This window comes from Cynocephalus volans, chromosome 3 (genome assembly GCF_027409185.1).
Source record: "Cynocephalus volans isolate mCynVol1 chromosome 3, mCynVol1.pri, whole genome shotgun sequence".
Taxonomy (NCBI): domain Eukaryota; kingdom Metazoa; phylum Chordata; class Mammalia; order Dermoptera; family Cynocephalidae; genus Cynocephalus; species Cynocephalus volans.
The window spans coordinates 155,593,728-155,701,518 of record NC_084462.1 but is presented as its reverse complement, the minus strand read 5'-3'; the positions used below and the strand labels follow the sequence as shown (position 1 = coordinate 155,701,518).

At 39.5% G+C, this 107,791-nt stretch overlaps 2 protein-coding genes across 6 annotated transcripts; one reads left to right on the top strand and one right to left on the bottom strand.

Annotated features, from left to right (window-relative positions):
* Nucleotides 1-25,961: 25,961 nt before the first annotated feature.
* Nucleotides 25,962-50,522, bottom strand: FCF1 (FCF1 rRNA-processing protein). Of its 2 annotated transcripts, XM_063091372.1 has the most exons (8): nt 50,466-50,522; nt 50,130-50,197; nt 48,810-48,881; nt 47,404-47,552; nt 42,678-42,750; nt 29,191-29,278; nt 27,722-27,816; nt 25,962-26,093 (listed from the first exon to the last, which is right to left on the bottom strand). In XM_063091372.1, exons 1-8 carry the CDS (start codon nt 50,472-50,474, stop codon nt 26,045-26,047), a joined length of 603 nt encoding a protein of 200 aa, XP_062947442.1. In that variant the 5' UTR covers nt 50,475-50,522; the 3' UTR covers nt 25,962-26,044. The 2 variants fall into 2 exon arrangements, with proteins under 2 accessions (XP_062947442.1, XP_062947443.1); XM_063091373.1 differs by lacking the exon at nt 48,810-48,881.
* Nucleotides 50,523-50,589: 67 nt separating this feature from the next.
* Nucleotides 50,590-92,425, top strand: AREL1 (apoptosis resistant E3 ubiquitin protein ligase 1). 4 transcript variants are annotated; one of them, XM_063091264.1, is made up of 20 exons: nt 50,590-50,732; nt 64,994-65,085; nt 70,749-70,809; nt 71,722-71,948; nt 72,919-73,156; nt 77,393-77,562; nt 77,837-78,017; nt 78,222-78,469; nt 80,014-80,091; nt 81,071-81,212; nt 81,346-81,467; nt 82,999-83,074; nt 83,613-83,722; nt 84,383-84,562; nt 84,735-84,860; nt 86,689-86,818; nt 86,906-86,964; nt 89,041-89,130; nt 89,533-89,708; nt 89,814-92,425. In XM_063091264.1, exons 3-20 carry the CDS (start codon nt 70,794-70,796, stop codon nt 89,914-89,916), a joined length of 2,472 nt encoding a protein of 823 aa, XP_062947334.1. In that variant the 5' UTR covers nt 50,590-50,732; nt 64,994-65,085; nt 70,749-70,793; the 3' UTR covers nt 89,917-92,425. The 4 variants fall into 4 exon arrangements, with proteins under 4 accessions (XP_062947334.1, XP_062947336.1, XP_062947333.1 ...); XM_063091266.1 differs by having other exon boundaries at nt 64,764-65,085; nt 71,722-71,918; XM_063091263.1 differs by having other exon boundaries at nt 64,764-65,085.
* The last annotated feature ends 15,366 nt before the right edge of the window (nt 92,426-107,791 follow it).

Genomic DNA, 107,791 nt, shown 5'->3' with positions numbered 1-107,791 from the left:
ACAAAAAAATACGACTAGGAATAACTAATAAATATGTATAACTTATATGAAGAAAACGAAAAAGTCATATCCGAGTGCGATAAAATTAGACTTGAAATAATGGAGAGGCTTACCATGGATCCTGAGTTAAAAGGAAAAAATGTGAAGATGTCAGTTCTTCCCAAATTAAATGAATAGGCAACTCGGTTCTATCCAAAAATTTAATAGGGAGCAAATCTGTGAAGTATGCAAACGTATTTTGAAGGGAGAATGTAAGGCTTGCCAACAGACAAAATTATAATAAATTTAGTTTTAAAATCTTAAATGGCTCTTATTTGCAATGCTAGACTTGGGCTGCCTCATTCTATAAAACGGAATGAGTGTTCCAATGAGCTGAGCAGAGGAGGTTGGTTTTATAGACAGAAAGGGCTGAGGAAAGCAGAAACAGAAACAAAAATGGGATTGGTAGTTTCAAAGTTACTTTTCTTGTACAGGCTAAAATAGAGGGATCTTCCTTATCATTCGCGCTAAAACTGGCCTGTGTGGGAAATTGGCTTTATCTCTCTCTCTCCTGAGTTTTTGGAAGAATAAAGATGTTAGTGTCAGCTTGGTGGCTGGAACTTGAGCATAAGTAACTCCATTTTGGTTTGGTCTGTTCTGCCTAGTGCAGGAGCTCAGTCCAAACCAATGGTCTCCTATAAATCTTACTTAACAGACTGCATCAGTTCCTACAGGCATACAATAGGTAACATCTGCAGGTATTGTAAAAGGGAAGAAGTGGAATTCTTTAGGATAGCTCAACACCTAAAAATCTATTTTGGAGAATCTCAGAGCTAAAGCAAAGGTAGCAAAAACCAGATACGAAGATTGTCTAGAGAAGATGACCTAGAAGATAATCTTCCAAAAGTCTCTCGGCATAATACTAAACATAAACTTTCTTTGGTTTGAGTGAATCACTGAAAAGCAAGGCTGATACACTGAAGTCTGGGGGCAAAAAAACTGTACCTAACCCTGAAAATATTAAAAGTGTCAGTGTGTCAGTTGTGTGCCACTTAAAGATTTGATCTTACTTCTATCTTAGCAACTGAGATCTTCACCTCTCTCAGGAGGTGAATGTGTGTGGAAAGTGGGACAGCTAGGTCCCTTCTTAAGAAGGAAGAGTTTCTATTCTCAAATAGAAATTTAGTTGTGTTTCTTTTAACTTTTTACTGAAGTATAACATATGTACAGAAAGTTAACACATCAGAAGCATACAGCCTAATGAATTTTTACAAATCAATCACACTTGTGAAACCAGCAACCAGATCAAGAAACAGAGCATTACCCAACCCAGAAATTCTAGTCTTATTTTAATATTTTCAACTGAAATTCTCTTTGAAAAATACAAAAATAAATATTATTCACTATAGTAATAGACTGAAGGAGAAAATCATATGATCATCTCATTAGATGAAGAAAAAGAATTTGATAAATTTCAAATTAAAATTTCACTTTAAGAGGCTAGCCAGTTAGCTCAGTTGGTTACAGCATGGTGCTGATAACACCAAGGTCCAGGATTCAATCCCTGTATGAGCCAAATGCCAAAAAAAAAAAAAAAAGAAAGAAAGAAAGAAAATAAACACACACATAAAGTTATATTCAGTTTTCTAAGCTAATTAATTAATTAAAATTTCATTTTAAGAATTCATGATTTTTTTTTTTTTTTTTTTTTTTTTTTTTTTCCGGTGACCGACGCTCAGCCAGGGAGTGCACCGATCATCCTTATATAGGATCTGAACCCGCGGCGGCGGGAGCGTCGCCGCGCTGCTAGCGCAGCACGCTACCGAGTGCGCCACAGGCTCAGCCCAAGAATTCATGATTTTAACACCAAGGTTAAAGATCCCCATACCAGCCAGCTGCCTAAAAAAGAAAAAAGAATTTATGATATTTAAAAAGCTTAGCAAACCAAAAATAAAAGGGTACTTCCTTGATCTGATAAAGAGTATCTATAAAAAAACTACAGCAAACATCCCACTGCTGGAAAGTTGAAAGTTTTCTCATTAAGATCAAGAACAAACGTCCACGGGCCGAGCCCGTGGCGCACTTGGTAGAGTGCTGCGCTGGGAGCGCGGCGACTCTCCCGCCGCGGGTTCGGATCCTATATAGGAATGACCAGTGCACTCACTGGCTGAGTGCCGGTCACGAAAAAACGACAAAAAAAAAAAAAAAAAAAAAAAGAACAAACGTCCACTATCATTACATCAGTAATGGGATGAATTTTGTCCTGTTCCCCCCACCCCGGCAAAAGATAAGGTGAAGTTCTAACCCCCAATACCTCAAAATGTAACCTTATTTGGAAACAGGGTCATTACAGATATAATTAGTTAATATGAAGTCATACTGGAGTAGGATGGGTCCCTAGTCCAATATTAACTAGTGTCCTTATAATAAGGTGGTCATATGAAGACACAGAGACCCACAGAGTAGAGAACATTATGTGATGATAAGGCAGAGATTGGAGTTATGCTTCTGCAAGCCAAGGAAAGCCAAAGATTGCCAGCAAAACACCAGAAGCCAGGAAGAAGCAGGGAAGAGTCCCGTCACACGTTTCAGGGATAGCATGGCCCTGCTGACACCTTGATTTTGGACTTCTATCCTCCAGAAATGTGAGAGAATAAATTTCTATTGTTTTAAAGCACCCAGTTTGTGGTATTTATTATAGCAGCCCTACGAAACTAATGCAATATCTATTCAGCATTGTACTTCAGGCCCTAATGGTGCAATAGACAAGAAAAATAAATAAAGGAAATAAGTATTGGAGAAGAAGAACTGAAACTGCCACTGTTCACATATGATATTATTGTATACATAAGACATCCAAAATAATCTACAGATAAATTATAAGAATCAATAAGATTGCTGGATACAAAGTCAACATACAAATAATATATGTACATATATATAATTTATACATACCTTTCACAAAGAAAAAGACTACAGGCTGGTCGGTTAGCTCAGTTGGTTAGAGCACAGCCTTGTAACCCCAAGGTCATGGGTTCGGATGCCAAACTGGCCACCCACCAAAAAAAAAAAAAAAGGAAAAGAAAAAAAAAGGGTTTGGTTCCCCATGCCAGCCAGCCACAAAAAAAAAAAAGAAAGAAAGAAAGAAAGAAAAGAAACTACAGAGTAGAAAGAAATATGTGTGACACATTTAACCTGCAAAGGACCCATTTAGAGGATAAAAGGAGACCCTACAAATCAATTTAAAAAGACAACTTATAGAAGAAAAATGACCAAAAGACTTGAAGGTATTTCACATAAAATGAAAGTTAAATGGTCAATACTACATACAAAAGGAGTTCAACCTCAATAGAAATCAAGGGCAATGCAAACTAAAACCAAAATGAGATACCAGTACGTGTGCAACTTATCAACACAGCTAAAATTAAAGACATAATACCAAAGGTTGGCAAGGACATGGAACAAATGTAATTCTCACATACCTCTGATGGGAATGTAGATTGGGATGACCATTCTGAAATACTATTCGGCAGTATCTACTAAAGCTGAACAAAACCATAGCCCATGGCCCAGGAATCCTATTCCTAGGCATCTAACCAACAGAAATTCATAGGTATGTTCACTATAAGACATGTACAAGAATGCTTACAGCAGCAGTATTTATAATAGCTGAAAACTGGAAAACAACTCAAACACCTGCCTACACGAGAATGGATAATCAAATTATTGGTGTATTTATACAAGGGAATACAAAACAGCAATGAGGATGACAGAACTACAATTACATGCAACAATGCTGCTGAATCTGACGAACAATACTTAGCAAGAGAAGCTAGACAGAAAAGAGTACATACTATATGTTTTTACGTTTTCACATATATAAGTTCAAAAATAGACAAGACTGATACCTAGTATTGGAACTCAGCATAGTAGTTACCCTTGGGTCAAAAGAATAGCGACTGGAAGGGGTCACAAAAGGGGCCTCTGATAATGTTCTCTTTCTTCATCTGGGTGCTGGTTACATAAGTATGTTCAGTTTGTGAAAAATTCATCAAGTTGTACCACTTATGATTTGTGCACCTTTCTGTTTGTTTCTTGTAATTCAACAAATGTACCTCCACAAAAATGTGAACAATTGCAGTTCAAAAGAATATTTACTTTACCATTGACTTTACACACATTTCAAAAAAAGGCAAAGTGAAACTATTATGTTAGAAATAAAGGTAGTAGTTGCCTTTGGGGAGAAGGAAAAGGGTAGTGACTGGGATGAGGCACAAAGTGGGGTTTCTGAGGTGCTGACAATGTTCTATTTCTTGAATCAAGTGATAATTTGACAAATATTTGTTTTGTTAAAACTTATGGAACTGTACATTTATGCTTTGTGCTTTCCTGTTTGTGTGCTATAGTTCATAAGTTTTTTTTTTTTTTAAGTTTTAAAAAAAGAAGGTGGGAAGGAGAAAAATGGTGATGGTAGTGGAAGGCAGAGAAAGATAAGATTAGGTGGAGGAAGGTGGAAAGCTTTCTCTTTGCCTTTTCCTTTCTCACCTGTCCTGGCAGGTTCTAGTTGTCAGTTCCTCTGTTTCTACCCCTCCCTCAACACAAGGGACCTTTCAGCACCTACTTAGGAGACAGCACAACTACTTAAACAGGCCTTTCCATTTTCTCATTGTTTCAAGAAAAGTTAGGCATTGTTCTAGATGTTGTGGGTATCCTATCTCCTAGATTCATACTCTCAGGGAACCTAGACATAGTTGGCCACTCAAAGCTTTTAACCTGCTGTGTTAGTCCATTTCTGTTGCTTGTAACAAAATATCTAGAACTAGGTAACTTATAAAAAAACCAAAATTTATTACTTACACTTTTGGAGGCTGGGAAGTCCAAAGTCCAGGGAATACTTCTGGTGAAGGCCTTGGTGATGACAGTGATGCAGGGGTCTCACATGGCAGAATGGTGGAACAAAGAGAGAGACTAACCTCCACATTCTCTCTCCTTTTGAGGCCCTTGGAACCATGTCCATGACCACCATTATTAATCCATTCACTAGGCATGGTCCTCAGAATCTCTAATCACCTCTTCAAGGCCCCATCTTTCAATTACTATAATAGGATTTCCTACCCTCAACAATTTCAATGGGGATTAAGCTTCAATGATTTAAAACTTGGGGGACACAATTCAATCCATATCATCTGTACAGTTAATTCTCAAAAATCATAGCCATCTTAGTGGGAGTGGGAGGGAGGAAGAGAGAGTTTGGATAAGGGGCATGAAGAATCAGTATGATTTGTAATAATGAATATGCTAATAAAAAAACATAGCCATCTTTGTTATAAGGAATCCTGCCTCCAAAAATCTATTTTTTATTTATTTATTTTCTTGGTGGCTGGCTATACAGATATCTGAACCCATGATCTTCGTGTTATAAGGCTGTGCTCTAACCAACTGAGCTAACTGGCCAGTCCCAAAAATACTTTAAAAGAAGCTTCATTGTTTGTACATTGCTCTCCTCATAACATCTTACTAACAGTGACTTCACGTTACAAGACCAACTCAGGCCCATTTTTTAATTTTTTTGGTTTGTTTTTTTTTAGCCCATTTTTTAGAGACTAATTTCACTAATCTAGAATGTAAAAAGTAAAAAACAATAAAATATAAAGTGCTCTTTTTCAGAATGAACTGAGGGATGAGTTAAACCTCAAATCACACAGAAGGTTTTGTGTGGGAGACCTCAGAGAGGGTCAGCTCTTAATTGTCAGTACTGTCAAAGTTCAGCTACCATGAATCTTCTCTGGAGTAGATTTATAACCCAGCTGCATTTCTTACTTGTTCTGTTTCATTCTTGCTGTTACTAGGAAGATTTGGGTGAGGGCTGCTATGAGGAGGAGCATTTGATGGGCTAGTGGTTTTAAGTCTATATTCTGATTAGCTGGCAGCCTGCATACCATTTTGTGGAACAAAAACACCAGCTAACTCTTGCAACCTATACCATTCAAAACAACGGGATCTAGATGCAAATTATCTGCTATGAGGCCTATATTCCCTTAGTCAGGCATTTCACAGGATTCTGGATGTTGTCTAGACTCAGAGTAACCTGGTCAAACATAACCTTGCAATGTGAGTGCTTCCTCCCCTTCTTATCACCATGGAGCCATATTCCCTTTTTATCCTAAAGAAACCCACAGGTGTTCATAAATAATCTCAATTGCCAAGTGTTCAGTCCTTCCAGCCATTCTCAATGCACCTGCACAGTTTAGGAGAGAAGAAACTGGAACTTGAGGATAGTTGTATCCATTATAGTTTTTTGGATGTTAGCAATAGCAACAGCTAAAACTTAAAAAGAAATGTACTGGAAAGATATTATGGAAGTCAAAAAATATACAAGAAATGATATGCTCCTTAGTCTAGGAGCAGGAAAAATCCAGGGCTGGGGCTATTCCACCGGCAAGGCTCTGATGCTGGAAGAAACAAGATTCAACCCTTTGTTTTCCCCCTAAGTCACTCAATGCCTTCTCAGATATATGAGATGGCGGGAGGAAGGATCTGGAAGAAGGAGCCTCCAGTACTCCCTTCAGCTTTTACACTGAAAGGACTGGGGACTCTAATCTAAATTCGACTACATGTAATTTGGGAACATGTAACACTTCAAGAAAAAAAAAATCTGAGTACTATTAGGAAGGAGGAATAGATGGGGGCAAGCAAAACCAACAAATATACACTACCCTGGGGAAGAGTTCTCTATTTTCAGGCAAATGTGCTCAAAGACCAGGACATAAAAAAGAATTTAGAAGTACAGATCAAAGGCAAAAATCACATCATCAAAAAGATCTTGAGATAAAATGAACACAGGCTTTCTAAGCAAGAGTAAATTGGAAATAGCTTTAAAATTGAGTGACTGATATATTAACTAGATGCTGTCTAAGCTGCTGTTAACAATGAAACATATAACAGTGGCCTAAGCAAAATGGAAGTTCATTTCTCATTCAAAGATCAGTTCAGAGGTAAGTACTCCAAAGCTATCATCTTCAACATAAAGTTTCCATTCTGTGGGTTCAAGGTGGCTACTCTGGCTCATGCCATCAAGTCTGCATCTAGCCAGTAGGGAGGTAGAATGGGTTAGGGGAGCATACCTTTTAAGAACCATGCCTCTTAAGGTTGTGACCCAAAAGAGATACATGTTACTTTCAGTCACATTCTATTGGCTATGACTTAGTTGGTTGGTCATGCCTAGCTGCAAGGAAAGCTGAAAAATAAAGTCTCTACCTGCACAATCCAGACAAAACTCATGAAATCTATTATTAAATGAAGAAGGGGAGAGTGGATACTGGGGACAATTGGCAGGACCCTACCACACTGACAATACCAAGTTCTAACGAAGCTGTGGAGCAACAGAAATTTTCATACTCTGTTGATGGGAGTATAAATGTGTACTAAAAGAGTAATGTTGACAATATTTTATATAACTAAAGATGCATAATGCTTTATGACCCAATTATTCTACTTTTAAGCATATACTTTGGACTAGAGATACTTTTATACATATACACAAAGAAAGATTTGGAAAAATGCAGCCCCGTGTGCAATAGCAAAAATTAGAAACAACTTAAATGACCATCTATAGGAGAATGGATAAAATATTTAATATTCACACAATAAAATATCATACAGCAGTAGTGAGTGAACTATAGCTATGCATATTAGCGTGGATGAATCTCACAAACATAACTCAGCAAAAAAGAGAAAGTTGTAAAAGACTTTATGCACTGGGTATATACCCAAAAGAATTGAGAATAGAGACTTGAACAGATATTTGTACACCCATGTTTATAGCATCATTATTCACAATAGCCAAAAGGTAGAAGCAATCCAAGTTCATGGATGGATGAATGGATAAACAAAATGTGGGGTATGCATACAATGGAATATTATTCAGCATCAAAAGGAAGGAAATTCTGTCACATGCTATGGATGTGTCATACCAACAGTCATGGGTGAACCCTGAAGATGTTAGGCTAAGTCAAATAATTTTTTGCAAAAGGGCAAATACTATATGACTTCATGTATATGAGGTACGTAGAATAGTCAAATTCATAGAGACAGAAAGTAGAATCATAATTACCAGGATATGGGGGAAAGAGACTTATTGTTTAATGGGTACAGAGTTTCAGTTTGGGAAAACAAAAAAGCTCTGGAGATGGGTGGTAGTGAAGGTTGCACAACAATGTGAATGTACTTAAAGCCACTGAAGTGTATGCTTAAGAATGGTTAAAATGGTAAAACTTTATGTCATGTATATTTTACAATGATAAAAAAACTATATACAGCATGACTTCATTAATAGGCAGCTCAAAAACATATACACTACATACATATTGTTAAGATATACAAGTAATGGGTGAAACCATAATGAAAATCAAGAGGATGACAAATACAAAATCCAGGACAGTGGCTACCTCACGTGGGGTGGAGTTGAGGGATGAGAATGTAATCAGGGAGGATTATGTAGAAAGCTTACATTATGGGAAATATTATTTTTCTTAAATCAGATAAAGGGTGCAAGGGTGTTCATTTTAGTAATATTCTTTATACCTAAATATACTGTATATATGAAATATTTTATTATCCATGTATATTATACATTTCATACATTAAAAAGTACACACATTCACTAATGTATACCTTGGAATGAATGAAGTGTTGTATACTTATGTGGGAAAATTGAAGGAGAATGGAGAAATATTAAAGTAGGTTATTTAAGGAAAAATTTGAAAAACTATTGGTAAAACACTTTTTGTACACTCTGAAACATAGCTCAACTTGTGTAAATCCAGTTCAAACACTCAAGTGTGAGCATTTAAGAATGAGGTGTAGTGAATACTGTTGTTTGCCTACAGAACATCCATTTTCTTCCTTCTTCCTTCTTAATAAAAATCCCAATTTTGTTCAGGTTTCCACATCTCCCTTTAAATATCACGTGTCACCCAGAAAAAGCTGACTATCTCCAACTCCAGGAATAGGTCCCAGATAGTTAATCACGGTGATATCATCCCTCTTGCAATTTACTCGTTTAGAAATTCTGGATTAATCTACTCAGCATATGGCATTTCTTTGGCCATTCAAGGGTTGGTATCTGCCTAAAGTTGGTACAATCATACTGGGAAGAATTTTTATTACATGATTGGGGAAATGGCAGGGCCAGCCCGTGGCTCACTCGGTAGAGTGCGGTGCTGATTGGGGAAATGGCGCTCTTTCTCTCCAATGAATGTGAACAAGGAACATGTTGCTCCAATTGCTGTTTATAGCCAACTGGAGACTATGAAAGAAGTAAACTTGACAACAAAGCCAACAGAGGAAGAAGGTCTTGAATTGAGGGACGTGATGCAGCAGCCCTGATTGTACTGTTGCCTAAAGCTGTACTACCATTGAAGTTCCTGTTATTCGAGGTGCATTTCCGTACTATTTAAGGTAGACTGAGTTAGGATTTCTTCTGCGTGCACTGAAAGCATCCTAACTGAAACCTAGAGATATATTCTAAGGATACATTTGGAAATAGGGACCCCAAGATACAGAGTTTGGCCCCGTGGAAACTCAGGAGCCCTACTAGGTACTACAAGAAGGGCTGCATATGTAGGCCTCACAGAAATTGGAATGTGGTTCAGGAACTGGATGGCTCTTAATACCCAATGTAGAACCAGCTGTCACACCCTCAGCATTGGGAGGTTCTTGATCAATTCCTATCCTAGCACTATGCCTCATAGTACACTGACATCAGGTGCATCCCTACTTTTCTTTACATGTGGTTTGTTTCTTTTTTTAAAATTAATTAATTAATTAATTTTTTTTTTTTTTTTAAAGATGACCAGTAAGGGGATCTTAACCCTTGGCTTGGTGTTGTCAGCACCACTCTCTCCCAAGTGAGCTAACCGGCCATCCCTATATAGGATCCATGGCCTTGGTGTTATCAGCACCACACTCTCCCGAGTAAGCTACGGGCCAGCCCTTACATGTGGTTTCTACTCTTGCTATAGCTGTTCAACTCTCCAAGTCTTGATATCTAAATCACCTTTTATCTAAATCCCCCCAAAAGAGAATCTATTTCCTTAGGACAGAACTCTCCTAACAGTTCACCTCATGAGCACCTGGCCAATCTGTAGATTGGATGTTTGTGGGTAAGTTGTCCCTACCTTTGTCTCAATAGCAGTAGTCAAGTTTGCTGATTATGAAGTACCAATTTGGCAATTTATGTGGAAGGAACCTCTTAGAATTGGCCTATGGATGTGCTTTTTATGCTAGGCTTAGCTGTCTAGTGCACACATGGATCAATTACTGAACAAACTAGGCTCAGAGTTCTTTCATCACATCAATCTCAAAATCTCTATCCATAATTGGTACTTACAATGCAACATCAGTTCTTATCTTTTGTTTTGTTTTGTTTTTTCATTTCTGCTCTTTGCTGGAATGGTTCCACCTCTGATATGGCATTCTAATTACCTATTTCTTGACCTTTTATTTTTCTAGCCCTCTCACTCCTTAATTTTTAATGTATTTGTTAGTCTACTACCTTCCTGAGCCTCCAGTTCCTTGACTGATCCCTTTTCTCCCAGCTAAGTACTTTTAAAGACTAAGAGCAAAATACTTTCCCAACCCCAACAAACAAAAACTGAGTGTTTGCCACTAACAGACCCTTCAGAGGACCTTCTAAAGCATGTACTTCAGGCTGAAAGAAAACTATTTCAGATGGAAAGTCTGAAATGCAAGAAGGAATGAAGAGCAAAAAAGTGGTAAATATGTGGATAAATCTAAAAATATATTGATAGTATAAAAATAATAATGCTTTGTGGAATTAAAAAGATATAATTTAAAAAACACATATAAATTAGAGGGCAGTGACTGGAATTTAAGTGTTCTGAAGTCCTTCTATTGTTCAGGAATGTGGTAATGGTATTGCTTAAACTTTTGACTTTAATAAGTATGTGTGGAGTCAATGTTGTTTCCATGTGTTTCTGATTGTCCATTTTTCAGGCTCAAGGCATTTCTGTTCTTGTTGAAGTCAGGGATGGCCATGTGTTCGAATGCTTACTAATTTTTTTACAACTGACAGAGGAGTGTTAACATTTCCCACTATGATGCTCAATTTGTCTATTTTTCCATATTGTCCTGCTAAGTTTTATTTCTATGTTTGAGCCTATATTATTAGCTGCATACAAATTTTAACTTATTTATATTCCTGAAGAATTAAAACTTATCATCAAGACCTTATTTATCTCTAGTAATGTTGTTTTATACTTAAATTTTCTTTTATCTAATGTTAATGTAGCTATCCAAGCTTTCTTTTGGTCAGTAATTGTGGGATGTATCTTTTCCATTCCTATCCTATAATCTTTCTGTACCCTTTTTTTTTCCTGGCTCGTACAGGATTGGAACCCTAGACATTGGTGTTTTGGCACCATGCTCTAACTACCTGAGCTAAGAGGCCAGCATACCCTTCTATTTTCATTCTTTTTTTTTTGGTGGCTGGCTGGTAATAGGATCCAAACACTTGACCTTGGTGTTATAACACTGTGCACTAACTAACTGAGCTAACCAGCTAGCCCTAACTGGATTTTTAGGATCCAGTGTAGTAATTGTTGTCTTTTAACCAGAGCATTTATTTCATAAACATTTAACACAATTACTCATATACTGGGGTAAAAACTTGCAATTTTCTTTTGTGCCTTTTTGGTCATTGTACCTGTCCTGTGTCCATTTTCTCTTCTCTTACACTCTTTGGGATTGATAGTTTCTTTTTTAAAATTTATTTTTTTCCCGCGACTGGATTGAAATTATATTCTCTATTCATTTTCTTTTGTTATTAACCCAGACTATTTTCTTTCAATTATGTTCTTTATTATTGTATTAATAAAGTATTGCTTATTAACATATTAATAACTGAATTGCATTGAGAAGCAAAACAGCCACAGGCCAAACCTTTTGAATTTCAAATGTTTATATTATTATTATGTTTTTTTTATTATTTTCTAAAAAATTTTATTTTGTCGATATACAATGTGGTTGATTATTGTGGCCCATTACCGAAACCTCCCTCCCTCCTCCCTCTCCTCCCTCCCCCCGAACAATGTCCTTTCTGTTTGCTTGTCGTATCAACTTCAAGGAATTGTAGTTGTTATGTCTTCTTCCCCCCCCCCCCCGGTTATTTTTGTGTGTATGTGTGTGAATTTATTTATTTATTTTTATCTCCCACCAATAAGTGAGAACATGTGGTATTTCTCTTTCTGTGCCTGACTCATTTCACTTAATATAATTCTCTCAAGGTCCATCCATGTTGTTGCAAATGGCAGTAATTCATTCATTTTTATAGCTGAGTAGTATTCCATTGTTTAGATATACCACATTTTCCGTATCCACTCATCCGATGATGGACATTTGGGCTGGTTCCAACTCTTGGCTATTGTAAAGAGTGCTGCAATGAACATTGGGGAACAGGTATACCTTCGACTTGATGATTTCCATTCCTCTGGGTATATTCCCAGCTGTGGGAGAGCTGGGTCATATGGTAGATCTATCTGCAATTGTTTGAGGAACCTCCATACCATTTTCCATACAGGCTGCACCATTTTGCAGTCCCACCAACAATGTATGAGAGTTCCTTTTTCTCCGTAACCTCACCAGCATTTATCGTTCAGAGTCTTTTGGATTTTAGCCATCCTAACTGGGGTTAGGTGGTATCTCAGTGTGGTTTTGATTTGCATTTCCCGGATGCTGAGTGATGTTGAGCATTTTTTCATATGTCTGTTGGCCATTTGTATATCTTCCTTAGAGAAATGCCTACTTAGCTCTTTTGCCCATTTTTTAATTGGGTGGCTTGTTTTTTTCTTGTAAGGTTGTTTGAGTTCCTTGTATATTCTGGATATTAATCCTTGGTCAGATGTATATTTTGCAAATATTTTCTCCCACTCTGTTGGCTGTCTTTTAACTCTGTTAATTGTTTCTTTTGCTGTGCAGAAGCTTTTTAGTTTGATATAATCCCATTTGTTTATTTTTCCTTTGGTTGCCTGTGCTTTTGGGGTCGTATTCATGAAGTCTGTGCCCAGTCCTGTTTCCTGAAGTGTTTCTCCTATGTTTTCTTTAAGAAGTTTTATTGTTTCAGGGTGTATATTTAAATCCTTAATCCATTTTGAGTTGATTTTAGTATATGGTGAGAGGTATGGGTCTAGTTTCATTCTGCTGCATATGGATATCTAGTTCTCCCAGCACCATTTGCTGGAGAGGAAGTCTCTTCCCCAGTGAATAGGCTTGGTGCCTTTGTCAAAGATCAGATGGCAGTAAGTGTGTGGGTTGATTTCTGGATTCTCTATTCTATTCCATTGATCAGTGTGTCTGTTTTTATGCCAGTACCATACTGTTTTGGTTATTATAGCTTTATAGTATAGCTTAAAGTCAGGTAGTGTTATGCCTCCAGCTTTATTTTTTTTTTGCTCAGCATTGCTTTGGCTATGTGTGGTCTTTTATTATTCCATATAAATGTCTGGATAGTTCTTTCCATTTCTGAGAAAAATGTCTTTGGAATTTTGATGGGGATTGCATTGAATTTGTATATCACTTTGGGTAGTATGGACATTTTCACTATGTTGATTCTTCCAATCCAAGAGCATGGGATACCTTTCCATCTTCTTGTATCCTCTCTAATTTCTCTCAGCAGTGGTTTGTAGTTCTCATTATAGAGATTTTTCACATCCTTGGTTAACTCAATTCCTAACTTTTTTTTTTTTTTGGTGGCTATTGTAAATGGGCAGGCTTTCTTGAGTTCTCTTTCTTCATGTTCACTATTGGAGAAAAGAAATGCTACTGATTTTTGTGTGTTGATTTTGTATCCTGCTACTGTGCTGAAATCATTTATCAATTCCAAGAGTTTTTTTTGTAGAGGCTTTAGGCTGTTCGATATATAGGATCATGTCATCTGCAAACAGGGACAGTTTGACTTCATCTTTTCCAATCTGGATGCCCTTTATTTCCTTCTCTTCTCTGATTGCTCTGGCTAGTACTTCCAACACTATGTTGAATAGGAGTGGTGAGAGTGGGCATCCTTGTCTAGTTCCTGTTCTTAAAGGAAAAGCTTTTAGCTTTTCCCCATTCAGGATGATATTGGCAGTGAGTTTGTCATATATGGCTTTAATTATGTTGAGATACTTTCCCTCTATACCTAACTTATAGAGGGTCTTTGTCATGAATGAGTGCTGAATTTTATCAAATGCTTTTTCAGCTTCTATAGAGATGATCATATGGTCCTTGTGTTTGACTTTATTAATATGGTGTATCACATTTATTGATTTGCGTATGTTGAACCAACCTTGCATCCCTGGGATGAATCCCACTTGATCGTGGTGAATAATTTTTCGTATGTGTTGTTCTATTCTGTTTGCTAGTATTTTAGTGAGGATTTTTGCATCTATATTCATCAAGGATATTGGCCTGTAGTTTTCTTTTTTGGTTATAACTTTACCTGGTTTTGGGATCAGGATGATGTTTGCTTCATAGAATGAGTTTGGGAGATTTGCGTCTGTTTCAATCTTTTGGAATAGATTGTAAAGAATCGGTGTCAATTCCTGTTTGAATGTTTGGTAAAATTCTGCTGTGAATCCATCTGGTCCTGGACTTTTCTTTGTTGGGAGCCTTCTGATAACAGCTTCAATCTCCTTTATTGTTACTGGTCTGTTCAGATTTTTACGACTTCATGGTTCAGTTTTGGGAGCTTGTGTGTGTCCAGAAATTTATACATTTCCTCCAGATTTTTTAATTTGTTGGCGTATAGTTGTTTATAGTAGTCTTGAATGATACCTTGTATTTCATTTTTTTTTTTTTTTGTCATTTTTTCGTGACCGGCACTCAGCCAGTGAGTGCACCGGTCATTCCTATATAGGATCCGAACCCGCGGCGGGAGCGTCGCTGCGCTCCCAGCGCAGCACTCCACCGAGTGCGCCACAGGCTCGGCCCAATACCTTGTATTTCAGATGAATCAGTTGTAATATCACCTTTTTCATTTCTAATTTTCGTTATTTGAATCTTCTCTCTTCTTTTTTTTGTTAGCCATGCTAATGGTTTGTCAATTTTATTTATCTTTTCAAAAAACCAACTTTTTGATTCATTGATCTTTTGTATTGTTTTTTGGGTTTCAATTTCATTCAGTTCTGCTCTGATCTTAATGATTTCTCTCTGTCTGCTAACTTTAGGTTTGGATTATTCTGTTTTTCTAGTTCTTTAAGGTGAAGTGTTAGGTTGTTCACTTGCCATCTTTCCATTCTTCTTAGGTGAGCATTTAATGCAATAAATTTCCCCCTTAATACTGCTTTTGCAGTATCCCACAGGTTTTGGTATGATGTATCATTATTTTCGTTATTTTCAATAATTTTTTTGATTTCCTGCTTGATTTCTTCTTGGACCCATATGTCATTAAGTAGAATGCTGTTTAATTTCCATGAGTTTGTACAGTACCCAGAGTTTCATTTGTTATTGATTTCTAGTTTTAATCCATTATGGTCTGAGAAAATACATGGGATAATTCCAATTTTTAGTATATGTGCTGCCGAAGCGAGCACGGGATAATTCCAATTTTTTTGAATTTGTTGAGACTTGATTTGTGACCTAATATGTGATCCATCCTGGAGAATGATCCATGTGCTGATGAGAAGAATGAGTATTCTGAGGTTGTTGGATGGAATGTTCTGTAGATATCTGCCAAGTCCAATTGGTCTAGAGTATTGTTTAGATCTTGTGTTTCTCTGCTGATTCTTTGCCTAGATGATCTGTCCAATATTGACAGTGGGGTGTTCAGATCCCCCGCTATTATGGTATTAGTGTCTATTTCCTTCTTTAGGTCTAATAGAGTTTGTTTTATAAATCTGGCTGCTCCAACATTGGGTGCATACATATTTATGATTGTTACGTCTTCTTGATGGATCAGTCCTTTTATCATTAAGTAGTGTCCCTCATTGCCTCTTTTTATGTTTTAGTTTAAAGTCTGTTTTGTCACATATAAGAATAGCTACTCCAGCTCGTTTTTCTTTTCTGTTTGCATGGTAAATCTTTTTCCATCCTTTCACTCTTAGTCTATGTGAGTCTTTATGGGTGAGGTGGGTCTCTTGTAGGCAGCATATAGTTGGGTCCTCCTTTTTAATCCAGTCAGCCAGTCTGTGTCTTTTGATTAGGGAATTTAAGTCTTTTGTATTAAGAGTTGTTATTGAAAGGTGTTGATTTATTCCTAGCATTTTATTGATTGTTTAGTTGTCTTAGGTGTCTTTTATTCCTTGCTTTCTGATTTACTGTTTGTTTTCTGTTTGTTGGTTCCTTAGGTTATAGATACCGTTTTTGATTGTTTGTTTTCTCTTCATGAATGCCATTTTTATTATACTAGTGGGTTTTGATTTTTCTTGGGTTTTTATGGCAGTGGTAGTTATTTTTCAGGAACCAAAACCAGTACTCCCTTGAGGATTTCTTGTAAGGGTGGTCGTGTTGTGGTGAACTCCCACAGTTTTTGTTTGTCTGAGAAATATAGTATTTGCCCTTCATTTCGGAAGGATAGCCTTGCAGGGTAGAGTATTCTTGGCTGGCAATCTCTGTCTTTAAGTATTTTGAATATATCATCCCATTCCTTTCTAGCTTTTAGGGTTTGTGATGAAAAGTCTGATGTTAGCCTGCTTGGGGCTCCCTTACAGGTGATTTGACGCTTTTCTCTTGCAGCTTTTAAGATTCTCTCTTTGTCTCTGAGTTTTGCCAATTTGACTATAACATGTCTTGGAGAAGACCTTTTTGGGTTGGATACGTTTGGAGATTGTTGAGCTTCCTGGATCTGAATATCTGTGATTTTTCCTATACCTGGGAAGTTTTCTGCCACTATTTCGTTGAATATGTTTTCAATGCAATCTCCTTTTTCCACCCCTTCTGGAATTCCCATGACTCGGATATTTGAGCGCTTAAGGTTGTCTTATATCTCTCTCAGATTTTCTTCAATGTCTTTGATTCTTTTTTCTTTTCTTTTTTGTCTGCTTGTGTTATTTCAAACAGCCCATCTTCAAGTTCAGTGGTTCTCTCTTCAACTTCCGCAAGGCTGCTGGTTAAACTCTCCATTGTGGTTTTTTTTTTTTTTTTTGTCATTTTTGTGACCGGCCACACCGCGCTCAGCCAGTGAGCGCACTGGCCATCCTTATAAAGGATCTGAACCTGCGGCGGGAGCACTGCTGCGCTCCCAGTGCCACACTCTCCCGAGTGCGCCACAGGGTCAGCCCCTCCATTGTTTTTTATTTCACTGAATACCTTCTTCAATTCGGCAAGTTCTGCTACATTTTTTTTCGGGACATTGATTTCCTTGTACATTTCCTCTTTCAGGTCCTGTATACTTTTCTTCATTTCATCATGATGTCTAGCTGAGTTTTCTTGTATCTCATTCAGTTTCCTTAGAATTATCACTCAAAATTCCTTGTCAGTCATTTCAAGGGCTTCTTGTTCTATAGGATCTAGAGCTTGAGATTTATTATCTTTTGGTGGTGTACTTTCTCGATTTTTTGTATTTCTGGTATCTTTTTTTTTGATGTTTATTCATTGTGGCAGGGGCTTTCACAGTCCACAGGTTTGACACTATTGACCAGCTAAGATGTTGCTGTGGTTGCCAATTTGGTATGGCTACTTCTGTGACTGCTCAGTTGGTCTCTAGTGCCTTGTGTGTGTGGTTGCCTCAGGTCTTGGGCCTCTCCGGGTAGCCCCCTCTCTGGTCAGCTTGGACTCTGCTGGGCTGCTGGATCACGGGGCAGTACCGCAGGGTGTGTGGTCTCTGCTGAGCTTCCACCTCCCATGCAGGACTTCTCCCTGTTCTGTGTGCTCTGGCCCGGGCTGCTGGGATGCACCGAGGCACCGCAGAGTGTGTGGTCTCTGCAGAGCTTCTCCTTCCCCTACAGGATCTCTCCCTTCTCTGTGCGTGCTAGGTCAGGCTTGGGATGGAGCCTGGTGGCGGCAGTGAAGCCTACCTGCTGCTGGATCATGCGGCGGCGGCCCCCCCACAGGGTGTGAGGACTCTACGGAGCTTATATCTCCCTTGCTGGACGTCTCTGTGCTCTGTACACATTGGGCCGGGCTGCTGGATCGCACGGCAGCAGTGTGGTCCCTGTGGAGTTCCCACCTCTCCTGCCGGACGTCTCCCTTCTCTGAGCACACTAGGCATGGCTGGGGATGTAGCCGGGTGCCTGCGGTGAAGTCTACCTGCTGGATCACGCAGTGGCAGCCCCACAGGGTGCGTGGTTTCTGCCGAGTCTCCGCCTCTCTTGCCGGACATCTCCCCACTCTGTGTGCACTGGGCTGGGCTGGGAATGGAGCCGGGTGGCGGCGGTGAAGCCTACCTGCTGGATCACGCATTGGCGGCCCCACAGGGTGTGTGGTTTCTGCCAAGTCTCTGCCTCCCTTGCCGAACGTCTCCCCACTTGTGCGCACTGGGCTGGGATGCTGGATCATGCAGTGGCGGCCCCACAAGGTGTGTGGTTTCTGCCGAGCCTCTGACTCGCTTGCCGGACGTCTCCCGGTCTCCCCGCTCTGTCAGCTTTTATCTTTAACTCTGTGGGGATGGCTTGAGGACTGAGCAGCAGCGTAGCGTTTTAGCTAGTCAGTATCTCCTCGTTGCTTCTTTACCCAGCAGCTGTGTCGGTTCCATGAAGAGAGAGTCTGTATCCTAAATCCTTTCTTCCAAATATGTCTATATTAATATATTCTACTTGAGAAAAGCAGCACAATATGTCTTAAATAGTTTTTGTAATATAAAGTCATCTATGAGGTAACTCATTATACTTATTAAAGTGTTTTAACACTCATCTCCCACTATTTGGCTTTTAGAGTTAGTGAACACGTCTAATATCTGTGGCATAACAAACAGGATAATTCAGATACTATTTAATAATGACCTATTAGAAGCTTAGATACTTCAGATGAAAATTTCTATGGCATTAACATTTTCCTTTTGAAAATGTATTTGGTATAATAAAATACAGTGACAACCTAAAATATATAGAACTTGTATGGAGTCTAGATAAATCTATCCAAACTTTCTTCTTTGTGCTCCAAGAACACACAGCACTATATATTAAATAAAGCATATCTACCAGAAAGGGGGTCAACAAGGCACACTGCCAGGGACCAGACCCTGTGCCCACAACCAGGCACACCGCCAGTGCCACAGGGCCCAGCTGGCATCCTGAGGCATGAAGCTGGGGACCAGACCTCCTCCCACAAACAGGCACACTGCCATTGCCACCACCAACTAGGTAAGGTGCATGCCAAAAACATCACCTCTGTGTGGGTGGCCCACCACAGCCACCACAATAACCACAGCTGCCACAAAAGTGGCTAGACACCACACCACCGTGCAGATGGTCCACCAGCCACTGGAGTGCATTGACACAAGGATAATCACCAGAAAAGACCAAAGAAAAGAAGAGGATGTCTCTCTCCACAAAGCTCATTCCAGAGTGACAGAAGAAGCATCTGCTCTATGATAATATTGGGGGACCTGAACACACCTCTCAGCATTGGACAGATTATCTAGGCAACAAATCAACAGAGTAACCGTTACTCTTTCAGAAAGAGAGAAGAAATCTAGAGTAATTCGAGGTGGGGAGGGAGGAGGAAGGGGGGATGTGGAGAGATTGGACAAGGGGAATAAAGAATAAGTATGATCTGTAACAATATATATGCAGTAATATTGATTTGATCAACACATGTCAATGTTGAACCCCCAAAATATGTATAATCAATTATGAGTCAATAAAAATTTAAAAAAACAAACAAACAAAATCCAAAAACCCCCCAAATTAAGGTGTTGCCACTGTGATAGCATTAAGAGTTGGGGCCTTTAAGATGTGATTAGGCCATGAGGGCTTCTCCCTCATTCACAGGCTGAGGCCCTTATAAAAGAGGCTTCACATGGTCTTCGCTAGTTTGCTCTTCTACTTTTCTGCCATGTGAAGATACAGCAAGAAGACCCTCACCAGATGCCAGGGCCTTGATCTTAGACTACTCAACCTGCAGAACTGTGTGAAAATAAGTTTCTGTTCTTTATAAATTACCCAATCTCAGATATTCTGTTATAGCAGCACAAACTAAGACACCATCTTAACCATTTTTAGTGCACAGTACAGTAGTGTTAAGTATATTTACATTGTTGCTAACAGATCTATAGAATTTATTCATCTTGCAATATTTAAACTCTATACCCTCTAAACACTAATTTTCCCTCCTGTCTCCACTCCTCACCACCTCCCTCACTCTCACCCTTGGCAAATATCTCTTCAAGATCTTGTTTCAAATTCTTTTAGAAATATACCCTGAAGTGAAATTGCTACATCATATGGTAACTCTTTTAAAAATTTTTTTTAGGAACCTCCATACAGTTTTCCATAGTAATTGTACCATTGTACATTCCCCCCAACAGTGCACAGGGTTCCAATTTCTACACAGCCTCACCAACACTTGCTATTTTCTGTTCTTTTGATAGTGGCCATCCTGATGGATGTGAGGTTGATGGAGTTTGGATATGTTGTCCCCTCCAAAACTCATGTGGAAATTTGAACCCCAGTGTGGCAGTGTTGGAAACTGATTGAGTCATGGGGGTGGATCCCTCATGAATGGATTAATGCTCTCCCTAGGAGACAGAAGATTAGTGAGTTCTCACTCTTAGTTCCCACAATAGCTGGTTGTTTACAGGACCCTGGCACCACCCCCTCGCCCCCCGCTTCCTCTCACCATGTGATCTGCTTGTACCTGCCAACTGCCTGCCGCTTTCCACCATGAGTAGAAGCAGCCTGAGGCCCATGCCAGATATAACTGTCCCAGAATCGTAAGCCAAATAAACCTCTTTTCCTTATAAATTACCCAATCTCAGGTAGTTCTGTTATAGCAACACAAAATGGACTAATAGAGGTGATGTCTCATTGTGGTTCTGATTTGCATTTGATTTCACATCCTTGTGATTAGTGATGTTGAGCATCTTTTTATATGCTTGTTGACCATCTGTATATCTTTTCCAGAGAATGGTTTGTTTATTCAAGCCCTTTGCCCATTTTTTAAAATCTTTTTTTAAAAATTGAAACATAATTGATTATATGTATTTGTGGGGTACAGTTGACTACCAATACTTGTGTACAATAGGTGACAATCAAATCAGGATAATTAGCATATTCATCACAAAACATAATCATTGTGCCCATTAACCAATTTCTCACCAATACCCCCACCTCTAGTAACCATGGTTTTGTTGTCTTCTTCTGAAAGTTCACTTATTATTACAATTGTTTCTTTATCTTTCTTTCTCCTCTCTCCTTCTTTCTTTTTCTTTCCAGCTCCCACTTATAAGTGAGGCCATGTGGTATTTCTTTCTGTGCCAGCTTATTTAACGTCATTTTCTCCAAGCTCATGTATGTTGCTGCGAATGGCAGAATTTCATTCTTTTTTATGGCTGAGTAGTATCCCATTGTGTATATATACTACATTTTCTTTATCCAGTGGTTTGTTGATGGACATTTAGGTTGATTCCATATCTTCCTTTGCCCATTTTTAATAGGGTTGTTTTTGTTGTCATTGAGTTGTAGAATTTTGTTGTAAATTCTAGATGTTAATTCCTTATTAGATGTGATTCACAAATATTTTCTCCCATTACATAGGTTGCCTTTCACTCTAGGTTTGTTTCCTTTGAGGTGCACAAGTTTTTAAGTTTGATGTGTCCCATGTCTAATTTTGCTTTTATTGCCCACCCCTTTGGTGTCACATCTAAGAAATCATTGCCAAATCCAATGTCCTGAAGCTTTCCTGCTATGTTTTCTTCAAGGAATTTTAGTTTTAGGTCTTATGTTTAGGTCTTCAATCCATTTTGAGTCAAACTTGTTTATATGGTATGAGTTAAAGGTCCCACTTCTTTCTTTTGCTAATGGATATCCAATTTTCCCAGCACCATTTGTTGAGGAGACTGTGCTTTTCCCATCATGTAGTCCTGTCACCGTTGTCGAAAATCATTAGGCCATACATCCAAAGGTTTATTTCTGGGTTCTCTACTATGTTCCATTGGTCTATACATCTGTCTTTATGCCAGTATCACACTGTCTTGATTACCATTGCTTTGTAGTATGCAATCAGGAAGTGTGAGGTATCCAGCTTCATTCTTTTTCAAGATTCTTTTGGCTATATGGGGTCCCCTGAGATTCCATATGAAGTTTAGGATGGTTTTTTCTATTTCTGCAAAAAACGTCATTGGGATTTTGATAGGAAGTACATTGAATCTGTAGATTACTTTGGATAGAATGGAAATTTTAATGATATTGAGTTTTGCAGTCCAAACATGAGATGTTCTTTCATTTGTTGGTATCTGATTTCTTTTAGTAATGTTCTGTCACTTTCAGCATACAAGTCTTTCACCTCCTTGGCTAGGTTTACTCCTAAGTATTTTATCCTTTCTGATGCTATGGTAAATGGGATTGTTTTCTTAATTTCTTTTGTGGACTCGTCATTGTTACTGCATAGATATGTAACTGATTTTTGCGTGTTGATTTTGATTTCTGAAACTTTGCTGAAATCGTTTATTACTTGTAATAGTTTTTGTGGATTCTTTAGGTTTTTTCTTTTTTTTTACATTTAAGATAATCTAATCTGTGAACACAGATAATTTTACTTTTTTTCCAGTTTGAATACCTTTTATTTTTCTTTTCTGATTGTGCTTAATCAATTGGTATAGGCTAAGTTATGTTGCCTATAAAGACAAACAAAAAACCCAACCCAAATCTCAGTGGCTTAAAACAACAAAATGCTTAGTTATCATTCACCCTAATGTTCTCATCATGGACCAGCTGGGATGTCCTATGAGACCCATGCCAAGCAAAATTGCATCTCCATGCTTTCATGGTTGACAACACAGGGCAGAGTGAGCATGGCTAATCACACAATGATTTTTAAAGCTTCTGCCTAGAAATGACATATGTTATTGCTTTAGATTAGATGTCCCCCACCCCCCAACCTCATTGAAACTTAAATCCCCACTGTAACTGTTGAGGATGAGAAATCCGCATTTATGGTAAATGAAAGGTGGGGACTTGAAGAGGTGATTAGATTTTAGGACCAGGCTGCTGTGAATGGATTAATAATGGTGGTCAGGGGCATGGTTCTGAGGGCTTTAAAAGGAGAGTGCATGAGGAGCTCTCTCTCTCTCTGCTCCACCATTTTCTGCCATGTGAGACCCCTGGATCACTGTCGCCACCACCAAGGCTTTCACCAAATATGTTCCCTAGAGTCTGGACTTCCCAGCCTCCGAAACTGTAAGCAACAAATTTTGTTTTCTTATAAATCACCCAGTTCAGGTATTTGTGTTATAAGCAACAGAAACGGACTAATACAGTTATCTTCACTCACATTTCATTGGCCAAAGCAAGTCACATCACCATACCTAACTTCAAAGGTGGTGGAAAAGAGCAATCCTATCCTGGGTCCCTAAAATAGAGATCCAGAAATATTTGGTAAACAGCACAAACAACTGCCACACTCTACATTTCTGGTTACCAAATGTTGAACTCACTTTCCCCATCACAAAGTATACACATCCCTTCCCCCATAGAGACAATTTCAAAGTCCAGTCATGGCATCTTGCTCAAAGACAAGGATATCTAGGTGATACACAGCAGTCTCCATAGCAAGGAATATGTGTAGTAGTCTTTATATCAGGAATCATGGATTTTCTTAATTTAGAGACCTATACATGAAAAGGGCAAATTATCTGCCTTCACATACCAAATATATGATGGTGGAATAGGAACAAGACATTCACAGTGAACATTCCCCTTCAGAAAAGGAAAGAAAAAAGGATACACAGTAGTGACTAGTTTGTAGCAATTCTGTATACAAGGTAGACAGTGCAAGGGCACTCTACCTTGGAGATAATAAGTTCAGAAATGCTAAAAATAAAAAGATGGGCAAAATATATAAGGTAAATATAATACAAAAAGAAAAAGAAAAAAAATTAAATGAAGCAAAAAGGATACTTTATAATGCAAAAGGCACAATGTCCATGCTCAAGTATTTGAAAGTAAATCACCTGATACCTATAAGTAAATAAAAAAATAGAATTGGGCTTACAAGATATCTGCAATTTTTATTTTAATGGGTCCTGCCAATCAGCTATGTAAAATGGTTATACCTATTTGCACTCCTGTCAGCATGACATGAATACCCATTTCCCAAAACTTTTCTTATATATATTAGAAAATCTCTGATCAGTCACTTGTTTTTCGGGGGAAAAGAGTGTCTTGCACAGAAATTTATAATTTTAATATAGTCATACTTATCAATCTTCTATGGCTTTTATATTCTGCTTCTTATTAAGAATCTATCCAAAGGTTATACACACATTTTTCTTTGTTTTTTCTAATTCTTCCATAGCTTAAAAATAAAAGTTAAGGTCTTTGATCCACTTGAAATATATTCTTTTGTGGGTTTTTTGTGTTTTTTTTGGCAGCTGGCCAGTAAAGGAATCAAACCCTGGATCTTGGTGTTATCAGCACCACACTCTAACCAACTGAGCTAAGTAGCCAGCTCCGCTTGAAATATATTCTTATGAATCATGTGAAGTAGAAATCTAAATATTGTTTTCAAACGGACAGCCAAATTGCCATTACAATGTTATAATCACTAACATTTCTTGAACATTTACTTGGGCGAGGTACTGTTCGATTTAATCTTACCTTGCCGAGCTTTTTTAGAGGATTACACAAAACATTTTAAGGAGGAAGCGAGGAAGGCGCCAAATGGTTATGTGTTTTGTCCAATTCTTACAGATATTAATGGTGGAATCAGGATTCTAACCCTAACAGAACGACTCCACACTATTTGGTCTTCTAATACAATTTCCTTTCTCCACAGGTTTGAAATACCACCTTAATAATACAGGTTGAGCATCCCTAATCTGAAAATGCGAAATCCAAAATGCTCCAAAAACTGAAACTTTTTGAGTGCCAACATGATGCTCAAAGGAAATGCCCATTGCAGCATTTTAGATTTTTGGATTAGGGGTGTTCAACTGGTATGTATTCTGCAAATATTACAAAATCCAAAAAAAACCCCAAATGTAAAACACTTCTTGTCTGAAGCATTTTGGATAAGGAATATTCAACCTGTATAGCAAATTCCCATAAATACATAGGTTTGTTTATGGATTTTCTATTGTATTTTAATAATCTGTCTGATCTTACATTATCTTGTGATTATTTAAAAAATCTAATCTGATCATATCCACTTTGTTTAAAATTTTAATAACTCTATTGACTTCAGGTGCAAGTCCAAACCCATAAGCATTCCAATAAGGTCACCTCCCACCCATATCCTATCTCTGGAGTCTCAGATGTGGGAACAGTCCCATCACTCCTTTGATTTCCTAGTCACAAAAACCTTCTGGCAATTATCTCAATAGGCTAAGTACATTCACTTCCTGTAATATTCATGTCTCTATTCTGTTTCTTATACTTCATCTTCTCTGCCTCATTTATTGGGCAAGTACCAATTCATTTTTAAGATTAACTCAAACATCACCACTTTGAGCTTTTCCTACCTCTGCATCCAAACCAAGTAGAAAGAAATCATTCTTTCCTCCTTTATGCATCCACAAACTGCCCCTGATACTTTTGCCCTAGTACTGCTACTTTACTATATTTATTCATTTACGGTTTTCTTTCCCACTATAAAATGAGTGTCTTGAGAGCAAGACCATACACTATCTTATTAAGTACATAGTATAAACTTAATAAATGCTGACAAAATCAACATAAAACAATGAATATCAAATTATGTGAGCAATCATTGGAGCACCTGATTTATGAAAAGATGCAAGAAATTTTTAAATGAGACAAAATCACTTTCAAAACAGCATCAAAAAGTGAGTGTATTTATACTCAGCTCATAAAAGAGCAAGCAGGTAAACAGAATAATTCATGCTATAGCATGTTTAATAAACTGGTAAGACAGAAAGTTGGCTGAAGGAAGGCAGAGGAAGTTTGTCTTGTATAAATTAGAACCGAGGGGCTCCATAATCATCTGGCATCCGCTCAATGTTGTATCTGATCAGGACAAAAAATTAACACTGGTAAGAAAGGTGGGTACAGAACCCATTAAAAAAAAAACATCCTTTACTGAGTGCAATACTCCTCACCCCAACTGTGAATCCTTTTTGTAATAAGAACATTTTAGAGGGACATCACAGTGAATGATTTACACCAAAATGCTGACTACAATATGCATTATCTTTATTCTTCAAAGTCACAAAGTTAGCAAGTCAGGAATCAGGATGAGTCCAGGTAAGCCCACTCTTAACCCATATTCTTCCCACTACACTGTGCTCTCCCCAAGCTGAAAAGCTGGACAACTATAGTTTGAGGACTGACATGAAAACATCCAGGAAGGCTAAAGAACAGCATTTATTTATAAACTTTTAGTTTCCCAGATGAGGTGCTAATTAAAAATTATCTTTCAAAAAAGATACCATGAAGGGCCGGCCTGTGGCTCACTCGGGAGAGTGTGGTGCTGACAACACCAAGGCCACAGGTTCGGATCCCATATAGGGATGGCCAGTTAGCTCACTGGGTGAGCATGGTGCTGACAACACCAAGTCAAGGGTTAAGATCCCCTTATGGTCATCTTTAAAAAATAAAAATTAAAAAAAAGATACTATGAAAAAATATCTTTTAAAAAGATTAGCTTGATTTAAATTACTGCTCTGTGGGCCAACCCCGTGGCTCACTTGGAAGAGCGCCGAGGCCACGGGTTTGGATCCTGTATAGTGGTGGCCAGTGCACTCACTGGCTGAGCGCGGTGCGAGCGACACCAGGCCAAGGGTTGCGATCCCCTTACCGGTCACAAAAAAAAAAAAGAAAAAAATAAATTACTGCTCTGTATTTAGAGCAATACACTTCTCCACTTTTTTTTTTTCTTGGCTTTTTGTTTATTGAAAAATGCAATACAAGAAGCAAGACCAAACACATATTTAAACACTACAACCACTTTGGTTACTACAAAAGACCAAACAGCAAACCTAATTATTGCTATTTAATTGAAGAATTTTGCCATTTTGATTCTGCTGCCATAGGTCGTATTTGGTCATGAAATGTAAAAAACTTCTTGAAATAGTCATAATTAAAAAAAAATTTACAAAGCTTCATTTTCGTCACCAAATAATAAATTTGAGAGAAATTTGTAAAAGCAACCAGCCTTGGGCTGAGATCCTGAACAGAGATTTCCCATGAGCATCAAAAGGTCAGGCTTTAGCTTAAACTCTAGGAGGCATTTTGGTAATCAGTGTATGTATGGTACACACTATATTATGTATGGTGGTGATACTGAGGATGAGATTTGTCTCCATTCTTTTTCTTTAAAGATGACCGGCAAGGGGATCTTAACCCTTGACTTGGTGTTGTCAGCACCACGCTCTCCCAAGTGAACCACTGCCGGCCTTTGTCTCCATTCTTTTAGTAGTCTTACTGTAACAATCTGAACGTCTGCCTCATTCCTTAATCCTATCACTATCTTTTGCCCTGGTTCTTGTTACTTTGTCTCATTTCTTCAAATATAGCTATGTAAACATTTGATGCAGTAATTTCTTTCAAATTCTCTGTAACCTTATAACCTGACTTCATTCTTAATTGATATCAATTATATACTTCTAATCATTTCCCCAAGAGAAATTTCTCACCTGTGGTTAGAAATGTACATGATAGGAACTCCAGGGATCTTCCGGATTCTTCTTTTAAGGTCCCGGTCAACTGTGGCCACAATGTAACACTTGTGCTGTAAGAGACACCAATTGATATTCATACAGAGCTCAGTAAGTATGTTTAACGACTACTGGATAATGGGCAACAACTGACTAGTCTGAAGAATCATTCATTTCATGGTAAACTGCAAAGGGAAGGCTATAAAAATTTGTTGAGTATTTACTATAATCTAGGAGCTTATATTTATAAAATATATAACAAGTTGCAGGTCAGCCCGAAGAATCTTGAGGGGGAGAAGGTAGGTAACTGTTTACAAGCTGCAAACTGGTCTCTATCTCAGTAAGTGGAAGGGACTTTCACATTCTGGGCAGACAATTCCTTAGTTTTGGGAAAAAACACCCTGAGGGACTCTATGCAAATACAGAATAACAGCCTTTCCTTTCCTTGTTATCTTGAGACCTGCTCTGAGGCCTCCTAGTGATGGAGGTCTACTACCCCCTTGGCCAGAATAAGGTCTCCAGGATCTGAAGTTTAAGCCTAGCAGCTCTGAAAACAATAACACTTAGCTGTCAGAAGCAATCTGTGTTGTACTTCACTTCCACCATATCGCAATCTCGAGTTTTATAAAAAGTTGCAGCGTGGTGCCGGCTGTGCTGTGGGAAATTAAGGGAAATGCTTGCTACCCATGGGATGAAGTAGTTAAAGGGATGGCAGTGCGTTCACCAGATGAAGATGATTATCCTCAGCAGAGAGAAGCTCTTATAAGAGCAATCAGTAGCCGAACTTCTTGTGGTGCTTGAAAAGGAGGCCAGAAGGGAAGAATTAAAAACCTACTTATTCTAGGGTATGTGTGAGATAGCACTCTGGGAAACTCTCAGATGTAACTGAGAAACACTTTTGGATTAGGCATGGTAGAGAGGGACAAAATTCCTGCACAGGATTAAATTGAAATGGAACTTTAGATTCACAGGGAGGTGATATTTGATGCATTATAGCTACATTAACTGACTCAAACCATTTTATAGAGAAGATTTGTGGAATAAAGAATCAGTAGATGTCACAAATTACAAACCCAGCAAATGCAGGTGCGGAGATTTGAAACCCATATCACTTTTCCAAGCCTGTGCTCTTTTCCATTATGGTTAGAGTATAAATTTTCAATCCACTTTCTGAAGTAAATGAGGACACCTATGCTTCTCACAAAGGGATACTATATAATTTTCTTTTTTAAATTTATATTCCTAGATATTTTACTGACCAAGAACATTCAGGAGATAATCGTTTAACTTTCTTCTTTAATTATTTTTATTTTTTTTGCCACTAGCTGGTACAAGCCAAACTCATGACCTTGGGGTTATAAGGCCTCTAACCAACTGAGCTAAACGGCCAGAACCCCCACCCCTCTTTTTTTAAAGCACAAGGTTTAACATTTAAAGGCCTATAATACCTGAGTTACTCTCTGTACTAAGCAGTCATCTGCATAGGTTCCTTTGTGTGTGCATGGTAATCGTTCAAATCTTGGATCCTTGGCGATCCTGTAGGGTTATAAAATCCGATTAAAGAAAACATTCAAGCAATTGGCTAACTTTCTGAGTCCCAATCAGTGAAATAAAAGTAACATGACCTATGTGGAGATTTTAAGGCACCCTTCTCCTCCTGAAGCTGGTCCTCTAATTGGAAAGACAATTTGGTAGGGAATTAACGCTTACTGACAGCTGGTGTGCCTTGCGTCATTCAATCATCACAAAACTGAGTTATTATATACCCACTTTACAGATGAGGAAATAGGTTCAGAGAGGTTAGATAAATTTGTTCAAAGCTACACAGCTGGGAAAAGCCAGGATTCAAAACCAAACCAATTTTAACCTAACCATTTAACTTTTAGGAAGCTGTCTTTCACAAATGTACAATACAGGCACAAGGATAGTCACTACAGCATAGCTTATAACAGTGAAAAACCGAAGATAATCTAAATATGTATCAGCAAGGTAAAAGTTAAATACATTTTGGTGCCCCTATCCTATTAAAAAAAAAAAAAAAAAAAGCGAAGGGCTGGCTGGTTAGCTCAGTTGGTTAGATCGTGGTAATAAAACTAAGGTCAAGGATTTGTATCCCCATACTGGCCAGCTGCCAAAAAAAAAAAAGTGAGGTGGAATTGTATGTACCAATGTGGAAGGACCTATAAACCATTGAATAAACAAAGCAGGCCAATGAACAATATATATCTGTAATGATTCAATTAAGAAAATACAGGGCCGAGCCCGTGGTGCACTCGGGAGAGTGCGGCGCTGGGAGCGCGGCGACGCTCCCACCGCGGGTTCGGATCCTATATAGGAATGGCCGGTACACTCACTGGCTGAGTACTGGTCACGAAAAAGACAAAAAAAAAAAAAAAAAAGAAAATACAAATCCCTCTCCCTGATATTTATTTAGGTTTGCATTTGCACAGAAAAAAGCCTGAAAAATATATACAGTACTATTCCTTCTCAGTTGTCACTTTTGGGGTAGAAGAATGAACAAAATATGGATGTTAAGAAGGATTTTTGCTTTTTATATTTATTTACTTATTTTTGGCAGTTTGCCAGTATGGGGATCCAAATCCTTGAACTTGGTGTTATCAGCATCATTGCTCTAACCAAGTGAGCTAACTGGCCAGTCCAACTTTTACTTTTTATTATATGCACATGTTTATATTGTCTGCCATAAAAAATTCAAACACGTATTTTCATACAAATTTTAAAAAAGAAAAAAAAACCCCAAGTCTGTGATTCCTAAAGTTGTGCTTTTTCTATTACACAATGATTAGTTACTGAAATGAATAAAAATACAGGGTAACACATAGATACCAAGTGCAACAAAAATACTCCATATTGCAGTAGTTCAGCACTAGGTCAATGTGGGTTTGGTACAGCTAGAAAAAAATGAAATGGGGAGGGATGAAATAAGATGAAGATGGAAGAATGCAGCAAGCACAGTGAGGGTACGCATGTTCCAAACAGGGCACCTGTAAAAGGGTTTGTTGGTGTTCAGAGAAGAGTGAGCACATCTTTCTTGCTAGGGGAAGAGTGTTCATTGAGAGAAGAGTGAAATAGGGCTGGAAAGAGTCTCCAGTGCCAGGCTGAGGAGGGTGAGTTTCATGTCATAGGTGATGGGGAGTCATTAAAGATTTCTGAGGGACAGAGTGACATGGCAAAGCTCTGCCTTTGAAAGACTAAGCAGGCTGTGGTGAGGATATACTAGAAGGCAAACAGAATGCCGAGAAACTAGGTAGGCAGTAGTCCAGGACTTTGCTCTTTTGGTTATCTCTTCACTCCTGAAATCATTTACCTCCTCCTCTTTACTGGTTCTTTCCCAGAAATATACCAACACGCTCTAGTATCATCTCTATCTTAAAAAAAAGAAAAAAATCTTTTCACTTACACCCCCCTCCAGCTAACAACCCATTCTGTTACTCTTCCCAACCAAATTTAGTGCTTACACTTGGTGGCTCTATTTTCTCCCCTCATTCTTTATTTTCATTATTTTAAAAATTGCTTCTTTTCCCCTTATAATTTGAAGTATTTCAGGTATACAAAAAAGTATGGAGAATGATACACACTTTACCCACCGTCTAGTTAAAGAAATAAAACACTACACCTAAAAATGATGCCCCCCTCCAGTCCTAATCTCTTTTACCTCCCCACAAGTAACTATTATCTTAAATTTGGTATTTATCATTCCTATACAAGTTTTACTACATACGTAAGATTACATATGTACATACCTATAGACAATGCAGTATTGGTTTTCAGGTTTTTAAACTTTAGGTAAATGGTATGCTCCACACGTTTTTGCTTTTTTAATTTTATGTTGTTTTTGAGATTTAGCCATATTGACTAGTTCACTCACTTTTCACTCCTGTATAGTATTTTATTCATGAACATCCCAAAACTTACCCATTCTCTTCTTAATAGAACTTTTGGCAGCCTGCAATTTTTTGCTATTAGATACATGCATGTGAGTTTCTCTATGGCAGTCCCTTTCTTTACTACCATGGTATGAAATGCAGTTTACTAGCACACAGTATGCACATACAAAGGTTCTTCAAAAGGTCATGGAAAAATGGAATCAAAAGACAATCTACACTTTTTTATGAACTTTTTTTTTTGGTTTTGGCAGCTGGCTGGTACGAGGATCCGAACCCTTGATTTTGGTGTTAATGAAAGCCCTCACTCTAGGAGAGAACAAACCTAAGGATACTAGAGATGGAGGGGAGGGAGGGAGGGAGGGGGTTTGGGAAGTGATAGGTCAGATGAAGGGCATAAAGAAATATCATGATTTGTAAGAACGAATATGGTAATAATAAAATAATTTAAAAGAAAAAAATTAAGAACAAATGAAAAAAGTTTATGGGTTGTTTGGCTTAAAGTTGAATGGTTAGGGGCCGAGCCCATGGCGCACTCAGGAGAGTGCGTGCGGCGCTGGGAGCGCAGCAATGCTCCCGCCGCAGGTTCAGATCCTATATAGGAATGGCCGGTGCACTCACTGGCTGAGTGCCCATCACGAAAAAGACAAAAAAAAAAAAAAAAAAAAAGTTGAATGGTTAGGCACTTTTTTTACAAAAATTTTATTATGAAAAATTTTAAACATTTACAAAAGTAGGGAGTAGTTCAACAAACTTTCCCAAAACTTAAAAAAAAAAAAAAAAAAAGGACCTCATTCTATCCAACTGAGTTAACCAGCCAGCCCCTCCAAGAACTTTTTGAAGACCCTTCATATATACATACACATGTAAAAGTGAAAAAAGTTTTAGGAAACAGTACTCAACCTTTACTACATGCAACATATGCTAATATCTTACAGTTTAGTATACTACATTTAAAAAAATACTGGTTGTGACCCATATTAAACTGATTTCACAACCTACAGATTGTGATCTCCAGGCTGAAAGGCAATCTTATAAGAATATGAACAACCTTGATTTTATCGGATATTGCCAAGTTGCTCTCTAAAGTAACGACCAATTTACACCCTCAGTAGTTGAGAATTCCCATTGCTCCAGTCTCAAATATTCTTGGCATTGTCGAGCAGATTTTTAAATTTTTGCCACTATGAAATGATATCTCATTTTAAATTTAAGGATTATTTGTCTTTTTCTTAGAGATTTGTAGAAATTCTTTATACACTTTGAAAATAAGCCCTTTGTTGATTACATATGTTACTAACATCTTCTGTCTGTGGCTTGTCTTTTCACTTTGTTTACGGTATCTTTTGTTATACAAGAGTATCCAGTTTTAACACAGTTGAATTGATTAGTTTTCCATTATGGCTGGCCTTCTTGAGAAATCCCTGCGCACTCCCAAATATCAATATTTTCTAAAAGTTTAGATATGTAATTCAACTGGAATTGATTTTTGTGTAAGTGAAATAAAAATGCAATTTTATTTCTTTCCACAGGGATAAATCAATATTTTGATAGTTTATCACTTTCCCACTGATTTACACAATGCTACCATTCTAGTAAGTTCCAAATTTTGCCTTTAAAAAAATTAGCTTTATTAGATAAAAATGAAATATAATAAAATTCACTAATTATATAGTTAAATGAGTTTTGAGAAATTTATACATCCATGTAACTTCCTCCACGATGGAGATATAGAACATTTCCATCACCACAAAAAGTTCCCTTGTGCCCCTTTATAGTTAGTTCCCTTTTCCCACTCTCAGCTCCGGGCAACCATTGATCTATATTCTATTACCACAGTTTTGCCTTCTCTAGAATTTCATATAAATGGAAACCCATTTCTGGAGTGATAGAAATGTTTTATTTCATGACTATGATGGTAGTTCCACAACTGTATACATTTGCCAAATGCATCAAATTATACAATTAAAATTGGTGAATTTTTTAGCAGATAAATTACACCCCCAAAAAAGTGACCAAAAAAAAAAAAAAAAAAAAAAAAAGCCCCACTGGACTATTTTGCACTTTAAATGTGTTTTTTACCTATACATGATTTTGTACTATCATGTATCAATCATATGGAAAACAGTGATTCACCAAGGTACACAAATCTTCCAAATATTAGCTTTTCATTGTACAACATTTTAAAAAATCAGAGTCAATTATTTTCACTGGTCTCAACAGAAAGGTCTTTAGTCTTGGGAATGTGATAAGCTCATGGTTTCCCAAAACTCTAATATCCACTTGAAAGTTTGAATTTTATCAATGGCAATAAATATAGTAAATTGTGCTTTTTGAAGTTATGGGTTCACTGCCATTCATTTTTGAGAAATTATCAACCAAAGTCTGAATAACCAGTATTTGTTGGTTGTTCTTGCACATAAAAATGACATCCCATGAAAAGCAGCTGGTTCAGCTCACAGCTCAAACAAGCACACTAATGGCTTTTATTGAGATAAAGCTCTGTCCTTTGGTATACAGCAAAATACTTTATGCATACAGTTATGTGTTGCTTAACAACAAGGTTACATTATGAGAAATGCGTTAGGAATTTCACCGATGTGTGAACATCGTAGAGTATACTTACAAAAACCTAGATAGTATAGCCTGCTACACACCTAGGCTATATGATATAGCTATTATAATCTTGTCATTGACTGAAATATCATCATGCAGCACATGACTGTATTTCACATTTCATCAAAAAGAATACTGATATGTACTTGAGGGTCGACATTTAATTAAGTTTAATTTTACTGCTTCATTAGGAAATTCTTAAGTGACTCTGGCTTTTAAAAAAAAATAATTGCCAGTGGGTGGTGGTGAAGAATACAATGACTACTAGCATGGTATGAGTCCATTGCCTTGGTTCATATTAAGGCATCAGTAGTTTTGCCATCTGTGCAAATGTCAACACAGTGACAAAGGCTATGTCTCATCATTATTATGAATTAGTTTTGTGAACTCCCTGCAAAGGTCTCTGGGACTCACAGGGGTCCATGAACACACTTTGAGAGCTTCTACTCTATATTCAAGGGTGCTTCCTGGAGTAAGCACAAAATTTCGAATATGAGTCTTTAAGTATGAGATCCTGAAGGAGATGTTTAGACAACAAACTCATAGAAAAACAGCTTCTAATTGAAAATCTAGAGAACTTTAAAAGGAGGCCTACAAGACCAATATGGCTAAGCATCTTAGTACAAAGAGCTTTAGCTTAAAATTTTCTAAACTTCAAATATTTGCCTTTTAAATCATAAATAGTTTACAAGATTTTCATTTAAAATAAGGAGGAAAGGGATCCTAAGATGGCGGTGGCTGCGGCGGTTGGCACGGAGTAGCTGAGGTGGAAAAGGCAGCCACTGGGCCTTAGGCAGCTGGGAAACTTGTGGAACTTCCTCTTGCCGTCTCTTAAGGGAGGACCGCTGCTGGTGGCCGGTCGTGGAGGCTGACCGCGACTTTGCCCTTGGCAGGAGAGGCTGCCTCATTTACAGGCAACAGCTCTGAAGTATGGAGCAGTAAAAGAACTGTTTCTTAGCTGCAAAAGCGAGTCTCTAAACAGGGAACACGGCGCCGAGGCTGCTGTTGACGCTGCCAGGATCCCAGAGGCTGGGGCCACGCTGAAGGCGGCCAGCTGCCCTATTCAGGATTCGAGGTTTCAGGCCGGCATAAAAGAAGATTGCTGGGAGCGCCCGAGCCGCGCCGCGGGACCAAGTGAGCAGCCCGAGGTGGCGGCGGCCGAGGACGGGGACGGCAACGACGCAGAGGCAGAGAGGGAGCCGCTCGGCCCGGCACAGCCCCGTGAGTGACCCCCGGCCCGGCCCTGCTCGGGGGGCGGACGCCTGCCCTGTGGGGCCACTCACCGGCCCCAGGGCTGCCTCCATTTTCTCAGGTGGTGGCGGCTCCGGCCCGGCTCGGCCAAGCCTGTCCTCCTTGCCCGGCTCGGCTCAACACTGAGCCTTCCCACTTGCTTGCCCCGGCGTGGGGCTTCCCGGGGCCTACGGGCCGGCCTCACCTCCCACTCCCTCCGTGGTTCTCTGGCGGGCCTGGTGGTGTGGGGTGTCCCCGGCCAGCGTTGGGAGGGCAAAGAAGTACGGGCTGGGCCGACTGTCACTCCACCGCACCCTGGGCTCCGGCCCCCGGTAAACTTCCTGTTACCAGGAGGCAGATACCATCTCTGCGGCCACAAGTTCGGAAAAACACCTAACCGATTTCTGGTTAGGAATAGTGTGGTCGGAGAGTTCCCGAGTTCGCTTGAACCTGCCGGAGAGCTGACTGCGGGCGGGCACCAGACTCGGTCGGCGTCGGCGGGATTCAAAGGTGAACCGTGTGCTGCGGGCTCCTCCCCCGAGGAGCTCATGCTCTGGCGTGGGAGATAAGACAAGTACACGAATAACCGCGATACCAGGAGGAAGGTGATAAGTCCCGAGAAAGATCTACACAGTGCTACAAAGGCACCCAGAGCGACCGGTCATCTGCGCCTAGCAGAAACCTTGTAGACTTCCTGGGTGAGGCGGTGCTGAGCAGGGTCTTGAAGGCCCAGGTGATAGATGAGGGCTGCAGAAGACACGTCCCAGCCCAGCCCAGTGCGCACAGAGCGGGGAGACATCTGGCTAGGGAGGCGGAGACTCGACAGAAACCACACACCCTGTGGGGTCACCACTGCGTGATCCAACAGCCCGGGCCATAGCACACGGAACAGGGAGAAGTCCTGCATGGGAAGTGGAGGCTCAGCAGAGACTACACACCCTGCGGTACTGCCCCGTGATCCAGCAGCCCAGCAGAGTCCAAGCTGACCAGAGAGGTGGCTCCCCGGAGAGGCCCAAGACCCGAGGCAACCACACATACAAGGCACTAGAGGCCAACTGAGCAGTCACGGAGGTAGCCATACCAAATTGGCAACCACAGCAACATCTTAGTCAATAGTCTCAAACTGGTGGACTGTGAAACCCCCTGCCACAATGAATAAACATCAAAAAAAAGATACTAGAAATACAAAAAATCAAAAAAGTACACCACCAAAAGTTAATAAATCTCAAACTCTAGATCCTATAGAACAAGAAGCCCTTGAAATGACTGACAAGGAATTTAGAGTGATAATTCTAAGGAAACTGAATGAGATACAAGAAAACTCAGCTAGACATCATGATGAAACGAGGAAAAGTATACAGGACCTGAAAGAGGAAATGTACAAGGAAATCAATGTCCCGAAAAAAAATGTAGCAGAACTTGCTGAACTGAAGAAGTTATTCAGCGAAATAAAAAACACAATGGAGAGTTTAACCAGCACGCTTGTCGAAGTTGAAGAGAGAACCTCTGAACTTGAAGATGGGCTGTTTGAAATAACACAAGCAGACAAAAAAAAAAAAGAAAAAAGAATCAAAGACATTGAAGAAAATCTGAGAGAGATATAAGACAACCTTAAGCGCTCAAATATCCGAGTCATGGGTATCCAGAAGGGGAGGAAAACAGAGATTGCATTGAAAACATATTCAACAAAATAGTGGCAGAAAACTTCCCAGGTATAGGAAAAATCACAGATATTCAGATCCAGGAAGCTCAACGGTCTCCAAACCTATTCAACCCAAAAAGGCCCTCTCCAAGACATGTTATAGTCAAATTGACAAAACTCAGAGACAAAGAGAGAATCTTAAAAGCTGCAAGAGAAAAGCGTCAAATCACCTGTAAGGGAGCCCCAATCAGGCTAACATCAGACTTTTCATCACAAACCCTAAAAGCTAGAAAGAAATGGGATGATATATTCAAAATACTAAAAGACAAAGATTGCCAGCCAAGAATACTCTACCCTGCAAGGCTATCCTTCCGAAATGAAGGGCAAATAGTATATTTCTCAGACAAACAAAAACTGCGGGAGTTCACTACCACACGACCACCTTTACAAGAAATCCTCAAGGGAGTACTGGGTTTGGTTTCTGAAAAATAACTACCACTGCCATAAAAACCCAAGAAAAATCAAAACCCACTAGTATAATAAAAATGGCATTCATGAAGAGAAAACAAACAATCAAAAACGCTATGTACAATCTAAGGAACCAACAAACACAGAAAACAAACAGTAAATCAGAAAGCAAGGCACAAAGGACACCTAAGACAACCAAACAATCAATAAAATGCTAGGAATAAATCAACACCTTTCAATAACAACTCTTAATGTAAAAGTCTTAAATTCCCCAATCAAAAGACACAGACTGGCTGACTGGATTAAAAAAAAAGGACCCAACTTTATGCTGCCTACAAGAGACCCACCTCACCCATAAAGACTCACATAGACTAAGAGTGAAAGGATGGAAAAAGATTTACCATGCAAACAGAAAAGAAAAACGAGCTGGAGTAGCTATTCTTATATCTGACAAAACAGACTTTAAACTAAAAACCATAAAAAGAGGCAATGAGAGACACTACTTAATGATAAAATTACTGATCCATCAAGAAGACGTAACAATCATAAATATGTACGCACCCAATGTTGGAGCAGCCAGATTTATAAAACAAACTCTATTAGACCTAAAGAAGGAAATAGACACTAATACCATAATAGCAGGGGACCTGAACACCCCACTGTCAATATTAGACAGATCATCTAGGCAAAGAATCAGTAGAGAAACACAAGATCTAAACAATACTCTAGACCAATTGGACTTGGCAGATATCTACAGAACATTCCATCCAACAACCTCAGAATACTCATTCTTCTCATCAGCACATGGGTCATTCTCCAGGATAGATCACATATTAGGTCACAAATCAAGTCTCAATAAATTTTAAAAAATTGGAATTATCCCATGTATTTTCTCAGACCACAATGGATTAAAAGTAGAAATTAATAACAAACGAAACTCTGGATACTATACAAACACATGGAAATTAAACAGCATTCTACTTAATGACATATGGGTCCAAGAAGAAATCAAGCAGGAAATCAAAAAAATTATTGAAAATAATGACATTAATGATACATCATACCAAAACCTGTGGGATACTGCAAAAGCAGTATTAAGGGGGAAATTTATTGCATTAAATGCTCACCTAAGAAGAATGGAAAGATGGCAAGTGAACAACCTAACACTTCACCTTAAAGAACTAGAAAAACAGAATAATCCAAACCTAAAGTTAGCAGACAGAGAGAAATCATTAAGATCAGAGCAGAACTGAATGAAATTGAAACCCAAAAAACAATACAAAAGATCAATGAATCAAAAAGTTGGTTTTTTGAAAAGATAAATAAAATTGACAAACCATTAGCATGGCTAACAAAAAAAAGAAGAGAGAAGATTCAAATAACAAAAATTAGAAATGAAAAAGGTGATATTACAACTGATTCATCTGAAATACAAGGAATCATTCGAGACTACTATAAACAACTATACGCCAACAAATTAAAAAATCTGGAGGAAATGGATAAATTTCTGGACACACACAAGCTCCCAAAACTGAACCATGAAGATGTAGCAAATTTGAACAGTCCAATAACAATAAAGGAGATTGAAGCTGTTATCAGAAGGCTTCCAACAAAGAAAAGCCCAGGACCAGATGGATTCACAGCAGAATTTTACCAAACATTCAAACAGGAATTGACACCGATTCTTTACAATCTATTCCAAAAGATTGAAACAGACGCAAATCTCCCAAACTCATTCTATGAAGCAAACATCATCCTGATACCAAAACCAGGTAAAGATATAATCAAAAAAGAAAACTACAGGCTGATATCCTTGATGAATATAGATGCAAAAATCCTCACTAAAATACTAGCAAACAGAATAGAACAACACATACGAAAAATTATTCACCACGATCAAGTGGGATTCATCCCAGGTATGCAAGGTTGGTTCAACATACGCAAATCAATAAATGTGATACACCATATTAATAAAGTCAAACACAAGGACCATATGATCATCTCTATAGATGCTGAAAAAGAATTTGATAAAATTCAGCACTCATTCATGACAAAGACCCTCTATAAGTTAGGTATAGAGGGAAAGTATCTCAACATAATTAAAGCCATATATGACAAACTCACTGCCAATATCATCCTGAATGGGGAAAAGCTAAAAGCTTTTCCTTTAAGAACAGGAACTAGACAAGGATGCCCACTCTCACCACTCCTATTCAACATAGTGTTGGAAGTACTAGCCAGAGCAATCAGAGAAGAGAAGGAAATAAAGGGCATCCAGATTGGAAAAGATGAAGTCAAACTGTCCCTGTTTGCAGATGACATGATCCTATATATCGAACAGCCTAAAGCCTCTACAAAAAAAACTCTTGGAATTGATAAATGATTTCAGCACAGTAGCAGGATACAAAATCAACACACAAAAATCAGTAGCATTTCTTTTCTCCAATAGTGAACATGAAGAAAGAGAACTCAAGAAAGCCTGCCCATTTACAATAGCCACCAAAAAAATAAAATACTTAGGAATTGAGTTAAACAAGGATGTGAAAAATCTCTATAATGAGAACTACAAACCACTGCTGAGAGAAATTAGAGAGGATACAAGAAGATGGAAAGATATCCCATGCTCTTGGATTGGAAGAATCAACATAGTGAAAATGTCCATACTACCCAAAGTGATATACAAATTCAATGCAATCCCCATCAAAATTCCAAAGACATTTTTCTCAGAAATGGAAAGAACTATCCAGACATTTATATGGAATAATAAAAGACCACACATAGCCAAAGCAATGCTGAGCAAAAAAAATAAAGCTGGAGGCATAACACTACCTGACTTTAAGCTATACTATAAAGCTATAATAACCAAAACAGTATGGTACTGGCATAAAAACAGACACACTGATCAATGGAATAGAATAGAGAATCCAGAAATCAACCCACACACTTACTGCCATCTGATCTTTGACAAAGGCACCAAGCCTATTCACTGGGGAAGAGACTTCCTCTTCAGCAAATGGTGCTGGGAGAACTAGATATCCATATGCAGCAGAATGAAACTAGACCCATACCTCTCACCATATACTAAAATCAACTCAAAATGGATTAAGGATTTAAATATACACCCTGAAACAATAAAACTTCTTAAAGAAAACATAGGAGAGACACTTCAGGAAATAGGACTGGGCACAGACTTCATGAATACGACCCCAAAAGCACGGGCAACCAAAGGAAAAATAAACAAATGGGATTATATCAAACTAAAAAGCTTCTGCACAGCAAAAGAAACAATTAGCAGAGTTAAAAGACAAGCAACAGAGTGGGAGAAAATATTTGCAAAATATACATCTGACCAAGGATTAATATCCAGAATATATAAGGAACTCAAACAACTTTACAAGAAAAAAACAAGAACGCAATTAAAAAATGGGCCAAAGAGCTAAGTAATGCAGTTCTCTAAGGAAGATATGCAAGTGGCCAACAGACATATGAAAAAATGCTCAACATCACTCAGCATCTGGGAAATGCAAATCAAAACCACACTGAGATACCATCTAACCCCAGTTAGGATGGCTAAAATCCAAAAGACTCTGAACGATAAATGCTGGCGAGGTTACGGAGAAAAAGGAACTCTCATACATTGTTGGTGGGACTGCAAAATGGTGCAGCCTGTATGGAAAATGGTATGGAGGTTCCTCAAACAATTGCAGATAGATCTGCCATATGACCCAGCTATCCCACTGCTGGGAATATACCCAGAGGAATGGAAATCATCAAGTCGAAGGTATACCTGTTCCCCAGTGTTCACTGCAGCACTCTTTACGATAGCCTAGAGTTGGAACCAGTCCAAATGTCCATCATCAGATGAGTGGATACGGAAAATGTGGTACATCTACACAATGGAATACTACTCAGCTATAAAAACGAATGAAATACTGCCATTTGCAACAACATGGATGGACCTTGAGAGAATTATATTAAGTGAAACGAGTCAGGCACAGAAAGAGAAATACCACATGTTCTCACTTATTGCTGGGAGCTAAAAATTAATATATAAATTCACACACACACACACACACACACACACACACACACACGCACGCACGCACACACACACACACAAAAAGGGGTGGGGGGAGAGAAGATATAACAACCACAATTACTGGAAGTTGATACGACAAGCAAACAGAAAGGACATTGTTGTGGGGGAGGGAGGAGATGGAGGAGGGAGGGAGGTTTTGGTAAGGGGCAACACTAATCAACCACAATGTATATCGACAAAATAAAATTTAAAGAAAAAAAAAAAAAGAAACTGAAGAAGAAAATATGGACCAGATTATACAAAATTTTTGTAAGCTACTTTAAGGATTATGGCTTTTACCCTAAAACTTGTAGGAAGCCACTAAATGGGCATAATTGTGTGTTGGGGTGAGAAGGGAATGTGGTGATCAGGTTTGCAGTGCGAAGTCCTTATGTATCACCCCAATGTCAATGAAAAATTGCCACCCGTGCAAATTACTCTAAATTCAATGTGCTCACCTACCTCCTGTGCTTTCTTATTAGCTCCTGCAGGCTCTAGTACATTTCTAATTAGGTACCAATAAAAGAAGCAATAACGACAAAAAAATAAATAATAAATAAATCAAGAATGAATAAATAAATAAATAAATAAATAAACTAAGGAAGATATCCTTGGACAGCAAATGGATGAAGGAGAGTTAAAATAATCTTTTTTTTTTTTTTTTTTTTTAAAGATGACCAGTAAGGGGATCTTAACCCTTGACTTGGTGTTGTCAGCACCACGCTCTCCCAAGTGAACTAACTGGCCATCCGTACATAGGGATCTGAACCCATGGCCTTGTTGTTATCAACACCACACTCTCCCAAGTGAGCCACGGGCCGGCCCCGAGTTAAAAGAATCTTAAGGCTGGTTGGCTCGGTTGTTTAGAGTTCATAGCAGCCCTGTAGCACCAAGGTCAAGGGTTCAGATTCCTATACTGGCTGGCCACCAAAAAAAAAGAATCTTAAAATCTTAAGTATGCCAATCTAGAACAAATCTAGACTGGCTCCTTCCTACCTGAGAGCCACTCGATATTTCTGCCCCAATTTCTCAATTTCAGCCATTACACAGTCAGTTATACAAGGGATACCTGCCAGGAAAAAAAAAAAATTAGTAACAGAACTTGTGAAGAAATTCTCTCTGAATTATATCTTGTTACGAGTTTTTAAAAGACCCAGGAGACTTCTAGAATGCTGCAGAATAAGCACACTGAAATGAACAAAGAAGAAAGCCCTATTTATAAAGAAACTAGGGAACTGTCCTACCCTCACACCATAGATTCCAAGAAGTATCTGTCATAAACTTATATAGGGAAAAGAAATTAAGCTGAATCCTGCCATTATTTCTGTAAGTTCTACATGGAAAAAATTTAAATGTTGCTATAGTTTGGATATTGCCCCAAAACTCATATTGAAGCTTGATCCCCATTGTAACATTGTTAAGAGGGTGGGAAATCCAACTATGATATTTGAAAGGTGGGGCCTTTGGGAGGTGGTTGGATTGTGAGGATCATGCCCTCATGAATGGATTAATCCACTCATGGATTAATGGGTTAATGGATAAATGTGTTATCACAGCACTGGAACTGGTGGCTTTAAAAGGAGAGCAAGTGAGCACATTAACATGTTCTTGCCCCTCTTGCTGTGTGATGCCCTGTGCCTCCTCGAAACTCTGTAGAGAGTCCCTACCAAGAAGAACGCCCTCACTAGATGTGCTCCCTCAACCTTGAACATTCCAGTCTCCAAAACTGTAAGAAATAAATTTATTTCTTTATAAATTATCCAGTTTCAGGTATTCTCTTATAAGGAACAGAAAATGGACTAATACAAATGTGAACCAAAAGAAACTGAAATTAACCAGAAAAGGTAAATTTGATCACACAGAAATAAAAAAACTTTAAACTGGGAAAAATACTTCCATACATTTGTCAAAGGGCTAATCTATTAATATACAAAGAAATTATAATAACAGCTTGTGATTATGTACTATTTGATAGACACTGTGCTGAGCACTTTATAAGAATTATCTTGCCTAATTTTCATAATAACCCCCATTATGAAGCACTGTTGTCATTATTATTATCATCCTTCTCCCATTTTATAGATCAGGAACTTGAGGCACAAAGAAACTAGGTAACTAGATAGCAAATGGTGAAGCCAAGATTTGAACCAAGTCTATCAGGCTATAGATTGGGATCTTAACCACAATGCTATATTTCAGTTCATAGAAGAGGACATACAAATGGTCAATAAGCATAAAGACGCTCAATTTCATTACTAATTAAAGAGATATAAATTGCAACAAGAGTTTTCTGCCTAATAGAGTGGCAAAGATTAAACATATGAAAATACCCAATATTGAGGAAACAAGCAATCTCATACTAAGTTTGTGGGTGTATAAGCTGGTATAACTATTTGAGGGCAATTCTGTAATACCTATTAAATTAAAAAATATACATACCTCTTGATATTGTAATACAGCTTCTAGAAAATGTATCCTAAAGAAATACTCACACCCTTACACAGAGACATATTCATAAAGACATTCATTACAACCTTGTTTATATCAGGGAAAAAATAGGAAGTAATACAAACGTCTAATAGGATGTTGAGTTTAAAAAATAATATATTTAAACAACAGAACATCACGTAACTTAAAAAAAGAATGAGGTCCATCTACATATACTAACATGGAAAAGTGCTCAAGACATATTGTTCAATGTAAAAAGCACAAATAAATGGATAAATAAAATGTGATCCATGCAATGGAATATTAGTTGGCAATAAAAAGAAGTGAAGTACAGTTATTCCTCAGTATCCATGGGGGATTAGTTCCAGGACTTCCTAAGGATACTAAAATCCACAGGTGCTCAAGTCCCTGATATAAAATTACGTAGTATTTGCATATAACCTGTGTGCATCCTCCCGTATACTTTAAATCATCTCTAAGCTACTTATAATACCTAATACAATGTAAATGCTAGGTAAATAGCTGTTATACTGCATTGTTTAGGGAATTGTGACAAGAAAAAAGTCTGTACATGTTCAGTATAGATGTGATTTTTTTTTCCGAATATTTTTGATCCATGATTAGTTGAATCCCCGAATGCAGAACCCACAGCTACAGAAGGCCAACTGCACTGATACATGCTATAACATGGATCACCTTTGGAAACATTATGCTAAATGAAAGAGGAGCAAACATTATATGATTTCATTTTTATGAAATGTCCAGAATATGCAAACTTATAGGTACAGAAAGTAGATGAGTGGTTGCCTAGGGATGGGGAGAATAGGGGGGATGTGGGTGGTGATAGCTAAGGGGTTTGGAGTTTCTTCTTGGGGTAATGAAAATGTTCTAAAACTGACTGTGGTGATTAATGATGCACAACTCTGTGAATACACTAAAAGCCATTGAATTGTATACTTTAAATAGATGAACTGTATGGTATGTGAATTACATTACAAATAAAGCCGTTTTTAAAAAAGCAAGAAGAAAAATAATAAATAAGGTGTGATCCATTTTCACTGAGAATAAACAAAAATAACTTCCATTTCACACAGATTATAAATGAATTTTTTAAAACTACCCCTCTCTAAGGAAAAGCATTATGGGAACTTTTTTGGGGGGTGGCTGGCCAGTATGGAACTTTCATTTTTTATGCTTGATTTTTTTTGTCTTGTTTTGTTTTTTTTAAGTACGTTAACACTTTTTTTTTTTTTTTTTTTGGCAGCTGGCCAGAATAGGGATCCAAACCCTTGACCTTGGTGTCATCAGCACTACACTCTCCCAAGTGAGTTAACCGGCCAGCCTGATACATTAATACTTTCGAAAGCAGAAAATTTAAATTTTAAACAAAAATACAATGCCCAGGAGAAAAGGATTTGTAAAATGGAGATACTAAGTCAGTGAGATCAGATAGTCATGGAATCAGAGGGCAATGCATGCTTTGTTTAAGAGGGTCAATTTTAAAGCCATGTAGCAGTGAAGTGAGCAAGGGCTTGCAGCTGGAGTAGGGAAGCAGGCCCAGGAAGACCTCTATAAAGAAAGAGAAAGTAACAGGTAACATGCAAGAGCACTCATGCGCAGAAGAGAAAGCTGATGGGAAGTGAACTATCCTCCCCTGTTGGACTGTCAGGTGGAAATGGAAGGGACCAGGAGCTATGAAAAGGTCAAAGGGGCCTCTTCAAGGCAAGAGAAAGATGAAGGCCTTCCTTTACGTATAAAGTCAGGCAAAGCAAATAATTAAATAAGCACAGCTTAAAACAGTTAAAAAATGTCCTAGGTACTGAATTTGTATTGTACCTGAATGTTTTTTCAACCTTTGCTTTAAGGTATTATATTACACAGAAGACTGCAGAAAGTGGTGTTTTCCTTAATAAACTTATTTTTAGAAAAGGCCAAGTGAAAACATACACTATCGCCATATTCTAAGATATACATAACTAGAGAAAGCCTAACTATAGTACTAAAGCTATCCTAAGCAGTCAGCAACTAGGTATTACTGGTAGGGTGACAGAGTCAAAGAAACAATTTATCTCCAAGGAGCATTGCTTGAACCTTCCATCCATTTCATTGATAAAGAGGTCACAGCATTCCTGGAGAAGCAGCTCAGACAATTATCAAAAATGCCATGGGACCTACAAAGGGTTTCCCAAGTTTAGTGTCTTCCCCCATACAGGGCCACTCAAGGCCCATTCTTAAGAGGTATGGTAGTGTCCCAACTTCAGACTATTCTTTAGTATTTCTTAAATATCTTTAAAAGTATTATATGCATACAGCTGAAAAAAGAAATACAGAAAAAGTAACTGTCCCCTGACCATTTCTCAGACCCCCAATTCTGATCCTTAGAGACAACTACCAGGGTAGTTCAAAAAGTTTGTGGAAAATAGAATGAAAAGATAATATGAATCATCATTCCATGAACTTTTTGCAGTACCCTTGTATTTTACTCCATTAGCTCCATTTTTTTTTCTCACCTGGTGGTTACCTTCATATATTAATAAACATATGCAGCAATTCTTACATTTATTAATTTTAGGCATTTAAAGAATTTTGCTCTCTTGCACCATTCATACATCACTTACTCCATCTTCTCATCTTGGTAGATCAATAAAACCACATTTACATTACTATCATTCTGTAAATGTGGTTTATTATACAATATCCTTTAAAAATTAAAGAGCAAGATACAATTTCTTCCTTTGATTCCAATAATTTGTTCTTTATGGCAAAGTATAAGTCTAATTTTCAATTGTACCTTTAACTGGGTGACTGGAAAATATATGAATATAAACCTACCACAAAACGTAACATATCTTATTATTAGGAAGTTATTCCCTAGTACATGGCCTAAAATTTCTTTTTCCTACTCATATGGTAGTGCAGAAAGATCATCCGAAGGAGAAGATAACCAAATACACAAGGGAAATTTAATGGTAAATTGCATACCTAGGGGTAAACAAACCACCTCAGATCCTTTGTGGTACAAATAAAGTCCAACTGAATAAACTTAGGAATGGAGCATCATCCAACTTCTGGTTCTGTGATCGTAAATAGCAGAATGTCTTATTATTCCCAGTCAGGTTTGCATTATATTTCGATTCACTGAAAATGGCCATTGTTATGGCAACCAAAGCCAGCAATTCAGTTAACTAGAACTCTACCTCCCTCTTCTCATGTATTTGAATAAATATGATTATTCTGTATAAATGTTGCAGAGATGTAAAAGTATAATACTCACACTTGGCGTACAGACAGTCCATCATTGACTGTACTAAGTCCAGTTTGGCTTTAATGGAAAAGTTGATAAAGTTGGTATCAACCAGGATGTGGTAAGGTGGGCCCAGCTGTGTATTATATTGGAAGAATAGGCAGGAAGGGTGTTGGGGGCTGAAGGAAAAAGAAAACAAGAACACAAAGTAAAGTTTACATTGATACTTTGGTATCAACAAAAAACAAAAAAGAAGTCTCCGCTTGGGACAGTTCACTATAGATTAAGCTCCTTTTCATTAGAAGTAAATCTTACAAAGGAAGGCTAGTAAAAAAGTAGCTTATCTTAATCTCAAGTCCATTGGTATGCTTTAGCCACGACTTTAAAAAAGCCATTATCCAACACAGCTCTTCCTCTAGCAGGAGTACAATAGCCATGGTCACAGGGAGGTAGAATATAGTTACCATGATTAGAAAGATACTATAGCAAGTTTGCCATTTTCACAGAATCCTAAAATGGTTGTATGTAATGAAATACAGGAGAACAGTTTGTCTAATGTTAGGATTATACATTAGCAGGGCCTGTTTCTCATCTAAAAGCCAAAGATGTCTGGGATGAACAAGACAGTGATTCCAAACGCTAGTCCATGAACTAGTATCTACCTGTGATGATACATCCATCACCAATCCAGGGCAAAATGAAAAAAACAAGGAAAAGGCAGTAATGTTTATAAAATTAAGTTTATTTATTTAAAAGGAATGACTTTACCTATATTGGCCAGCTGCCAAAAATAAAAATAAAAAATAAATAAGAGGAATGACCTTTATTCTGAAAATATATCCTTACTATTTTTTTGGTGATACAGTATCTTTCTTATGAAATGCTACTGTGTTAAACAATGGCAATTATTTCTTTTAAAAGATTCTTGGCAAAGAAAAGAATAATTCTAAATTATATACCCAGGATTTTAGGGGAAATTTTACTGCTCCATGAAATCCAAAACCTTCAAACCACTGGAATTGGTATATACTCAACAATACCACTTTCATTTGCATAGTTGTGTCAGACTAACAAACAAATGACTGAGCAAACCAGCTCAGGGAAAGCCTGGGTTTCTAAGAATTCTATGGTTTTAGGATGTCTCTTTTAGTTTTAAAGGAAAACTTGAAATTTTTTTTCCCCCCTCTGGCCCATATGGGTATCCGAACTCATGACCTTGCTGTTAGAAAATGTGAAATTTTGGGGCCAGCCCATGGCTCACTCGGGAGAGTACAGTGCTGATAACACCAAGGCCATGGGTTTGGATCCTATATAGGGATGGACGGTTAGCTCACTTGGGAGAGCGTGGTGCTGACAACACCAAGTCAAGGGTTAAGATCCCCTTACCAGTCATCTTTAAAGAAAAAAAAGAAAATGTGAAATTTTTGATTACTCACACTTCTCTTTCCTTCAGCGCACTGGGATCTTTCTTTTCTTTCTTTTTTGGTTTTAATCTATCCTTTTCTTTACTAGGGAAAAAAAAGTAAAATAAATCCAGGGGACAAGGAAAAAACACTGCAGTTATAATCTCATTCAGAAATCAAGAGATCCATTTTTTTGTCTACAGAGGAAATCCTAGTTTGTGACTTCTTTATGTTAATATCAGTATACAATTTCTGAGCAGATAACTATAGTGAGTAGGCTGGAAGTATCATAATTAATCAGTAAAAAGAGTAATCAGTAAAAATTGTTAAGGGGTAAATAAATGTTGATTATACAGTCATTTCTTTCTTCGTCAGACTCTCTCATATAAATGATCAAAAACCACTTCCAAGCAGTGGGTAAATAAGCTGATTATTTATCTTCCGAAGGCTCTAACAGTAGGGGGAGAAAGGGTTCCCCCATACACCTCTTATAAAGACTAAAATGTAACAATGCATATACAAAACTTAACCCTTACCTAGGAAGAAAATATTGTCCATGGGGTGTCATTCCTAAAAATTACACAACAAATCCACACTAAAGGCTGAGAAGAATAATTCTGAAGGCTCTATGGCCATTCTTTCATTCTGAGACTCTTAAAGGACAATGAGGACCAGTCCTTATTTAATGACTTCATCCATTCTTCACACTAAAGCAGAGAACCTGTTTAGGGCTTCTTTATATTAGGGAATATCACTCCACTTTCTTCCACAGTGATTTGTGTTTTTACGAGATTTATAAAATGGAGACATATGGGAATTTTCCCATTCTCTCTCGAAAAATATTTGAGTGTTAGGTGCTGGAGACACAAGATAGACACGGTCTCTGACCTCGCCATCTTTCAACAATAACAAAGATTTTTTAGCCAGTGAGCGAACTGGCCATCCCTATATAGGATCCGAACCTGCGGCCTCGGCACTATCAGCGCTGCACTCTCCCGAGTGAGCCACAGGGCCGGCCCCAATAACAAAGATTTTTTTGTCTGGGGGATGTACTAGTGTAACAGAACAAAACTGTCACGAGGTTTAAAAGTGATACGGTAGATAAAGCGGATAACGACGGTGGAACAAAGTGAACACTCAGGATATGTTTAATCCCCTTCGCCTTTCCCAGTGTAACCGCTCAGCAGCTAAGTGGCTGTTACACACTTGACTACTGTCCCATGCTATATAAATCTAAGACACAATAATATTAAAAGGAGAAACAAAATAACAACAAAAACTTTTACTACTTATCCCCTCATGACTCATATATCTCTGGGCAGTCTAAGAACCTAATTGATTCCGGACACTCACAGCCTCTGATCTCTCAGACTAAGCATTCGCTTCATGGTCGCATACTTCCTCGTTTTCTTTTGCTTCCCCTTGAAACAGAAATTTTAGAGTTAAAAGAGTTGGAAATACATTGCATCTTTTAAAGTTCCTTCTTTTCTCTTGTCCATTCCCTTCCCTTCTCCCCTCAAATACCCAGCCCCTCTCCCCACTTCCTAAAGCATAAAGGGCACCGCTCGGAGCAGTGTACAGAGCTAAAATCAGAAGGAAAATAAGCAACGGGAATGTGAAGGATTTTTGGTCAAGGGCTGACTGCTAAAAAGAGGTCTGACAAAATCCCTTCTCGGACCCTCCTCTCACCATGCTCATGCCACACTCTGGCTCTTCCGGAATCACCAACAGCCCTACGTTTTTGCGTCATCCACATACTGCTTCCGGCAAAGAATAGCCCGGAAGCGGAAGCTACTTCGAGAAACGGAAAAGCCCGGAGCCGGCTCCCAGCCCGGGCAGAGGCTACTGCTGGGGTCGCTTGGGGAGAGGGTTGAGAGCCGGTCTTATGCTGGGTGCTGCCGCCACCTTCCAGGGTAGCAGAGCTGGGACTTCACCGCGCTGCAACCCCCAGCTCGGGTAACGTTTCTCTCCAGCCCGAGGCAAAGCCCAGAAGACCTGCCTGCCCTAGAGTTGCAGAGAGGGAGGGCAAGGGTAGCGGGGTCGGAATCTTGGGTTGCCCAGTAGTTTGGGGGAACACATTCTCTTTTTCTCCCAGCGCTGGGGCATCAGCTCTCTACCGTCCAACCCTTAGGCTCTGGTTCCTACTTGGTTCCCCTAGCAGGCATGGTGCTTCGTGCAACTAAGTGGACGGTTCTCCACGAGTAAATACCGTGTAGTCGTCTCGGTGAAGAGAGGCATGAAGCAGCGCTTGATGGCCTTCTTTAGACTGTCGCTAGAATATTGGGGCATTAGCTTGCGTATGTTACTACTTACCAAACCAAGAAAATGGTGGGAAACAATTGGTATTTATTGTGAAGGACTGGTGTGTCATCCTTAAAGGAAAAGCGAGAATCTGTGAGAACAAGGAGGAAAAGATAGCTTCCATTTGTTGTTGTTGTTGTTACCTGCTTTGTATTCCAGTGGATGTTAACCTTTTGGAGATCACATACATCTAGAAAGTTTGTGGAAAATTCTTTAAAACATGGGCACACACACGCAATTTGTCATAAAATTTATGAGCTTGGTGCACTTGAGCCTATTCGTGGACCTTCTAGGTGTCTTGTCAAATTCAGATTAAGAACCCCTATACTGTGTACTCTGCTTGGTACTTTATGTTACCTTCTTTGACCTTCACAGTAACTTAACTACCCTCATTTTACATATGGGGAGACTGAGGCCCAGACTGTGTTCAGGGGTCTGTTTGGGCCTGTTTGATCCCAAAGCCTGTACTTATTGCACGATGATATACTGGTGTTTGGAAGCCAAAAAGGCTATCAGGTTTAAAAAAATTTTTTTTGAAAGTGACCATTGTATAACCCTTACTATGAAACATAGTATATTGGTTAACATGAATTTTGGAGTCCGACTGATGGGATTAAAACCCCTGCTCTGTTTCTTACTAAGCTGTATGACATTGGTGAGTTAATCTGTCTGTGCCTCAGTTCTTCATCTGTAAAATGGAGATGATCGTAATAGTACATGTCTCGCGGGGATGTTGGTAATCATAACAGTACTGTCTTGCAGTACCTGTCTTACAGAATTTATGTTATCATACTCATAGTTAAAATGTGAAGTCTCGGGCCGACCCCATGGCGCACTCGGGAGAGAGCGGCGCTGGGAGCGCAGCAGCGCTCCCACCGCGGGTTCGGATCCTATATAGGGATGGCCAGTGTGCTCACTGGCTGAGCGCGGTGCAGCCGGTCACAAAAAAGACAAAAAATAAAAATAAATAAATAAATAAATAAAAAATAAAATGTGAAGTCTCTAGAACAAGAACAGTGCCTACCACAAAGTAAACCCTTTAAGTGTTTTCATCATTGTGTGTCTTCCAACTGAGTATGTGGTAGAGTTGGAATTTTGTGCCGGTCATATTTTAATATAGTTGCACTGTTTTGAAACTTGAATGTGTTGATAAAACCTAAAACCTTATTAAGTTTTCAGGTCTTGAAAAGTTCAATTGCAGGGTGATTTCTTGTGTTGATTTGGATGTAAACATCGTGTTTTTCCTGCTGCCACTTTCTTTTTTAGGCATGCATGTATTTAGATAGCTTTGTAGTTCTCAAATCTGTAGGTGTGTGTGTGTGTGTGTGTGTCTGTGTGTGTGTGTGTCTGTGTGTGTGTGTTAGTTACAGGGATCGAACCCTGGACCTTGGTGTTATTGGCACCAGGCTCTAACCAACTAAAATAACCAGCCAGCCTGGCTCTGAATTTTTGATGGTAAGTAGTTTTATTATTGAAGCCTGTAGAGATACTCTATGTGCCTCCTGCTTTACTTAATTTGAGATCACTAGAAGTTTCTAATCTTTTTAGAACAGCTTGTCTCTGCCAAGCTGTCATTCATGGGTAGTGCTAACACCGACCACTTTTTTGATGCATTAGAACCTCTTGGGGATTAGGCAATAAGCTTTTTAAGTAAACATAGTCAGTTTGTTTTTTAAAAAATATTTGGAGACTGATTAGTATTATATGTAGATTTACAGAGAAAATTGCATATAATTAAATAGTAATTTCCATTTAAATTCAGGCATTGATGGAAAAATACTCTCCTGGTAATGTGTACCCTGAATTTTGGAATCTTTAGAAAGCAGTTTGTAATTTCTATTCTGAGAATTTTCTGATTGCCTAAGTGTAGGAGTGCCCTAGGGGATGCGAACGTACTTAGAAAATAAGTTTTTTTAGCATTACAATCTTAATGCTATCTGAGACTCTTATGGCCTGAAATTAAAGTATTCAGATACTCTATAGCATTCTTGGATGGGAATGGGAATGGGAGAGGTGGTGTTGATTTGTGTTGAATGGGAACAGAAAGTAATTGCTTTGGGGTACATACTTGTGAGGAAAAGAAATGATTTTAGTCCTTCTCAGCAGTCAAGAGGGTTGTTTTGTATTTTCTGCAGTCTTGAGAATCGCTCAAGGCATTGGACCCACAGTTTGAACACATAATTGGGCTTGGACTTCATTCTATTCACTAATTGGTCTAACTTACTGATTTAAGTTGATAACACATTTCTTTATAAAATGATTTTGTATAAGAACATCTTGTATTTTAATGTTAGAAAGTTATAGGTAGATTCACTTTTGTGGCTATCGGGAAAAACATTAGAGATATTTTTCTCCACTTGCAAATTACCATTTTTACATTTACTTTTATGATTCATATGATAAGACTTTCCCCCCAATAAATATTAGTTACTGTTAATTATGTTTCGGTTAACTTGACCTTCTCCTAAATGTGGTAGCATGGTATACAGCATGTTCTGCTCCTGAGGTCTTGATATTGAATTGATTTATAAGGATACCTCAGAGGTAGATTACAGCTGCATGTTCATTCATTCAGAAATCATTTATTGAGGGCCCGTCTATCCTAGGCAATGTGCTAGTTACTTTTCAAGACCTTATTTCTATATTGGAGAAAGACTTGTAAACAGATAAGTTATGGTAGGTGGTTGAGTAGAGTTATGTGAATTGAAATATTTTAGAGGAGTTACTTCAACTGTTCATCTTTCTGAAAGTGGTCCAGGTCAGAATACTGTTGCGTAATATTTATTTAATACTATCAACATACTTTTATGACCTTAATGGATTCCAGTACATCATTTTACCTTTTAAATGGCTTTAGCCATTAACTAGCTTAGGTTTAAATTTCAGTTATTTTTCTTTGGTTTCTTTTTCTTTGAAGGGTTCATTAATGCTTAGCCTTCACTAATATTCTTTTGTATAGTAGTTTTCAAAGTTTTGAGTTTAACCTTATTGCAGTTTGCGTGTTTGTGTGTGTACATGCGTGTACACATGCCTGAGCCCTTGTTATGGTGTTATATCACCATGATGATGTTTTTCTTGTGGGACTCTTGAAGCCTGTTCTATAAGATAGGGTTTACTACAGAGAGATGAGTATTCATTTAGTTATTAGAAACTAAAAGTCATGGTAGATACATGTTTTGTCATTTAGTCTGAATTGAACACTGCCATGTGGATTTTTATCTTGAATAGTTAAGGAATTTGCATTATGTTTTTCAGAGCTTATAACTATCTGGTACAGTTTGCCTGTAGAGATGCTAATAGTCAATGTCTGTCAACTGTATTTTCTATTCATTGTACGTTTTGGCCAGAAATCATAATATACAACATATATTTTCTGTACTATCTTCTTTCCTTTGTCAAGAGATCTAGCCCATGTTATTTTAATCTCCCTCTTGTTTACATTAGAAGTTTAAACTCAAGGATACCCCATAGTGTATACGGTGACACTATTAGGAAGAGAAAGCTCTTAAAACCTCTCAAGTATAATTTAGTTTTTCATGTCTTGGTGAAGAAGGAAACCCAGCTGGGCTTTGCAAATGGTTTATAGAAAGGGCTTGAAAAAGATTTTTTAAAAGTTTTAGCCCAGCATTTCCTGAATCGGGGCAATGATTAGGGAGGCATAATCAGAATCTTAAGGGGGAATGAGAATGTATAGTGGGGAACCATAGGTTAAAAATTTTTTTTTATATTGTGGAATAATTTTAAATTTATAGAAAAAGTTGCAAAGGTAGTACAGAGGGTCCCTACATACCTTTCACCCAGCTTCTCCTAATGTTAACTTCTTACACAACCATGGTACATTTGTCACATCTAAGAAATTAGCATTGGTACAATACTAAACTACAGACTAATTTGGATTTCACAAGTTTTTCCACTAATGTCTGTTTCCTGTCCCAGGACCCAATCCAGAATACCAGTCATTGCATTTAGACCACATGTAATTTTGATAAAGAGCTTTGCTTTTTTCTGTGCTATACACATTTGTAGAAATTAATTAATCCTTGTTTGGTAACATTGATTATTAGGTCAGAAATGTCAGAAATTTTGTCTTGAATACGTAAGTGTTGAGAAGTGTTGAGTTTCTCCTTCGAATTGAGCCATAGGTTGCCATTTCTTTGGCTAGTTGAGTTTTTCTTCTTGTAATCTTAAAGAACTGTAAAATGCTCATTTAAGGTTGTTCTTACTTTTGATTATATAAATAATGTACCTTCCTTAAAAATAAGAATAGAATTAAAAGTAATGCATGGTAGTAGAGGTAGACATTTTGTTAGCTTTTAAGTATATGTGTGACAATTCCAATTCCATCCCACTGGGCTGCAGATTTGGCTGTTTGCCTGCCACTTCACGCACAGTTAATAAAATAACAACTTCGTAGACTTATTGAGGGAGACGGCTTGTCAGATTCAGAAAACTAGTTTAAAAATCTTTCTGCTATAGCCAAGATTCAGTGGCCCAGGGTCACCTAAGCATAAAAACTGCTGTGGGATGGGAACATGGGTCCTGTCCTAATTCTGTAGATTGGGCACAGTAGAACTAGTTTTGTGTATAGGAAAAATATCAGGACAGGAGGAAATAGTGAATTGGAGCTAATATTTTCTTGACTTAGAGTAAGGAATGTGACAGGGACGTAGATGAGCCAGTTTTTATTTTGTTTTTCTGTAGACATTCCATGAGTTTACAAAATGAACAGTAGTAGATTGTCGTTTCTTATCCTCCCTGTTTTACTCACATTAGCTTTGAATCCCTTTTTCCTACTTTCTCTGAAATGTGCTGAGAATGAATGACAAACTATTCCAGGGGGCAGTTGAATCTAAGCTATGCTTTTGTATATATTATTTCATTTTGAACGTGAGAACTCTGGCTTGTTATAAAGAGAATGGTACAATAGAGAGAATGCAAATTAAATTAAGAAATGTAGAATTACTTTTGTCTTGATCAGCTTAACCTTTATAAGCCTAAGTTTTAATTTAACCAGTAAGTGATAAGATAATTTACTCCAGCCTCTTCACTGGTTAGAGTGACTCAGTATGGTGGGAATGAACTTGTAAATGCTTCTCTTTAAAACCAGAAGGGTAAGTATTTTATTGCCCCTGGCTTAACCTCAAGGCACATGCTCTAGATTGCAGAATTTGGTTGTTGCATCAGGGTGCAGAGGTTTTGTGCCAATTTGAGAACTGAGGGACTAAAACCTTGGCTGAATTTAGGCATGCCATTTATTAGGTCAAAGGGGGAAAATCTGTTAAAAGATAAAAAATCTTTCCAAATTTAGAAATAGACTTAAATATGCTTGGTAATGTGGGAGGTTGAATTTGAAAGAAACAAAGTGATAATAAACAGAATAACTAATTATGAGATAAATGGAATGTAGGAGTTTTTAAAAAATCTTGTTAAAAAAATTTGACAAGAGATTTTCTTTTGGGAAACTTAGATAAACTTCTAGAAGAAAACGGGAAAACTGTTGTGACCTTGAGTTAGGCAATTTTTTTAAAAAAAATAGGATACAGAAAATGCATACTATAAATGACAAAAATTGATAAGTTAGATTTCATAAGAGTTAGAAATTTTACTCTTTAAAAAAATAGTTCATTTTCTGCTAAGAAAATGAAAAGGCAAGCCACAGAAAATATTTGTGTAACATATTTCTAATAAAGGACTTGTATTTAGAATATATAAAGAATTTTTACAACTCAATAGTAAGATAACAAACAGCTCAATTTTAAAAAATGGCAAAAGATTTGGACATTTCGGCAAAGAAGCTGTCCAATTAGCCAATAAGCTCATGAAAAGATTAGCAATATTGTTCGTCCTTAGGGAAATGCACTTTAAAACCACAGTGAAGGGCCAGCCCATGGCTCACTTGGGAGAGTGTGGTGTTGGTAACACCAAGGCCACGGGTTCGGATCCCATATAGGGATGGCTGCTTAGCTCACTTGGGAGAGTGTGATGCTGACAACACCAAGTCGAGGGTTAAGATCCCCTTACCGGTCATCTTTTTAATAAATAAGTAAATAAAACCACAGTGAGATACCACTTTATACTTGTTAGAATGGGTAATACTTTTTAAATGACAGTATCAAGTGTTGGTGGATGTAGAGCAACTGGAGCCCTCATACATTACTGGTAGAAATGCAAAATGATGCAGCCGCTTTGGAAAAGTTTGGCAGTTTCTTATAAGTTAAATATATACTTACCATATGACCCAACAATTCCACTCTTAGATATTTACCCAAGAGAAGTGAAAGCATGTGTCCACACAAAGACTTGTGTACTTGAATCTTCATAGCAGCTTTATCCATAATAGCCCCAATCTGGATATAACCCAAATGTCCGTCATCTGGTGAATGAATAAACATATTGCAGTATGTCTTTCTAATGGACTACTACCCAGCAATAAAAAGGAATGAACTGCTGATACACGTAGCAACATATATGGATCTGAAAACCATTATGCTAAGTGAAAAAATGCCACACGCAAAAGACTGCATTTTGTATATGATGCCATTTGTATTGGCATTCTGTAATAGGCAAAACAACAGTGATAGATAGCACATCAGTGGTTGAGCAGGGGGTTATGGGAGGGTGACTGACTGCAAAGGAGCATGAGGAAATTTCTTGGGTTGAAATGTTCTATATTGTGTTTTATAACACAGTTGTAGATACTAATTGTACACTTTAAATTGGTGACTTTTACTGTATGTAAATTATACCTCAATAAAGCTGATTTTAAAAGTTTTGACAAAATTTTTTGCCAGTGATTTATGCAAGATTAGAGAATAAATTCAGATTAATTTAGATCTGAATTTGTTATAGACCCTAGAATGATTTTGTAATAATAGTGTCACTAAATTGAGTTGCAAAGAGCTTACTAGTTATCAGTGTTAGGTGAAGTTTAGATTAATATTTTTATTATTAATGAGATGGAAATAAGATATGAAAATTTATTTGAAGAAGTTGCTAGATCAGAAAATGAGAGTCCCAAATAATTCAAGAAGAAAACTTGGGAGCTGATTTTAGTTCCCCCCTCTGGCGTAGATCTTTATTGGGTCTGGTACTCTTGACCGCTAATTTTTAGAAAGAGTCATTTTCCTTTTGCCTCTAATAAACCACTTTCAGAATTTTTCTCCTTTTCTCTGATTGTCCCTTCTCGTTCTTCTTTTCTAACTACTCTTTTATTTATTTATTTTTTTGTAAGGTTGATCACCTCAGGGTTCTATAGTCTCTTTCTTGGTCTGACTGCTTTCCATGGTGGTCTTTTCCATTCCCCATGTCTTCAGGATGTGGGTGTCTCTTCTTTGTGGTTGTTTTGTATTTGACAGCTGGCCAGTATGGGGATCCAAACCCTTAACGTTTGTGTTATAATACTGTGCTCTAACCAACTGAACTAACCAGCCAGCCAGGATGTTGATATCTTTATAGCTTCACTTGCAATTTCCATTTGTCTTGTTGGGTATATTCACCAGGATATCCTACAGACACTTCAAACTTAACATGTTCATTTCTGCAATCATTATCTTTCCCTCCATATTTGCTCTGTCTCCTTAATTTTCCATCATTCATCCATGCTCCCGTGTGTAGAAAATCTGCATTTGTTCTTGGCTTCTTGTTCTCCATTATCTTTTTTTTTTTTTTTTTTTTTTTTTGTCGTTTCTTCCTGACCGGCACTTTGAGTGAGTGCACCGGCCATTCCTATATAGGATCTGAACCCGCGGCGGGAGCGTCGTCACGCTCCCAGCGCCGCACTCTACCGAGTGCGCCACGGGCTCGGCCCTCTCCATTATCTTTTTGACCTCACAGGCCATCCATCTGTTGCTTTAGAATTCTAGCCTCTCCCTCTTTGTCACGGCCAGTGTGTCTAGCTACTGCTTTGGTTGGATGAGGATCTCTCTTATTTGGACAGATCCTTCATGGATCTGTCCTCCTCTTCAAAGTCTCTTTCACATTGACTCCAGAGTTACTTCGTTTAAAATGTGTGATCCTCTTTCTCCCTTGGTTAAAAAAGATCTTTAAATTTTTAAATTAAATTCTGTGCTCTCATTCTTCCTATCCCAAGGATATTTTTTTTCCTCCTTCTTGGGTTTCTTTTTTTTTTTTAGTTTTTTTACTTTTGGGAGGTTCTTTTTGATATATCTGTTATTATTGGTTAGGAGTGTGGGCTCTGGAATCACATTGTCTGGCTCCTTCAGTTATCAACTGGATGACTGTAGGCAAGTTACTTTAGCTCTCTGTGCCTCTGTTTCCTAATCTGTAAAATATGGATAATATGCTAACCTCATATGGTTGATGTCAGGGTTAAGTGAGATAATACAAACAAAGCACTTCATTCAATGCCTGGTACATAGTATGTTCTCAATTCTTGTTACCGCCATCATCCTTGAAAGAAACACAGAACATTCGGTATTTTGGATCGTTGCTGTGGTTGTTTCCACATGGGATTTCTCTGGAAAACCAGTTAATCCCTCAGGTAGACTCAAGCCATCTTTCTCACTTACTGTGGGTTGGGCTGCCATGGCCTGGCACAAACTGTCATACCCTGACAGCCCAGCAGCCTGGTTTGCACATAGAACCATACCCCCCAAGGCACTCCTGTAGTACCAAGTCACCGGGGTCTGGAGTTTCCAGTCTCAACGTGTCCTCCTTCTCTTTACACTCCAAATCTTGCTCCCCAAGAGCAGCTGGATTCCTTACTTTTCTCAGTGCATCTCCATTTTACACATGAGGCAACAGAAGAGAAGTAATTCATCCAAGGTCACTGAGTAGTAAGATTAATGCACTTAACTACTACACTGTACTGTACTTAGAATCAGTTGCCCTAGTTTGGCCCCAGGTGATCTATTATTATTATTCTCCCTGGTGGTCTATCTATACACTTTGCTTCCATAGTACTGAACTTTTCATTACTCCTTTTTTTTTTTTTTTTTAAAAAAAGATGACCCGTAAGGAGATCTTAACTTGACTTGGTATTGTCAGCACCACGCTCTCCCAAGTGAGCTAAGCGGCCATCCCTATGTAGGGATCCAAACCTGTGGCCTTGGTGTTATCAGCATAACACTCTCCCAGGTGAACCACGGGCTGGCTCTCATTACTCCTTTTTTTGACTTGGTATTTTTGACTATGCTGTTCTTTCTGCCTAGGAAACTAGTCCTTTTTTTTCTGCCTTTGCAAATACGTACCCATTCTTAAGTAATCAGTCCATTGTCTGATTCACAATAAGACTTCTTCACTCTCTCAGGCAAAGTTATCCCTCCAACCTCTATTCTCCAGACTTTATTTCTCTTTCATGGCTTTTGCCCCATTGTATTGTCCATGTCTCATCTTGGACTAAGTTCATTGAGGTTAAGGAAGGATCCTGTCCTATTTATCCTTGTGACTTGAGCTTTTAGTACACAGCCTGGCATACAGCAAGTGCTTAAAAAATGTGAAATGAATGAAGAGTGAACAATGTAGAAGAGCCTAAAGATGTTGGTATCAGTAAATTACAGAGTGGAATGCAACATGAAGTTTTAGCAAATGATTTTAGGTAAAGAGAAAATAGATATCTAGGGATGGGGAAATATAGCAGAAAAATCATGTTATTTAAGATGTGATTATATGGGTTGGGTGGTAATGGGCAGTTAGACCGGAAGTTGAGTTAGGGTCGTAGCACTTTTCAAATTTTTTGCCTCAAGTATCTCTAGTGGTAGAAGCTAGTGGATATATAAACCCTTGGGGATTGGGAGCAACCTTTCTGCCTCAAGTATAAAATATTTATTAATATTTTGAACATATTTATATTTTATCTGTAGAAATTCATGGAAATATTGCATTCTATTTTATTTGTGAGTTTGTTTTAACATGAAAATACTTTTTTCTTACCATTCACTTTATCCCTTAGTAAAATGGATGTTGCAGGAATATGTGCCATTTATCCTCTGGCTTCTAGCACATTCTGGCAGGCCCTGGTGCCTAAATCTGGTAGGCATGGAGTGAGGTTATAGTCTAATATGGCAGCATACTAGCTTTCTGTAATTTGGTAAATGCCTACTCAGAAATAATATGTCATGGAACTGAGCTCATCTTGTTCTGACTAACAAGGCTGTACTTTGGAAGGCTGCAGTCAGTTGTAGGCACCTCATTACCAGATCTCTGGGGACCAGCTGGAGAGAGTTCACAGAAGACCCCCAGGAATGTAAGAGACTGGAGGGGCTGACTGATGAGGAAAGCATAAATGAAAACTGTATAACTTGGCTGAACTAGGATAGCAGAAATACACAACTGTATAAATATCTCAAGAGTATAAGCTAGATGGGGAAGGGTAATCTTTTATGGTGGGATTTTTAAGTAGAGAGAATAACCAAGGGTGAAATTAAGCCGTGGTAAATGTAAACTAATAATCCATAGTATCTGATAGTGCACTGCATTTCTTGGAAACTCCTTAGTTAGACTGCTCTAACCTGTGGACCTTTTGCTAATAGAATGATTTGGTTTTTTAATTTGATGTCCCTGGACTCATGGCTGATACTTCTGTGTAAAGAATGCTGTAGACTGCATCTTACAAAGCAAACATCTTTTGTCCTGTCTTGTTTTGTGGAAAACAGTAGGTGACAGTGGACTTCCTGTGTGTTGCCACTAGCTCTGTGTGCACCAGAATTCTGAAGTGGACTTTCACATCAGTTTTTCCATGACTTTTTAGAATAGCACTTTAAAAGTAGAGACACTGTCAGTAATATGTATTGCAATAATTTTAGGAACCTTGATACAGTATTTGGTTTCTGAGGTAGTATTTTTAAGAAATATTAGTTGATGAATTATAAGCACAATTGTATGAAATGCATACTTTGGAAAATCATTGTGTAAAATTCCTAGTTGGGCTATAGGAGGTATAAAACTTTTAAATAAGAGTTGAAACTAGAAATATTTGCATAAATTTGTGAGTTTTGTACCTTTTTTCTTAAGAGGGTAGTAGAACTGGAAGAAAATGATTTTATGCTTTCTTTGATTTATAAAAATGCATTCATTTACTTAAGGCAGTGACGTAGCTTTCAGACTAAGACCTCTACATCAAGGGTTGGTACACTTTTTCTGTAAAGGGTTAGATAGAAAAGTTGACCGCCAATTTTTTGGTGAGCTCTATGTCTCTGCTGCAACTATTCAGCTCTGTTGTTGTAGTGCAAAAGCAGCCATAGACAATATGTAAATGAATGTACTTGGCTGTTTTCATAAAAACAGGCAGCTATCTGGATTTGTCTTGCCGGCTGCAGTTTGCTGACTTCCACTCTGGACTCTTTCTTGCTCCTGAAAGCATGGTTGGTAAGACCAGCAGTATCAGAATTACCTGTGAGTCTGTTAGAGATGCAGAATAGTTGGGCCCCTTCTCAGGCTGACTACTCTAGAGTCTGGACCGTGATTGTAGGAATCCCTGGGGATCTTGTGAAAGTGCAGACTCTGAGATAGTAGGGCTGAACACCATGCTAGCCGTTGGAAGGCAAAGATAGGTAAGACCCAGTCAGCGTTTTCAGGGAGCCCACAATCTCTTAGGAGAGACAGCTATATAAACAGTGATAGTACAGACTAATTAATAAATGCTGTAGTAGAGGTATCTTTGGCATAGGAGTGTCACAAAGGTAGAAGTGATTGATTCTGCCTGATGTGTGTACAGTCCTCAGAGAAGCCTGAGAGCTGGACCAGAAATGGGAAGAGTGCTTGAGATGAGTCTTGAAGCTCACTGTAGGCTCTGAAGCATTAGAGTAAGCATGGTAGTTCATAGTGGGTACAGTAAAGATTATGTTAGAACTAGGAGTTGATTGATTTAATAATCATATAGCTGATCACAGGGTTAGAGACCTACAAAGATCATAATGAATAGAATAAAAGTTCTGTACATTTTAATTTCTCTGTACTGTTATCCTTACTTGAAAAATGGTAACTTGCCTGTTTTCTCCTTTCTTCAGGAAATAGGTCCCTAACAAGTATATGTTGTGCAGAAATAGAAACTTTTTACATATCCTTGCATCATTAAGAATTTGAAAAACACTAAAAGGTATAGGTAGAAGGTAAAAATCACTTATAATTCTGTATGCCAAGAGATGACCACTATTAACATTTTTATGTTTTTCCTTGCAGTCTTCTTTATGTAATATTTCTAAAATCGGGCTTGTGCTGTGTAGACAATTTTGTGTCTGCTTTTTCATTTAACATTTTATTTGTGAGCATTTCCCTGTGTTGTTATACCTTAAAGTGTCACTTTTTAAATCCTTATATAACATTCTATCGTAGGGATCTCTTATAGTTTATGTAACTGTTCTCTTGTTTGCAGATTCTATAAGCTGGTTCCAGTTACTGGTTGACTCAGGTTTTGGCTCATGTACTTGGCAAGTCTATTGCCATCTTTTAAAATAAATGCACATACTTATTTATTTTTAATTATAAAAGTTTGCCAACTTCTTTGATCTGCTACCCTTCACTCATTCTGTTCTTCTGTTCCTGTTAGCATTTTTTGTTTTTTCCCCTGGTTTCCCATAGTAGAGAAGCAGTTGAGTAGTTGTTAAAAGCATGGATTCTGGGTCCGAGTTGTCTGGGATTGACTCAACTCTAGTACTTATTATGTATAATCTAGAGAAAGTAACTTAACTTTTCTATGTCTCAGTTTCTTTATCTGTAAAATAGGGATAATTTTATCTATTTTTGGGGGTTGTGAATTAATACATATGAAGCACTAAGAACAGTTCCTGCCATATGGTAGGACTGTCTGTTTTCATTTACTGATTAGTAGACTCTTCTCATTTGTTTTATGGTGGCTGTTTGTGTATGCATTGCCATAAAGCCATAAACCCCCATTCTGCTATATTTGGTTCGTGAATATCTTTTTTTTTTTTTTTTTTTTTTTGGCGGCTGGCCAGTATGGGGATCTGAACCCTTGACTTTAGTGTTACAAGCTTGTGGTCTAACCAACTGAGCTAACCAGCTGGCCTGATCATGAATATCTTTGAGAGTTACAAACTGACTTTACTGGAATTTACTTAGTGACTTTATTTTGAAAGTTCACAGATTTTTTTCCCACTTGTAGTAGCAGATTTGACTGTTCTAAAGATAAAATCAGCTTTGTTTAACCATGTCTTGGAAATGCATACAAGGGCACAAAGGAAGCAGATTGCATAGGCTGATAGATTAAGTTTTAAAGTCCTTTGGTGATTTCTCCTTTCCAACTGAACATTGTCTTGATTCCTTATCATGGCATACAAGGCCCTTTGCAATCTAGCTCCACCTGTGCTTTTTCTCATTTCTCTTCGTGATTGTTCCCAGACCCTGTGCTCCAGCTTCAATAAACTGGAACTGGGCATGTGGCTGTGATGAGGCTCACTCTTTAAATCTGTGCCTTAGTTTGCTTCTACTGAAGGACTGGAATCAACTGAAGTGTTGGAGCTTCCTTCTAGGGAATGACATAGTTGTGGTCAGTAAGGTTGCCAGCTGACTTTTCTTATGGAGTTGGAGAGTGGCCTTGGGGAAACTGTGTGGAGTTTTAATTGGGAATGGTTGGTCAGAGTTTACCAACTCTTGGTCATTTGTAGTGTCCTGGAGTTTCCACTGCCTGTTCTATCTCCTCCTTGTTGTTTTCAGGGAATCTCTTTCAGAAATAAAAACCTATTCCACTCACCCGTTTTTTCTCTTTAGGGTAGGATCCGGGAACACCAGAGCAGATGCATCCTTTGGCAGTTGATTGCGCCCTGCACTAGAGAGAAGTCCAGGAATGATATATTCTTGGGCTGTATTTTGCCACCCTGGAATTCATCCAGTTCATTCCAAAAACAGTGACCCTGTGCTTACTGTGACACACCCTCAGTGAAGGTCTGATGGACAGACCCTTTCTGTTGACCTTACGGCTCTTTTCTTTCATGTGGAAGTTGGAAGACAAGGCGAAAGGGGCCAAAAGTTACCTGCTTTGGTGAATAGGAGTGTTCCACTTGGTTCTCAGAACATGGGCCCTCGTTTAAAGGTAAGGTAGTAGACTGAGTTAAGATTTAATTATTGGGATGCATAACATGGATCCAGTGACCAGTTTTTAAGCCTTTCAGCAAAGGATAGCTGTAAAAGCACACAGTTGTGGTGAGAATTAACTTTGCCCCCAGCAGAACAATTTTGAATATGAGGAAACCAATTCTCCATTTTTGGGAAATGACTTTTTCACAACTGATCTTTACTGTTGGGGCTAAAATTTATTTATACTGTAATCATAAATTTTTATGCTCCAAAAGGGGTTTTAGAATATGTATGTGATTCAATTTTCTTTTTTTAAATTAAAAAAAAATTTTTTTTTTAAAAGATGACCGGTAAGGGGATCTTAACCCTTGACTTGGTGTTGTCAGCACCACGCTCTCCCAAGTGAGCCAACCAGCCATCCCTATATAGGGATCTGAACCCGTGGCCTTGGTGTTATCAGCATCACACTCTCCCAAGTGAGCCATGGGCCAGCCCATCAGTCAACTTTCTAACATTCCCTTGAGACAGGTATTTTCAAGTATTTCACTCCCCCGCCCCCCTTTTTGTAAATAATGACAGCAAAATTTTGGTGTATTGAGCACCTTGCCCAGGATCCTTCAGTAAGCAAGTGATATTTCTGCCCTAGGTAATTAGTACTGCATTCCACTTTCCTTTGTCATTTTTTATTTTTATTTCAAAAGATTTTTTAAAAAAAGTTTGTCTTTCTAATTTTAGCCTCACTCTGATACTCTTCAAGATTGGGTAATATTTTTGTTTTTCTTACTTTCTTTTACCTGTTTTCTTAAATCTTTTCTCTTCCCCGATAGTTTGCTATACTATGACTTCATTCTTTTTCATGGTTTAGTGCTACATGAAGTTAAGAGCATTGAGCTTCATAGTTAGACACAGGCTTGAGTCATAACCAGCTGTGAGATGTTCAGCAAGATACCTTTTCTAAGCCCAGCCTTTTTTTTTTTTTTTTTTTTTTTCAATGAGAATAATAGTGCTTATCTCACCAAGTTGTTGTGGTGACAATTACTTAGGCTAACATAGTAAAGCACATAGGGCAGTGTTTGGCCTTTGAAAAGTGGCACAGTAAGGGGATAGAAATTTATTAGTTTACTATTACTTTTATTCTGCTAGTTTAGAGTATCACAATTTGCTAAATTGTATAGGGGCAAGGACACTACAGAGATGAACTTGAAAACAAACAAAATACCCATGTAACTGAATTGTATAAAATAGAATGGTGGAAGCTTAACATACATACTTCTTCTTTGTGCTTGAATTAGCCTTGGGAAAGGTTACAAAATAATTTTATGCAGAAGTGTGAGCAGCAGAAAATGGAGGGGTTCTGTAGAAACTTGTAGAAAAATACCATGCATGAGACCCATGATCCTATTGATGGGTATTTGCTACATACTTGTTGATCTGAATTAAATTGGTAACTTTTGGTCTGAAGAGCTTATAACCCCCCTGGCTCAAGTGAATATACTGCTAATTAGAGAAGTTTTTAAAGACTATACCTAAAAGGAGGGTCCCATCTGGAAAATTGCTGATCCTTAGGCATTCTGGACAAATAAAAGAACAGACATTTGACCCTATCCATTCAAAAGATAATTTATTCATATTTATCGCAGTTACTATATGCAATTATGTTGGATGCTTTGGAGGATTTTAAAGACTAGCCTTTGCCTCATGTTATTTACCACTCTGAAATGAAAAACAAAACAAAAGAGACTAAAATATAGAATATAAGCGCTATAAGACAAAAACCAAGTTGTGTGGAAATTCAGAGGAGGGAAGGAATTTCTAAATTTAGGATCAGGGAAGATTTCAGAGAAGCGAAATAGGATTTTCTCTAGACTTTAGGAGTAAGAGATGCTCCATGGATAGAGACTGAGAGGGAGGAGTATATTCTAAGCAGAGGAGATGACGTTTAAAAAGGCATGGAGATCAGATATTTCAGAGCTTGTGTGTAAAAGTATAAAGAATCTGATTTGGATATATCATAGGGTGAATAATGAGATATGGTAGAAGATGGGGCTAAGGAGAAGTTTGGGGTGGGGGTATGTTTTAGTATGTTTGTGTTGCTATAACAGAAATATCTGAGACTGGGTAATTTATAAGGAAAAGAGGTTTATTTGGCTTACCATTCTGGTTCAGCTGCGTCTGGCATGGGCCTCAGGCTGCTTCCACTCATGGTGGAAAGTGGCAGGCAGCTGGTGGCGAGAGGAAGCAAGAGAGAGAAGCAAGAGGAGGTGCCAGGGGCCTTTAAACAATCAGGTCTTACTGGAACTAATAGAGCGAGAACTCACTCACTACCCCTCCTCCCCCAGGGAGAGCATTAATCCATTCATGAGGGATCCGCCCCCATGACTCAATCAGTTTCCAACACTGCCACATTGGAGATCAAATTTCCACATGAGTTTTGGAAGGGACAACACATCCAAACTCTATCAGGGTAGCCCAGAGAGAACCCTTGAGAGGGTCAGTAAAAGTACAGAAAATGCTTACAAAACAGAGGTGAAATCTGGAATAAAAGTGATTTGAGTGACAAAAATAGGGAGGCTCTGTGACAGCATTTAGGAGGAACCAGAAAGGGGGAAAAGGAAGACAAGTTTAGAATGTATCATGGGTAAAATTGGGAGGTGGGTAAATATCATTGGGAAGATTTTTGAGAGCTGTTGTAGAGCAGTGAGATATTTTGTAAAGGTCAGATTAATGAGTGATGAATTGACAGATCTAACTTTCTGGTCATAAGTTTTCAAGAAGAGAGGAGAATTGTTTGGAAAAAAGTAGTAATTGGTATGCTGAGTTTTATTTATTTATTTATTTATTTATTTAAAAAGATGACCGGTAAGGGGATCTTAACCCTTGACTTGGTATTGTTGTCAGCACCACGCTCAGCCAGCGAGTGAGCCACGGGCCGGCCCGGTATGCTGAGTTTTAAATGATAAAGAGAATTGGGGTAGAAATGTAGAATTAACCTACTGGAAAAGGTCTAGGTGATTTAGAAAATCAGTAGTGATGATTTGGTTGAGAAATAAGTGAATCAAGAGAAAATAGCCACAAATTCAACTAGGTAAAGCTTATTACTGACAGCTTCACGAGAACTGGGACTGTGGCTATCATGTTCTACACTGTTCCCCCGGTACCTAATAGATTAAGTAGGCACTCAGTATTTGTTAAATGAATTATCTCAGGATGAGTTTTCAATTTTTTATTATAAAAATTTTCAGATATAAAATTAGAATAGTATAAAGAACTCCTGTGCAGGCTAAGATTTTAGGTACAGTAAGAGAAGCTGTGCTTTTGTAATTCTGATTACTTTCTCATTGAAGAAAGTGTGGGCCAGTACAAAGGTTCCCTGAATTTCCTATCAGTTCTGAAGCAAGGAGTCATAGTATTAGTACTACTATTGATAATAATTATAATAATAATGAAAACTTTGAGAACTCACTGTGTGCTAAGTACTATTCCAGGCTGTTTATTTGTGTTAAGTCATTTAATCTTCACAGCACCCCTTTGATGTACATATAGATGTTATCTCAATTTGACAGATAAGGAAATCAGCCCTCTATAGAGAAATTAAATGACTTGTCCGGGGTCACATTGTGAGTGGCAGAGCATGGATTTAAACCCAGATAATCTAAACTCTTCATCCTCTATATTATGCTGCTGTTATACTGTTTGATTTTAGAACCTTGATAGCTATGGGGAGTTACATTGAAGTCATATAATAAAGGAGATGGTGCCATAAAAGTTATTTAATCTTAACTCTTTTTACAGCAGTGAGAATCTGAAGCCTATTTAGGCTACACAGTTGCCGCCCTGGGACTGGTCTCCAGGCTTTTGACTTCACTGCTTGTCAGTTCTTCTCACAGAAAAGGTTGTTATAGTTATCAAAGATAGCAGATAAGAATTTTTCCAGTCCTTATAACTCAAGCCATAAATTTGCCACTGCTCTTATTCCTCCAGGGAGCAGGAGACTTGAGACCACAAGTCTGTAACATCAGCTATATATGCTTCATTTTTTGCCAAGTGCTGTAACTTCCCTGAGGACCCAAAGTTTCACATCTAGGATTAGATTGGATGGTATCCAGCTGAAGAAGTACCTAAGACAGTTAAACTGCCAGTGATGGTCCAAGTCATCTAGCACATCCTGTAAGAGGCAGACAGATGCTTTTTGAGAGATGATAATAACTTTCAGAGATGATAGGAGCTTTTCAGCATATCTGGAGACAGATACTTGTTTGGGAAGGAGGCTCAGTAGTCATGATCCCAAATTTTGTGTCAGTATATTGTCTATTTATTGATTTTTGGGGGGTAGCTGGCCAATATAGGGATTGAACCCTGGACTGTGGTGTTATCGGCACCACACTCTAACCAGCTGAACTAACTGGCCAGTCCCTTGTGTATTGTCTCTTTATAATCGACCCTTTTGGGAGCACCTAATCCATGTGTGTTGACAATTCTAGTGTTTCTTGTGTGGATTTCTTTTATAGTAGAACTTTAGACACCTGTCTAAATAGGGATTTCTGTGAAACATGAGATGGTCGTTCTTCAAATTACCCACTCTCCGTGGGTTCCACTGGGTATGTTATTATCAAAGGAACTAATGGGCCATTTTCTCTCTCAAATTTTTTGAGACATAAACGCACACTCTGAAAAAGAGTTGTTTTGGTTCCTCCAGATCTGAGCCTGCTGTCTTATCTCCAAATAGTATCCTAGTGCTGATAAAAGGTGCTGGGTAGAGATAACATTGATAACCTTAATGTGTATTGACTTGAAAAGAAAGTGAATTCAGTGCATTGTAGAATGGAGAGCATAGCATGTACAGCCTACACTAAGTTCGAACTCAACGATAAGATATGAACATCAGTGTACATTGCATTTTCCCTTCACGGTACCTTTAGGGGTTCAGATGACCAAATGAATGATGAAGATTGAAGTTTAACAACAGTGAAAGTTTCCCCTCAAATTCCGACCTTGGGGGCATCACTTAGGATGAGAGGTACAGTCTCCTTTTGTTCCTCTCCTTGGCCTTTCTGCTGAGCTCATCTTCCAGAGGGCCCATTAGTTTGTCTGATTGGTAACAGCATAAATGACTTCTCTTACATACCCACTGCTTATTATTGGGATGACCCAGAGTTCATTTTAATTACATAATGCCAACTTGATAACAATACCTGCTTTTTAAAAATCTACATTTTATATAGTTATTTCTACTTAGCTGAATTGCTTCCAGAAGGCAAATATAAGGGGAAGGTGACTCCATTATCCTATTTGCTTGTGTTAATTAGCACCACTTTGCATGGGGGAGGGAAACTGTCTTGAGAGCTGTGGATGGAAGAAGAAGCCTAAAGCCGTGTTATTGCATTTTATAATTAGCAATAAAGCAAGTGGCTGTTTGTGGTATTCCTAGGGTGGTTGGTTGATTGGAAGTCTTTAGGGAAAATGATGCAGTCTCTCTTTGTTTCTCCGAACTATGTCACAGGGCACTTGTCAAGCTAGAGAGAGAGAGAGGACAGGGATAGTGAGGCTCTAGACTGGAGAGAATTGGTGGCTCAAGCCATACAGTCTATTTTATCTCATTCTGAGATGGCTGTAAGGAACAGTTGGATTAAAAAACTAAATCAGTTTTTTTTTTTTTTGATTTTTTTTTTTGTTTTACAGTTGCAGCTGTGATCCTTGGCTGTCTGTTGGCGTTGAAGGGACCTGATGTTTTACGTTATTGGTATGTTATAGGAAGAGCTGTCTTTATTATCTTTTTATTAGGGTTGCTTAGGTCCTTTTTGCCTGTCTATCCCTTTTCCCCTTGAAAATAGAGTTAGAAATATTTCTAGTCATGTCAGAATATACCTTCACAGAATTGGCAGTGAAGTTCAGTCATTTGGGAAATACTTATGCATAATTATGGTCAGTGCTAGACACTGTTTACTGTGGAGACAAAGTCAAATAAGGCAAAAATCTGCCTTTAAGAAGTTCATAACATGAAGGGGGAGATGGTTAGGGAGGGGAAAAGTTATAATAGATGAATATACAGGAGTTTAAGGGAGCCCAGAAGAGGGAACCCCTAACTCTGGGGGTTGGGCAGGGCTTTTGCCAAATGGACAAGGGAGAGGAAGGCTTCCAAATGGAGGGAACCAAATGTACATTCTTTTTACTGCTTCTGTGAGGGCCCAGCACATGCAGGAAGGTGGGGGGCTGGGTAGAGCATTATATGTATTTCATGCTATAGAACAAGGGTTGGCAAACTTTTTCTGTAAAAGGCCAGAGAGTAAATATTTTTGGTTTCAAAAGCCATATAGTATCTCCTTACAGCTAGTCAACTCTGCCAGTGAGTGTGATGCAAAAGTAGCGACAGATGATTTGTATTAATGAATGGGTGTGGCTATATTCCAATAGAATTCTCTTTATAGAAACAGGTAGTGGGTGGGATTTGGCCTGAGGGCTGTAGATGCTGACCTCCTGTATAGAAGTTTCTCTCTTCATCCACAGAAGTAATGACCCAGTTCATTGTTTCTTTGGCAGTCTTGCAATCTCATCCTAACTTCATTTAATTTTTGAAAGATGGCTAGCCTGTTCCATAATGAGAAGCTGTAATGCGTAACTGTCAGGTGGTTTGTGTGTTCTCTCTTTTACATAGGTGGAATCACAGTGTCTGTGGTTGCATTCTTCTTCACAATTAAGTTCCTCTTTGAGCTTGCCGCACGTGTAGTCAGCTTCCTCCAGAATGAGGACCGTGAGCGCCGAGGGGACCGGACTATTTATGACTACGTGCGAGGAAATTACCTGGATCCCCGGTCTTGCAAAATCTCCTGGGATTGGAAGGACCCCTATGAGGTGGGCCACAGCATGGCCTTCCGAGTGCATGTAAGGGAATGTTTCTGTCTCCATACCCATTGGGGTTTCTGAGTCATTTGCTTTCCGGATCCTAGTTCAGTCTGCTGATGGTGCTGGGCGGGGATTTTCACATTTTCCCTTGTTTTTTCAGCTCCTCCCAGGAACTTGGGAATTGTTAATATCTGAAGAGTCACAAATTTCTCTATCCTTTTGGTTAATGGGTACTTAGCTTTGAAGAAGTATAAAGCTTAATGTTACCTTTTCAAAATAAGAAATGCATTACTGAAAAGCGTAGGTATTGTAGATCAGGAGTTGGGAGACTATGGCCTGGGGGCCAAATGAGGACCTCCTTCTTTTTCTGTAAGTACTTTTTTGTTAGAACACAGCCACATATGATCATCATGTATTGACTACGGCTGCTTTCACACTTGAGTATTTATGACTAGTTGGGTAGTTGCGTATGGCCCACAAAGCCAAAAATATTTAAATCTGGCACTTTATAGAAAAAGTTTGCCAACCCCAGTGGTGACATCTTTTTCTACTGTAGCATTAAGCTTGCCTTGAGGGCTTGTATCTACTCCCCACCTCACTCGCATCTCACACCTTGCCTGGTACTTTAGTTCACTCAGTGCCAGTGGTGCATAAATTTGGGTTAGCTTTGGTAATATAATATAAAAGGCTGGTAAGACTGAGGAGGCAGCATTTGTAGTTCAAAAAGGTCAGGTTGAAATTGATATTTTCTTGATTCAGTGATATATTCTACCCTGTCCTCTGATTAGGTTAAGAATCTGTTCATGATTTAATGATTTTCTTTGGAGTGTTGAGGGAATTTGTTTCTCTGTGTTTCTGTGAGTAGGACTATAAGGAGCGGGTAGGTACTGGGATTTACCAGTGTGACCTCTGCTAGCCACCTCCTCTCTCCCATGCTCTCTCTAGTTATATGGGAAGTGGTTTTTCTCCCTCTGCTCACTAGTGGGTGCCCCTCTTCTCCCCATTGCAGTTATTCTATAAGAACGGGCAGCCTTTCCCAGCACATCGGCCTGTGGGACTAAGAGTTCACATCTCTCACGTCGAGCTAGCAGTGGAAATTCCAGTGACCCAGGAAGTCCTTCAGGAGCCCAATTCCAATGTGGTAAAGGTGGCCTTCACTGTGCGCAGGGCTGGGCGTTATGAAATCACAGTGAAGCTTGGTGGATTAAATGTGGCCTACAGTCCCTACTACAAAATTTTTCAGCCTGGTATGTCCTTTTTTCTTTCTTTCTCCCTTCTTTCCCTCCCTCTCCCTCACTCCCTCCATCCCTCCTTTCTCTTTTGTCATACAGTTCATTCATTTAAAATGTATAGTTTAATGGTTTTTCAAAGTCAGAGTTGGGGAGCCATCACCACAGTCAATTTTAAAGCATACCCATTAGCAGTCACTTTTTCCCCAAGCCCCCCAGCCCTACGCAACCACTAAGCTACTGCCTCTGTGGATTTGCCTACTCTGGAGATTTCATATAAATGTAATCATAAAATATGTGGCATTTTGTGACTGGCTTGTTTTAATATAATCCTTTTAAGATTTATTCATGCTGTAGCATAAATCAGTACTTCATTTCTTCTTATTGTCGTATAATATTCCATTGTATGTATATACCACATTTTATTTATTTATTCCTCAGTTAATGGACATGTGGGTTGTTTCCACTTTTTGGCTTCTATAAGCAATGCTGCTGTGAATGTGTACAAGTTTTTGTGTGGACATGTTTTTATTTCTCCAGGAGTAGAATTGTTGAGTTAGCCTGGTAAGTTCTTAAGGGATAAGGATGCCAGAATAGACTAAAGATATATTCTTCTGATTTTTGAAAACTTGTCAAGTAAAAGCACCTTGACCCTAAACTTGCTGCCAATATTTGTTTTACTTCTTACAGAAGAGTGCCTGCCCAAGCTTCTGGTATCTCAGAATTGAGGCCTTTATCTCTACATTTTTCCCCTCTCATGTCCTTTATGCTACATAACAGATGCTCACTGGTGTTGGAGTCTAGAAATATAGTCTCTGACTCTTGGTTCTGCAACTTATAGGTTTAGTGTCTTGAGATCCTATCTGCCCTGTGTTTCTGCCTGGCTTTCTTTTGAGGATGTCATTATATACTCGCCAGTTTGGTATCTACAGAGGTGATAGGACGTTGGGTAAATTTTAGAGTCAAACCCTAATGAGTTGGGCCTTAAGAAGATGTGTGTATCTTTGCTTGACTGGTCCTCAGTTTTTTTCTTTTTCTTATAGCAGAGGAAAGAAGGCTCTGGATAGAGTGACTCCCAAGCCATCTCCCTTTCCATGTATCTCCTCCTCCTTTGCTTGAATACCTCACTCAGAGAATCTTTTCCACATGAATTATCATCACCTCACCTCCTTGCCACCAATGGAACAGTTCATATCCTTGTAATACATACCATCCCTTTTTAAAAAATTAAGCTTTGTTTTTTAATTTTAGCATATATTTGTACATATTTTGGGGGTACAGTGTATTGTTTCAATATGTGCATATACTGTACATTGATTTACTTAGGGTAGATAGCATAGCTTTGTACCTGTTAATCCACCCTCCCTCCTCCCCCACCTCCTTAAATTAAACTTTTTATTTTGAGATAAGGTGTATTCATATGCAGTTGTAAGAAATAAGACAGAGGGGCCGATCCCGTGGCGCACTCGGGAGAGTGCGGCACTGGGAGCGCAGCGACGCTCCCGCCGCGGGTTTGGATCCGATATAGGAATGGCCGGTGCGCTCACTGGCTGAGTACCGGTCACGGAAAAAGACAAAAAAAAAAAAAAAAAAGACAGAGATCTGATACATTCTTTACCCAATTTCCCCCAGGGGTAACATCTTTCTAAACTATAGTACAGTATCACAATCAGGTTATTGACATTAATACAATCAAGATACAGAACATTTCCATCACCACAAGGATCCCTCTTGTTGCCCTTTAAGCCACACCTATTTCTCTGTATTCTGCCCACGTATTTCTTAACTAATGGCTACCCACTAATCTGTTTTCCATTTCTATAATTTTGTCATTTGAAGAATGTTACATATATAGAATCATACTATATTATGTAACCTTTGGGGATTGACTTTTTTTCCATTCAGAATAGTTTTCTGGAGATTCATCCAGATTGTTGAATGTATCAGTAGTTGGTTCCTTTTTGTTGAGTGGTATTCCATGGTATGAATGTACCACAATTTAATTATTCACCCACTAAAGGACATCTGTGTTGTTTCTGGGTTTTGGCTACTATGAATAATGCTGCCGTAAACATTCATGTATGGGTTTTTATGTGAGCATAAGTTTTCATTTCTCTGATATAAATGTCCAGGAGTGCAACTGCTGAGATGTATGGTATTTGCATACTTAGTTGTTTTTTTTTTTTAATTGCCAAACTTTCCCAGAATGGCTGTAGCATTTCACATTCTCACCCACAATATGAATGATCCAATTTCTTCAAATCCTTGCCAACATTCAATATTGTCACTATTTTTTATTTTAGCCATTTTGATAACTGTGTAGTGATATCTCATGGTTTTAATTTGTATTTCCCATGCAGTTAATAGTGTTGAGTGTCTCTTCATATGCTTATTTGCCATCTGTGTATCCTCTTTGGTGAAATGTCTCTGTCTTTTGCCCATTTTCTAATTGGATTTTTTGGGTTTTTTACTGTTGAGTTTTGAGAGTTCTTTATATATTCTACATACTAGTCCTTTGTTAAAAATATATTTTGCAATTATTTTCTCCTAATATGTAGCTTTTCTTCTCATTCTCTTAACAGGGTCTTCCATAGAACAAGTTTTTAATTTTGATGAAATCCAATTTATCATTTTTTTTTTTTTTTTTTGGTGGCTGGCCGGTCCAGGGCTCTGAACCCTTAACTGTGGTGTTATCAACATTGCACTCTAACCAACTGAGCTAACTGGCCAGCCCATTTTTCCTTTTAAAGCCATGCTTTTGGTGTCTAAGAACTCTTTGCCTAGTCCCAGATCTTGAAGAGTTTCTCCTTTTTTTTTTTTCTAAAAGTTTTATAGTTTTACATTTTATATTTAAGATTGGGATCCATTTTTAATTAATTTTTTATACTAGCTTTGGGTCAAGGTTAATTTTTTTTGTTTGCTTATAGATGTCTAGTTGCTCTAGCACAATTTGCTGAAAAAGGCTCTATTTCTTCCATATATTACTTTTGCCATCTTTGTCAAAAATGAGTTGGGCATTTTTGTGGGAGTCTATTTCTGGGTTCTCTGTTCCATTCCATTAATTTATATGTCTGTCCCTGCCCAATACCACAGAGTTTTGATTACTATAGCTATTATAATAAGTTTTGAAATTGGTAAACTGATTCTTCTGTTTTATTCTTCATTTTCAAAATTGTTTTAGCTAGTCTAGTTCCTTTGACTTTCCATATAAATTTTAGAACAATCTTATCTAAATCTATAAATAATCTTGCTGGGATTTTAATAAGAACTGTGTTAAACCTGTGTATCAATTTGGGGAGAATTGACATCTGTACTATGTTGAACCTTCCAATTTTTATGTGTATATATAAAAAGATGCATATATATAAAAAGATGACTGGTAAGGGGATCTTAACCCCTGACTTGGTGTTGTCAGCACCATGCTCTCCCAATTGAGCTATCCAGCCATCCCCATATAGAGATCCGAACCCATGGCCTTGGTGTTATCAGCACCACTCTCCCAAGTGAGCCACAGGCCAGCCCTGAACCTTCCAATTTATAAACATGGTATCTCTCTAAGTTTTTGTTTCTTTCATCAGCGTTTTTTAGTTAGTTTTTTTTTTTTTTTTAAAGATGACACTGGTAAAGAGATCTCAACCCTTGGCTTGGTGTTGTCAGCACCACATTCAGCCAGTGAGCCAACCAGCCATCCCTATATAGGATCCAAACCCGTGGCCTTGGTGTTATCAGCACCGCACTTGCCCAAGTGTGCCAAAGGCCGGCCCTGGCGTTTTGTAGTTTTCAATGTACAATTCTTGTTTATTACTGTTTGCTTGTTTTGTTTTATCAACATACAAGTCTTATACACGATCTGTTAGATTTACATGTAAGTATTAAGTGATTGTGTGTGTGTGTGTGTGTGTGTGTGTGTGTGTGTGTGTGTGTGTGTGTGTTCAGCATTGATTTTTAAGGCTCACCTTATTCATAGGTTCCCAGTGGGACTCTAGGCTCTTTATCTGTACCTCTCAGTTCTGTTTCCTTCAAGTTCTTTTCTCATTTTGTTTAGTGCTTGCAGTGGTTAAGAATTTGTAAAAATGACTTTCCAAAGTTCATTTGAATTAATCTCTCTATTTCCTTTCTTTTTCTCTTTGTCTTAATAATGTTATTTATCCCTAGGAATTGAAAGAGGATCCAGCTTTCTAGGACTCACCAAGCAGACCTTTGTGACCTGAATAGCACCTCTCTAAACCTTGTATTCCATTGTCTTTGTTCCAGGAATGGTGGTTCCTTCTAAGACCAAAATTGTATGCCATTTTTCTACTCTTGTTTTGACCTGTGGGCAGCCACACACCCTTCAAATAGTTCCCCGCGATGAGTATGACAACCCTACCAACAATTCCACATCCTTGAGAGATGAGCACAATTACAGTTTGTCTATTCATGAGGTGAGCAGCCTCCCTCCCTTCTCTGTGTTCCAGGGAGAACACGCTCCTTTGTCTGTCTTTCTAACCCCTTCTAAGTCACGTCCGTCTCTTCTCCCTGACTTCTGTACTATTGTATCTTCATCTGACAATACCTATCTCATTAGTAATTTTGAGACTTAGATTAGATCATAGATAAGAAAGTTCTTTGTACAGAGTGAATTGCCTTGCAAATAGAGAAAATTAAGTATGTCAAGAAATTAAGTATGTCAAGTGATGCTTTGTTTTCTTCCTGTAGCTCGGCCCTCAAGAAGAAGAGAGTACTAGTGTCTCATTTGAGAAGTCAGTGACATCTAACAGGCAGACTTGCCAGGTGTTCTTACGACTCACCTTGCATTCTTGTGGCTGCTTCCATGCCTGCATTTCATACCAAAATCAGCCAATCAATAATGGCGAATTTGACATTATTGTCTTAAGTGGTAAGTTGGTAGAAAAGCTGTGATTTAGTCCTGATCCCTGGTTACTTCTTGTTTTGCATGTCTGTCCTCTTCTGACAGACTTCACAAACATTTGATATTTGAGTCACACTTGGCTTAGTGTCCTGTGGACTAAAGGACTAGCAATAGGTAATTTCTTTTCTCTCCTGACTCCTACACTAAACTTTATTCCTTGTTATGCTTCAGAGAATGAGAAGAATATTGTTGAACGCAATGTGTCCACCTCAGGAGTGAGCATTTACTTTGAGGCTTATCTTTATAATGCCACCAACTGTAGCAGCACACCGTGGCACCTTCCACCCATGCACATGAGCTCTTCTCAGCGACGGCCTTCCACTGCTGTGGAGGAGGAAGATGAAGACTCACCCTCTGAGTGCCACACCCCTGAGAAGGTGAAGAAACCGAAGAAGGTGTACTGCTATGTGTCACCAAAGGTTGGAACTCCCATTCTTGCCTTAAAGTCCCTTTGCCTGAGCCTGCATGTAGTTGGTATTTGGTACCAGAAACCACAGAATAACATTCTGAGTATCAGGGCAAGATCATTGACATGCAGGGTTTCTGGGACAATAAGAGAGGCTGCATAAAGTTGAACAGAAGATTGTGCCACCTCTGCTGCTATAAATGCTTGGTTTGGACTAGACTAAATCTCTGTCTAGAGATTCTGTGTGCCTTGGTGCATTAAAGCACCTATGGCATTCTACCCTTTGATTGCTTCTGGGAAGATTTTTCAAGGCATGGCTCTCAGAGTTGCAAAGAGAGCTGCTTTTGACCATTAGAAATCTCACTAGTATAAAAATCACTGTTGGCCTCTTATGCTATATTGAAACAATTTGATCTTTCATTTTATGATTTGTGAAACCACAATAAATGGATGTCACTATCAGCCTACAAAATTGGGATAAAGAAATTTTGGCAGAGACAAGAAGGTGAATTTCCCAAGCCCCTGAGCTAAGAGACTCTTTGTGTTAGATAGTTTCTTTTTAATATTTGTATTTTCTTATTCATTCAGTACTCATAAAAATGGCTCATAAAAATGTTGAAACATCCCATTCCATCCATTTAATCTCATAACCAAAACTGAGTTTTAATTTTGTTCTACTTCAGAACACTTTGCTGTGTACCATTCCTCATTTAAAAGTCTAGCCAATTATTAATTTGGACTGGGGGTGGGGGGATAGTAATGAGAGAAATGAGTGGGGTGAATAAATGAAACAAGACTGGCTATGAATTGATAATTGTTGAAGCTGATGTTGAGTTCATTATACTTTTTTCTCTTCTTTCGTATGTGTTTGAAATTTTCTTTAGAAAAGTTTTTTTAAAATCAAGGAAAAAATCTCACCTGCTGCATATTCAGATAACAGGTTTTTTTAGATTAAAAACGTATTGCATTATCTTTTCCTTTTTTGTAAAAGACATAAAGCAACCCTTCTTTATTCTTACATGAGGTATTTTTGTGAACTTTTTTAGGTGAGACCCCCCCCACCACACACTAGTCCAGTCCCCTCACCACCAGTCTTCCTACCTCCCCATCCCTGAGAAATCCTTGGTACTATTCAAATAGGGATAAAGCAGTGGGAATGGGCCACTGGTGTCCCCTGTCCATTGACTTGGAGGATGCCACTGTGAGCAGCACTGGGCTGAGCAGAAGGAGATTTTGATTGTTTCCAAGTGAAATGTTCTCTACTCCTAAGGTGAAAACGTGATCTCAAATATTTACAAATTGTAGTAAGATTTGAGTATTGAGATTATGAAATGACTCTGTGAAATTGTATTGTCAGAGTAATATTTTTAATTTGCCTTTTTAAAGATAGAATTGATCTATTTATTTGATTTTAGTACTAAATTATCCTTTTTGTCCGTGGAGGGAACAGATTATCATGAGAAGTGTAGATAGGGACTCTGATATTTGAATTGCAATACCCAAACAGAGCCTTTTTTATTTATCATTCATTTCATTTTCTGAATGTTGGTTCTCCAGCAATTCTCAGTGAAGGAGTTCTACCTGAAAATCATTCCTTGGCGCCTTTACACCTTCCGAGTTTGCCCAGGAACAAAAGTAAGTTGAACCTTATATCTGGTTCATGCTGAGAAGGCTTCAACTATGGAATGTCTCAGCCTTTTCTTTTTTTCCCAGAAGGGCTTTTGGTGTCTCTGAAAGTTTTCACTATGCATGCAGGATTCGTTGCCAGACAAAGAAAGCATCACTATCTTCTCACTAAATAGCATGAAAAATATATAGATTCTAGAAGGACATGTGCCTACAGAAACAGGAATTAGTCACAACTCATAATACTTCAACAGTTATCTTTGTCTCCAAGACTAAGCTAATAAAGTGGGTGTTGTTAATGCTGGCCTAAGCTTGGTCTCCTCGAGCTCTTTTAGAAGCAGCAGTCTCATATCTCTCTTTATTTATTTATTTATTTTTATTTATTTTTTTTTAAAAAAGATGACCGGTAAGGGGATCTTAACCCTTGACTTGGTGTTGTCAGCACCACGCTCACTCAGTGAGCTAATCGGCCATCCCTATATGGGATCCGAACCCGGGGCCTTGGTGTTATCAGCACCACACTCTCCCTAGTGAGCCACAGGCCGGCCCTCATATCTCTCTTTAAAATAAAAAAATATTTTTTAACTTTTCTGGGCTTTGGAATCTAAACTTTTGCCTAGAGGCTTGAATATATCATTTTGTAAAAATCACTTTTCCTCTAACCAGTTTGGATTAGTTATTTCTTGCCATTATATATATATATATATCCTTACTGCCTTCACCCTTCTTATATTTTATATTTGAAGGTCTGTAGTGTTGCCTGTGACCTTTACTAAAGGCAGTCTCTGTAACTCCAGTAATTTAAAATAAAATTTGAATTGTAGAGCATTGAGGTGAAAAACAAGGAGGTGTACTCCTGGTAGGTTCTCACTTGGAGAAAACAAGCTTAACTTGTTTTTGTTGGTTGGTACAGAAGGGTGGGGATGCGGAGGGGTTTTGCTGGGTTTCAGGGTTTTATAGATTAACCCCTTTTTTTTTTCTTTGCTAGTTTTCATACCTTGGCCCTGACCCTGTTCATAAGCTCCTCACACTAGTGGTGGATGATGGCATTCAACCTCCTGTGGAGCTCAGCTGTAAGGAAAGGAACATTCTAGCAGCCACTTTCATCCGCTCCCTCCATAAGAACATAGGTGAGGTTTGACAGGGATTCTGATAGGGAAGGCAGCAATCCCAGCTATTCTGGGTACATGAGGGTGTGAAGGTGGGACCCCACAGATGACTTGTAATAAGGCTGTAATCATGATGGATCTTGCTGCTCCTCAGGAGGCTCTGAGACCTTTCAGGACAAGGTGAACTTTTTCCAGCGAGAGCTTCGGCAGGTACACATGAAAAGACCACATTCCAAAGTCACCCTGAAGGTCAGCAGACATGCCTTGTTGGAATCGGTGCGTAAAGTTTCATCTCTGTCAGCAGATGCCAAAGTTTCTAACTAAGAACCTCTTAAGTATTTGGTTATATCATGCAGCTTATCTTTCTTAAGAAATTTCAGTTTATCTCTTTAGATATATCTATAAAAGACTGATATTTGTTTGATTATACTAAGTTTGGTGCAAATTTGTTGGAGGTATGTCATTGAGAGGAGAGACTAGTTGACACATTGGCTTTGAAATCCATACTGAACTAGTTCCTGAACAGTCTCATAGAACTCTTATGTAGGGCAGGTGTAAGTAGTGATTAAAGAAGGAAGTTTTTATTATTGAATCTCTGGAATAGAAGAGCTCTTGTTGGATTAAAAGGAAATGATTTTTGTTGTCACTTGGTCTAATGAAAAAGGAACACCTTGTGTGTGTCTGTCTCCACCACAGACACTGGCATAATTCTTACATTCCCCAAGAATGAGAAGGCTTGGTCTCTGTCCAGAAAGTGTTTGTGATGTTTGGCTCTGGTAGGTGTGACTAGAAACCCCTTTTCTCAGCTACATTCTCCCTGTGGCATGGCTGCCTGTCTGAATCTGGTTTTGTGGATAAAGATGTCTAGTGGATAGACTGTACTTCACTGAAAACCAGGACTCCTTGGTTCTCTTGCTTACAGCTTACTGACTTGAGTACTTCTTTATGCAAGATTTTTCTCATTAATAAAATGAGGAGTGCTTAAAAAAAAGAAAGAATTCAACTTTCCAGCAAAGTGATGATACTGAACTCAGGTCCAGCTACCTGCCCCCTTAAGGAAAGAAAAAAAGATTCAGAAGTCAAAGGGTTGGTGTTAGAAAAGCAGATCTATTCAGCTAAAGGAGATGGTAGGCTATCCCATCTCTCTGCTAAACCTGAAGGAGAATGGCCAGGCTAAAGCCATCCCCAAGACTCAGGTTTAGTGAGGGGTTTTTAAAGAGAAGGCCAAGAGAATGGAATGTGGGAAATGAAAAGCAGGAGGGAAGGGCATGTGAGCAGCAAGGGCTTCATGCGAGGTCTTGCCAAGACTCCGTCTGGTTTCTGCTCCCATCTTCGCTGTTATCTCAGGGTCTGGGTAGTACGTGCGAGTCTGCAGCTTCAGGCTGGCTGGAAAACAACTTTACATTTATGCAAATAATGTCATCTTGCCCCATAACCAAGGTCCAAAATATCAAATAACCATGGGAAAAGAGGGAACTCGGAGAAATGCATGCCAAGAAAAAAACTGTCTTTTAAAAATCTTTTAGAGCCCATATGGTTTTAGGTCCCAACATGGCTTCAGTCCTTCTTCCTCCAATAGTGATGGTACAAAGACAAATTAGATTGCTTTTTAAAACCTTAAATTCCTTCTGGTGATAAGTGCATTTTAAGTATAAGATGGTATTATTAAAGTTTATTTGTGAATAATATATCTCCTCTTAAGTAGTAGTTGAATGGATAGTGACAATGCTCTTGTGTGTTTCGTCTTTAACATCTAAGAGATGCCAGCCGGTGTTCTGACAGTTTCCTTCCTTTCACTGCTTTTCAGTCTCTGAAAGCCACTCGGAATTTCTCCATCTCAGATTGGAGTAAGAACTTTGAAGTGGTTTTCCAGGATGAAGAAGGTCAGTTTTAAAATTTCATATTCATCTTTCTTAACTCTCCTCCCCACTCCCACCCTCTTTCTTAACTCCTTTCTCCACAACCCCCACACCCCCAACTTCCAAGAAAAACCCACCTTCTTTCCAAGGGAAAAAGAAATCATGAGTCAAGAAAAAAAAGGTTGTATTTTTAAAAAGGGCCAGATGGCATGGTGGAGCTTAGAGAGCACAGACCATACAGGGACTTGGAGGGAGAGCTCTAAGAATTTCAACCAGAAAGACAAAGTAATCTTGGTAGAACCAAGAAAAATGTGCATTTCCTGAGACCGCTAATCTCTTGTGTTTCCACACTAGGGACATTAGTTTAGTGATCAGATTACCTTTAATCCTACAGAAAGGGTGGGATTTCAAAAAAAGTCTACAGTTTAGGTGAGTTGCAATAGGGAATCTCTAGAGTAGTAAAATGGAGGGAATGTGGAGAGTGTAAAATTATGGCTAAATGAATAAAAGTGATACAAGGAGGTAGGCCGGAGTCACTTTTTATTTTCATTATACTTTTCAGCTCTGGACTGGGGAGGGCCTCGCCGGGAATGGTTTGAGCTAATCTGCAAAGCACTATTTGATACCACCAACCAGCTCTTCACCCGATTCAGTGACAACAACCAAGCATTAGTGAGTCTGTGATTTCCCCATGGGTGGGTAGAAAATGTGGATTATTTATATGGATAGACTAATAAGAGTTTGCAATTATGAAACTGACCTGGAAGTCTGACAACCTTTGTCCTGTTTTTAATTTTGCTAGTTAGAATATGAGCTAATCAGGTTGCCTACCTCCTCTTTGCCTTCATTATTTCATCTATAAAGTAAAAGAAAATGCAAACAGATGAATAGTTGACTAAAAAGCAAAGTGCAATGGCTACTCTACTAATTATTATTATAATAATTAAGGCATTTCTCAAACATATCTGAAGCAGTTGATTTCTGTACTAGATCTTTGATTAGGTAGCGGTGACAGGAGTAGAGAAGTAGACTTTGGCTGAAAGAAGTTATGGTTTAGGGAAAAGGCATCACATCATCCACTGATTAACTTACATACTCAGCCACAAACTTAAAATAAAATTCTTAACATAATATAAAAGTCCTTCTTTGCCCTTTAGCCTCTAGTCACTGAATTACTCAGTGGTGGATACCAAAAGACAAATGTCATTTGGATGGGCTCTTTGATCTTCACACTGAAATTCTTGCTCCCTGGGGGTTGCAAGGAAGGTGGATCTTTCCACAACTACGCTTGAAGAAAAGGGCCTAGGGCCTTTCAATTTTTTTCTTTGACAGGTGCACCCCAACCCTAATCGCCCTGCTCATCTGCGCCTGAAAATGTATGAGTTTGCGGGTCGGCTGGTGGGCAAGTGTCTGTATGAATCCTCTCTAGGAGGAGCCTACAAGCAGTTGGTCCGAGCTCGCTTCACCCGTTCTTTCCTGGCCCAAATTATAGGACTACGTATGCATTACAAGGTAACATCTTAGGTGTGCATTTGTACTAAGGCCTCTGGCCATTAACTCTGGAATTTCTCCACCTGAGCTTATTAGTCTTAAGGTTGAAGGGATAGATGGTTCCAAGCAGTTACAAATTTTATTTCTGGGCAAGAGTATTCATGTTTTGTTCTGTGTCTCTCTATCTCTTCAGTACTTTGAAACAGATGACCCAGAATTCTACAAATCTAAAGTTTGTTTTATCCTCAACAATGACATGAGTGAGATGGAGCTGGTATTTGCAGAAGAGAAATATAACAAATCAGGTCAATTGGATAAGGTGAGAAAGAAGACCAAAGCCTGTGGTCTCATGTTCCCCAGCTTCCTCTGGAGCAGCACTGTCCAATAGGACTTTCTGCAGTAATGGAAATGTTCTATGTTTCTTTTGCCTATTAAGCCCCCAAAAGTGGCTAATGTATCGCTTCTCGGCCTTTTGGCTAATATCAAGTGCAAAATATGGCTAATGTGACCAAATAACTGAATTTCTCATTTTATTTTAATTAATTTAAATTTAAATAACCACCTGTGGCTAGCAAGTGCCATATAGGATAGCACAGCTTTAGGACACTGCATCCCACACTTTATGATCTCAGCCTATTTGAGTGGTGCAAAAGACACATGTGCCCATCTATCCCAACCATTCCTACCTTCCAGTTGGAAAAAAAAAAAGCGATAATGAGTTGAGTCACTGGACAATCAGATTTGGAAGAGATCGCAGTGTCTATATCAGCATTACAGTGGTGATGTAGGTGATTCCTATTTTAATACAATGGCTATATATTTTAAAACTTTTTATTAGAAAATTATTGACTAGAGGTATTTCTGATGCAAATATGCTTCAGTTTACATTGTGGAGTTAAACAATATCAAATAATAATGATGAAGTTAAAGTTGCAGTAATATATAATCAAAAGCAAAATAGCAATGATTGAAAAACTGTGACCACTGGTACCACTCAATTGAAAATCAGATATCCTTTCTGAAAATTATGAGAATCTCAGCTATCTGCCTTTGTGCACATGGGGCCAGAGCCTGTCTTCCTGACCAGGCATAGCAAGGTTTGAGTTCATTTTGAATTAGGGTCATCAAGCGTGAGGTAGTGCTCATTTTAATTGGGTTTAATATGAATACTAAATCTTAATTTATTTCTTAGGCTACTAGATAGAAATGCTTATTCACATAAAGTAAATATTTAGAATTGTATGTATGTAATAACAGAAAAAAAGTTCTACAGTTTTAGATCCATTGAGAATCCCTGCTGCGGAATAACAAGCTGTTTCTACCATGCTTTTGTCAAGACCTTAAAATCTAACCTTGTAACTAAGTGGAGGCCTTTGTTCACCTATGGAGTAACTAAGTGGAGGCCTTGTTCACCTATGGAGACAACCTTGATCACTGTAGACAAATTTTCCCCAGTAGTAGTTTAACCTGTGCTTCAGGGCTTCCTCAAAGCTCCCTTAGGAGTTTTTTTATTGGGGGACATGAATTCTATTTGAGAATCATACAATTTGTTCAGCTCTTTCTTTGCAGATAGAAAAATCATGTGCCCAGATAACTAAGTGATTGAAGTTCTGCAGCAAGTTAGCATCAGGCCTGGGATTAGAATCTAGGATCTCCAAGTTTCAAGCTGTGGCTGTTTCCATTGACTTACATAAGAGAGAGAAGAATGTGTGGAACAGCTCTTCCCATCTTAGAATTTCTGAGACATAAAAAGACTTCTGTCACTACTTATCTGGCTTTATTTACTCTCAGTTGGCTCAGAGAAGAGGCAGTAGTGATTTAATTTTGGATCATAGATTAAAATGTTGCTAACATGTAACCATAATATCTTCCTGTTGTATCACCACTACTTGACCAGGTCAGAGAAGACCTTACCCAGACACCCACATCAGAAATAGTAGCTTGCAGAAAACAGCAGTAGTGGTAGGAATGCTGAAGCTTATTAACGAAATAAAACCAGGTGTCTTGAAAAGCTGAATGCACGGCAGAAACTTGTGACCAATACTGATAGAGTTCAATAATGCCATGTTTGTAGAACAGACCAGGCATATGTCATTTTATAAACTTCCATCCACAACCTCTCTTTGTCTTTTTGCCTCCTATTTCAGGTTGTAGAACTTATGACAGGTGGAGCTCAAACCCCAGTCACCAATGCAAATAAAATCTTCTATTTAAATTTGCTGGCCCAATATCGACTGGCCAGTCAAGTAAAAGAGGAGGTGGAACATTTCTTAAAAGGTGGGATCTTGTCTACTTTGGCCTTGTGGTTAAAATTTCTATATCCACAATATGGGTATGGCTTTAACTTTGGCTACTTTGTTTCAGGCCTGAATGAGTTGGTTCCTGAGAACCTTTTGGCTATTTTTGATGAGAATGAGCTTGAGGTAAGTGCTTACAATTCAAACCCCTGTTCTTGACTTGGTGCATGTCTGTGTCCACCAGAACCAGCCTGTTGCACCTTCTGTTGTGAGATCCCACAGGAAAGCCATTTATGCAAGGGCTTGTTCCACTTTTGCCACTCTTCCATTTTTTGACTGTTTTTCAGCTTTTTAAAAATTAGAATGTGAAAATTAGAAAGCAGCAAATAGCTTATTTATGAAGAGTAATAATATTCATTTATTTATCAAATATTATTGATACTGATTGAGTATTAAAGAATGTTGGTATCATGTACAGTTTTTATAAAATCCTATGATGTTTAAGAGAATAATAGAATTTATTTATTCAGGTATATGAGGGTACTTCAAAAATTCCATGGAAAAATTGAATTAAAAGATAAAGGGCTGGCCGGTTAGTTCAGTTGGTTAGAGCACAAGTGTTATAACACCAAAGTCAAGGGATTGGATCTTGGTACCAGCCAGCCATCAAAAAAATTTTCTTTAATTTAAAAAAAGCTAATACGAATCTTTCCATGAAATTTTTTAAGACCCCTTGTATGTTGAGTGCCTCCTGTATGTCATGTGTTTGAGGCACTGGGGAGGTAGCAATGAATAAGACAAAGTCCCAGTCCTCAAGGAGCTACCTTCTAATGGAGGAGACACACCAAAAGGTGTGATTGTAATTGAGAGTTTTAGACCACAGCACTATATATATATTTTTATAGTAAATATATTCTTATTTCAAATCCTGTAGCAACCCCAAAAATGTCTATAAGATGGTAAATACCATTCTATAATTAGCAGAATTTAAGTCCTTATGAGGTGTGGGCAAAAAAGTAAAATTAATTTGTCCTTACCTGCTGCTCACAGATGACACATACAGTTCAAGTTATTAGTTTTAACTTTCCATGGCTTTTATGAGGAGTATGTGTTTGCAAACTGTTTCCTGTAGGGAGGAAGCTCTTTAAAAAGTGGGGGAGGAGAGTAGTTTTAGGTGGTCTTACACAATTCTTATTCTTATTAACTGAGCTGGCTTGGAGAACAAGAATTAGTCTTCTGCAGTTTTCATCACGTTTTGTACCTTCAGATATGAAATCCAAACAAAATGAACTCTCCATGTTTCAGCCTAAAGTTTCTGATAGACCCATCACAGAGTTCTGTTATTTTGGGGGCTGAGAAATAGTATATTTTATTTTATCATGAAGTCACGCATTTGTAACAATTTGTAAAGTGATTAGAAAGGAAAGATAGAGTCTCTTACAGTTGTTCCACATCCTGCTCTCAGTTACTCAAAACTTAGCACGTTCTTTTTGAAGAAGCCAAGGCTCCTCAAGCTTAATTTGGGCTCTTCTTGTCTCTTGATTAGGATGTATTATTCTTTATAGCTATTGGATGAGCACTCACAGCCTGCTAAGTAGATCCTGAACCAAATTAGGACATCAAGATGTTTAGGGCTCTGATGTCATTACTGTTCTCATTTTTTGGCATACTTTTAAATTTATCTGATCAAATAGAGGCAGGGCTGAAGGGAAGGTAGTAAAAGTTCAATCCACAAAAGAAGGATGAATCCTGGGGAAAAGGAAAGGCCATCTGACAAATTCACAACTGGGATTGGTGGTCTTCAAAGGGAAAGAGTTTGCCTTTTGTCCCTGGTACTCCAGGCTAAGTTCATAGCAGACTATCAGTAAATAGTTGGTTTCCTTTTTGTCCTTTGTTTCAATTAAAAATAATTCATAGCCCCAATTCTTAATTAGGGATACTCATCAGAAACACCTAGGAAACTTTTTCACACTGCACAGCTCATAATCCATCCCTTGAGATTCTGATTCAATAGGTCTGGAGTAGGGCCACAAGCATCTATATATATTTTTTAAAGCTTTGTAATTTTTTATCACACTGGTTAGGAACCATTGACCTATTATGATTGATTTTTCTAAAGCAGTATTCTGGCATTATGACCTCAACTTCTTTTTTCTGGTGTTTCTTTATTCTGCATTTTGCATGTTAACATAATCATTTTGACCTTGTAATGGGTCTGTGTCCCTCTGACTGTCCTAGTAACACCTAACTATCTTTTTCCAGCTTCTAATGTGTGGGACTGGAGACATCAGTGTGTCTGACTTCAAAGCCCATGCGGTGGTCATTGGTGGCTCATGGCATTTCAGAGAAAAGGTAAGTGGACCAAACTTCTTTTAGTCGGATTTGTGGCATGTTATAAGCAAAACATTTCTGAAGAAAAAAGTTGTCTGGGAAAAAAATGATATATGTGGGAAAGACAGTGGTTGTCCAAGCAGAAGGGAGCCCTGGTCCCTAAGGGCTGTCATGCTGACTGCCATAAGGAGAAGGGAAGTGGAAATGCAAAGAAATAGACCAAGTAATCAGAGCCTACCCTCCTGACTTGTATGCAGTGTAAATTCCTGAAGAGGTGGTCAGATCTAACCATTCCTACCTCTGTCTTCATAGAACTGTTAACTGAGGCATAGCCACATTTCAGGATATCTTGTTCCTTCCTCCAGGGGTCAAATCCTAGGCTGAGTACCATGTGTGATCCCAACCTTGTGCTCTCTCTGCCAGGTCATGAGGTGGTTTTGGACCGTGGTTTCCAGTTTGACCCAGGAGGAGTTGGCTCGGCTACTTCAGTTCACTACAGGCTCTTCTCAGCTACCACCTGGAGGCTTTGCTGCCCTCTGTCCCTCATTTCAGATTATTGCTGCTCCAACCCATAGCACGCTACCTACAGCACACACATGGTGGGTATACAACTCCCACTGCACGCCCTGTGGGGGGTGATCTTTCCAGCCCTTGCCAGTGTTTCTGGTGGTATGAGTTAACCACTTCTCCCCTTGCCCTTCCAGTTTTAACCAGTTGTGCCTCCCTACGTATGACTCATATGAAGAGGTGCACAGGATGCTGCAGCTGGCCATCAGTGAGGGTTGCGAGGGTTTTGGAATGCTCTGACCACTCTCCGGCCATCCATTTGGCTCCCATGTTCTCTGGAGAATCTGGGTGCACGTTACAAACATGATAACCACGGACCTTAATACACATAACAATCAACCAGAAGATGCAGCTTGCTCCCCTGTGTCTGGAGTATTTTGTCACCTACAAGCCTCATCCTTACTTTGCCCCCATCTCTGCACATTTCCACCACAAGCCATTTTGGCATGTATGTAATCTGAGCTCTCCATTCAGTCACAAGAAGAGGACCATGCTGCTGTCATTTCATTTGGTCCTTTGAAGATCTCAGTAGCTGGAGCTGCCTCAGTAGGACTCAGCTCTGTCAGGAAGCTGGTGTGCGGAGAGCCTTAAATCCATGCCTTGCTCCAACTCCCTCTGCTGATGCTCCCTGATGCTCCTTGGTGGTACACTCTCTGGCCCTCACTACGTGACCAGACTGGTATATCAGTTCTTCTCATGGAAGAGGTGAGTGCCTCTTGTCAGGAGCCAGGAGAAGCTCAGATCGGGAGTGGCCCACATGAGCAGTCTTTGGTTTTGTTCCCCTGCACAGTGTCAGGCAACAGGCCATGGCACTGGACTACCTCTAATGAAGACTGATAGCACAAAAAGATCTTTTTTTGTGGTGTTAGAACTGGAAAAGCCACTTTCCCTGCATGCATTTTTGGAAATGATCATTAATCCATAAAGAACTTTCTAAGCTTTTTCTTGACTTTGAGCCAGTGAGAAAAGCAGACAGACTGAATGAAGAATGTGAGGGATAGCTGGACTGTAGCCTCCAGTGCTGAGTATGATTCTCCCTTAGGGTTATGGGGCATGGCCAGGCACATGACTGGCTTCAACATTACTAAGGCTTTTCCTGAGTTTGTTCCTTGCACTGAGGTGTGGCTGGGCCTGGCCACTGACCTCCAAGTTATGCAGCCTGCTAAGTGCTGGGGATTCTTTAGAGTTCTACTAAAGGAAATTTTGTAGCAAAGGATTGGAACAGTGAGAATAGCATGCCAGCCATCCCTGATTCTCTCTTTGCTTGTTGTTCTCTGGCAGTACTGAGGCAAGGGAACAGAGATCAGGAGTTTAAGTGATTGTCATAGGTCCTTGGGGTCAGGACACTGAGGAAAGGCATGAGGAATATGTTAGACAGTTAACACCGAGCCATCCCAGGTACTTCCCTTCACTCCATCAGTTACCAGGAAAGGGAATTAAGGAGGGAGGAAGCTATATTAGGTTCACTGTTTGGTGATGATTGAAGAAAACTGGCCACTGTGTCTTGGAAGATGACAACATCCTTTTTCATTACTGTTTGAATGAAAATAATTTCAAGACTCAGAATCTCATCAACTTTCCAAATTTCTGTTTTTAAGACGTCATTGCTGCAAGCTACCATTCCCAATGGGACACTCAATTCTGAGAATATTACAAGCCATCTTTACTGCCAAAACCAGCAAGTACACAGAGTCCTGAGACGAGGCAGGACTTGTGGCAATGCCTTGGCCTCCCAGAAGCATGTCTGAGCCCTCCTGTTCCCAGAGATCATGAGAACAAGCCCTCCTGAGCTGCTACAGTTCCTGCCTGACCTCACTCCATCGCAGTCGTCATTTGTCCTTTTTTGGCGTGGGTGCTGACCTCATTATCCTTGGGGTCCGGGATCCAGCATCAGGGCCTCTACACCCCAGGATCCTCCATGCCACATGGTCACTGCTCTCCTCAGGGACCAGGACAAGGTGCTGCTGCGTGCCCCAATTTTTTTCCCATGGGATATGTACAGGAAAGTTTAGTCATCACCCTGGGAAACATTATGCTGCCCCTTGGGCCCAGATAGGGCTTTTCAGCTGGGGGCATTGTTCTTTCAGCATGTGGCTTGGTTCTGCTGTTTTTGGCAGTTGCTCCTCTTCTGGATTCTGCATTCTCCCCTCCAGCAGTCCTCCAGAGATTGATGCAGGAGGTAGAGTTGATTTTCTTGGCTGGATATGTCGTTTTAAGCTCTAATCATAGCACTTTTTCAGAGCACCATAGGCACCATTGCTGCCCAACTGGGGCAGCTGCATCCCTGTGGTGGTGCTTAGGCACCAGAGTCTTTGTTTAACAAAACCCTTTGGTACTCTTGTGGTTTTCTATTCTTCAAGTTTACTCTCTCTCTAATTCTATTCAAAAGTATCTTTGCTCTTTTTTGCCTTTTCTTTTACCTTTTTTCCTAATCCTGCTTTGGTACTAGCCAGTGTGGGGAAAAGGTACAATATGTCAGAGAGAAGGGAGATTGGGGTCAGGTTATTTCTTGGGCAATTTTCTATTCATGTTTCTTATTTTGGCCAGTTCTTTTGTTTATGCCCTTGTGGTCTAGGTACTTGGGCCAACTACCCTCCTGGCCTTTTAGAGTCTTTGAAGACCAGGCATCAAATGAACACCAAGGAGAGTATTGGCATGTTTCCAGAAATTCAGCAGAGTCCGAGCCCTGCCGTAGTTTCATCAGGAGAGGTGAAATGGCCAGACAGTTGTAGCTGATGATGTAAATATTTTGTACAGTAAATAAATAAATATTTAAAAGAAGAACTAAGGTGTGACTTCTTTAAGTGAATATTCAGGGCTTTAGTTGAAGGTTGGAAAGGAAAAGATATAGAAATGTTTTTGCATTTCCTCAGTAATTCCTTCTGAGGCAGTTGGCTTGGGGTAGACTGTACACCCAGAGCCCTGGCCTATCCCAGGCTTTGCCCCTTCACCCTTCCCTGATTGCTGTCCATAATGACAAGCAGGGTCATCATGCTCATTCTTCTGTATAGCCATCGGGTAGGACAAGTGTTTGTGCTCAGCTCCTGAAGAAGAAACCAGTTTAGCAAGAGCAGAGGTTATCTAGTCTCAGTTTGTGAGTGGCAGGTAGTACCAATTCTTTTCCAACCAAAGGTAAACTTGGCAAAGGGAAAACCAGACCTCTGACTTGGGCCTAGAAGGAAAAGTATTAGGGACCTTGACTTTCTTGGGGAAGTAATCATGGTGTCGTATACATTGGTTTCCAATCTGGAAAATCAAAACAAAATCCTCTTTGGAATTTTTTTTAAAAAACAGATTCTTGCCTCCACCCCCCAGACCCAGTGAATTGGCATCTTAGCTTGAAAACCAGAGTGCATTCATTCTGCTTCCACTTCACCAAGCTCATGAGTGATATGAAATGTCTCAAAAAACAAAAAGTTTTATCCTTCTAACTTTATGTTTTTTGGTTAAGTCCTACATTTTTCACACTTGCTGCTCTTGTGGCTTTGAGTAGATCACTATGAATGTTAAATCATTGAGTGATTTCAGCCCATGATGAAGTCATTCCTTAGACTCGAGGCCGTTCGGATTGTTCTTGAGTTAACACAGTAAATACTAGCTTCAGCCTCTTGTACGCTATTATTATTATTTTTTTTTAATTCTCTCTCCCCTTTCTCACTATTACTTCTGAGCCATTGCAGATAGAGCTCTCAGACCTCTATCCAGACATACTTCTGTTAGGACCACAGTATAGGTTTTCCAGCAAGTTGCTTGAACCTTAAGGGTTCCTTACCTCTACTTTGGCTTCACTTTAGACCCTCAAGCATAATAGACCAGTTCTAGATATTCTATAATACTTTATTTAAAATGAGTAATTCCCTTTTTCTTTTATTTTGAGATGTAACATATACAAAAAGGTAGATAAGTGTGTATAATTTATAAATAGTTATAAGCAAAACACACATGTAGCCACCATCCAGGTCAGGAAATAAAACATTGCAGCACTGCAGAGCACTGTCATTCCATCCCCTAGAGGTAACTATTATCCTGGCTTCTATGATAATTATTCTCTAATCCCCTTTTCAAACAGCCTGTCCTAAAATTCATAGTAGGGAGGGGAAAAAAGAGCCCATGCAGTCTCTTAATAAGATGCTAACCAAGGTCCATTTCTCCATAGTAGTTACTAGGCCTCACAATTGGTTTTAAAAGTCTTCAGAGACCATCATTGCCCCATGAGAATCTAGTCCAGATTCCTGATGTGGAATCTGATGAATCATATTCTGCATTGTCTGTCTCTCTGTCTCTCTGTAAAGATTTTTCTCCAGATACTCTAAATTGGATACTCTTTTGCTTTTATACTCTGAACAGGTTTTTTAGGCTGGTCTAACTTGATCATGATTCTCTCTGGTGGTTAGCAGGAGATTCTAGAGTATTATATAAGTGTAATAGTGCTGAAAATGACTCAGCACTAAAACGTCTCAAAAATTGTGGAACGGGCTAGTATTTCTGATTCAGAGTACTGAATCTGTGCACCATCTAACAGAAAGCCATCCCAAAGTTATTGGAGAGCTTGGGTTTTTGTTTTCTGTTTATTTTTAAATTTTATTTAGTTTTTGTTTGGAGTACAAGAGGATGGATTTTGAAATCTGTAGAGGGTGTTGTGATAATCTTGATCTCGTTTTGTATATGATAGAGTGGAGCTTCCTAGAGTTGGGATATGCCTTGCTATAAATGCCTGCCCTCCACCCCCTCCCGCCCCCAATTCAGTTTGCTTTAATTTTGCTTCTGTTTATATAAACATTTTGTGGTAACCACCTCAGGAACCTGGTTCTCTGTAGTGAACTCAGTTGTGGTCTCTATAAGATGGTCAGTGAATTCCTGGAAGGAAATGTGGAGGACACAGTCTCTTTCCAGAAGTCAAGACATGATAGCTCTAGGTTTGTTTTTTGTTTTTTGTTTTTTAAAGAGATGACTGAAAAGGGGATCTTAACCCTTGACTTGGTGTTGTCGGCACCACGCTCTCCTAAGTGAGCTAACCAGCTATCCCTATATAGGGATCCGAGCCCATGGCCTTGGTGTTATCAGCACCACACTCTCCCAAGTGAGCCACCAGCTGGCCCAGCTGTAGGTTTTTTGATATGGTATCAGAGGTTGGTGGCTTTAGCAAAGTTGACTCACTTGTCAGAATATCCCTGGCTTGTCAATACCAGCCATCAGCACCAGGTCCTTAAACATGGGGTAGTTACAGCGTTGGTACCTCGGGGCAGAGATCAGTCACACCAGCACAAAACCATAGCATCCAATCACCTTGCAAGAAGTGAGTGCTGCCCACCTAGTTCCCCTTGTAGCCTCCCTTCAGGGAGATGATGGATAATTTATCCAGGATGAAGCCTGTTGATGTGGTTACTGCTTGGCATACCCAATAAGCAGGTCGCTATGGCCTTTGTAGTCTTTGATGTCCATGAATGCCTTAGACCAGGTTTGGCTGGCAAACCAGGCAAATTTCTAAGTGAGCAAGGTCTTAGGACTTCATCTTTTAGTAATGACTAGGAAGAAGTCAGTCTTGGACTACACAGAAGGTAGGAGAGGAGATAAATTTCTTTATAGATCTCATATCCTTGACCATATGGTCCATCCTGATGACAGGAACCTACTTGTATTCTTTGTTTTTGACTCTAGGGCTCCTAGGCATCCAGCACCCAGCAGCACAGGCATCTCCCATCATTTACTGTTCTCTTAAGGAAAAGAAGTTTCTTGGACACTTTTGCAAGAAGTATGCAGAATGAGATCCTCAAAGGACACAAAGCTTGAATGTTCATATTTTATTTTTAATTCCCATGGTTCAACCTTGGGCAAGATGACCTTCTTTCAATATCAGTTTCCTAACCTGCAAAAGGATGCTATTAACTAAATAAGAAAGTTGACTAATAATGTGGAGCTCTTTGAAATAAGTTTTCTTATATATAGTATTTATGATACTATGTTCACCACAGCATAGGTCCCTGGTAATTTCCATAGGGGGCAGTTAAGAGTGATAGAGTGGATGGCTAGTATGGAAATTCCAAGAGGGTGGTGGCCTTTTCCCATCTTGCCATGTCCAGCAGGCCAGAGAGAATGGGTTTTCAAGGGCTGGCCTGTGGCTCACTTGGGAGAGTGTAGTGCTGATAACGCCAAGGCCACAGGTTCAGATCCCTATTTAGGGATGGCTGGTTAGCTCACTTGGGAGAGCGTGGTGCTGACAACACCAAGTCAAGGGTTGATATCCCCTTACCAGTCATCTTTTTTTTTTTTTAAATTTTATTTCATCAATATACAATGTGGTTGATTTTTGTGTCCCTTTACCAAACCCTCCGCCCCCCCATCAACTTCATATCTGTTCACTTGTCTTAACAACGTCAAGGAATTGTGATTGTTGTGTCTTCTTCCCACCCCTCCACCCCCCGTTTGTTTGTGTCTTTATTTATTTATAGCTCCCACAAATAAGTGAGAACATGTGATATTTCTCTTTCTGCACCTGACTTGTTTCACTTAATATAATTTTCTCCAAGTCCATCCATGTTGTTGTGAATGGCAGTATTTCATTCTTTTTTATAGCAGAGTAGTATTCCATTGTGTAGATATACCACATTTTCCGTATCCACTCATCTGATGTTGGACATTTGGGCTGGTTCCAACTCTTGGCTGTTGTAAATAGTGCTGCAATGAACATTGGAGTACAGGTATCCCTTCGACTTGATGATTTCCATTCCTCTGGGTATATACCTAGCAGTGGAAAAGCTGGGTCATATGGTAGGTCTATCTGCAATTGTTTGAGGAACCTCCATACCAATTTCCATAAAGGCTGCACCATTTTGCAGTCCCACCAACAGTGTATGAGAGTTCCTTTTTCTCCACAACCTCGCCAGCATTTATCATTCACAGTCTTTGGATATTAGCCATCCTAACTGGAGTGAGATGGTAGCTCAGTGTGGTTTTGATTTGCATTTCCCGAATGCTGAGTGATGTTGAACACTTTTTCATATGTCTGTTGGCTATTTGTATATCTTCCTTTGAGAAATGCCTATTTAACTCCTTTGCCCATTTTTTAATTGGGTTACTTGTTTTTTTGCTGTAAAGTTGTTTCAGTTCCTTATATATTCTGGATATTAATCCTTTGTCAGATGTATATTTTTGCAAATATTTTCTCCTACTCTGTTAATTGTCTTTTAACTCTGTTATCGTTTCTTTAGCTGTGCAGAAGCTTTTTAGTTTGATATAATTCCATTTGTTTATTTTCCCTTTGGTTGCCCATGCTTTTGGGGTCGTATTCATGAAGTCTGTGTGCAGTCCTATTTCCTGAAGTGTTTCTCCTATGTTTTCTTTAAGAAGTTTTATTGTTTCAGGGTGTATATTTAAATCCTTAATCCATTTTGAGTTGATTTTAGTATACGGTGAGAGGTATGGATCTAGTTTCATTCTCCTGCATATGGATATCCAGTTCTCCCAGCACCATTTGCTGAAGAGGCAGTCCCTTCCCCAGTGAATAGGCTTGGTGCCTTTGTCAAAGATCAGATGGAAGTAAGTGTGTGGGTTAATTTCTGGGTTCTCTATTCTGTTCCATTGATCCATGTGTCTGTTTCTATGCCAGTACCATGCTGTTTTGGTTATTATAGCTTTGTAGTATAGTTAAAGTCAGGTAGTATTATGCCTCCAGGTTTATTTTTTTTGCTCAGAATTGCTTTGGCTATGCATGGTCTTTTGTTAGTCATATAAATGTCTGGATAGTTTTTTCCATTTCTGAGAAAAATGTCATTGGAATTTTGATGGGGATTGCATTGAATTTGTATATCACTTTGGGTAGTATGGACATTTTCACAATGTTGGTTCTTCCTATCCAAGTGTATGGGATATCTTTCCATCTTCTTGTGTGCTCTTTAATTTCTCTCAACATCAAAAAAAAAAAAAAAAAAAAAGAATGGGTATTCAAGATACCTAGGCCGAACACCTATGAAGAAGACCCCAAGTCAGAAGAGACCTCTTTTGCCATCTTTATACCACTCTCCAAAGACTAGAGGAGGTATCTGAGGGGGGCTGCATATCAAACCTATGTCATGTGGTAGGCATCCTAGTGATAGGCAACCTAATACCCTTGACTTTGCTTAACTCACCTGGTTACTGAATCATGATAGTAGCTTCCAATTTTTTTTTTTTTTTTTAGCTTTTTCCATATACCGGGAGCTTTAATATATATTGTCTTATTTTCACAATGACCCTGCAAGGTATGTCTTTTTCTTCCATTTTACACAAGACACAGTTGAGACAAAGAGGATAGATAGCTGCCAAGGCTCCTTAGTGGATGGTAGAGCAGTATTTGAACATGGGTCTGTTTCATTTCAAAGCTCAAACTCCACATTTCTGGTTTGTTTCTAGCAGATTAGTTTAGACTAAGAAACAGCACAGGCACTGGGCCACCAGTGCTCACTGACTCTGCCTCACTTTGTTTGGTGACTCTGTGTGTGACAGATGAACACTTTATGCTTTGGTTTACCTATCAGTCACTTAGGGATTTGGGAATTATAGGGAGAAGGCGCTACTTATCTAGGGTAGAGAGCTTTTAAATGATACAGTTAATTATAGTGGCTTTAAGATCTTTTGCATGTAGAAAGTTCCATAGAATACCAACTGGTTTGAGTGAAGTGATTTCCAAATTTAAATGAATCCTGCATAAAGACAAGACACCCTTGAGGATATAACTGAGAGAAAAAAATCCTGAAGTTTTAATATCCCCACTTTGGTGGAAAATCCATAGGTTGCATGCAAATAAAATAATTAGAATGAGGTCAGACATGCTACACAATACCCTGATGTTTATCTCTGGTAACTAAGTCTGCAGAAAAAGACTCATTTGAATAAATCTTTTGTCTCTAAACTCTCCTTACATGAAACAGCACCGTTTGGCAAAGGCCAAATTCCTGGTGGATATCTCACTGAGGAAGCAAACATTTTCAAGAATGCCAGAGTTAAAGGGAGACACACCCCAAACAAGATTGTCTGTGATTCTATTGAAACTATAAGCATAGTATCTTCTCCAGGGTGAGGGGTTTATGTGCCTCTCTAGGATGAAGTCACTGTTTCTACAACCCCCACTTCACCTGCATTATGGATTTGCACATGAAGGAATCTTTCTGAGTCTTCCCATCCTCTCTCTACAGACCAACAACACTCCCTCTCTCCTCAGAACTCCCACTCAAGGGAGTTGCCAAGACATTCCTCTATTTGCCCATTAGCAGAGTCAGGGATATCAGAGTATTTGCAAGCCAGCTGCAGAGACTTCGAAGGCTTTTATGTTACATCAAAAACAAAATGTGTTATTGTGTAAGAGGAAGATTGTGCGTCATCACTTCATGCTAGGTCACAAAGTCCTAGGTCTAATCCTGCTCCAAGTTCTTATTTGATTTCCTATAAATGTACCTCACCACCCTAACCCCACCCCCCAGAATCTGGTATTTCTGTTCCATCCCTAGGTTTGTAGTCTCCCTTTTTCCTTTAGTTCTGTGCATCTCTGCATTTCAGTGAACTTCTCCTATGTATCAGGTACTAGGAAGGGAGCTAGTGACACAGAAATCATGTGATCTGCCTTTGAGCAACTCACAGTCTTGGGGGAGACAATCCATTTTCCTTAGAGTTTCCTTCCCCTGAGTCTTGGACACCCAAACTCTTTACCACCCACCCACCCCCACTAGTTTCTCTCATTCCTGTTTAATTTGGGGGTTTCTGTTTATGCGTTTGGAGACTTTCCATGTTACAGAACAGCTGCAAGTGAAATTTGTCTAGCTTCTTACACAAGGGAAGGGAAGTTACCCTCCCTGTTGACCTTCAGAGAAGAAAGAACCCTTGTAAAGATGAACTCCAAACGAAAAGACTCAAGGAGCAAGTCCCTCATCGTGCCATAAACAGGCCATCACCTGAGCAGGTCCTGGGACAGGCTGGGAAAGGGAACTTGGTGATCGTAGGGCCCACTCTCTGCCTTTGACCTGCTTTCCCAGACAAAGCAGACTGGAGGTGTTGACTCTGGCAGTGGGGTACTGGCCAGCAGCCTACAGCTCAGTGAAGGAAATTAAAATCTTGAGTGGATGGGGAGAGGGTAATATCTCCAGCAATAATGGCAATCAGAAGAGTTTGTACCGTGGTCAGAATAATTGGGGGTGGCAGAGGAAAGACAAAGTAATGCAATTTCCAGTGAACCCAGGGGCATGAAGAGACAAATCAACTTTATGAACAGCCATGAAGTTGCTTGGTTGTGATTACAATGGGTGGAAACACTGAGCTTCATTCCAATTTCCCTTAATGTTAATCAAACCCAGGAAACTGGAGTCCCTGGTTATCTCTTTGTCATGTGCTGCAGCTGATGCCTATTCCTCTCTGGGGTTTGCACAGATCTTAAAAGTTGATTCCTGGGCCGGCCCGTGGCTCACTCGGGAGAGTGCAGTGCTGATAACACCAAGGCCCCGGGTTCGGATCCCATATACAGATGGCCGGTTCGCTCACTGGCTGAGCGTGGTGCTGACAACACCAAGTCAAGGGTTAAGATCCCCTTACCGGTCATCTTTTAAAAAAAAAAAAAAAGTTGATTCCTCAAGCTTCTGAGCTGGATGACAGATGGATGTGCCTTGGGTCAGGCCATTGCCTTAGGGAAAACCAGCTCATCTTTTATGCTCCCTTTCCCAAAGGGATTTCTCCTCTGAAACCTTGCTCATGATGATGCCAACTTGTGTCTCCTCAAAAAGTCGAATCAACAAAATTAAATTTGAGTGTTCTCCTATAAATCTAGCACTTGATATCCCAGTCAGAGTAGACAGATGTGGTGTTGGATCCTGGCAGGCTCAAGTGTGCAGCTCTGCCGATGTCTGGAGGTGGGTGCAGGTCAGCAGCCAGCCATCTGCATACTCCACAATGGTTCTCTGACCTGTTATCCCCCTAAACCTTGAAAATTCTATTGTCTTGGCATTTAAGCTGTGTCTTTCAGACAGCCTTTCATACCCGGAATCAGCACAAAACTCTTTTGTCAGACCATTTCTTGAGTTTTGGCTCTAAACGTGTCATTGTGGGTTAGGTATGGGGGGAATAAAACAAAACTCCAGTCCTGATTTTTGGGGGTAAGGCTGGGCTTAGGAGCTTGGCGTGGTGGAAAAATGGGGCCAAGATAGTGGTTGGCACAAGGACATGGAGAACTTTGGAAGCAGAGCCAGAGACTCTGAGAATTGAGGCCCAGGAAAGTTTGGCACGAGTCACAGCTGGGTATTTAACCAGGAACAGTCACTCTATTTTTCTCAGCCTTGGCAGTAGGTCAGAGCAACAAGCAGTTCTAGCAAGGTCCACATCCTTCCTATTGTCTCCACCCCAACCTCATGCATCGTCCCAAACATCTGCTTCAAATTTGGGCCATTGCCTTCTTGCCTGATTTCTGTAGCAAACTGCAAGTGGCAAGGGTTGGGCAGGTCTGCAGGTGTGGGACAGGGAAGAAAAGGAGGAAGGCTCTGGGAAAAGCTGCTTCGAATCTGGTTTCAGGTGCCACAGAAAGAGTAAAGATCTGACCTATTTTTAAAATGTACATATACTGTATACCACTAAAATCTAACCAGTGAGTTGTTTCACTTCCTGGGTAAAGGGAGCAATCGAGGGAGGGAGTTGGGACCAGCTAGCAAAGTCTCTGGGTCTGCTTTTCTAAGGAAGCTCAGAGTCACTCCATAGGGAGCAAACTGAAGTGATTAGTGCCCACAGTGCAGTCAGTCTGGAGGTGCTAATGAGGTATTAAACACCTCTTTTCCAGCTTACAGCTTCATGTAAGCTGAAACAGACATAGTGAGTCAGAGCAGTGAAAATGGCCTGGAATTGAAGGTGGCCAGAAGAGAAGCAACAAGCCAGTTCTAGCATTTAGTCCCAGTACCCTCAACAGTCTCACTAGGGGAAATGCAGGAGTTTCTGGCACTTGCCCCAAAGTCTCAATCCATTTCAAGTGTCAGAAAACACCATAATGAGGGGCTGGCCCATGGCTCACTTGGGGGAGTGTGGTGCTGATGACACCAAGGCCATGGGTTCAGATCCCTATATATGGATGGCCAGTTCACTCTCTTGGGAGAGCATGGTACTGACAATACCAAGTCAAGGGTTAAGATCCCCTTACCAGTCATCTTTTAAAAAAGAAAGAAAGAAAGAAAACACCATAAGGGAAAATAATGGGGAGCCTAAGGGAATAATCTCAGAACTATTGTAATAATAATAGTTACTAACATGAAGTACAGGCTCATTCTATGCCTGGCCCTATTCTAAGCACATTGCCTGTGTTAACTCATTTAGTTTTCTCATCAGTCTATAAGGTAAAGACAATCCATATTCTCATTTTAAGAGGAGGAAACTGAGGCACAGGGAAGTAAGGTTATATGTCTAGTGGATGAGTCTAGGTGTCAAGTGAGTTGGCCACGACACCTTACTCATACAAGCTCAAAAGAGGTGGAGTTTGGGGGCAGGACATTCTCATCCAGAGAACCCTGGTAAGAGAGTTGCTAGTGTTCTGTTCATCCTCCCATCCAGGGAGACATAGTGTGGACCTCTGACTTCTGGGGCCACAGAAGGCACTTCTTCATCTAGTCCTACCACTCTGTGCTTCCTGAGGTTTCTGCTGCCTGTTCAGGACAGAGCTTGTGCTTTTCATCTCCCCCTCCAGGGCAGGAGGCACTCCTCTACCTCCCAACCCAAATACGCTGGGGGAGGTGCCCCTGATGGGGAATGGAGGAGGAGCTAAAGGGCAAGAGCTGGCCAAGGTCCACGGGCTGCCAGGAGCCCCACTAACGTTCAAAGCTGAGGTGTGGGAGCCAAGCCCATCACTTGGCTGGAAATTGGGAGCCTCAGTGACATACCAGTTCACCCTGGCAGGCCTCTGTCTTCAGACAAGCCACTGTATGGGTAGTGACATGCCACCAGACTCTTCCAGGGCTGTGCCAGAGACTGAGAGCAGCCCCTTTCTGCTAAGCGAGAAGAGTGTGCTGGCAAGAAGTCCTAGGAGTCCTACCTGACTGGGCCAAAGGCTTAAAGGCAGTGGCTCTGAAGCATGGCCACCCCTCAGTGAAATGGGATTTGGACAACTCAGCTCAGGCCTGCCTTTGTTCCTTTGCTTATGTTGTGCACTCCATGAGAATACTTCCCATCTCAGCCTGTCCAACCTCCCTATCCTTTAAGCCTGGCTCATATCAGAGGGTGCAAGGATGTAATAAGAGCATTCATAAAAAGTGCTAGCACCGTCTCACACATATTAAGCTTAAGAAAAGGATAGTTGTTATTATTATTCTGTTATTAAGAGTGGTAAACCGACACCCACAGCTGCCTTTGGTTATGTTGTGGATTTGAATTTGGAAAATCTGGGTTCAAATCCCGACCTTGCCATTTCTTAGTTGTATGCTGTTGCCTAAATTGCTTAGTCTTTCTTAATTTTAACTGGAAAATGTTGATTTTAACACATGTAACAGTGTACCCCACAGAGGAAGCATGAAGCTCAAATGAGATCATGGATATGAAAAATGTTTTGTACATCTCAAAACATCTTATAAATGCTGGCATTGCCTCCCCCACTGGTTCACATTGGGTGCTGGCCTTGGCCTGACCCGGATGTAGCTATGGATGTAGCTAAATCCCTTTGCCCTTCCATTCAGCAAAGACAAACCTGGAATTTTTTTGGAAGAAACTTCGGTTTAAAAGTTAAGGGGGTAAGGGCCGGCCCGTGGCTCACTTGGGAGAGTGTGGTGCTGATCACACCAAAACCACGGGTTCAGATCCCTATATAGGGATGGCCGGTTAGCTCACTTGGGAGAGTGTGGTGCTGACAACACCAAGTCAAGGGTTAAGATCCCCTTACTGGTCATCTTTAAAAACAAACAAACAAAAAATTAAGGGGGTAAACTTACACAAGAAATGGCAAAAGAAGAGGAGCATTGGGCTTATGGAATACTAATGCCCCCTGCTATTAAGTCCAATTTCAAGAGCCAGACTCACTGTCAGCCGTGGACCATAGACACCATTTGCTGTCCCTTGTTAGCCTTGCCTGGTTGTGCTGCAGAGTCTTCCTGGCATGGATTTGGGGCTGAAAGGAACAAGGGAAAAGGAGAGCCCAGCACAGTACTGAGCTGCACTCCTCCCTTACACACACATGGGATAGGGCTAAAACCCACAGACCTTAAAATATGGTGTCCAAGCCTAACAGCAAGTCCAGCTACCAGAGGTGGATTTCCTGAGAAGCTAATGAGGTTTACACTTAGGGCCTCTCACTTGTATGAGGTCTTTCCAATATATGTTTTTCCAAATATATTTTTTCAAGGTCATATATTTTATAATATTTGCTAAGGTAAGTTTTTTTAAACCATAGTAAGTCTCCACCCTGATTTCTTCTCTGTCATACATCCATTCATGTCAGGTGGTGGTGAGGTAGCTGTGGCATTTGGGGCTATGACTAAAGAATTGGAGTTGAGAATATATTCAGTTGGGTCTACTATAATAAATTAATTTGGTTATGTTGTGGAAACATTTAGTTGGGTTATGTATAATATATTTATGTTGTGTAATATATTTATTGCTAGCTGTCCTGATTATAAATGGCTTTTAGGAGTATTTCCACTATATACTGTGCTGATTCACCTGCCACAGTGACAGGTGCAGGGCCAGCAACTATCACATCCTGGACCAGAAGTAGGATAGGAGAGGAGAGACGAGGGTTGAAGGGTGTGAGGCCAGAAGCGAGTCTGTGAAAAAGTCTTCCAATCACCAGATGGCCAGAGCATATTGAGGGTTTCTGTTGCCTAAAGCTTGTGTAACTTTGGGATCCCTCTTTAAGAAAGAATATAAAATTAGGTATGAAGAAGAATATTTATTTGGAATAAGAAAAAAATCACAAGTAAAATTTTTAAAGCTGGCAAATAAAGCATCACAAAGTCCAGAAAAATAATCCAGACCAGCATCTGGATCTGGCCCTGCGAGCTGCTTCTGTGTCTCTGTCCCATGTAGGTTTAGCATTTCCCACCTGATGGGATATAGGAAGAGGGGCAATAAAGGATTAACTTCAGGATGACCACTGGGGTTCCCAGGAATAGAGAAAGATGGCAATATTAAACATGAATTTTATGCCATCTCTTGGCATCCTGTGCTGTTTCCCTGAAGGAGGACACAGAGAGTCCTGAAGCCAGCAGCTCAGTTTCCTGAGTCGAGAGCTGAGAACTACATGCCAAGGGCATCCTGTCTGCTTCCCATGGTGCTGGCCTTTGCCATATTGAAACACAAAGCACAGATTTCCTCAGAGTTAGAAGGCTATTGTGTTGTGACTGATTCCTTAGAAACTTCAGAGGACTTCCCTTGGCCAGAGGGTGGCTCTGCAGGAAGACGGGGTCAAACAGCTTAAGGAGACACCTCCTTATGTTTACTTGGATTTCCCAGTGTCTTAAGTTGTGCTCTCTAGAAGCAGAACTGGCAACAAGGATTTGTATGAAAGTTGTGATTTCTTAGAATCTTCCCAGGACTGGGGGAAGGAGACTGGGAAGAGAAGGAGGCCAAGTAAGGATAAAATGTCAAGCCAAAGGCTGTGGAGGGTAGGTGGCTCAGTTTGCAGGGAGATCTGGAGATGCAGCGGGTACTTAGACCCTTGCATCCAGACTGGCTGGTCAGGGATTGCCTTTTGGGGCTCAGAGAAGTAACCTCCCAGTCACTTGCCTGCCCTACACACAGGTGGCCAAAGCAGGTTCCAACAGCTTGAGGGCAGCCCACTGACAAAGATGCAGATGCTGGCTGTTGGGAGTGAACTGTGTGTCCTGAAATAATACAACAATCCGAGGACATGTGGGCAGAGGGTTGACAGCATCTGCCTTAGCTGCATGGTCCTCATCAGTTGCTTATTATCACTATAGTCATCCCTCGGTATCCCTGGGGCATTCATTCCAGGACCCCCCCCAGATGTCAAAATCTGAGGATGCTCAAGTCCCTGATATAAAATGGCATATGTAGTATTTGCATATAACCTATACACATCATCCTGTACAATTTAAATCATCTCTAGATTACTTATAATACATAGTATTGTAATACAGTGTAAACACTATGTAAATAGTTGTTATACTGTATTGTTTTTTTAATTTGTATTATTTTTTATTGTTTTTTTTATTTTTATTTTTTTTAAAAGATGACCGGTAAGGGGATCTTAACCCTTGACTTGGTGTTGTGAGCACCACGCTCAGCCAGTGAGCGAACCGGCCATCCGTATATGGGATCCGAACCCGGGGCCTTGGTGTTCTCAGCACCGCACTCTCCCGAGTGAGCCACGGGCCGGCCCTTTATTGTTGAATTGTTATTTTTTTTCCAAGTATTTTTGATCAGTGGTTGGTTGAATCCATAGACGCCGAGTCCGCAGATATGAAGGGCCAACTGTACTAGTTACCATGGGTTGATTATCTCACTGAATCCTCAAAATAGCCCTGTTATCACCCACTTTTTATGGGTGGAGAAACTGAAACTCAGAGACAGCTGCTATGAGCTATGACCCGTCCAAGGTCTCCTTCAACTGAAAGGTGTTCTAGGACTTCCCTGACCATATTCTAGGTCTCAGCACCCTGTTTCTTTCCCTCATGAGTGGAGGCATCCTTGTCTGATTTGCTCACCACTCGCACCCACTGCCTAGCATAGTGTAGGCTGTGTACGTAATAGGTGCTCAATGCAAGAAGGATTCCAGGACCAAGGGCTTAGCCACCATATTACATGCCCAGGCTTCTGGGGTCATGCCTTATGATGTGGTGCTGCAGTGATGCTCTGTCAGTGGTGGCCCAGTGCTGGAGGGACTACAAGGTGCCTGTGGATCCTGGAATGAATGCTTGCTGGGAGCAGAAAGCCCCGGAGCAGAGACCTGAAGAGTTCTAGGGAGACAGCCTCAGCTGGATTTTGACAGCATCCTCATTCACATCCACAGAAGCATTCATGAAAAAACCCTCTAAATGATTCCAGTCTCCTAGGAATGGCATCATCCTGTTTTACAATTTGTCCCTCAAATCCCCCCACCTCCGCCAAAATTGGGTAGCATTCACAGCCGGTGTATGAGTTTAAAATTAACTTGTGAGATCCCTAGTGGTCCCTGGAATGTGTCACAAATGGTCCCAAGGTCCTGCCTGAGAGCTCAGAGGGCTGTGCACAGACCTGTAAAGGAAAATAAGACAACTGGATGTGGAGCCCATATCAATTGGATAAAGTATTTAGACTGTATACAAGCCAAAGAAAAAGCACACTTGCCTTTGGAGGCTGTCTGGGGCCCCGCAGGGCTTGAAAGGGAATGGCAACTCCCAGCTCTTTGGAGAGCAGTGGAGGATACAAAACATGCTCCATCCTGTCCTGCCTGCCCTTCACCTGAGCCTGTGTCCTCGGGGGAAATAGTGACTGTGGTACCCAGCTGTGCTGCCTCTCCCTGGTACTGGAGAGGGCTGGGCCTGGGCCAGGAGATGGGGAGAGATCTCATACTGAATGGGACCAAAATCTGGGGAGGGGCTGGGGCAGAGCTGTTCTTGCGGGCTTGGGAGCTCTAGGCTGGTTGCCACCTGCCCTCCCCAACTCAGACTAAATATCCAGCCCTGCGGGTAAGTGAGAAATTCTTGGCCTCAGCCTGCCCAGGCCTCTCTGGCTTGAAATCCCCTTCCTTCATGGAACTGGGGCTGCTGTCTGCCCTTGGCCTGTTCTTCCTGTTCCTCACCCCAGGGGTTGAAGCTGATTGGCAGACTTATCCAAGCATGGAGGGTAGGGGCATTGGCCTTGGGAAGCGGCCAAAAAGAGGGAGGGAGGAGGAGCAGAGGCCGAGGACAGACATGGAGTCAGAGAATGTCTGAGAACAAGAGACAGTGTAAGACAGGCAGTGACATGAAGACAAAGAAACAGAGAGAGACAGTGAAAGACAGAGCGGGGTAGAGAAGCAGAGACAGGAGCGGCTGGGAGAACAGACATATCCTCTAAGAATGCAAAAGGAGTGCTTTTCCACTGAGAGGGAGGGTGAGAAGAAGAGGGTGACAGCTGAGCAGACTGGGCTCTTAGCTGGGGCTCCTGCGGTGCCCAAGCACAACCTTGTCCATCAGCTTTTTGCAGCAGA

Coding starts and splice junctions, on each gene's coding strand:
- FCF1 (XM_063091372.1), bottom strand. Junction 47,553..48,809: donor GCGCTGAAGGAAAGAGAAGT/GTGAGTAATCAA, acceptor TTTTTCCTTCAG/CCCCCAACACCCTTCCTGCC. Junction 29,279..42,677: donor AAATATCGAGTGGCTCTCAG/GTAGGAAGGAGC, acceptor ATAACCCTACAG/GATCGCCAAGGATCCAAGAT.
- AREL1 (XM_063091264.1), top strand. Junction 78,470..80,013: donor ACTGCTATGTGTCACCAAAG/GTTGGAACTCCC, acceptor TTGGTTCTCCAG/CAATTCTCAGTGAAGGAGTT. Junction 81,213..81,345: donor CTCCCTCCATAAGAACATAG/GTGAGGTTTGAC, acceptor GCTGCTCCTCAG/GAGGCTCTGAGACCTTTCAG.